We start from the raw sequence: 141,864 nt of genomic DNA on the forward strand, positions 1-141,864 counted from the left end.
AATTGATTAATTCTTTCTGTAAAAGCATAATGAATAAGCCATTTTCCTTTATGTTTCCAATGTATAGTTTACACCTATTAATACCTGATAAGGCTGAATTTATAAGGTGTTTCTACAAGTCCATTCTTAAAGACCCACCCCGGTCTACCTTGATGATAATGTGATGTGGTGGTGTTTGTTCGCCAGAATGCAATGGCTGTTTTTTTCACTTTGAAATTTCAGTTTTCCAAAGAAAGCCTCAAAAACACAGATTTAGACAGCCGGCCCAGTAAACAAGGAACGTCCCTGTACGTTCAAAATAGGTCTAAAAGTCGTCTGTCCGTCAAGGACATATTTTAAACGTCAATGGACGTCCAAATTCCATCTCAATAAGTTAGTTAAGTGGTGACCAATCGATAACGTCAGTGGACGTCCAAAACGCGTTTTATACAAGTAATTTATTTCGGGACCAATTAATAACGTCAATGGACGTCCAAAATACGTCTAATAGTCGTCTCAATGTCTGTGTTTGGACGTCTTTTCAACTTTCATTTTCAACCTTAAGAGAACGTTGATTAGACGGCAGTCATTACGTTATTTCAACGTTGAATCAACGGCTAATTGTTTACTGGGGGGGTTTCTTATGTCACAAACGAGGAACCAATGTAAACTTGACTCTATGGGATAGGGTTGGGGAGGATTGGGTTTCGAACTGCAGGAAGCTGTGGAAGATTAAGTGGAAATAGAAGTAGAGACTAAAGGCACATTCATCTTACGGCAAAGGTGTAGAGTTACATCCAAGTGACCTTCAAAGCAATAAGGTATTTTTTAATAGGAAGTTACTCCTAAATATATAATTCCGGTAAACAGAAATGAGTTTTTAGTCAAATTCAGTCGCCTATTAAATATTAAGACATGGAGAGAGGTAAAAATGGTTTTAAAACACCATTGTGACAGAATTTTGCTGCATTTCAGAGTGTTTGATTTTAATGGCCACAGCCATTATACACAGATGGAAAGGAAAAAATACGCTTTTGAAGATAGTCATTGCTGTCGGAGAATCTGATTGGCTGTTCCTGAAATGTGGGCGATGCTGGGCCGCACACGAGGTCTTTACCCTGCAGGAGATTTTTTTTTCTTCTTCATATTTTCTCTCCACTGTTTGTGGAGAGTGCAGTGTAGTGAAAGTGCAGTGAAAGGTGCGGAGGTTTAGTAATGAAATGTCGGGTGAAATATCCCGGTCTTTTGGTGTTAAAGTGCTCATTCATTCGAAGCGGACAAGTCAGGACACGGATGGAGGGCTCGTCCGGCTTAACGACAGTGAATGGAACTACGCGCCCTCTGTATGAAGTTGTTGCTTTAGTTTTACACTGCTTCTGTTTCAAAAGTGTATTTTAAGCCTCTGTATATTGTTTCACGCACTTTAGCCACTTGAACTTAAAAAGTGTGAGTCTCCCCGTCGGGGAATCGAACCCCGGTCTTCCGCGTGACAGGCGGAGATACTGTCCACTATACTAACGAGGAGTGAGAGTATGGGTCGTAATATGGGCTTATGTCTGTATTCTGTAGTCTGAATTCCTCTTTATTTTTTGTCAGGTATAATGTAATGTTAAATGTAAATCCCAAAAGCCTATTTCGTACATTATACATCCAAAGTGACACGTCTGCTCACGTTTTTGTTTCTTGCGCAAATGCATTTGTGTTTATTGCCAACCATTAACCTGTGAAATATAACAATTTTGATTAATAGCTAGTTTTTTTTTTTATTTAATTTGGGGCGCCTAAGAAATCAACCAGTAAACTGCCTTCAACGAGCTCTGTGCTGAAAAAGCAAACAAATTAGAGAACTGCAGAACAGAAAAAAAGATAACTGAGCCAAATGGGAAAAACGAGAGTGGACAAAAAGAAAAAAAAATCTAGCAAACATGACTGAATCTGCAGCAGAAAAATAAGGACTAAACAAAACAATACAAACAAGAGAAAATAACAAGAGAACTGGGCAAAAACGACAAAAAAGAGTGGGGAAAGAAGAGCTGTGCAAAATGAATGAATATAAGCAGAGGAAAAAGAAAATAAAGCAAAAATCATCTTGATCCATGTGGTATCCTTATCAAATCATATCAGATGTTTCATTAGGCTCCAAGGAACATTGTTGTGTAATCTTTATGGTGACCAACATTCTCTGGAGAAGTTGAAGATGAGCATTAAGATCAACAGGCTTAGTGTCAAACATCAGGTAGAGGATAAGCCCCTTGGAGCATTGGAGCATGTCCTCTGGAGGGATGAAGCTCCTTCCAAGATTAGAACGCCATATCTTCGGGTTTTATGAGAATGGACCAAACAGTGCACTTAAAAATTGGATGTCATATATCATCTTATCTATCCCACTAGTCCATATTAAAATGAGAGCGAAGCTTAATTTCCAGGACAGGGTGAGGAGCTGTACAGTTCAGGAGGAGCTCAGAGTTAAACTGCTGCCCTTTGTGTTGAGTGGAGTCATTTGAAGAGGTTCCAACATCTGATAAGGATGTCCCCGGTCACCACCTCCTGGAATTATGTCAGGCACGGCCAACTGGGAGGATGCACTCTCCGGACTTGCAGTAATATAACATTAAAATAATTAATTCCAAAGGTACTGCTTAGACAGCTTAATTTCTAGTACTTTTCAACCTGAAAAAAATAGCTTATATATTTAAAAATAAACAATTAAAAAACTTTAAAAATATGATATTTTTAATCATATTTTAATTGTTTAACATTCACAATTCTATCTGTTTTCTAACAGTTTAAGAACAATAAAAAAGGATTTGCAGTCTGACTATTGTTACTGTGATAAGTAACACTTGTATTACTGGGATCTTCGAGGGCGTTCCTGTGTGTTGTTATTGTTGTAAGAGAATCTAATTGGTGGTTCCTACAGAGTGGGCGGAGCTTGAACCAGGATTTATATTCCCTGCAGGAGACTGGCGTATTCTCCGGAGTTTGTAGTGGTTGTAGTTTTACATGGGGCTGGAGCTGGAGCTGGAGCATCAGCACACTTCAGAGCTCTGCTGGTAAAGCCCTTGCCATGGAAATGTCCGCGGTGCACAGCGAGCAGGTGAGAGAGATTTTCTGAGGGGTTCAGTGATTAAATCGTTCAGCAGACTGAAGTGTCTCGGTCCTGTTTGAGTATTTGTTAATTCACATTCAAAGTGTTAACGCTAGGTCCGTCAAAACGGACATGTCTGAACATGACTGAAATGTCAGTGTCACAGTGGATTGTGTGAGGTGCTTTGAATTAACTTACGTTAAAGAACATTTAAAACCTCTGTACTACATTTAATATACTACTCGCTTGCGTTAATATAGTGGTTGTAACGTGAAGCTATGTAAGTTTGGTGTAACTTTTCTACCTGTTTTTGATTAAAAATGTTTGTGAATCTCCCCGTCGGGGAATCGAACCCCGGTCTTCCGCGTGACAGGCGGAGATACTGTCCACTATACTAACGAGGAGTGAGAGTAACTGGCATTGTATTTACTAATACTCATGTGTTACCAAGATGACGTCATAGTTATTTCTGTTTTTGATGCTGATTCTGGGCCTAGATACTTTCTGTATTGTTTCAGAATGTTAAATGTTACCGTTTTTATCTTATTCACCAGCGGAGGGACTTCCGGTCCTTGCGTAACGTTGATGTTACAATCGCCTTGTAACGTTGGGTTACTTATTAGAGTAGGAATGCTACAGAAATGGAGGAAAATGCTTGCGACCAAACACTGTATTGCAGTTAACCCAACAGTAAACGCTACCAGAGAGCAGATTTAGCCTTATATGTTGAAGGATATGAAAGCATAGTTCCACTACCCAGGATTTTTTCTGGTTTTCCTGTCCCGTGAATCAAAAAAATAACCACTTAGTCCCAAGTCACATTGTCAATTTTTTGAGCGACCACTTTCTCTTTTCAGTCTTTCTTGAAATGGAAACTGCAGTGTTTCAAATACATGTCTCAAAGAGGCAAATTCAGACAGCCAGGGTTTCTTATGTCATAAGCCTAAGGAACCAATCTCAGGGCAGGGTTTTTTTTTGAGCTGATAGAGGACTGATGGAGTGTTGGCTGGATATAAAGTTAGGGACTAATTTGATATTCTTAGATCAAAACATAATGAACAAAGAAGAATGTAAAGAGTTAGCTTTTGTCTACATCAATTTTAAGACATTTTTTTTTTATTTCTTCTCAGAAATTATTATTAATACGTAATTTGGATGAACATAGTTCAGTTCTTATGAGTTTAACCTGAGGGGACTACATGCTGCATATTCAGTTTCTTAATTATACTCAGATAAATTATTAACAATTACATTTATAGTGAATGGAAACTAATAACTGTTTTGTTAAAATGTTTAATCATATTGCAACATAAAAGTTTTGTCTATACTTTTCCTTTCACTATCTTTATCGCCCACCCCCATTTGGCAGTTAGTAAAAACAGCACATTTTATGTGAGCTATTGATTGTTAAGCTTGGAGTTGAAGTGTAGACAGCACATAAACAATTTACACACTTTTTGTTTGTTTGTTTGTTTTTAAAAAAATTGGTTAAAAATTATATAACCTGTTGATCATGAAAGGTTAAATATTTAGGGTTTCTGTATAACTAGGAATCTACAATGTCCAGTCTAATATTGTGTTTTGAAATGTTTTAAGTGTTCAGGTTTTGCTTATAGAAATTAGTGGCCAGATATTTACCAAAGTCACAGAAGTTCACACAAGGCTGGCCTTTATACACACCGAGTCTTATCACTCACCTACTCTTTCCCCCATTTCCATTATCACATGAAACAAATCTACCGTGCTCTAGATGTGTGTGTGTGTGTGTTACCAAATCAGGAGTGGTTCATTCACCTTTCATTTCACCTATCTGCATTCATACCTGTTTTTCTTGTTCTAGTTCTTTTTTTAGCTTGATTTTACGTGTCACAAAGTACAGGGAATTAATCAGAAAATGTCAGAAAAATCTACTTGGACTGTAATGGGAACGTGAGAATGACAGTGAGGTTTGGCAAAACCAAAGCCACTTTTCACTCATTGTATGTGGTGATATGATGGTGGGCGTACACATATCACTAGAAAGCAAGTAAGTACAAACTCAGAAATATAATACTGAACGTGTGTGATAACAGTACAATAAATTAGTAGAGAATTAGATAAGCTCCTTCAGTGGTGGCTGCCAACACCCATGACCATGCTCACAATCTTGCGATCAGAGCACTGCTTTATTGGAGGTCAGATAAAATATGTAAAGTGAAGGGCTTATAAAGTATCTGTTTAAAGCTAATTGACACACAGGTGATTCAACCTCTTGGTTTTATATCACTATTTATATTATGGGTGAATTTATTTCTTCTTTAGATTTGCACTGAACTAAGAGTCTAAAGTAACAAAACGGTCATGTAATCATTGCCCAGTAAGCCTCTCACTAGGTGTATGCTGTTATTATTACACTTGCCTCAAAGTTTAACAAATTGGCTCCTGAAATAGGTCTTATACATTGTGTAAAATGCCTATAAATATAAAACTTGCATTGCTTTTTGACAGTAAAATGTAGAACATGTTTAAACAGCAATAAATAAATAAATACTGTCTGGTAGGCGCCCCCTCCAGGGTGTGTTCCTGCCTTGCGCCCAATGATTCCAGGTAGGCTCTGGACCCACCGCGACCCTGAATTGGATAAGCGCTTACAGATAATGAATGAATGTCTGGTAGGTATTGGTACCAGCAAATGATTGTATTAATGTCCATGAAATAAAAGTATACGTGACACTGGTTATTTCCTTACCTAAGCTGTAATAACTGTGGTTTCAGTGTAATTAGGGTTATGTGATGGTCCGTCTGGTATTGTGTTTCGAAAGGCAAATATTTGGAGTCTGTCCTGGTGTTGCTTATAGAAATCATGTTTGCAGAGGCAAGGCCAGACATTTTAAAAGGGCAGTGAAGTTCATACATGGTTATCCTGTATACACACAGAGCCTTATCAGCCCCACAATCATTCTGTGAACTGCATGCTTATATCCAGTCAAATACACTTCTCATCTGTTATCTGTAAACTATATATTAAAAGTACATTATATTATAATCAATACTAACATTGTTGTATAACATTGTGCTGTAACAGTGCACTCAGATGATCTATTTCTGCTACAGTTATGTATCATGCCTAATCTGGTCTGTAATGCTGTGCTCTGTATATCAGTGAGTGTGAGGACTGTAGCTGTATGTGCTGCTAAGGGCGTGTATAAAGGTGTATAAAGGATTTTGTGATGAAACCAAAGGAATAATGGCATGCATGCTCATGTACACTGACAAACAAAAGAATGACATGACAGATGGTTTCTCTCTTCTAGGAGATTGATATCTTGTGGAGGCAGGACATTGATTTAGGTGTAGAGCGGGAAGTGTTTGATGTACACTTTCAGGAAAGGGAGGCAGATGCACGGAGAGTGCGGGAACAGGCGGAAGAGAAGAGAAAACGAGAAAGAGACCTGGAGAATATTCTTTTAACACTTTGTAAACTGGACAAGGAAACAGGAGAAGTCTTACCCTGCTGTTTATCACAAAACCCCCAGGTGATACTCTTTATATATTTGCCTACACATATAGCTGAGCAGAGAGATACTGAATAAAACTCAGCTATGTTTATATCATTCAAATCATTAATATAATGAATAAATTGTATTTATAGTACATTTTCAATTATATACACCGTTCAGTCCAGTGCTTTACATCTTTTACATTGGCACCCACACTCACCCAGCTTAACTACATTTTACATTTCAGGGAGCTGACGACACCATCTCTTGTAATCCATGCATTGAGCTCATGGCTGAGCCCCTCCTCTCTGAACTGGTAATACACACACACACACACACACATGAATTTGAGCTTGTAATTATTGTTTTCCAAGAACTGTGGTCTATTGGTTGCCCTTTCCCCTCTTTTGCAGACTCCACCTCAATCTCTGGTTTCCAGTGGCAACTCTCATTCCACACCTTCCTCTCAGGGTTCTCCCATTACCCAGAATCCCCTGCTTTCAGCGCTGCTCTTCTCTAAGGATCTGCCTGCTGAGGAAGAGAAGGCTTCTATTGAGCTCTTGCCCTTGCCTGATCTGCAGGTAGCCTAGACACATAGAACAAAACACATGCAAACACACACACAAACAAAAGTTCCAGCAAATGCATGAACATGTTCACGTCCTCCCACACACGACCCCCCCCACCTCCCCCTAAATTTCAGGAGAGTGCTGTAAAAGTGAACTACACCTAGAAACAGTAGGGGGAGCCCTGGAGCATAATTACAAAAATCTTACATAGTATTCCCTTAAATACAAGTACCCCAAATGGACAACAAATTTAAGTGTGATTTTAATACATCAAATAAGCATTAGATTTTAAAACATAGATATGCCATGAGAATCTACATCTATATCTAGATGTAATTCAGACACATCATATCCCTCTGTATTTATTACCAAACCTTTTGATGTTAGTTTGTGTATGTTACTGTAAGCTGTATCTGACTGTATAAAAATTCTCATTTTTTTCAGGATTATATGGATCTCTTAGAGGCTCATGTTCCTGAACGTCCATGTGAGCTGCTAGCGAATATTATGGACAGCTACAGCCAACAGCTGTCCGAGTCACAGGGGAAGAACATGGAAGTTACAGACTCCCATTTGCTTGCATACACACACTCTGGCCCTGCTGAGATTATGCAAACTCACATATACACAGATTCTGATACGAGTGAAGTAACTCAGCCACTGGAGTGTGTTCTTCCTGAAGCAACTGAACATAAACAAACCTTTTGCAATCCAGAGGATCTCACAGAATCATTCCTAGATAGAATTATGAATGTGTGCCCATCTGCCAACTTAAACCAGATGAGTTTACAAGAACATGAGCAGAGCTCAAACGTACACACACGAACTGAATCATATCCAGAGCATACAAATACAACACCTCCTGAACATTCCCAATGTCAGCGTGAGTTGATTCAAAGGAAATCTCCACAGGTCACAGATGATATGACTTTGTTCAGCCTTGAAAGCACCAGAGAGTCTGTGGATCTGGACATGTCTCTGTATGGCGATGACATTATAAGCACCAGCCAATCAGAGGCTGAACACACAAGCTGTGTCCAATTAGATCCCACAGAGCTGTTTGATTTGTCCCTCCTTTCCGAAGCAGTAGATCTGCAGCCTAAACTTTTTCCATCTAACACAGAAAGCAGCCCCACACAGTTAACACAGGACGATTCTCACAAACCCATTTCTGACAAGTCAGATCCAGATGAGCCAGTCATTCATACGGGAGCCCTGTGTGAAACCATATCAGCCTCTCAACCACAAAAAAGTCACCGCAGCTGTAGCATGTTCCGTGATGAACAGCGCGCCAGGACCTTAAGCCTCCCACTGAGTGTGGATGACATCATCAACATGTCTGTAGACGCATTCAATGAGGCCATCAGCACTTACGAGCTCGGTGAAGCACAGCTTAGCCTCATGAGGGACATCCGCAGGCGAGGCAAGAACAAAATGGCTGCCCAGAGCTGCCGCAAGAGGAAGCTGGACAGCCTGGTGGACCTGGAGGCCGAGGTGGAGGCACTTCAAGAAGAAAACGAGCAAGGGCTGAGGGAGAGGGAAAAGAATGCCAAAGCCCTGCGTAAGACCAGAGAAAAACTCAGTAAGTTGTATGCTGAGGTTTTCTCCAAGCTGAGGGATGAGCATGGAAACCCTTATAGCCCCAAAGAGTACAAATTGCAGTACAGCACTGATGGACGATTCTTTCTACTGCCATGCACACCACACAACAACAAAAGCTCATGAGTAGATAAGATAGCACCGCACACTAGACAGTAACTGCACATGAAAAAAGAACACGAGCACACAATACACCATACAGCAAGACAAATATGAGTAAACCTACCTAATAATGAACAGGATCTGATAGCTACAACATAAACAGTAGGCTAAGGGGCTCTCAGTCCAGAGGGCCACATCCTTTTAGTGCTGTAAAACTGCAAGAGACATTGTAGGATCTCATTGCAAATCAACAAAACTGTCCCAATGTGAAAGACATTGCATTGTAAAAGCTTAAATTTTTTAGAGAAAGAAATCCCCTTCATCCCCATCATCCCTTTTGTTTTAGATTTTGAAAAAATACACAGGTTTCTATCCATCTTTCCACTGTGAGCAGACCACTTATCACATTGTTTTATATATCATAAAATACATAAAGGCTTTTTAACACACTTTAATGCAAGTTTTGACTGGAACTTGAGTAAATTGTGGTCTCTGGCTAATGCACAATACTGTATAGCGAAGGTATAGTCTGGACTAGGAAAAAAAGTAATAGTAGTACAGGAGGTCCTTGGGTTACGTCAGTCCCGAGTTACGATGTTTCGTGGTTACGACACATCTCCCGTTTACTGTATAAAGCCTTGTTTCGACTTAAGTGGTTTTGCGTCATAAACGTCGTAACGCGAACTTCGTGTTTGGTGTGTGCGGCAAAAGAATACACGGTTACGCGGCTCGGGACCGAGGAGTACGGCGTCACCCCAGTCGCATTGTACGCCATTTTAGCTCCCTGCTACGTCGTTCTCTCTCACTTGTGCATGTGTGTGTTTAATTTTGTGAACTTTTTGCCCTTCGTTATGGCTCCTAAGCATAAGGCAAACTCTTCTGATGGCAGTGCATTGAAGAAGAGGAAAACCATCACCATGGAAGTGAAATTAGATAACATAAAGCGATTCGATAAGGGAGAAACAGCGACAAACATTGGCTGGTTGCTTGGACTTAGTCGTTCAACTGTCGCTACGATTTCATTTCATTATTAAACATATTTTATATGTGTTTTTTGATAATTACTGTGTTGGGATAGGTGTTAGGATACGATAAGTGCTTACAGTATGATATTTACGTACAGTATGTACGTATGTTCCAACTTACACCGAAAATCAGTTTACGACGCGACGTAGGAACGGATCAACGTCATAAGTCGAGGACCCCCTGTACTCATCTGTTAGTTTAAATCAACAAAATGTATTAGCTGAAGGTAATATTTGGCTGGAAGTTTCCTTAATTTTTTTCTTCTGGGGTTTGCTGATCATAGAAAACCCATTAATGGTCAAATGAGGAAACCTATCTACTGCCACGTATCCCTAACTTGGACAAACATACATTAACACACCTGTACAATCAGTTTAGATAATACACACTCGCAAAACCACACAGTGCAGTACAGTACAGATAGTGAACGCTGTCTCCAAAAATTTACATACATGCTTATCACAGAGATGATTAGCCTAGTCTAGCTTTTGCCACAAAATGAAAAGCTAACTACAGCAAACTGTAGGAGCTTGGTATAGTACAGTACAAGCATATACTTGTGGAAAGGATTAAGGCCCTCTTAATGTACATGTTCACGAAAAATGTGCACAAATAAACAAAATGCACTCTCCCTCAATGTACACAGTTACAGATAAAAACAGGCAATTACTTACACAAACACACCCACTTAAATACACAGGGAGAAAGAATGCTCTTAACAGAAGCGCATATCATAACAATGTTTAGTAGCCCAGGGTGTGAACAAGCGTGGGATAGAGTCAAGAGGCATAGGGGGCGGTCAAAGGGCTTGGCCGGATGCCTGATAATTCCACACATCTTTCAACGCTGCTCTTCACCTATTAAAACTTTTCTTCTGCAGGAGCTGTTGGAGTATCTAGCCAAGCAGAAAAGCAGAGGGACTGTTTGTTTTTTTTTTTTTTTTATTCTACGCTTTGGTTCACCTCCAGTAGATCTTGTCACGAAACCCTAAGCACTTACGTGTGTTGTTTTACTAGGCATGAAGCCAATGTTATTTTTTGGAATATCATAGAGTATTAGTTTTACTGATGAGTCATTTGAGAATGTATGAAAAGCAGAACATGCAAGATACCATAATGATTCACGTTGACATTCTGAAATAAAGACTACACACCATCTCTTTCTCTGTCTATACATTCATTCATTCATTCATTATCTGTAACCCTTATCCAGTTCAGGGTCGCGGTGGGTCCAGAGCCTACCTGGAATCATTGGGCGCAAGGCGGGAATACACCCTGGAGGGGACGCCAGTCCTTCACAGGTCAACACACACACTCACACCTACGGACACTTTTGAGTCGCCAATCCACCTTCAACATGTGTTTTTGGACCGTGGGAGGAAACCAACGCGGACACGGGGAAAACACCCCAACTCCTCACAGACAGTCACCCGGAGCGAGAACTGAACCCACAAACTCCAGGTCACTTGGAGCTGTGTGACTGCGCCACCGTGCTGCCCCGTCTATACTTGTTAGTCAATTTCACCTTGTTTTTCGAAAGTTGGGACCACTAGAGTAGATATTATTGGGTTGGTGGATAATTTTCAGTACTGCAGGGGTGCTGTGCCAGTGTGTGTTGTGCTGGTATTAGTGGATTAGACACAGCAGTGTTCCTGGAGTTTTTAAATAGATATAAGTGTCACAACTGGACTAAAAAAAACACTAACTGAATGCATCTAGCAGCATCCTGTGGGCAGAGTCCATCGACTACTGATGAAGAACTAGACAGTGACCAAAACAAACTGTGCAGCAGCGGATAAGATACCAACAAGGTAGGAGTGTCTAGTAGAGTAGACAGAGCAGGTGTACAGATTTTTAGAACTCCAGCAGCACTGCTGTGTCTGATCCTCTCATTACCCCACCATGTTTAGTCACTACTGTACTGAGTGTATACTGCGAACCAAATAATACCTACTCAGTTGTGGTTTTGGTGGGTGGTTCTGACCACTGAAGAACAGGTAAGCCATCACTCAGAGAATGACACTATTGAGATGAGGACAAGCAAAGTTCAATCACACAATAAGAGTCTAAGAGTCATTTTTATCCGCTGTCCACACTGTTCTTTAATAGTCTATGGCAAGACCACAGCAGAGCGATTATTATTTGGGTGACGGATCATTTTCAGCGCTGCAGTGACACAGACGTCGTGGTGTGTTGGTATGTGGTGCTGATATGAGTGGATCAGACACAGCAGTGTGTTTGGGCCTCCGGACAGGGTGAATATGAACTAACACTAAGTATGCAGAGGAACAGATCGACTAAAGTCTGAAATTGTAGATCTACAAAGTGCACATATATGGTAACTACCGCTAATTAAAATGGATAAAGAATAAAAACTAGAAAGTGGCCCCAATATTATGGCAGATCTGTGTACATTTCACATACTGGAAAAAACTGCAGAAGCAAATGTGCCCTCTACTGGACGCTGAACAAAGCTGCAGCCCTAAACTGCGTGTATTTTGTAGGCTGATATTTAAGTAATAACGTAAATTTGAACTGGATAAGTGGTTATAGACAATGAATGAATATTAATTCATACATATTGATAACATTCATTCATTCATTCATTATCTGTAACCCTTATCCAGTTCAGGGTCGCAGTGGGTCCAGAGCCTACCTGGAATCATTGGGCGCAAGGCAGGAATACACCCTGGAGGGGGCGCCAGTCCTTCACAGGGCAACACAGACACACACCCATTCACTCACACACACACACTTTTGAGTCGTCAATCCACCCACCAACGTGTTTTTGGACTGTGGGAGGAAACCCATGCAGACACAGGGAGAACACACCACACTCCTCACAGACAGTCACCCGGAGGAAACCCACGCAGACACAGGGAGAACACACCAAACTCCTCACAGACAGTCACCCGGAGGAAACCCACACAGACACAGGGAGAACACACAATACTCCTCACAGACAGTCACCCGGAGCGGGAATCAAACCCACAACCCCCAGGCCCCTGGAGCTGTGTGACTGCGACACTACCTGCTGCGCCACCATATTGATATCGATTAAAATTATAGTTATCACCCAATGCCCACCATATTGGGAACACCTACCTCACTACAATCACTGTCGATTTTATCAAGCTCCTTAGCCTCATGCATCACTGTACAATTAGAAACCATCTAATCACACAAAATAGTCTCAAGAACTAAGCATATTTCCCCAGTGTATAGTGTGTCCACCTCTTTTAGTAATGGTTTCCCTTATTTGTTTTTTCTCTTCCTTATGCAAGTTTTTCCCTTATATCTGATAACCCCTGAAAATAAATGCTCATTCGTGTTCTGTAGCTGCTCCATCCTGGATCACAGAAGGTCTGTAGAATTCCCAGAATCATTGAGTGAAGAGTAGGAGCACATCCTGGCCATCACAAGGCATCACAATCACAAACCAAGTACTTGTGTTGTTCGACTATGGGAGGCAACCAAAACCAGGAAGAAACCCGTGCAGACGAAGTCTGGCAATGGGTATCACTCTACTTGTAGTGCCTGTATGACTGTTTTGACTGGGAATTAAATAATAATAGGGATTAACTATTGTGCAGTGTAGTATGAATGACAGGCAATTAGTGGCAACCATTGTAAGAATAAAATAATCCACAAAAACAGGAGAATTTTGAGTTTATTTATTATTTTTCCTTGTAGGCACTTCCATGTATATCAGATTACACCAAAGATCAATGCAGTGGAAAAAAAATGTACACCTAATGAATATGTTAGTTTCTACTATACTGTTTCCACAGGCAGACTTGTTATATGGCATTGCAAACAGGCAAAAGGACAGTTGGAAACGTGTTGGTATACAGTGGAACGCTGGTGCTCCAGTGATCGTCACCTCCTTACTTCTGCTGATCTGAGTGGGCAGTGAATATATATAATACCTTTATACAAAGACACAAAAGCCATTCATTGTGATATGATGCCACAGGATCAGCCATTTCTAACAGTAACATTTTTCTCACTTCTTTTAAGGAAAGAGGGATGTTACTCCCATCATAGAGGCTTGGCTTCAAATAAGGGAAGGGCCTTTTGAGTGGTACGAGCCTCCTGATTGGCTGTCTCTGTCCTGCTCCTCGAAATAAGTCTGTTCGATTCGCCTGCAGAACGAGAGGAGATTGCTGTAGGATTTAATCTTCTCACTGAGTTCATCACTCGTCAGGCGCGTGGTTAGGATTGTGAACAGATGACCAAACACCAGGGCGTCCAGCTCAGTTGGCCTTGAAGTAATCAAGAATTCATACATTAGAGAATACGTGATTTAACATGATGTAATTGGGGTACCCTTATTTTCCCCACATAAAAAACAAAAAGCATACTTTGATTAATAACACATTATCTGAAAAAAAAAGGCAAAAGATTAGACATCGTTTATACATTCTGTAAACTCAGACTGCAAAATTAATTTTTTAGGTTTACCCCACCTCCAGGCCATGACATTTTAAAGATGTATTTCCATGCACTATAAAAACAAAGCTATCTATAATTTTCAGTTCATATTCCACAACTGTGGGTAGGTTTAAGCATTGTTCCTGCTAAACCCCTGAACCAATGTGATTTAACCAGAAAACTGTGCTGAAATCAGTGCCTCCAGGACAGTATTCGCGCATAAAAACGCATGTACCTGAGGGTGTTAATCACTTACTGCTTATTGAAGAAATATGACTGAGTACCAAGTCGCTGTGAGAGAGCCTGGCAACACTGACTAACATCCTCATACACCTGAGAGAAACACCAGCATAAACACAGACACAACACAGGTGACTATGCATAGATCAGTATAAGGCTCACTATGGTGTGATTTACAGTGTTCATCAAAAAACTAATAGGGCCCTACTTCAACAATTTGTTTGACTTGTCGTGAAGTGTTTAGCTAGTCATTACCTGTAGAAACTGAATTATTATTTTGTTTGGCTCTAAGCTAATAATAATGGAACAATAATAATGGATTGTTGCTCTTCGTACTGCTGTTTTAGATTTTAAGAATGTGTAATTAGCAGAGAAAAGTAACACTGAAAAAATAATAATACAGAAATAGACAGAAGGACATACTTGTTCAAGGCTCTTTCCTGCCCAGCCAATGGCATTCATTTTCCTACGAACCTCCCACTGCTTCTGATAGGCCAGGATGTGATTAAGGGGCCACGAATACGGACTACTGTAGCGAGGTCTTGTGATCTAAAATACAACCACAAAGCTATTTATGACATGTGTTTATATGAATCACAAATATTAATAAAGACTTTTAATTCCTTATGCAACTAATGAGAATCTACTTAGCATTTAATAGTAATAAATATGCAAATGTGAAAGTATTAATATACCTCTGAAGCTGTGGTATCATCACACCACTGAATGTACAACTTGTGGGGGACAAACACAACTTAGAATTACAATATGATTCAGTTTTGGAAAGAAATGTACGTATGTGTGAATGTATAAGAACAGACCCACAGCCAATTTAACTAAATCACATTACATCCAATAACATATTTAAAAACAATGCTGGGTAATAAGAAATGCTGGTCTGTACCTCTGCTGTGAGTAGCATGTTGTTAACCAGCTCCATATAAGCCTTCATCTCTGCTCTCTGAACATCATCCAAGCCATCACTCAAAGAATGACCCTATTGAGATGAGGACAAGCAAAGTTCAATACATCACACAATAGACTCTAAGAGATGTCTGACTGGTAAGATGCATATTCTACATCAAAATAACTAACCTGACCATAACTTAACAGCTGTTACATCCAGATATGATGTCATACCTTTGCTTTTGTGAACTGCACTATGGGTCCCAACTCTGAAACAACCTGATTACCGACATGGATGAAAGGAACTTTCCCTAAAACAGAAACAACAAAAAAGATGGTAATAAGAATTAGTATAGATTCAGAAATTAAAAAACAAAGCCATGCAAATGGAAAAGGCACGTCATTCTTTCTCAAACATTAAATACACTGCAAGACTAACACACACTTACACTCACTTAACAGAATACAAATATAAGTTCACAACAGTCTGAAATAAATAAATAAAAGACAGCTGCTTTACCTGATGGTGACATGTACTCAGCATTGGCACGGCAACGCACTCGTACTGGGAGGCTGCACATCTTTAGATATGCCTGAGAACCAGAGAAAGTAATTGTTACTTGACCTACTAATAAATCTTGATTAACTGAGAAATATTCAATAAAGGCATAGGTAGAAACTGCAGCAGTGTATAAAACAACTGCACGTCCACTCACCTGAACTGCCAATGAGGATGCACAATCTGACAGGAGGATTTGATCCTCTGAATAAGAGACAAAATATTGTGATTTTGTATGTACAGTGTGAAAAAAACAAACACTGAATCAGGGCCTAATACTGCTGCAGAACCTACCCTTCAAAGGCTGATAGAGTGTTGCATTTTCAGGCCATGGCTCGGCAGCTGTGAATAAGAGATCGTTTTACAGAGATGGCATAGTCCATGTGAAGTTACATATTTCCATTATATTAATATAATCTTGCCATAAATGTAGTAATCTGTCTGGTGTTAATCTTGACAAAAAGCCCAGTAATAGAGGATGTACACGTGGTAAGATCAAGGGAGTACACTGAGATAGCAGCAGCATAAAAACACCATTTTTACTCTGATATCTGCCTGTGAAATAATTTAAAAGCCTCTTCAAGTAAATAGTCTCATCATCGAAACTGCATCAGTTCAGAAAACTCCTCGGGGTCTGAGTTCTTTACGGTACAACAGTGGAAATCCATAGTCCATCCAGCATTTTTCAGTCAATAGAATTAAAGGTTGATAGATAGAATTCTTCTCATTGTTGGTTTAAATTAAAATTCTCAGGGAATTCCCTACTACAACACAGTTGTTCTTTACTACATTTAACAAGACTTGGTACAATTTATTCAGTTGTAACTAGACATTTGCTTCTGAATCTAGCGAAGCAGATCTCGACAGACATTAAAGTCGTACATTAAAAAATTAAATGCCTATAATAACATCTGTAAGGAGTTGAATCAGTCAAGAAATAAAATTAAATAGGAAATGACTGAAGTGCAATGACAAACTGAGACTGCATATTTTCCAGCTGTTCAAATTTTCCGTTCCACCTTAAACTGCTGTAACCCCAAGAGCTGTTACAGGCGCTTGAACGCAACTGCAGACCATTTAAGGTGGAACGGGAAATTGTTGGAGGAAACTGGCGAACAAGAAGCTAGCTTCATTTGTTTATCAGCTTTCCTAAATTGAGCAATAACTAACAGACCTGCCATCTGAGAGACGAAAGCCTCTGCAGCAAGAGACATGACGAAGCAGTAGAAACCACAGAACAGAGAGAGAGAAATTAAGCTTATTTTACAGGGGAACACATCAATAATGAACACAAGGGCAAAGCAAAAAGCTTCAGGACGAGGCGTCACCGAACAGCGTTTCCTGCCCTTTGACCAATCAGAGTTCTCTATAGTCAGGTTTCATAACAAAAGTCCTCCAAATTGAAAAATCATAATCATAGTTTAGTATTAAACCAAAGATTATTAAAGCTTCAACTAAACCCCGATGCATTTTCTTTGGCCACTGTTTTATTTTAAGTTAATTAAAACTATGAAATAAATTTAGAATCAGTCACTTGTTAAAACATTAGGATGCTGTACACTGTGATATATGAATCTGTTAGGCAATGTAGAGCTACTGTATCATCTATTCTATGATTTGGTGGAATGTCCTGTGATTGGATGGGTGTGAAACACCAGCAGTGGACAAGAAAAACAGAGAGACAAACCCCAGTCATTATGATTTTAACAAAGTATATAACAAAGGTTTAATGTAGAGATTAAATTGTGAATCTTAGTTTACAGCTTTAGGTTGAACTTAAATGGTTTCCTACTCTCTACCAAGTGTACTGTGTATCTGTAGACCGCTTAGATAAAGCCCCGTGCTCCAGTGCATAATGTCTAACGAAATGTTATCTGCAGTGTGCCTAAAAAAAGGGTCAGGAAACTCAGGGTGGCCATAGTTTTTTTTTATCAATTCTTTTTTTTTGTTGTTGTTGTTAATTGTAATAATTGTTGCAATCCCACCCTCCATTCATTTATGTTGTGTTTTGTAATATCTTTCAATATAAAACTACTGCATTACATAAAGTTGCTTTCACACAGCTGTGGGGTCCTGGGGTAGTAGGTTTAAACTCTGGCTCGGGTCTGTGAGGAGCTTGGTGTGTTCTCCCCAGGTCTGTGTGGTGTTCCTCCGGTTTCCTCTCACGGTCCATACGTGCGAGTGCACTGTGCCCAATAATCCGGCTCCGTTACAGAATATGAATGAATGGATCGATGAATGAATGAATGAACGAATGAATGAAGGGTGGATGGGTGGATGCATGGAGGAAATTGTGAATGAATGAATGGAGGAAATTGTGAATGAATGAATGAATGAATGAAGAGTGGATGGATGGATGAATGGAGGAAATTGTGAATGAATGAATGAATGAATGAAGGGTGGATGGGTGGATAAATGGAGGAAATTGTGAATGAATGAATGAATGAATGAATGAATGAATGAATGAATGAATGAATGAAGAGTGGATGGATGGATGAATGGAGGAAATTGTGAATGAATGAATGAATGAATGAATGAATGAATGAATGAATGAATGAATTATTGTTTAACTGTAAATACAAAAACGGGTGGAATATAAAAATGGGTAAGTAACGAAAACGAGTGGAATACGAAAACAGGTGTAAAATAAAAAAGAGAAATACAGAAGGGAACATCAGACAAAGAGGCAAGCGCTGAATATGTCGTTGTACTGCAGAAGCCCCTATGGATAACTTTATTTAAAAGCATAAATTCCCAAATTAAAATTCAGTTTTTCAGGAGTATGCGTTGCTTCCGAAAGCTTATGTAATTTTTCATTTGACGAAAGCCAGAAGTCATTTCATTTCGCATTCACCTCTTTATTAAGACGAGCACAATGTTTCAAACAGAAACAAATGTTTAAAAACACATAACATTAATTTAGCTGAACATTTACAATTTGCAATTTTCTCGGTAACTGCCCGCGATCCCGGTGTCGTCGGTTCAGTTGAAATCAGACGGACACAGTTCAAAGCAGATTCAGTTGTTCATTTGGTCAAACCCTAACCCTTTTGTTCCAGTTTACACTCATGTGTTACATTCAGATTCACTCTATTCTCGTCACTCTCGCTACGAAGTGTTTTATTCGATTTGAATAATGCGTTAAATAACAGTCATTTCTTTTACAATCTATTAGATTACTTTCTCTTTATATTTATATTTATTCAATTAAATTCTACTCTACAACACATTCTGTAAATTCACATTTATTTATATTCTACATCCCATTCTGGTAAATATTTGGTTTTCGCTAAAATATTATGGTTTTTTTTATTATTATAAATAATAATGTTCTGTTCTGTTCTTTCGCCTCAGAGGACATTGATCATAGTGAGAGGTGGATGGTGTTTAAGCTGTTTTTAAAAGGGGAACTGTGCTGACAATGACAGTAAACTCTGTTGAATCTTGAAGGAGGTCGAGGCTTTTGAATCGTCGACGTACTCCCTTAAAACCGAGTGTGTGACCGCGCTCTGCCAACACACATTCGGTTCTACAGGGTAGATGTAGACGACCACACAGACGCAGACGTCACACTGGACCAGCAGCTCCCACTGCAGACAATAAATAAATGCAATAAAACAGACGAATGAAAACGATAAACCAAATCTGCAGGGTTCGTCAGTGCCGCTGTTACAGACTGTTACTGAAAATAATAATAATATATATTTTTAAACAATTCATAAATAAATGTCTACATATTTGACACAATCCAGTTGTTTTGAGGCTGAAAGAGATCTTTCAGAAATAACTAACTCTACAACAGTAAATTAATCTGATATTTTTCACCGTGATCTCACAAGGAATTCAACATTTATTATTGCCGAGTTTTCCGTTTATTCTTTATTTCAAATTCATTATTAATTCGACGTTTATTCGATGCTGAAAAACAAAACAAAAACAAAAAAAACCACAAGCTGCAAACAGAATACAATTCAATTCGTACATGTAAAATTATTTTAATGTGAGAATTTTAACCCCGTCTCTCTCTCTCTCTCTCTCTCTCTCTCTCTCCGCAATGCAGTAAAGTAATAAAAGGGGTGAAGCTCCTCTCCTCCGCTCGTTTCTTTTGTTCAGTGCCGTATTTCCTTTTGAGACAAAACTCAACATTTCTTTGCAATTTCATGAACATCGTCCTGTTTTCTCTAAAACAGCTCTAAACAGTTCCGAATACACCCTCCACATCTTTTCCATTTGCTGCATTTCATTTTCAAAAAGGCTTCTGAAAAAAAGTAATGAAATTAAACGAAATATTTTGAGAAAATATACTTTAAAGATTGAAAACAACATGCTTCGATTTTAGAATAAAACCTTTCAGAAATGTTTGGCGTTTTCAGATTTAAAATGAAAATAAATGTAGAAATAAATTAAAAAACTAAAATGTAAAACCTATAGGTAATTGGAGGGTTACTAGCTCTTGTGATTTTTAAGATCATTAGCTTATTTTATTTTATTATTTCTATTCTACTCACCTCGAGACGCTGCTCTAAATCCGTTGTTTTGTAGCTGTGTGTGAAGCGTGTGTGTGTGTTTGAGAAGAGTGTGTGTTTTGAATAGTGAGCGAATACTGCTGTATAGCGTTTGTGTGTTTGTGTGTGTGTGTGTTGGAGCCCGGTTTTCCGCGCGCGGCCAATGGCGGGAGCGCGAGCCTCGTAAAACGGTTTTACTGCCGCAGCTGTAAATCAGTGCAGAGAGACTTTAGAGCTGCTACTGCTGCACAAAAGACACACACACACACACACACACACACACAGAGAGAGAGGAAAATCCCACAGTTCTGATGGAACACAAACATATATAAGAAAAAGAGCAATGCGAAACTTGGGGTCACTGTAATAACAGATGTGTATCCAACACTGTCATAACATTGTAATTATCTGCAATATTGTATATATACAGCATAATGAATTTAACACATTAATAATACATTTAAAAGAGTAAAAATGCATTTAACACTAATGGTGAAATATTGATGAATGTAACAGAATAATATAAAAGTATATAAAAGTTGTAATAACATAGTAATAATAATGATTTCAGCACTTTAATAGCATATCCAACAATGTAATAACACGATAATAACAAAATCAACATAAATATATAAGCAACATTGTTATAGTAGACTCAACACTGTAAGAGTAGAATAATAAAATCTAAAGTACAGTAGAATATTCAACAGTGTAAAATTAAATTAAACATTAGTGTAAAACTGTAACAATTAATCAACATTGTAAAGTGCAAAAATAATTAATTAAATACTCTGATAGATGGATTAAACACTGTTTTTAAAACAAATAATATCCTGCTATGACATTATAACAACTTAATCACAAATTTATCACTGGAAGTAGATTCAACCTATTCCTCTTCATGCACTAAATCACTCAACAGGACGTTTATCTGATTGTAAATATCTGATATTTTTGCTTTTCTCTTTTCTCATCTCTGAATTCTCCTCTCTTATTGTCTTTTGTTTTTGGTTCTTTTCTATTTTTGAGAGCGGTGATCATATTGAGAAGACATTTCTAACTAACTCTGCCTGTTTTACCTGTACATTGTGACCATTTTGCCTTATTTTTATAAGATTAAAATCAGCTAATTAATTAACAATGAGGCAGCAGCAGCCATTAAATAAAGTTGCTAAAGTGTCTGTGGTGTGATACGTCATATAGGGGGTTTCTTTGGTATGTTTAGACAGGAAAAATTACTGTACCACCTTCATTGTGTGTTAAAGTTGAACTGACTCCATACTCTACATTTCCAGTCCTGGCTGGAATGAGGGTAGAGATGGAGCGTTCATATGTTTTTACTGTCTCTTTCTCTAGAAACATTATAAATGTGCATTTTTCCTGGAAAACGGAATGCACTGACACATTTGGCTAGTAAATAATCTAATTACACCATTGTTGTTATTTTCAGTGTATTACAGTCCACTACATTATATATACACCTATATACACAAATAATTGGAAATATCTACAAAAAAGTATTTCGTGTTATATCCATAGTCAAAAGTGATGTTGGTTTATCTCTCATAAGGAATTAAAGAAGAATTCAATATTAGCATCAATAAGAGAATTTTTTTATTATTATTTCAAACTAAATTTAAAATACTGAAAACATTACCATTTCACGGTATGTGAGCACATTATAAAAGGCTCTAAACACTTCTAAGTATGCTCTGATTAAATTAAATGGGCATATATTTATTTGAACATAATATCTATTAGAATTCATTTTTTTCTTACACCAATTAGCCATAAGATTAAATTCACATCCTTGATTTTACGCTCACTGTATTGTATGTACAGTCAGGTTTTACTATGTCTTCAATGGCCAGGACCCCCACAGGATCCTTCTCAGCTACAGTGACACTGACGTGATGGAGGTGTGTTGTGTGTAATGGATCAGACACAGCAGTGGAGCTGGAGTTTTTTTTTTTAATTATACCTAACACGTCACCACCACGTCAGGATCGTTTGTGGTCCTGAGTTGAAATCTGAAAAACTGGGTGAAGGGGGCTATAAATGTATGCAGAGCAACAGATCGGCTATACGCTTTAATTGCAGAACTACAGAGTGCATCCATATGGTAAGTACGGCTGCCAGAATGTAGAATGGACAATGAGTCTAGCAAAAAAAAACAAAAAAAAAAACTGTGATACTCGTGCTGCTTGCTTTAGAGAACAGCCAAGAAGGACTTTTATTTTGGCAGATAGGATTAGGACAACACACTCAAGTCTCGGCGTCCACTTCACTCTGAGACATAACACAGTAGCGGTGGTCCCACTGGTAATGAAATGGTGTTTTAATATTGTTTTTTGTCATTTATAAGCCATATGTGAGCTCAAAGTAATTTAGCTACAATCTAATGCGCTACTGTTTATCAGAATGTGTCGAGCTGAGGTTGCAGTAGGCTTTTGAGCCTTTGTGTACAATAATGTCTCCTGTGTTAGCTAAGACGGTATTTATATCATAACGTTCCGCATTTAGAAACATTGAACCAGGAGAAAGTTAATGTTCTCGCTTATATTTACAGTTTAAATGCGCGTGGCTAGGTTTGAGATGTTAGAAGTCTGACATTCATCCATAAGCCTTTATTTTTACTTCTATTTCATCAATGAACTGAATAATATGAAGTTGTTTCCCTTTCCGCCGGCTTCTTACAGGAATATTCCGTTCCACCTTAAATGGTGCAAAATACCGAGCCGTCGAAATGTAACTGCTGTGCTATTTAAGGCGGAAAGGATCATGCCAATAAGCCAACTTTGGCCTCCTCGTTAACGTCCCTTCATTAGTTGTTGTTGCCCTAATTTTAAGACTAGACAAGATGGCGCTGCTCGGCACTGTGCAGGACATTTATGAATTTGAATACAGTATAACTGTTACATTTAAAGCTAGATTGAAATACTCGTTAAACCCTGATAGCTGTCAGTAAAATAAAAAAAATAAAACCCTGCTCTTGATTATATTTGGACAGAATAAAATGAATAGCTTGTTTTCCTGCCTCTCTCATGAGGTAGGAAAATAACGTTTGGACCTGCTGCCTTGGGCTACCCACCTCTTGCTCACTCTCTCCCTGTCACAAACATCGGTTTGAATGTCACAGAAAGTATGAAGAGGTAGAACGTCTTGAGGGACAAATATATTAACCTCCAAAAATACTCACTAGACCCAAGCAGACCCAGCTATATTTGTGTTTCCTGACTGGAGCCGCACATACAATAGCACACTACTCCTTACATAGTGCATTTCATGGATTATTAAAGTATTAATTCTGCACGCTGATAGTGCACTAAATGTTAGACTGGGATACCAAAGGTTTTATTATCCAATAAACAATGCACTTTTTGAAGAATAATAATGAAAAAGTTATATTTTCCATTAAATATGGTAGAGGCTGACATTTGTGATTCAGCCAAAGTGTTTTTTTCCCTCCATGGTTTAGGGTAATGATTTAGAAGGAGGGTGAACGTAGAGGGTGGTATTGTTTGGTTGGATACTTTTTTTTTAAATATACTGGTTTCTACAAAATCACCTACTCCAGCTTTAAATTCAGTGTAGTAGTTTCTCTCATGTATGTAGCTGTTTTTCTTTTTGTAGGTGTGAGCAAAACTATGGGGGGTTTAATTTCTCGTTGGAAGGTAGGTACTTAAAATAGTGTTTCTATAAATTGTCCATTATTTTCATACTCATGCATTACACTGATTTTGAAACTGTGTTATGAATAACATAAAATTCTGTGTATTTTTACAGACAAAGCCTTCCACAGTAGAACTTCTAGACGATTTGGAGAAGGTAGCATTTATTGTTTTCTGATATTCCACCTCTGCTTCCCTTTGACATTACTGGGTCATTATGTTTGTGTTTCATGCTGAAAATGGTTAAACGATTCATCATTGTATTACTTTCCATTTCATATATTAACCGTTTCTGAATTATGGCCAAAATGTTAAAGCTGTTATGACTCAGAATTTATAAATATTTGCATCTACCCATTAGAATTAGAATCACTTTCTTGGCCACTGTGCTTTCACAGAGAGAAATTTGTTCTCCACTTTTAACCCAATCTGAGCAGTGAAACACACATTTACACACACATGCCCGGAGCAGTGGGCAGCACTCGGGGGGCAGTAGGGGGTTGACCTGCCGCCTCTGGGGATCAAACCGGTTACAACCTTCTGGTTACACGCCCAGTTCCCTAACCACCAGGCCATGGCTGCCCTTATTAAAAAAAGTAAAGTAAATCATGAAATGTAATATCTTCTGCCTGATTGTGTATTTGTAGGAAATTAAGGAACTTGAGGATTTTCGTGCAAAGAACCAGCGTCTGCAGAAGTTATGGGTGGGCCGTCTGCTCTTCTACTCTGCTGCCTTTTACCTGCTCACCTGTTTGTGCGTTTATTACCTGTACCTTCCTGACCAGTGGACTACCCGGCTCATCACTGCACTGCCTCTAATTGCCTTCCCAGCACTGTAATCTTCTCACTCCTTCACTTTCATATTGTTATAGTATCATATATACATTGTGGGATAAACTCTTTTCCTTCAGGGCCACAGCACTGCACAGTTTATTTTGTTGTTTGTCTAATGGCTCACTGGTTTGTCTGCTCTCTGATTTTAATCCGGTGTGGGGAATGCAAAACACAAAATATTCTCAGGGAATGCAGATTTAACAGTATTTTTAGAAGATTAACTTAAAAATATAATGCTGGAAATGATTAAATGCTAAATAATTTACATACAAATCTGATATTTTTCTATAAAATCACAATTATGTTTGTTAAATTTAATAAATTAATTGTTGGTGCTACACAGGTTTCTTTAATATACAGTCATCCACAGGTTTGGTCATTATTCATGCTGAAAAATTAAGCATTAGAAACAAATTACAAATAAAATATCTGAAATCAAACGATAGTATAAATTTTATAAATAATTTTATACATGAATTAGCAAAAATGTATTCATTATTGATTGTGAATTGCAAAAGACATATGATTTTTTTTTTTTTTTTTTTTTACAGGGTGTGGCTTGTTCGCAAGCTTCTTATCTTCCTCTTCTCCAAACGCACAGAAATAAACAGTGAGTTTTGTTGGTTTTATGTGATTTCTTCAGTCAAAATACTGTGAAATACAGCAACCCTCCAATGCTGTTAGCAGTTTGGTGGAATTGGCAATGACTAATAAACTAAAAATATATAAAATTTATAATAATATAACAATTTAACTTGGTTAAAATAAAACACATTTTTTTAAAATAAAATGTAGACCCTTAGTGGTTAAATTAAAAATGTTTTGTCCCTTTTTGACATGTTTTTTGTGCTGTTGCGCTGTCTTCTCTTTTAGATGAAAAGTTAGAAGATTTAAAGGCAGAGAAAAGGAAAATAGTAAGTGTTATTTTGAACAGTTAACATTTATTCTTGCATCAGCAATAATTTGTGTTGGATTACTTTTTTCCTTATGTGTTTGCAAGTTTTTTTATGACTTAAATCTAAATTTCAGTTTCAGCATGCTGAATATAAAACTCTGTAAATAACTAGCCATTTTCTGTGATTAATAAGGTTTGTCTTTTCAGCTTGAAGAGGTGATGGAGACAGAGACCTACAAAAATGCCAAGTTAATTCTGGAGAGGTTTGACCCTGAGTCCAAGAAGAAAGTGGTGCGTCTTAATTCTGCATGGAAATGATTTTTTCTTTTTAATTTTTAGTTGCAAAATTGTGTTGCACAATAAATGTCCTGTTCATTGTAATAGGAAGCAGAAGCTACTCCGGTCAGACCTCTTATGACTCCCAAACCGGGACAAGGTTAGTGTATATTTATGTCTGTATATATGAATTTGTGCTTAAAATGTGTTTTTTAGATTTAGCATTTCTTCTATATAATTCCCAGACCTACGACAGCGTCATGTTGCCATGGCCACTCCAGGGGGCCGTCCCATGGCCCCAGGAGCCACACCCATTCGAGCAGCTCCTGGGGGTCCTCCTGAGAAGGGCCTTGCTGCTGCAGCAGCAGCCACCCCAGCAATGGCCAGCCCCATGGAGACACCACTTCAAATGAGGAGACATATGAGTCCCTATTCTCCTGCTCCTGGAACAGGTCTGATGTTTGAACAAGTAGCATATTAGTTGATAGAGATGCCCTGTGAAGGTCTGGCGCCCCCTCAAGGGTGTGTTCTTGCCTTGCGCCCAGTGATTCTGGACCCACCGAGACCCTGAATTTTTTAAGCGGTTGCAGGCATTGAATGAATGAATATAAATTATACTATAGACAAACAAAATATAAAGAAGTATGTTTGAACATGAATGCAGGAAATAACTTTTAACTTGACGTGCTTCAGTGCAATTTCCTCAGAAATGAGAACTAGAAGGCCCTTATGTTTTCTGTAGCTCAGTGGAGATTGTGTTATGCTTCACAAATAGTGACTACAGTTTATCATTAACATGGTTTCACGTCATAATAATGATGTCCTCTTTTAGGTGTGTACCCCCCAGGTCCCCCTCTTGCTCGGCCTGTCCTCCCCCGAGAACGCAGTGCCGTGGACAGGGTCATAGAGTACCTGGTTGGAGATGGACCTCAAAACAGGTGCTGGATTCCTGTTAATTACGTTACATGCACCTGCACAACCAACTTATCAGTATATAAGATATGTATTTGAACAATGTTTTATTTTCCTATTAATATCTCTCTCTTTCTCTTATGTTCTTATTTTCTGTCTCTCTCTTAGATATGCTCTGATTTGTCAGCAATGTTTCTCTCATAATGGCATGGCCCTGAAGGAGGAGTTTGAATATTTGTGTAAGAACCTAATGTGATGTCAGCATTTTGTGTCTCAAATGCATTTAGACTTAAGCAACTACACTTAGGAGCTTCTTTTTGGCAGAAATATATATGTATATAAATCACAAATTAGTACATATTTGTGGTAAATCCTTAGGTAAAAATGTATGGGACACATTATTACATATAGATATTTAGCTAAATGCCTAACCTCATGTCATTAAATAAAATGTATGCCTGTTGCTCTACAGCTTTTCGCTGTGCATACTGCTACTTCATGAACCCGGCGAGGAAGACAAGACCTCAAGCCCCGAGGCTGCCAGAGTTCAGCTTTGAGCGCCGCCTTCGCTCTGAGTCACCTGATCCACAATCTTCAGCAGCCACAGACACTCCAGAGGACAGTGACACCCATGAAGGTACCAAAAAATTTGAAATGTATATGGTGCCAGCAGGTCGCTGGAACTGTCCAACATCAGAGTGTCAGTAACTGTCACCTGGTCTGGATTTGATTCCACTTGATTTTGAAAGTGGACACAAGTGAAAGATTTGTATTTTATGTTGAAAGGTGTGTTTTGTTTGTTTTTTTGTTTTAGAAGGTTTAGTATCAAGGCATCGCTCCCACTCCTCAGGTGCTACACCTTGGAGCAAAGTTCACAGTTTCAGCAGAAATCACACAGGTTCTCGAACTCACACTTGCAATAGCTTAAATATGCACGCATGGTTCTATTTTATTGCTCACACACACACACTCTTACAACAATGTTTTTCCCTACTTGCACACATTCTTCCTCTCACACTTACGTCTCTTGCTCACACACAAAACAACATGCTTATATTCAATACAAATTAAAATCCTGCTGCCGTCTTGATAATCGCTGAAAGGATCAAATGTGCGGCTGTCCCAAGATCAGGGGTCTGTCTGTTTGCCTGTGTGTGATTGTCTTGAAAATATAATTTTAAACACAGTGGTCACCAGGTCTCTACCTCAAATTCCTACACTCCATTCCTAGTTATTTTAAGACCATTGATTTACTCGAATTGTTTGGATCATGGTGGACACTTTAGGGTTAAAAATGGATGCCATATATCAAGGGGATGGAGACCACTGCTGTAGGAGGTGTGTAATCAAACTGATTTTGCATGTACAGCTAAAGGCCAGTGTTGCATAATACTAGGTTATGTTGTCTGTTAAATATAGACAGATATATATGTTGCTGTTTTTATGACTAACATTAATTTATAATGCATGCACTTTTTCAGTATTTAAAATCTCTCAGCAGTCATTCGCTGGCATGACATTTAAATATGTCCTGTGTTCTTTCATCACTACAGGGTTGGTTGTGGTTTCTGGAAAAATTACTCTGACATTAAAGGGCCCATATTGTGGAAAGACAGTTATTTTCCTTGTTTTTTTTTTTTTTTCTTTTTGGAGGAATATTGTGTTAAACATCAGCATGGTTATTGTTTCAAAATATCTTACTTATTCTTCAGTCTATAAATAGGCTGCAGTGTAACAACAAATCCCTAAGGATTGTCACTATCGTAATAATAGTTTTCTCCATTGATCCACTATATAAGTAAATGGATGGGTAACTAAAATTAAAAGTCCAATCCAGTTCAATTCAGAAATTATGCATAATATGGACCTTTTAAATATCTACTGTGTTTTTTGCCCAGCTGTGCAGACTGCAAATACCTTGATATATTTATGCACTTAGATTATACACACAGTTTTAATTACTACTTTATTACTAGAGCTTCTCTTCTCACCACAGTTTTGTTCTCACTGATATTTGTGATGTCATTGCAGATGATGCAGAGCCTGGTGCTTCTACTGACCAGCAGCAACCAGGGTCAGACAAAGCCACACCTACACACGAGAGAGTGGAGGATGCGCTCCCCCAGCGTAGCTCCTCTCCCTCTGAGGGTCCTCAGCAGGAGGCCGAAGCAGAGATCATCCAGACAAGAGTGCAGGAGGAGACAGAATGAACAGAAAGGAGGTTTTTTTTTGTTCACTTGGTGCTTGTGAATTTTGTTTGCAAAACTAGTTGCTCAAAATATTTTACAATATTTTTCGGTTTCCCAGCAGCCTTTAATTTATTGCCTAGTGTGTGTTCTGTTGAATTCTGTTTGCACTCGCTTTTTGCCAAGCTTGGGTTTCAGTATTGCCTGTTTTTGTATAAATGCAATGATAACTAGATATGAGACAAAAATAGACAAAGATGAATTATAAATTTACTATCCAATGGGCAAAGTTGTGCATCACATTCAATACGGCACAACTAAAGTTTAAATAGTATAGCTTGAAAGTGAATAAGTGTGATAAAATCCAGCAGCAGCCTCAGCTAAAGGTGGATGCACATGCCAGTGTTTTTCAGCTTTATCTTTATTTACTCCATTTAAATCATATGATTGAGACAATAATAGCAATGTGTTTCCCACTACATAACTCAAATGCAGTTATAGTAGAAGGTGTGTCCTCCCTGTGTCTGTGTGGGTTTCCTCCGGGTGCTCCGGTTTCCTCCCACAGTCCAAAAACACACGTTTGTAGGTGGAATGGCGACTCAAACGTGTCCGTAGGTGTGAGTGAATGTGTGAGTGCGTGTTGCCCTGTTTAGGACTGGCGCCCCCTCCAGGGTGTATTCCCGCCTTGCGCCTAATGATTCCAGGTAGGCTCTGGACCCACCGCGACCCTGAACTGGATAAGGGTTACAGATAATGAATGAATGAATGAGTTATAATAGAAGCCAATGGTTGAATAGAAGCTGCTAGTTGAAATATACTGGGGTATTCCTTTCAACTGTAATCAGTAGTCTTGTCAAATTTCTGTAAAGTTAAGGTATTAAAGACAATGAGTTAATGACACAGGTTTATTGAAACCTGTTTAGTCGGTACATGCTTACTTTGAGATAGGCCTCCATATTTGGCAATGTTTTATAAACGAATGTTTAATATTATTATATGTCATTGTGTTTACAATTGTGAGCAACGTTTGGCACATAAGCTATTTTTATCTTGTTTTTTTTATGTTTTCAGTAGGAAAGAGAAAAATTGTCAGTTGCACTAAATTATTTAAGTTTTAGAATTATTTTTAATCTGTGTCTCAAGTGTTTGTAGCAAAATGTTTTTAAAATATCGGGTGCCTTTCTTGGAAATAAATGAGTTTTTAAATTAATAAATTGCTGGGACTAAGAGCCCAGTTTTGCTTCACAGGGGAGTAAAACTACAAAGCCAGATTTAGGGGTTAAAACGGCTGAAACAGCAGAAGCTTTTGAGTAACAGAATAAGTTACAATACACTAAATAAAACCTGCCTCAGTTAGCTGTGGGATTGTTTTATCGATAAGTGTTGTGATTGTTTGGCTTTATGTTTAAACCCTTAAAACCAATGCATAAACAATATGGTGAAAATGTACCCATGATTACAGCTATACTGAAGAGATTGCTCCTGGGAGGGCCCTTCTTTGGGTGAATAATCTGTAACATGGCACCTGAACAAACATTACAGTAAAGATTGTAATTATAAAAACAAATGATTTGGTTATAAATGAATACATGTTGCTCATTGTGGCCCTTCCACTGTCTGGTTCCACTGCTTCATGTTCTCAGTGAGTTAATTCTGAATTATCACCATGCTGTTAAGCAGCTGTTTCTGGTTTGTTGTGTCCAGATGCATATCAGACCTCAGCTGGTGTCTCTCTCTCTCTGCATGTCAGCTGTGTTTACACTAGGATATGCGTGTGTGTATGTGCATGGCACATCCAATAAATATACGTTTCTTAATCCTGTGTCACTTGTCAGACTTTGGTGTCATTTTTCTCATTTCTCCTATCATACATACAATATTTTGCCCAGTTTTTTGACATTGAGGTTTAAATTGAGTTGATTTTTTTTCGTGCTACAGTAACTAGAGCATTTCTATTATTATCTGATTCAGCCACAAAATAAATACTGACACTGGACGATTACGTCTGTATAGCAAATGCCATTTCAATACAACTGAAAGCTATTGGATGGAGCACCAACACTCTAATGAACACTTCCACTGTTCAACTTAAAATGCTAGGAATTAAACATGGTGACCTTAAATTAACGTACAGCTTAAGCCACCATGGTGCCCCAGAATGGGTGTTTTCATAAAATATCTACTGCTTGAAATATGTATTAAACAAGAGTAAATTGTCTAGATTATTTCAGCAGGAAGGCAGTTTTGCTCCTGAAAAGACCTGAAAATCTGAAAAGACAAGAATAAATTATACATAATATACAAGATTTTTTTCATGTCTTTAAACAAGGATTTAGTAATAAATATATATTTCTTATGAAATATGTTTATATACCCACATAGAAAAACATGCTTTTTAAATGGTATTTATTCATCCACTAATTTGGCAGCACTTGCATTATTTATCTGTAATTTTCCCATATTTATCTTACTAGTGGAAATGATGTATATTTTATATGAATCCCTGCAGTTTTCAGTTTTAGTACACATCACCTTCATCACCCCTCCACTGTACACCTGCATCTCAAAAGCCCCGCCCACAGAGTGACAGGGTTGGATACTTAGGTCAATGATGTAAGAAACCCTGACTGTCTGAATCTGGATGTTATAGACTGACTTTGAGACAGAATGTTTCAAAGTAAAAATTTTCGGCCATGAAATTTTACATTTGACGTTTTATTGACATTTTATTTCGATCATTATACATCTGTTAGTTTATAAACAACACCACGCTGAAATGATAACATGGTTTAAAACTTTACTTTGACTGGAGAAGGTCTTAAAACTGCTCTGGGAGGGAATTCATTGAATGGATCGTCCATCGTGACCTTGAGTGACGCGACGCCGGCATCCGGGGCTTTGTCGTTAAACGGAGCCGGGCGCATGCGCACCGTCTTCCCAGCGCTTCGACCTCTGCAGCCCGGTGAGTGAAGGGAGGGTTTTGCCGGCTCTCACTAAACGTTCACAATCTACCTCCATCCTAACGCTTTAAACCTTTGAGAGTCCTCTCATCTGTCATTTGATCTTCCCGTGACACTGCTGCACATACAGGGTGATTTATCCGTGGCAGGTTTGGCGGTTTTGTTGAGATATTTGACTGACCTTAAGCTGTTGGTTTGTTCCTGCAGAGATCCGGCTCATTCCGCCCGAGATTGAGAGAAGCGGTCGGCGAGCTCTGCTCAAAATGTACGCCTGCGCCAAGTTCGTGTCTACACCTGCACTGGTACGGTGTTAATGTGTTCTTTAAAAATTCCCGGACGTAATAATGCTGTACGATATATATCCCTATGTGCTGCGAAATTTTTCTGCTCATTCAGTTGCGAATAGGGCCCGGTGAACTTGAAATCTGCTAACGTTACAGTGCTGTCTGCTTCAATATCACTCCCGCGCGGTTTAAAATGCCCAGGTTCTTCAGTTTGGGGTTTGTTTAACCGCTGTCTCTGATGCACATCTCTAACACTTGACTCTACATCTCTATTTTGAAGTTCTGCTAGCTGCTAATGTATATGAAGTGTCTCTCCTCAAGGTCATGTTCTCATTCTGGCACTAAAGCCCTAGAACTGCTCTGTTTGAGGAAATTGAATGTTTAAAGTGTCTTTTCTCTTAACAAATATGTAATTTATTTCTCATATCGGCTCGAATGGCCTGTTTTAGGCCTGAGAAGATGGTGAGAGTTGGTGTCCTCTGCTGTAGTTTGGTTAGCTAGGCTAGCTGAAGACATTAGACAATTTATTTTTATTTTCTTCTTTAAGTGATTTAGTTAAACACAATTGAAATTTAAATGAGTTAAGATGTAGTAATTTTGATGAAACACATTTGAGGCCAGTGTTTATAATGTAAGCTGTCAGCCTATATCATGACTTGGGTCCTGTGCTCTTTTTTAATTTCTAACATGGCGTTTACATTACGGTCTATTCTCATGAATAAAAAAATGCGTGTATGATTCACACCAGACCACTAAACATTGCTTTTTATTTTTCAGGTCCGCTCTGGTTCAAGGGCACTCTACAGACCTCTCTCTGCCTCTGTGCTCTCCAGGCCAGATGTCAAATCTGCAGAGGTATGTTCAGGTCTCAGAATGGTTTCTCAAAAGCCTGCTAGACCAACTGTTGACTGTGACCTCTGATAGTCACTTATAACCTTCTCTTTGTGGATTACGTTGATACCACTGTTCTTGTCACATCTGATGTGTTTCTAATATTATTGGATAAGGATTTTGCTTCATGATACAGTCTAAATTGCACTACCCAGTGTAAGGCATGTGACTGATGTAGAATTTATATACACTACACAGAGGTGTGAACAGCTCCTTTTGGTTTCCTTAGTGGTGTTTTTCCAATTTAACCTTGACCCTTGGGCATTTACTCAATCTGTACGACTTCTCAGTCGTTACTGTCAATGATTCAGTATTGGAAGCTTATATAGTTAAGAACTTGGAACTGAAAAATTGATCCAAATGCAGTTTCTAAGCTTTAATGATAGTGTTTCCCCCTCCCTGTCTTGGGGAAAACCTTTCTATAATGTAACTCACATTGAGCTCTGTATGCTGGCTATGTGGATTTATGGTACTGTCAGTTTTCAAAGTGAATTCACCTTGAGTTTGAATATTTGTGCAGTTGGTCTGTGCAGCATTGTTTTTAAAACTTTATAATAACTTTACCCTGTCCCCTGCGCTAGGGTAGCCCGGTCCTCCTGCCACAGAGCACCGTATCCCAGGTTGCACTGAGGGGTTTCCAGACAAGTGCGGTGAGCCGTGACATCGACACAGCAGCCAAGTTCATCGGCGCAGGAGCCGCCACCGTAGGTGTGGCCGGATCAGGAGCTGGAATCGGAACAGTGTTCGGCAGCCTCATCATCGGATATGCAAGGTAGAGCACTGTGAGCTGGAACTATGTATGAAACAAGGCTGCAGGAACAATGGACACAACAGTCCAGATGCTGTAGGCTTTTTACTTGCATCTCATGGGGCATAATTATAGTGCCGTTATGGCTGTTCGCCAACACTACTGATGAAACTGGCTTGTTTTTTTAGGCTTTTAAAGTAAAAGCAGCTGTCATGGAAGACTTATTTTTCAGTAAGACGCTAGCACATCACTGGAGCCTAGAAGGAGTCTGAGCTTTGAGCAGGTCCTCAACTTGGATCAGAAGCTATTACTTTAACGGGACTTCCAACTTTGATTATTATTTAAGACAAACAAGCAGAGCCATGACTGATTAGATATCTAGAGTTGTCAGCAGGGCTATTGAGTTAATATCTGGAACAATGCTGCTTATATAGGATTATATTTGGACAATGAATCTTATTGATTAACAAAGTGTGGAGACAGCTGCTCAAACACTCAGACTGTGATTGCTTAGCTTGACTTCATCTAAAGTGCTTTTATATTTGTATGATCAGTTTAAAGTCTGGTGAGGATTTTAAATGGGTGTTGATCTGAGAGATGTCATAACTGTCAGATGTGGGTATGATTTTTAAGCTTGTACTGTAATGTATGTTTATCCTAATTCCAGCTTGACCACTGTGTTCAAGTATATCAAGCACTTGTTAAATGTTTTTCATGTTCTTTGTGCTCTGCAGGAATCCCTCTCTGAAGCAGCAGCTGTTTTCCTATGCTATCCTGGGCTTTGCCCTGTCTGAGGCCATGGGGCTGTTCTGTTTGATGGTCGCTTTCCTTATCCTGTTCGCCATGTAAAGTCTGCATCGTCCTCCATCCTCTGCTGTGACGACACGCGTCTTACACTGGCTAACAAGGGTTCTGTGTTGGTGTCATGACAGTTGTATATTTTCCAAGTTTTTTGTGGAAGGCTATCAGACTGAACAGAAGAACATGTATTGTAAAAATGTATCCAAATACACAATTAAAATACATGTATTTCACTATTTAAACTGTTTGGGTAATCTTTATTGAACCTGTTTCTGTGTTGATATTTTGTTAATTGTGCACATGTTGGAGTCAGGTTTTAGATTTGGCATGAACCATGTTTCCACAACCACCACTAAATAAATACATTTCTTCATGCACAATTTAACATCTGTCTGGGCTGTTTAGGTCTCACTAATGGAGGCGTTAAATTTGTGTAATTTATCCCTTAAAAGCTAATTTACTAATCAAAATAAGCTGTTTTTAAGAAAGATCACCTAATACCTAGAAATGGCTTAGATGTAAATCTACACTTTCATAGTTTTCATTAAGTGTGTGGGTCTATGAATGAGTAATGAGTCCCTCTAGACAGAGGTGCTCATGTCGAACTTTTGCTGGCGGTGTATTTTTCTCAGTAAGTATTACGTCTGAATCGAATGAACAGTCTATATATTGAGAGGGAGGTGGAATAAATATCTCCAGTCGGTCACTCCACACAGTTCAGCAGCGCATCCAGCTCCTGAAGGAGTCGAATTTTGGACCGATTCAAATTGAATCAATAGCCACGTTATTCATTTTGAACAGGCATAACTTGTTGCTATAAGCGTTTTCTAAAATTTGTGTAACCTGACCATGAATTGTCAAGTAAAAAAGTGTGTGTATATAAATATGGCTTAAAATCCCCATGTCTGAGGGTTGAATTGGCTATATGTAAAATTTTGCACTCATGTTACTTGTGAGGAGGAGTGTGGTGTGTTCTCCCTGTGTCCGCGTGGGTTTCCTCCGGGTGACTGTCTGTGAGGAGTGTGGTGTGTTCTCCCTGTGCCTATATGAGTTTCCTCCGGGTGACTGTCTGTGAGGAGTATGTGTGTTCTCCCTGTGTCCGCGTGGGTTTCCTCCGGGTGACTGTCTGTGAGGAGTGTGGTGTGTTCTCCCTGTGCCTATATGAGTTTCCTCCGGGTGACTGTCTGTGAGGAGTATGTGTGTTCTCCCTGTGTCCGCGTGGGTTTCCTCCGGGTGACTTTCTGTGAGGAGTGTGGTGTCTTCTCCCTGTGTCTATGTGAGTTTCCTCCGGGTGCTCCGGTTTCCTCCCACAGTCCAAAAACACACGTTGGTAGGTGGATTGGCGACTCAAACGTGTCCGTAGGTGTGAGTGTGTGTCTGTGTTGCCCTGTGAAGGACTGGCGCCCCCTCCAGGGTGTATTCCCGCCTTGCACCCAATGATTCCAGGTAGGCTCTGAACCCACCGCGACCCTAAATTGGATAAGCGCTTACAGATAATGGATGGATGGATGGATGTGCCCTGTAAAGGGTGTGTTTCTGCCCTGCGCCCCTTGTTTCCCATAATGACCCTCATTTAAAAAATCCTGTTATAGAAGATGAATCAATAAAAGTGAAATAATAAGCACGCACGAAAATGAATCATTAAATCGGGGGGCTTCGGTTCGTCCGAATCACTTCTCACAGTTCAGTTCAGTTGAGTTCACGCCCCGCCCCCTCGAGTTAAAGAGCTTCGCTAAAGTTGAGAATGTCTCAGTAAAACGAAGCAGGCGCGTAGCTCCACATCGAGGACGGGGTATCAAAGGTAAACACGCGTAAAAACGAATGAACTGAACGGGAACTCATTTAAAGTCCTTTCCGCCTCACGAAGATGAAGCTCTCTGTCATATCTCAGATCACTGGCACGATTCTGGCTCTTTTTGGTGAGTACCTGCTGATGAGTTAAGACAATGGGTATAAGGCAGTTTAGTGAAGATACATATGATAGTGTAATTGTAGCATTATCCCTGCGTTTGTGTTGACTGAGGTATTGTAGGTTGTAGGAATCTTTACATTTTCAGTGGCTCTGAGCAAACTGAGAGGAACTCTGAAGTGTTCAGTCATAAACACAGCGTAATATTTCGCGGGTGGACTTCTGAATAAAAGCACCGAGATGCTCAAATGCGCGTAAATGCTGTGTTAAGTTTTTAACACTCCTCCAGAAAGCTGAACCGGGGAAGGAATGCGCCCTGATTGACAGGTGCATGTGCAGCGCGTGCATGCTGTTTCTAATTCAGGGCACAGGACGCGCCGGTTTGGGACTTCATCACTATTTCTTTACCACCGAGGATTTACTCACAGTTATAATGTGCTCTCTGAGACTCGCAGGACTGGTGCTAGGAGACAGGTGGTTGGGGTCAGGTGAAAATGGGGTGGGGGTGGGCTTGTGTGTGTGTGTCTGTCTGTATTTATGTGTGTGTGTGTGTGAGAGAGAGAGAGATAGAAAGAATATAAAGGTGGGTATCAGGTGTGTGGGGTGTCTGTAACCTGAAATGCCGCAGCGGAAACAGCACCTCGTTTAGAGAAATGAGAGAGATCATGGTAGGCCTTCATCCCTCATTCGAACCTGCATTCACTGATGTTTCACCTCTGACCCGGCCCAGATGCCTGTCTCCAGGGCCAGGTGTTGGTCCCGTGTGTGGCTCTTTGGGACACACCTTTCCATCCCTTGGTGTGGGACACACACACACACACAACCAATAAAAATGGTATGTGCTCAGGGCCCCCAGAGTGCGTACCATACATCGCTACTAGTGACAAGTGTCTTAAGATGCTCCATGTTTTTGGGATGTTCAGGACCACGTGTGATGTCACTTTTCAGCTAGAAAATAAACTGTGTTCTGCTTGCCACCTTCTTTCAAAGGGTGGCTATCATACACTCTCAGACAAATAGGTCACTGTGGTGGTTCCCATGAAGGGTTCATATACAGATCCTTAGGTTAGGGAACATATTTATATTTATACCAATGAGGTGTTGTGTTCATATGCCTAATTTCATCTCCAGGACTTTTATTATGTTCTTTTATTTTGTTATCTTCTGGAGAAGAGAATCTAATGTACATTTAGGGAACACAACTGGACTTTAAAACCACTGTTGTACCTTTACTGTTTGTACATTTCGTGACAATAATGTACCTGCACTGTACATTTTTTCTGAGAGTGTAGAAAACGTGTGGCCGCCTGTCGTTTTGTCTCCTTCTAGTATGAATGCCCCTAACACACACACACACACACACACACACACACACACACAGCTCAGCATGCTTGTAGGAGAATGCTAAATGCCCAGCTCTGTTATGCGGGCTCAAAGATCTCAGAGCTGCATGCCGCCTTGTTAAATGACAGAAGGGAAGGTGATCCTACTTAAACATAGAGAGCGAGGCAGATCTTATACACGTAGATTCCTGACCATGGATTCCTTCACTTCTGATGCCCCTGACAATGCTCTGGAGGTCAGAGGGCACTGTATGGTCTCAACACGTGAGAGGCCCAGCTGGTCTTGGGCCACGGTTTTGGGCAGGGACCCCTGGGATGGACTAGATGCATTCCTGACCGGGCCATTGGGCTAGTGCCTGGTATTTCTGTCCATAAAGTTTGAGGTGGCTCAAATATCCACTCATGTAAACATATAGTAAAAATGTCAGCCTATTACTGAAATATTATTGCGACTTGATTTATCTGTAAAGACATTGTTTAATCAACTGTTCACATCTTATGTGTTTGTTCATTTATTATTTAGCAGTTCCTTATTGTGTGGTACAAAAATCCCAGACTCAGAGACTATAAAGACTATGATCCACATGTGGTCTCCCAGATCCGGATCATAGTGTACATTATGTACTAAGTTAGCCATTAAATGAATAGCCATTGCTCCTGGGCTCCCCTTACAGTTGCAGAGTGTACTTTACATTTACAGCACAGTCCTGAAATCAAGGGGGAGGGGGATGGAGGAGATACATACATTCAAAAGTTACATAGCGCAGTGTCTGAAGTGTTGAGCCCAGATTATTATTTACAGAGGCTCTACTCCCCCTGTTACAGGCCAGTGAAACATCACAACAATTTTGAAGTTGTAATTTTAAGGTAATAATGCTCCCTAGATTTGTTAAAGTTTTTAAATCCATTTAATGAGACGTTGTTTGTATAAAATCAGCCGAGAGACAGATTAGACCACATTCATATTTCCTCTGGCACAGATTGATTGTTTTGGTGTGTGTGTGTGTGTCTGTGTGTGGGAGGTGTCACTGTGTCTCCTTCAGCAGGGCAGGTGGTGTGAGGAACTCTGAGTCATGAGCAGTTGCTTGTCTCCATCAGGACTAATCCCTTATGCAGTGGAGTGTTTGTGAATGAGTGTGTGTGTGTGTTTGCAATTTTGCACATGTTGAACTGAGTAGGGAATTGTACTCCTTCCACAAACACAGCACCAGGGCTATAGTGTTGCAAGTTTATTCTATTTTGATTAGAGTGCATTGTTTTAAATACAGATCTCAATACAGATGCTTGTAATTCAGAATTGACATTCTCTGTCCATTTTATCAGCTCCACTTACCACCGTTCTAGTTCTACAACTACAGACCGCAGGCCATCTGTTGCCCTGCATACTTTGATTTTTAGCCTGTTTTTTTATGGCCAGGTTTGGGATCTTTCTCAGTGCTGCAGTGACAATGAAGTGGTGGTGGTGTGTTAATGTGTTGCACTGGTATATTTGGATCAGACACAGCAGTTCTGCTGGAAATGTCAAAAACATATATGACACTGTTGCACTGAGAATATTTCACCAACCAAAAATAACCAGCTAACAGCATCCCATGGGCAGCATCCTGTGACCAATTATGAAGGATTAGGGGATGACCAACCCACTGTCTCTGATTTTGCACCTACAGGGTGGAACTATAAGGCAGGTGTGTCTAATACAGTGGCTGGTAAAGGAGCAGTGTTTAAAAACTCCAGCAGCTCTGCTGTGTCTGATCCAGTCACACACTAACACACCGCCTCCATTCAGTGTCCTGACAATTGAATAGAATTAAAGGGGTCTAACAAAAAAACAACAACAAAAAAAGCACCTGAAACTACGGATACTGGAAGCCTGTGCTAGCATTTCTCCTGCGGTGTTGCTATCAGTGTGTGAAGAGTGGGAGAAGAGGGTTGCATTGACAATCCAACACAATGGGCAGCACTTTGAACATATGAAGTGGTCAGAAACTTGTAAATAGCTCATGAAAGAATAAAGTTATGTTAGAACCAAGCACACCATTGTTTTTCTTGTGAAATTCCCAATAAGTTTGATGTGTCACATGACCCTCTTCCCATTGAAAAAAACAAAAGTTTGATCCAAAATGGCCGACTTCAAAATGGCCACCATGGTCGCCACCCATCTTGAAAAGTTTTCCCCCTCCCATATACTAATGTGTCACAAACAGGAAGTTAATATCACCAACCATTCCCATTTTATTAAGGTGTATCCATATAAATGGCCCACCCTGTATATGCATCTATATATGGTAAGAGGAGCTGATAAAATGGACACAGAATGCATACAAAACAATACATCTGTGTATTTACAGACTACAACCAGGTAATAAAAAAGTGCTGATGTACACACTATGTAATTTAAACAGACAAAAACAGTCAAGATTTTGAAGTAAGTATTGGCATTCTGATATAACTGTCTACTTATGAATGAATATCATGTAATTCCTTGGTAATAACTTGGTTGGAAGTGAATTCCGAAGCACATTCAGGGCTCTGTTAGTACCACAGGCTTGTTAGCATCTTTGTGCTGGTAGTGTCATAGGTCTCCTAGCACCATAGACACTTGGCACTCAACTGTATTTTGATGTGTATCCCTGGGGGGGTGTTCCCAGTTCCAGGTCCATGTCTGTGCTCCTCTGATGAGACGAGGCTGATACAAGACCTGTTTAAAGGTTATAACAAGGTGGTGCGACCTGTAAGTCATTTCAATGAGGCTGTGGTAGTGACTGTAGGACTCCAGCTCATTCAGCTCATCAGCGTGGTAAATATGCACCCTCTCTGATTTTCTCTTTGACATTCACCTGCCTTTCTCTCTCTATTGCTTTGTCTGGAATGTTAAAGCTTGAAATATAATAAAAGTCCCTTTGTCTGATTTCTGCTTTTGTTCTATGATCCTTTCTTTCTCACACTGTCTTACACTTTCATACATTTGAAACTCATCTTTCTACACAGGATGAAGTTAATCAGATTGTCACCAGTAATGTTCGTCTTAAACAGGTTTGCCGTTCTCTTACTGCTTTTAACTGTCATTGCATTGGTTATTGAAATGTTGTAGTCGTGAAGTGTAAGCAACAACACAAGGAACTCAGAGTCTAGTTTTACACAAATGACCAAACTTAGCTGGTCAAAGAGGACGTTTAAATTGCATTGAAATATTAAAATCATGAATGTTAGCTGGGGCGGCTCGGGGGCATTCTGTGAGGAGTTGGTGTGTTTTCCCTGTGTCCGCGTGGGTTTCCTCCGGGTGCTCCGGTTTCCTCCCACAGTCCAAAAACAACGTTGGTAGGTGGATTGGTGACTCAAACGTGTCCATAGGTGTGAGTGAATGTGTGAGTGTGTGTTGCCCTGTGAAGGACTGGCGTCCCCTCCAGGGTGTATTCCCGACTTGCGCCCAATGATTCCAGGTAGGCTCTGGACCCACCGCGACCCTGAATTGGATAAGCGCTTACAGATAATGAATGAATGAATGTTAGCTGAAACTGAACTGTGCTGGGGCATGTTAGAGCATGTTTAGTTTTTGTCTCAGATTTTAGCTTTAAAGATATTTAAAAAAACAAAACAGAAAACACCCTTACCGTCTCTCGTCGATCTCCAGGAATGGAAAGATGTGAATCTGCAGTGGAATCCAGATGACTATGGTGGGATCAGAAAGATCCGGATTCCTTCCACTGACATCTGGAAACCAGATTTAGTGCTTTACAACAAGTAAGATACTATTTTAGCTTTGGGTCATTGAGCCCGTCTCCCCAAATAACACTGATTAATTTTTATATTTATAAACGATTGTATTCTTAATTATGTTTCCACTGGAAAATGTTCATGCATATTTCCTTCTGTGTGTGCAGTGCTGACGGAGACTTTGCCATTGTGCATGAGACTAAGGTTTTACTGGAGTACAATGGGATGATCACATGGAATCCACCAGCCATCTTTAAGAGCTACTGTGAAATTGTGGTGCTTCACTTCCCCTTCGATCTGCAGAACTGCAGCATGAAGCTCGGCACCTGGACCTATGATGGCAACCTTGTCGTTATTAACCCGGTATTTGGACCTTTGAAAAAATACACACACACACACACACAGAGAAATTGTGTGTATACAGTATAATATCATATATAGCTTGATAATCAAATTGTATTCTAGATAAAATTAATACCCTGTAGCATTTAAATGTGTTTATTTAACATACTGGATTTATGTTATTGCCTTTTCAATATAAAATTTAATTACAGCTACAAGACTAAAGGACAAAAGTCACCAAATGATGAAATAGTTCAGTTGTAATTTTGTGCCGTTCTTCCTGTAAAAAACTATAAGGTTTTACAACTGTACTGAGCCTCTGTTGTGACATTATGTGTTTCAAAATGCCTCACAAATTCTGTGGCGGGTGCAGGTCAGGACTGTAGAGAGGCCAGCTCAGCACCTGCATCCACCTGCTCCACAGCCATGACAATGTAATGTGTAAAATGAAGCAATATTTGTTTCATTACAATAGTGTAAGTTATCTTTGACACAATCCTATACCATGACAGACTCTTTGCTGGTAAAAGTTTGGATGGTCCCCTTTATCTTTGGGCTGGAGTATTGTGTCCATTTCTTCAAAAAAGGCACAAAATATTAATTCATTGGTTGACTTTAGATTCTTAAACTGTGCAACAATCCATCCCAGATACCAAACAATTGGTGGTGCTTAGGAAGTCGGTTAATTTTAGGTTTCCTTTTTGCACTGTACCTCTGGTATTTGTGGATGTAATTTCATATTGTAGTGTTTGACATAGGTTTGCCAAAATAATCCTGAGCCCATGTGGCTATATTCCTCATGAATGCCATTTAAGGGATCAGAGTTAATGGCTTTTCAGCTTTGACTTGGACACTTTTGTGATTTAAACATTAGAATTCCTCATACACATATTCTGAAATATCTGAATTTTTTTTTTTTTGAGGAAAATTTTTAAATAATTGGGCGGCATGGTGGTGTAGCAGGTAGTGTCACAGTTACACAGCTCCAGGGACCTGGAGGTTGTGGGTTCGATTCCCGCTCCGGGTGACTGTCTGTGAGGAGTGTGGTGTGTTCTCCCTGTGTCCGCGTGGGTTTCCTCCGGGAGACTGTCTGTGAGGAGTGTGGTGTGTTCTCCCTGTGTCTGCGTGGGTTTCCTCCGGGAGACTGTCTGTGAGGAGTTTGGTGTGTTCTCCCTGTGTCTGCGTGGGTTTCCTCCGGGAGACTGTCTGTGAGGAGTTGGTGTGTTCTCCCTGTGTCTGCGTGGGTTTCCTCCGGGTGACTGTCTGTGAGGAGTGTGGTGTGTTCTCCCTGTGTCTGTGTGGGTTTCCTCCGGGAGACTGTCTGTGAGGAGTTTGGTGTGTTCTCCCTGTGTCTGCGTGGGTTTCCTCCGGGAGACTGTCTGTGAGGAGTTGGTGTGTTCTCCCTGTGTCTGCGTGGGTTTCCTCCGGGTGACTGTCTGTGAGGAGTGTGGTGTGTTCTCCCTGTGTCTGCGTGGGTTTCCTCCGGGTGCTCCGGTTCCCTCCCACAGTCCAAAAACACATGTTGGTAGGTGGATTGGCGAAATAGGTGTGAGTGAATGTGTGTCTGTGTTGCCCTGTGAAGGACTGGCGACCCCTCCAGGGTGTATTCCTGCCTTGCACTCAATGATTCTGGGTAGGCTCCGGACCCACCACGACCCTGAACTGGATAAGGGTTACAGATAATGAATGAATGAATGAATGAATAAAAAATAACTATAATTTTCTGATACATTTGTTGGCAAATTGGTGGTCCTCTGATCATTTTGAATTCCAAAGTTACATCATAACTACAATCACCTGTTTCACTCTTCATCCTGTCCTCACGGTTTTCTCTGATGTTTACATGTGTGTGTAGGACAGTGACCGTCCAGACCTCAGTAACTTCATGGAGAGTGGAGAGTGGGTGATGAAGGACTACAGGAGCTGGAAACATTGGGTGTATTACTCCTGCTGCCTAGACACACCTTACCTGGACATTACCTACCACTTCCTCATGCTCAGGCTGCCCCTCTACTTCATCGTCAATGTCATCATCCCCTGCATGCTCTTCTCCTTCCTCACAGGCCTGGTCTTTTACCTGCCCACAGACTCGGGTAATTCTATGTGGTGTCTGTGTTTGTGTTTGAGGTTATGCATGTGTATGTGTGTGTGTGTTGTGGTAGAGATTACCTGAGTTTACCGTATTACAAATGTAAAGCAGTATCTCTGCCATTATTTATATATTAACTTTATGTGAGGAAGCTTAAGAGATTAAAATAATCAGACTTTTGGTTCCTATCACCACCAATGTAAAGAATTCTGGCTCTGTAAATCTCATCCAACCACAGTGAATAATTTTAACATACATTTATATATAAGTTGTATAAGTTGTAACACTAAAAAATCAAAGTAGTCTAAAAATATAATTTAAAAAATTACTTTGATGTTTGTGATATTTTATTACTACTTTCACAGTATGCATTTGTATGCATTTAAGTATGTATTTAATTATCCCGCTATTTATATTAATTAGACGATACTATTTACATTTACATTTATGCATTTGGCAGACGCTTTTATCCAAAGCAACTTACAAAAGAAGATCTAACATTCAAACTAAAGCACAATTTATACAAAATTACCTTACATTGAGTGCAATATGCAGGAAGTAATAAGTGCATTAAAGAAAGACTTTCAGTGCAAGAGATACTCTCGGAAGAGCTGGGTCTTCAAGGATTTCTTGAATGCAGAGAAGGTTTCTGTTGCTCTGATAGTGCTTGGAAGCTCGTTCCACCAGCGTGGTACCAGAGATGAGAATAGCCTCGACTGACCTGTACGGGGGGTTGGTCGTGTTAGTTGGCGCTCCTTTGAGGAACAGAGAGGGTGGACGCTAACGTATGGCTTTAAGAGTCTATTGAGGAAGATGGGAGCAGAGCCAGTGAATACTCTGAAGGCCATCATTAGTGATTTAAATTTGATGCAAGCAGCTAAGGGTAGCCAATGCAGCTCAACTAATAGGGGTGTGACATGTGCTCTTTATTTCTGCGCTATTGGTTATAATAATTATCTGTCATGTCTGTGTGTGTGTGTGTTTATGTAGGTGAAAAGATGACCCTCAGTATCTCTGTGCTGCTCTCTCTGACCGTGTTTCTGCTGGTGATTGTGGAGCTGATCCCATCCACCTCTAGTGCTGTTCCACTCATCGGCAAATACATGCTCTTCACTATGATCCTTGTCATTGCCTCCATCATCATCACCGTCATAGTCATCAACACACACCACCGCTCGCCCAGCACACACACCATGCCCCCCTGGGTCCGCAGGGTGAGTGAGAGAGAGAGAGAGAGAACGGTTGTCTCCAACTTATAATTTGACTCTCTCTTACACAAACACACACGTAACAATGTGAACATTTATTAAATAATTGTTCCCTCTCTCTTTTTCTGTCTGCCTTCCCTCTCTATCTCTCTTCGTGCTGCAGGTCTTCATCGATACAATTCCAAAATTCATGTTCTTCTCTAGCATGAAGCGTCCTTCTCAGCAGAGGAGGGAGAATCGCTCATTCCCTCCAGACTTTGATATTTCAGATATCTCCGGCAAACCAGTCCCCTCGTCCGTCACCTTCCAGTCCCCTATCATCAAAAACCCAGATGTTCGCAGCGCCATTGAGGGGGTCAAGTACATCGCAGAAACCATGAGAGGAGACGAAGAGTCCAATAATGTAGGAACAATCTGCTCTTACATTCTCTGTCACTTTTTCTCTCTAGGGTTCAGTTCTCAGATCAGTTAGATCTGTTAAGGAATCATGCTTGAACAAGCAAAATTATCAGCCAATAAATTACCACAAACTAGGGGTACAAAATAGTTTGAACGTATTTTCGTTAATTGAAAATACAAAAACATTCTCCCGCTTTTTTATGGTAACTGTTGCGTAGGAATAAAATGGCAATTTTCAAACAAAAATAACCTCGTAATGAACATCGCTAACATTCAGCATTCATTATCTTTAATCGTTTATCCAGTTCAGGGTCGCGGTGGGTCCAGAGCCTACTCTGAATCATTAGGCACAAGGCAGGAACAAACCCTGGAGGGGGCGCCAATCGTTTACAAGGCGACACACACTCACACACTCATGCCTACGGACACTTTCTAGTCACCAATCCACCTACCAACATATGTTTTTGGACCGTGGGAGGAAACCGGAGCACCCGGAGGAAACCCACACAAAAACGGGGAGCGGGACTTGAACCCACAACCTCCAGGTCCCTGGAGCAGTGTGACAGCAACACTACCGGCTGCGCCACCGTGCCACCCATTGCTAACATCAACATCACAAATCCAAATCGCACACATACTTTTGAGTCCAATATTAAACCCCAAGAACAGAATAAATCAGTGCACATGCTTTTTCCTTGATGAAACTTATAATGAATGTTGTGACTACAATTCTTCTCACTTACCATTTTCAAACTACTTAATTTTTAGTTTTTTTTGTTGAATAAAATTACTTTTCGTTTTTAACACTGTGCAAAATTTACCATAAAATTAGAAAAGAGTGGGATAATGTTTATATTTTGAATTATAATTATATGTTACACAAAAAATGCTTAAAAACCTGTTTCTACACTTTCAATTCATTTAAAATAGATTACACTATTTAATACTGATTTTAAATGCATGCAGTATAAAGAAAAATACCTAGAAAATCCACAATGAGGGCAGACTCACCTGTAAAAATGTCACTTCTGTTTTTACCTCAGAATTGAAAGCATGGAAAAAACCACAGTTCTCAATATTGCAACACCTCGGCTAGTATGAATGAATGAATGAACTTTCTGATAAACTCAAAATGAGAACATAGACACAAGATATTTTTACTTTATCTGTACTTTTATGGAACAAAAATTGTAACTTTATAAGAGATGGAACAAAACGTTCCAGGTCATTTTGAGCTGTTTCTATATGTTCTATGTTATGTCTTTTGTGCACAATATAAAAAGGTAGCAAAGTATTCAGTTCATATTCAGAACAATTTGATTCACACAGTTAGCAGTAAAGCCAGACCTAAACACTATATACACAAATCTAACCCTAAACCACAGGTCTGCAGATGACCAGAGATTCTTCTTGCTTTTGTGATTCTTTCTTCTCCTTCCTTTTTTGTCTGATTGTTTGACTTCTATATAATTTTATATCTAGTCTCATTCTGACCTTTGTGGAACTCCCCAGCTCCAGGGCTGTGTCAACATATTTCCCCCTTATCCTGCTCTTCCCCTTTTCTTTCTCTCTCTCTCTCTTCATTGCAGGCCGCAGAGGAGTGGAAGTTCGTGGCCATGGTGCTGGATCACATTTTGCTGTGTGTTTTTATGGCAGTGTGTATCATCGGCACCATGGGAGTGTTTGTTGGACGCCTCATCGAGCTCAACACGCTCTAAACCTGGAGGCCCGACTGAAGCCTGGGGCTGGAGTTGGACTCTATGCCTGCGTCACACAGCCCCCTGCTGGGCTGCGTCAGATCAGACATCTGCTCAGATCAGATGCTAATAGGCTGGGGGAGCCTGTCCGACTGTTGAAAAGATCAGATGCACACACGTCCAAGACTTGCAAAACCTTTACTGTCCTTTAACTAACACATTAACATTAAACTCAGACTTTACTATTAGTTAACTGTTATTAGTTTAGCGTCTCAAACTTTGTTCATAATATTTTGCAGTTCTTGCTAACGGTGTGTGATCATAGCATGTCGCTTTCAGTCATTTGTCTTTTGGCAGAGACTGAAAAAGGAGCCTGTGGTTGCTTTACGCACATATAGTAAATATGTGCTTCAGTGCAGGTTGATATTTAGAGTGTGAACAGAATAGTTTTAATGTTGTGTGATTATGTAAACATTTTGAATTTTCCACACTAATATACAGCGGCTACACAGTTCGCCTCTAATCGCTATTGATGAATAGAGCAGTTAACTGTGAGTATTTCTTTAGATGTTGACATTGGTTTCATAGGCTTATTAAAATGACATATCCTACATATTTTACACATTCTGTTTCCCTGAGATCCACAGATTACTGTGTTGTGAGGTGTGTACGAAAAACGACCTGCATCTGTCACATTTTTCCAAAGTCTTTTTGTCTTTTAGAACCAAACAGACTGTTTTCATTACTGTAACTTTACGATTGAAACATAAGCATATGAGTTCTGTGCAGATTGGCTGGTTTCTACGGCACTCAATTTAAAAAGCATTCCTGGCCGAATTACTCCTTATAACATCTGTGATAAAGGGCGGGGCTAAATTGATTTAGGCTGAGTAGGTGCATATATGCCAATACACTAGTTTTCATCACATTTAATTTAAGTTTAATCAACCTAAAATCTTCCCATAACAATCTCATCCTTACACACTATTTACACTGGATTTAAGATTTTTCATTCAGCTGCATGTATTTAATCGCTGATAACATTAAATTCTTATGATCAGTAAGAGCACTCTGGTCCAGATGAAACTGGGTAGTGAAGGGACTTCAGTGTGTTTTAGTATGTTAATCTGCACACTAATAACATGATGGTCTATGGAAGCTCATAGAGTTACAAGTCACATGGTTGTGTGCAATTTGTTCTACAACCTGAAACTTTCCACTCTGAGTCCGGGGCATTATTTCTTGAGCTCTTGCTGTAGTTTGTAGTATGTTTTCATATCTGGTTTTATCAAGGTGTGTGATTTATATTTCTGTCATAATTGCTTTATTAGGTTTGTGTCAGTGGTGCAGTTTTGTATGAGTTTCTCTGGGTTGGGATTATCTTATGGCTTGTCATTAGATTTGGGGCAGACAGACTCAGATACTAACACTTGCCCTTTTACCCGATGTATAACATCAGTTTCAAAAATGGACAGTATATATATATATATATAACCTCAAATTCACCATCTTTAAATCATCTAATCATGTAAATTGTATACATATGTATACAATATTATCCCCAAGAACAAAAAAAAATGATGCAAATGATTTTGCAGTGCTTTTCCCTTCATAGAATTCTTAAAAATTGCAGTGGTTAATAAATACTTCTCACTTGTCAATTTCAAACGTGTGTACATTATTGAATAAAATGGCTCTTGCCATTTTTAATTCTATGCCACAGTTACTATAAAATGACAAAAGTGGGAGAGTGTGAATTTTGAATTACAGATAAACATTACACACACCTAAAAAATGTTTTTAAACTTTTAAACATACACCTTGTAACAGGATCTGTGTCATTCGCTTCACCAGTCAGTGGTTTTAATCATATGGCTGATCAGTGAATATGCAATGTATATGATATCCTCAGCTTATGATATGACGTGGATGATATCTGTGCTGGGAAAACCTTGCATCATTTTCACTCCTCTTAGTTTGTTTTGCTGACTGCCACCTACAATTTACCACAGATGAGATCTGTGACAAGACAAAGGTCCTGTGAACAACTGCAATATTGCACAGCTGCAACTGTCATTACAGCAACACATGCAGAATATGTACCATTCTCTGAAGTTTAAAAGTACAGATCAGTTGACAAAGTAGAGGGTGTGTAATCATATTTTCCTGTGTTTGCCTTTTACAGAACTTCTTCTATGATAATAAAAGCCGTCCGTGTTAGAGCTCACATTTTGAGAAGCCTTTAATTTGGTTAGTTATATAAGCTGTGTTTGTTATTTGTTATTTGTAATAAAAAAATTTTATCTGAGCTATTGTTTTTTTCCTTTTTTGTCTTTTCATGGCATCAATCCTTAATTGGACCTCTTTATATATTAAATTAAATTTTCCATCAAATATATCTTAAGACTGTTGTTAAAATATTAATTATCACTTGGTCATCAGAGGGGAATTAAACAAATCATTTAATTCCTGCAGTGTAAACAAAGGTTTTGAGTTGCTTATAGATTCTACCATGGCACTGGTAAAAAAAAAAAGGTGTCACATTTTCTACAATTCAGATAAAACCTTTTAAATTCTATTAAAATAACCAGTGAACCTACAAGTGTTTTCTGTTTTCTGTGTTTGTATAGACCAAGCAGCCAAAACTTCTTTTGTTCTTGACTGAACCACATTCTTGTTCTTCTATTGACTAAGACTGCATTCCATTTACATGTCATATAGGACCATCAAACATATAGGACCATCCCCCACTCATTATTTGAGTGGGGGATCATACTCAGCACTGACACTCATACTCATTGACACGGTGGTAGTGCGTATGTGTGTGTTGCACTGGTAAAATCAAACACAGTTGCACAACTCAGACACGTCAGTACTGCCGGGGGTGGTAAAAACCTCAGTGGCACTGCTGGTTTGAGTATAGTCCACACACCAAAAATATTTAGCAAGCAGCATCCTGTGGGCAGCATCCAGTGATGAAAGACCTGAAGATGTATATCACAAATTATGTTTTAAAAAAAAGGAACTGTTTTCTCTGAATTTATATAAAGAAAGTAAACAAATAAAGTAGGCTTGTTTAATACACTGCCTAGTGAATGGGCACAATGTTTATAAACTCCAGCAGCACTGATGTATCTGATCCACTCACACCAGCACAACACGCAATAACACAATACCACCATATCAGTGTCACTGCAGTACTGAGAAATATCCACCACCCAAATAATATCTGCCTTTTGTGGTCATGTGGCGGTGCTGAACATTGAACAACAAGGTGAACAGGTATTAACAAAGCATGCAGAGCAACAAACTCACTACTGGAATGGTAGAACTACAATATGCACAAATATATTTTATGAGGACTTATTTATTGTAGAGGAATATAAAGACCATATTTGTACTGTGGTACATTGGCACGTTTGAGACAATTTTACCACATTATTCCAAAATTGTACTCTGCATGCACCTGTATGAATACACATTTTAGTTCAAAACCTTATTTTTATCATGAAATTATCATGAAACAATGTCTCAGGCATCAGTAAATATTTTGTGAAATAACCAAGTAAACAAGGAACGTTCAAAATAGGTCTAAAAGTAGTCTGTCCGTCAATGACATATTTTAAACGTCAATGGACGTCCAAAATCCATCTTGATAAGTTAGTTAAGTGGTGACCAATCGATAACGTCAGTGGACGTCCAAAATGCGTTTTATACAAGTAATTTATTTCGGGACCAATTAATAACGTCGATGGACGTCCAAAATACGTCTAATAGTCGTCTTTTCAATGTCTGTATTTGGACGTCTTTTCAACTTTAATTTTCAACCTTAAGAGAACGTTGATTAGACGGCAGTCATTACGTTATTTCAACGTTGAATCAACGGCTAAATGTTTACTGGGAACCTACTGTTAGGTAGGTTTTTGAAAAATAAGACCTTCTAGATCCTTCCACCATCACTGTGTTTCTGTCAGTTTTTTTTAGAACAGAGCCTTGCACGTCAAATCAACTGTGTCTGTGCTTACATCTAGTTTATTAACATTTATAAACGTTTACATTTTATTAAATCCGTGACATTCCCCTTTAAACCGAGTTTCCAAAGACAGACAGTCATTCTCTCTCTCTCTCTCTCACACACACACACACAGATGTTGCCACAGCTCACCAACTGCACATCTGGAAACGTTGCTCAGATAAAGGGGACACAGTTCTGTAGTCGGCGGAGACAAAGCAGAAGCAGAAACAAGTAAAATGAGTCGGTTTGAAGATTCCGTAAATACCAGGCCAGTTCTCCTCTGAATGTGTGACAGGATACGGACTGCTCGAGCTCTGACCAATACAAAAACTTTCGAGTGTAATCTGAAGGGGACTGCTGTGGGGCGGAAACCGAGAAGAGAAGAGGAGACAGGAGAGTGAAGACTTGGTATGTGTTCATGTGCGTTCCTTCTTTTCATTTCCCTGCCATTTTATCGCAAAAGCTCGGGTTTGTTGGGACGAAAGTTACTGTCTGACATTTTTACGTCAGGAGCTGAGCAGCCAGCAGAGGCTCAAGTTGACTTCTTTTCGGTATTGTTCGGTATTGTTCGGTATTCCTTTTTCGAATTCTCCGTTCGAACTTAAACGGTCCATGAGTTATAATTCAAATTTAAGGTGGACTGGGGAATTCGAATTAGCAGCCAAAATTAGCTTCATTTTGTTGTTTTTAAGTGTGGCATGGGGGTTTACGGTGTTTAATAAGTTTAGAAACGCTGTCCATGCTAGCACACCTTTCTCTTAGGACTGCTATATAGATAGTATTAGTAATAGTAATATAGTATTTCTCTGACAGTACTAGTAGTTCTTCATACCTGTTTGTTTTTCTTTCTTTTTCTCTCTCTCTCTCAGAGAAAGAAAATTCTCTGAACTGGTCGAGCCTTAGTGGCCGCACTACATCATGCTTTCCTAATATAGATGTCATAGGCCTGTTCTGTTTGTAGTCAATGGAAGCCATTGTTGTTCTCCGTTTGCTTTTTTTTCTAGTTATGGTGATAGCAACCAGACGTCTGAAGAGTTTAATGCCTCCAAAAGCTATATCGCAGAAATGTACATGAATGGTTACTGATTCTTTGAGAATATTTTGGCCTAAATCACGTTTGTTAACTGTTTGTGTATGGGGAAAAGGTACATCAAATCATTGCAAGGCAAAAGACTACTATTTACTGTTGCTTATTTTAGAGAGTTATTGTTGATAAAATGGCCATACGTGAGTTCCTGATTCCTTTCACTGCTGTTTTAGAGAAATCTGTGTTGTAAAGTTTCTCTATAACTAATTAGTTCACATGTGGACTTTTATAAAGTTCCCATAATCTTGTTTACGTCTCCTGTGTCTGTAGTCATACGTAAATCCTGTGTGAAATCGTTGTGAGACTGTAATTATTCTGATATTTGCATTACAAAACTCATGGATTCCCCTAACTTTGATGACAGATGTCTTAGCTAACTGAATTGTTTGACTCATGTAATACCTAGCTTTGGTTGGATTAAATTTGCATAAGTTTGCTGATGTCATAATCGTTCATTAATAAATTCGACATTCTTTCTCCTCTGAAAATTACAAGTAGATTTGTATGAAAGAAGTTCAATCCTTCAGCCCTCAGCTCATTCAGAAGTCAGCATATCGCCAGCACTGACTTTTTCCACCAATAAATGGACCCCTATGTGAGAGACACATGACCTCCCCTCTGGTCAGTGGAGGATGCACACATAAACACTCTTCAGTAGATGTTTGCTAGCAGATGTGTTAAGGTTTGAGGTTAATAATGGATTGCTGTATTCACCAGGCCTGCTCTGATTTAGCTCTGTGGCTTTGAGAAAGAGGTCAACTGTGAAGGGGGATTGAACAGCAGAGCCTGTATGTTGTTGGCTTTTATTTATTGGTGTGAATGTGTGTGATTTAAAGTGACTCCTGTCTTAACAAAAGCTGATGTAAATTCATATCCTCTCAGACACTTTTAAAGGGGAACTAGTGGTTCTGCCAACAGCGAATATGTGTACACACCTTCTTAATAATATACACAGTAACACTTCCTCTTCTCCGAATTCTCCTCTTGATTTACTATCCAAAGCAGTCCATCTCCTATCAGACTTTAGGTCACATGACCATAGGTGAGGTGAGAAGGAGAGATCTGTGAATGTGTCTCTCTTTATATTGTAGACCCTCTTAAATTTGCTTTGTGAACAAGATCCTACAACTTTGGTAGTGTTGGAGTGTTTCGAAGATCATTGTTAAAAATAACTCATGCTTGAAGAAGCACAGTGAGTGTGGTTTCTAATTTAAAAAAAAAAATATATATATATTTAGAGGAAAGCCTCAAATTGATGTATATTGGTGTAAAAATGAAACCTGGCTTAAATATAAACGTATGTAGCCATGAAGAGAACCATTACGCTGAAACATTGTCTATGAAATAAACATTCTCATCCACATTATACAGCAATCCTCCATTTGCCTCTAGATTCAGTTGGTTTATTTCCTGTTTAAAGGCAAAAAAAACATACAAACCCACATCTGGGTCGATGTACCTTTTAAGACAGAAGAAAATAAAAATACTATAGCAGTTATTTAATACAGTAAATATTTTTACATTAGTTGGTGAATGCAATGAGATCTGCGCTCTGAACGCACTCTGCGTTATAATAAACACATTTGGCTACTAATATCATCTTAATTTTTATATTTGTGAAAGATTTGGAGGGAGAAAAATTTGCATGTAATATGATATTAATGTATAATTTAATGGCCTTAATTTTAGCTCCTCCAGTGTAAAAGTTAGACAAGTTCTGCATGACTCAAGCTCACCCTCTGAGGAAGTGTGACCGGTTTGGGGAGGAACTGGAAAAGAGGGTGAAGAAAAGAAATGTAGAATCATTCTTTCCCATTTTTTCTGGTTGATGTCTGCTGACTGTGCGCTAGCTGAGCTTCCAAATACTGCTTCAGATGTGGTACCTTAAACAGAAACCCAGCAATTTCATTCCTTCAGGATGGTGACTGTTAGAGTAAGGCCATTTCAGGGGCTTTCATGCACCAGCCTGCATGGGTGGTCCTGCTACCTTTTCATTTAGGAAATTGTTAAACCTCACTGGACAGTTGTATAGAGCGCTGGATGCATAAGACTTGATGATAAAGTGAGCAAGAGTAATGAAAATGGAAGGATTGTTTTTCATTGTGGGGTAGAATCCCTGTATTTATATTTAACCAACGCAAGGGCTCAGGACGTTGTGCTTTTGATTAACCTTCAAGGTAAAAGTTCTGTGAAAAATCAAATTTCATGAAGTTTTTTTTTCTTAACCCTAGGTGCAATTGGTTAGCCAAAAGATGTATGATATCATAAGTAGTTTTCTTCTTAACTTTGCATAATTTTGGATCTCTGAAGCTATGCTAGCTAACAAATAGTGAAAATCTACATAAACACACTAGCATTATGCAAACTGCATGCTAAATCACCTAACACCTAAAGGAATCGCAAAAGTTTTAGGTGCTGCCTGACATAGACATATATTCAAGTAGCTATACAGTAGTTGTCATTTTTAACTGTAAAACAGATCTAGGTAAATCGAGTCCCAGTTTCAGCATTTAATAAGTATTTATGTACTGTATCAACACTCACAGGCATGTACAGGAAAATATCAGATACTAGCACTGGCTCACAGTTTCCACAGTGGTGCACCTTTTCCCTCTTGTGTGTTTCTTAAACTGAACTGTGATGTGAACCACTGACAACAATAGAATGGTTGATTTGTTGTTTAGGCTCATCGGATCCCCAGGGGCCAATAGGACTGTTTGTCTAAACTATTATCTTGCAACTCGTGTCTTGTTCAGCGTGTCTTTGTTTACAGATGAGATTATGGGCCACGTGGCTTAAGAAGTTCATTGTTGTAGTTGTGGTAAAGTAAAGCCCAACATAACTCAGCTGATATACCCCAACGTAAAGTAGGACAAAGCGGCTTGGAGGTCTACCCATCCCCTGAACACGCACACACACACACACACACACTGATGTGACATTTGCTTGTGTATTTTTACATTGTGGCAAACGAGTGAAGAATGGAATGGAAATTATGTAAACATGAATATTTTTCCAGATTCTGGTAAGCGTGAAAGTGAGAATGAGGGTGAATCATGAAAAAGATAGAAGGGCTGGTGGGCTCTTGCAGGAAAGCCCCTTTTTCAGAGCAGTAAGAAGGATGTGGAAAAAAACTTACCACGTTTATTGTAATATTTGAGTGAAGTTTTTTCACAGAGAAATATTCATCTTAAACAAAAACAATCAAAGTAATAAAACGTTATTTATTTCTCATTGTGCAACTTACAAAGGAATGCATTTAACCCATTACAGTTAACACACACACAAGTGCATTAGGAGCAGTGAGCACACACACACACACACACACACACACACACACACATCCACCTGTAGCAGCTAGCAGCAGTCCCATGGATTGATGGAGGAGGCAGGGTTGTTCTTTCGCACCCCTGACCCCAATTTCCTGCCATTCGTGGGTGTCAAACAGGTGACCTTCATTTCATTCATTATCATTCACAGTTCTCATTCGGTGTATACCTATTTGTTTTGACTGACCGATGTGCTAGTGCTACTATCTTGGGTGAATTACAGTACCCATCAAAAGTTTGGACACATCTTCTCATTAGTCATTGTTGGAGTAGGGCTATTCACTGCATAGAACCCTGCACAACCCAAGTTATGGTCTCAAACACGTTAAGAAGGCGAGCAGTTCTACAAATTAACTCTCGAAGAGGCCACAGCTGTTCACTGAAAACCGTTCCAGGTGACGACCTCATGAAGCCGACTGAGAGAACGCAGGGAGTGAGCAAAGCTGTCATCAAAGCAACAGGGGGCTACTTTAAAGAATCTGAAGTATAAAACCTACTCTGGTTTGTTTAACACTTTTTGTTTACTACATAATTCCATATGTGTTCCTTTGTAGTTTTAATGTCTTCCACATTCATTTACAATGTAGAAAATAATACAAAATAAAGAAGAACCACTGAATGAGAAAATGAGAAGTCCAGATTTTTGACTGGTACTGTTCATTTCACAATATGCAAACACAATATGTCCAAACTTTTGAGGGGTAGTGTACATGCATTATAGCTGTGTGTGTGTGCGCGCGCTGCCTGGTCACATCATTTCACCTCTGTTTGGTTTTAAAAGAAAAAGCTCAGGATATTCATGATGTCCACCCAGTCCTGCTGCCTGCTTCTGACATTAGGACACTGAGATCTGTATGAAACACTACTGATGCCAGCATGAGGAATGACTCCCTGTACAAACACATGCTTCGCATCCCAAATGTAGGACGTAGGGGCTTATGACTCTATGGAATTAAAACAGTCTCTTGTCCAGACCTTTTAAAGCACACACTCTCTACTTTGCTTTTTTTTCCCCTAGTCTCAGCAATGCTGCAATTACTAAGTGACCACTCTCTTCTCTCTTCTCTTTGCTGTATTTAAATAAATACTCAGCTTTTTCAGTGTGCTGCATTTGTGCCTTTGATTAGCACATGATACACGACTCATGATAGTATTAAATGGACAGTTTATCAGTTTTCTGTATAGTGAAGATAAAGGGGGGGATGTTATACTCACTCACCCAGTTAGTGGTCTTAAAATGTCTTTGAAACACTTTGGTCAAAATACTTAAAAGATCAAACAACACAGCACTTCTCTTGCATTGTCTAAACAGCCCTGTTTAGAACGACTGGTTTCAGAGCTCGAGAATGAGCCTCTATTTACTCTAAAAGCATGGCTCCCAACAGTGAGACACGAGGAGCACTTTGTTCTCTTCCTTCTCTGTTTTTTTGAAACTTCTGATTTGGGTTTTCTCTATTTAACCTTTTCTTTGTGCTCTGACATATATATGCGGGTCCAGTGCTGTGATTGGAGAGACTCAGACTGACTGAGTGGTTCTGTTTCTTGTGTGGGTTAGTAGGAGCTTTTGATCCCCGTTTAATATGCTAATGCACTCACCAATTATACATAATATAAGCTAATCCCTAAAAGTACTGTAGAGAGTCACATAATGCAGATTTCAGGCTACAGGGTTTTCAGGGCTTAAGTTGAGAAAGGCATGAGTGATTACCTTATTAAGCTGCTGTTCTCAGTTTAAGACCCATTTAACATAACAGCAACATGACTGATTGTTGGATTAACCTTGCAATATCCATTGCTTGTATGCTAACATATAAGACACATATACAATGTTTAATGTAGTGTATTCAAGGTGACTTTTCAGTTATATGCCATATCTATGAGGTGTATATATGGCATTGTGTAAAAAAAAAATGATATTTAGTATACCTGTAAAAACCTGTGGACCACGTTTAGTGTGTGTTATCCAATCATGCAGTGCATGCATTCCTGCATTCATCAGCGCTTTTAGGCAGGCACTTGTATCTGTCAAGACCACCATGTTTTTTTATGTGTGAATGAGGGAGAGAGAGAGAGGGAGAGGGAGGGAGAGAGACTATGACCAGCTTTTTCTGTTCAGCAGCAGGAAGTTTGCCCACTTCCCATCGCCTGTGCACCGGTGAGCAAAACTTTGGCACACTCAGCGGATGTCCGCAAACTGCATTAAAATACTGACTGACCAGAGAGAGAGAGAGAGGGAGAAGAGGGGTGGAGGAGGTGAGAAAGAGGAAGGCAGTAAGAGAAGTGATGTAATAGCCTGGGAGAAGGATCTTGAAGCACTTTAGAGTCTTGTATGGATGGAAGTCTACGTTTTACGGAGCTCATAAACAACACGTGAGTCTTCAAGATTGATTTACCCTCACAGCTGAGTGCCCATGCTCCCTGCTGTTGAGTTTATTTTGATGTGTGTGTGTATGGCTGTATGCTTTTGTGAGATGGAGAAAGAGAAGTGAGAGGTATATCTGTTGTAGCTCTTCCTGTTTATGGTCTACTCCGGATGTTACCAATGAGAGGCCCTCAGAGAGAAAAAGAAAGAGGGAGAATGAGAATGTGTGGGTGTGTGGGTGTGTGTGATTATTCAAGTGGAGTAACAGAGAATGAGCCATACACTATATTTACATATGCATATTTTTTTCAAATATATTTTTTGAAGTAGGTGCTCAAATTGAAGAAAAATATAAAGTCAACCAGGTCTTAATTTAGTGACACAATCTGGATTTAAACTGTTTTTAGACATGGTCTTTTAACATATAAAATGGGAAACATTAAGCACAGAAATGTAGAGATGGTGCAGTTTAATTCAAGTACCAATATTGAAACATTCTGTATCAGTTTTGCGTTCAGATCAGATATTTTTACTTAAAATCTACCAAGCTTTTAAACGTGTTTCTAATTTAATGTTGACATATTTACATTTACATTTACATTTATGCATTTGGCAGACGCTTTTATCCAAAGCGACTTACAAAAGAGGATCTAACATTCGAACTACAGCACAAATTATACAAAATACCTTACATTAAGTGCAATATGCAGGAAGTAATAAGTGCATTAAAGAAAGACATTCAGTGCAAAAGAAACTCTCGGAAGAGCTGGGTTTTCAATGATTTCTTGAATGCAGAGAGGGTTTCTGTTGCTCTGATAGTGCTTGGAAGCTCGTTCCACCAGCGTGGTACCAGAGATGAGAATAGCCTCAACTGACCTGTACGGGGGGTTGGTCGTGTTAGTAGGCGCTCCTTTGAGGAACGGAGAGGGCGGGCGCTAACGTATGGTTTTAAGAGTCTATTGAGGAAGATGGGAGCAGAACCAGTGAATACTCTGAAGGCCATCATTAGTGATTTGAATTTGATGCGAGCAGCTAAGGGTAGCCAATGCAGCTCAACTAATAGGGGCGTGACATGTGCTCTTTTTGGTTGGTTGAAGACCAGGCGTGCTGCCGCATTCTGGATCTTCTGTAGCGGTCTCACAGCACAGGCCGGAAGACCTGTCAGGAGGGCGTTGCAATAGTCTAGACGGGAGATTACTAACGTCTGAACGAGGAGCTGTGTTGTATGTTGAGTTAGGTATGGCCTAATCTTCCTTATGTTGAATAGGGAGAAGCGGCACGATCGAGCTATAGCGGTAACGTGATCTGCGAAGGTCAGCTGGTCATCAACCATGACACCTAGGTTTCTTACAACCTTGGTGGGAGACCCTGATAGGGACCCTAGCTTGATGCTGATGTTGTGGAGAATAGCTTGCTTGGCTGGGAGGACCAGTAGTTCAGTTTTGGATAAATTCAATTGGAGGTGATGTTCCTTCATCCATGTAGATATGTCAGAGAGACAGTCAGAGATTCGAGTTGCCACTGAAGTGTCTTCTGGAGGAAAGGATAAATAAAGCTGTGTGTCATCTCCATAGCAGTGATAGGAGAAGCCGTGCGAATGTATGATTGGGCCTAGAGAGGTAGTGTACAAGGCAAAGAGGAGGGGTCCCAGCACCGAGCCTTGGGGCACACCTGTGGTGAGGTGGTGTCGCGCTGATGTTTGTCCAAGCCATGACACACTGAAGGATCGTCCAGTGAGATAAGACTCAACCCAGGAGAGTGCATAGTTCTTGAAGCCCATGTCAGTGAGTTTGTTTAGTAAGATGTGGTGGTTGACCATATCAAATGCTGCTGATAGGTCGAGCAGAATGAGAACTGAGGATTGACCTGTTACTTTTGCATCTTTAAGAGCTTCCATTACTGACAGAAGTGCAGTTTCCGTCGAGTGGCCGCTCTTGAAGCCGGATTGGTTCGAGTCAAGAAGGTTATGTTGGGAGAGGAATTTTGTTGCCTGCTTAAAGACAGCTCTTTCAATGATTTTAGACAGGAAGGGAATATTTGACCTAATATTAAATTATTAATTGATTAAACAACACAGCACTGTCTAAACAGCCTTTTTCAGACAATGAGCCACACACAGCTCACACCCAAGCAAGCAGTTGCATCGTGAGGCACACAGAAGCTGTTTTCACTGTTAGTGCTTGGTCCTCTCAATTCCTCAATGTAGTTGTGTCTGTTTGATTCAGTTTAACCCACTTTTGCACTCTCTCATAGTCGCGGGTCCAGCGCTGTGATTGAAGGAATTCCGATGCGGGGGAGTCTTTATACTTTGTCAGATGTGGAGTAAAATAAGAGTCGCTGTGTTCACACTTGGGGAGCCCCAAAGTGGCACTATTCCACTGCATGGTACTGACTCTACTGACTTGATTTTTACCCCTCCAATGACCCCCCAATGACCAGTGATGTTGCAAAACACCATCTCTAACAGGAACCGTAGACTTTACAAACCACAAAACCAATGGCTGTAACGCTAAGCGCTGTTTACGTTTTGTGTGTTTGCATGTTGTTGTATTTTTGGGACTGAACACGACTCTGTGAATCAGTTCAGACAGATCAGTAGAGATTTTCATTCCTCGTTGCACCATCCAGCTCTTGCTAGAGGTTTTCCTTGCCCAGCAACCCAAATATTAGACTTTAGAAGACCACTGCGTAGTTTTACATGCTGTCGTTGTTGCTGGAATTGACAAGGTAGTGCAAAAGCACCAAAAAACTGGTAGGGTGGTCTCACACACACAAAGTTAGTGTGTCGGTAAGCTCTCGATTCACAAATGAATGTGCACACACTGAGAATTAAATTGTTCCCTTTAAATCTGCAACAAATCTGGATGAGTTTGCATTGTCCACCACCTGTTAGCATCATTTTGTCTAATTTTTACAGCATCGAATATGAGCTTTCACTATGTTTACTATGCAATCTACTTTTATCAAAATGATATAATTATATAATATAGTAAATAAAGCTGCAAATAATTCTGCACGAGTTCAACAAATCTCCTTTTCCTATTTTTAAAAAATGATGACAAACGTATCCTAAATGCAACCAACAGAGCACAAAGGATGTGAGTCACTTGTGACACAGATAATGCTCGCTGTATGTTTCTTAAAATGCAGTTTCCTTCCGTTAGGTGAGCTGATGTTTGAGCTGATGTTTGATTTTGCTCTTGTTTTTAAGCAGATTGCTGATGTTAGTTACTCCTGTGACAGTAGGAGATACTGAGGAGAGAAGATGCCTGTCCCGCCACCGCCCCCTCCTCCTCCACCCCCTACATTTTCTCTGGTAACACAACACAGGCAAAATATAATATAATGATGCACATTATAACATATAATGATACACAGAAGCATGGTGTAACACGTACCATCACCGTCCACTGTTAGAAATGCCTGTCATTTAGGTGCTCCTAGCTGGTGTGCAGAAACTGTATTAGCTGTTACGAGTGCACGCCTGCTTTTTGGCTGGGTATTTCTGGTTACTGGACCGTACGGCAGTGACTATTTCTAGCAGAACACAATGTCATTATCACTAAGTGCCATTATTCACAGTAAAAAAATATTTTGTTAGAAAACACCTCACAGATGTTCTGTTTCACAAACACTAGTATATCATTGCTGTACAATGAATAACATGTATCTTCATGTTTGTGGATTTTCAGTTTACTACTTAATTTATAGTACACACACACAGCTGTTCTTCACATTGTGTCAAAAGATAATGGTGAATTGGCATTGATATGTATCTGGCATTAATTAAATGTGTAAATATGACTGATAAAACTGGCCTGATCTGCTGCATCACTGTTCAGGTATGCCACACACTGAGGAGTGCATCACTAGCTGAGAAACATTTACAGCAATTCTCTGTCTGTCTCTCTGTCTGTCTATCTATCTAAAGAAATGTGTCCTAGGAAATCTTCCGACTATACGATGTAAAAAGACTCAGACTCCTGTGTTAATGTACTTTTCATTTTCATATATATCAGGTACAACTAGTACAGCATCATTCTCCATGTTGATATTTCCTTAGATTTTTTGTTCCTTTAATGAGTTCTAATTATAAGAACTTGTATGAATAAAAGGTTTCATGATAAAGGCATGGATTGATTAATTTTGATGTTGATTCACATGTTAAAACCCTCTGAGGTTTCTATCAAATTGGACAGAGTGTATATATCAACACCTGCATCTCATTTCCTAATTATGTATTCAACCTTGGTGTTACAGGCAAACACAGAAAAGCCTTTATTGAATAGAAGCGAGCAGCAGGGAAGAAATGCTTTACTGTCTGACATCTCTAAAGGAACCCGACTCAAGAAGGCCGTAACCAATGACCGCAGTGCACCTGTTCTCGACAGTAAGTAATACTCACACACGTTTTACTGCATGTACTCTACTGTATTTACTCTGCTTTACTGTATTACTTTTATACTGGGAGATGTCTTACTGGGAGATGTCTTATTTTTATGTATGTTTTTGTTTTAGTAACGAATGCTTTCTTTTTATTTTTTTGGAAAAGAGCCCAAAGGTGGTGGCGGTGGGGGAGGTGGAGGTGGTGGAGGTGGAGGAGGAGGATTTGGTGGCGGAGCTCCTTCAGGACTTGGTGGGTTGTTTCAAGATGGGATGCCAAAGCTGCGTTCCACTAGAGACGGTAAGTATCAGACACACAAATAGATTAATAAACTCTTTCTTCCAATCACTTTAATCATTTTTAATTAATTTATCCGCAACTGTTTTGTCCATTCTGCTATTTAAATACATTTTATAGCCGTACTATATGTCACCATTCACCATTTTCTAGTTATTCTATAAATACTGTAAATACTGCGTTTGACAGGTTTGTTTAAGCAGGAAAATGACCAAGCTGTGAGCTAATATCCTCTAGGATAGGAACTGGACAACTCTGTAATTAGTTGAAGCAACATATTAAAGTAATTGTTTTTCTTCCTCCATGTTTTTTTTTTTTTTGCTGTCTTTTTTTAGACTCTGGTGGAGTAAGACCCCCCTCTCTTCCTCCCGGCGCACGTAGTTCAGGTCCACGGCCCTTTATGGGGGGTAGTAGCGCCCCCCCTCGTTTGCCTGGACCCCGTAATGGTTCCGCTGAGTCCCCACGCACTCGAATGACCCCTCCTCGCCCCGAAACACCTGGGGGACCCCCTCCTCCAGTTCCTAATACTCCACGGCCCCATCAGAGCAGCTTGCAAAGCAGAGGACCGCCTCCGCTCCCTGGTGGACCCCGCCCCTCAAACTCTTCACCTGCTCCTCTTCCTCCAAATCCTCCAGGACGACAGCCTGCTCCTCCACCTGTGCCAGGTGGGTTTGGACGTCCACCTTCCTGTCCCGCAGCTCCTCCTCCTGTTCCTCATTCAGGACGACCTCCTCTTCCTCCAGCCCCTGCCAGATTAGATGATCGCCCGCCGCCTGTTCCACCTGGTAACCGCCCTTCTTTGCCCCTCCCACGGGACAGCCCACGTGACAGCCCACCCCCTCCTCCTCCTCCTTCTGCAAACAGCAAACCGCTCCCTCCTCCCGCCTCTTCCCGCACACCGGTAAACTCTGCTCCTCCAGTGCCACCAGGTCGACCAGGCCGGCCCAACGATGAACATACGCCACGCCTTCCTCAGAGGCACCTATCTCTCACCTCACATGCACCATCTCCGGCTCCAGGCCGCTCAGGCCCCCTCCCTCCACCTCCAAGCGAGAGACCACCGCCTCTGGGTCGCAATGCATCTGGACGAACAGGTAAGGAATTTTTTTTTTTGTCAGTGCCCCTAGCCATCTCATGGAATGGTCGAAGTCTGAAGAGAGGTTTGTTAGTTATTATATGACGCCATATTTGTTTTTCTGAGCAGATATTTTTGAAATCCGAATGTTTTTTGACAATCAAATATGCTTTTGTCCTTATTTTGATGCCATTTATCTTTTGAGGTCTTTTGGTTAAAAGAATTGTATAATTTTTTCTTTTTTTGTGATGATCTTCAGGTCCTCTACCGCCTCCACCACCCTCTGGACGACCAGGAGGTGGCAGTGTGAGGTCAGCTGCAGCTCCAGTTCCTCCAAACAGACTAGGTTCGGAACCACCTCGTGGCGGCAACAGACCGCCCCTCCCCCCCGACAGACCCACAACTGGAGGTACACCACCTCCACCTCCACCCATGGGCAACGGTTACCACAGCCATGGACAATTTGCAGGTGTGACATCATGCTATGTCCAGGACGAGTTTGTTTCTATTCTATATTTTATTTGTTTTGTTTCTTGCTTGTTTAAAAATGTAAAATTTGAATACAACTTTTATTGTGTCAAAAGCTGACGTACTGGAATTAAAATGGTCTTCAAAATGTGTTCCTGAATTAAGAAATGCAAAGTTTACATGCCTCATTTGTGGCAGTGTTTGTAGATTAATATATCTATAATATATCTAAAGAGTTTCTTTTCTTTGTCATAATTTCATTGAGAGAGAAAGAAAAAGCCATACGGTTACATGCAGCCCCACAAGTATTAAGGCAGGTCTTTGTTAAATGTTGAAAATTTGAAGTTGACATGCCATGAATTTTGAAACCCTTTTGCCTTCTGCGTCTACTGCTTCCAAAAACCTATTGCTGTCAGTTGTTTGCTGCAAGAGTTAAGGCCAGGCCATTTTTGACAACTGACAATTTCAATGTCACTTGGTTTGAACAAATTTAACTACCCAAAAGATGTGCTCCATTGTAATATATTTCTGTGCTTTTACGTAGATGAGTGGGAAATGCGCTTCAGTTTCAGACCTGTGTCAGATTTTCCGCCTCCAGAGCCCTACATTCCCTGTCAGAAAACCTATCCCAGCAAAGTGGGGAGGAGTGACAGCAGAGGTAACTCAGCACTTTATTATTCATATTTACGTCTTGCAGCTAGTATGCTTTGAAATACAACCACATTAAACAATAGAAAATATTTTATGTAATAGTTTTATATCACTCCGTCATACTGTTTTTCACAATGGCAAATTTCCAAAAGAAATGTGACCTTATTCCAAGTCATTTTGGAGTATTTCTCTCTATTTTCATCTATCTAATTATTGTCTTTGGACTTTGACAGTCTTAATAAGTCTTCCCCAAAAATATTTTCTCACTCAAAATCTTTGAGTGTAATTTATTAGCATTGGAGTGTGAGAAAATGTGTTGTTATGAAGTTTATTCCTCTGATGGCAATCTTGATGACATTTTACCATGTTTCAGTCCCTAGTGCAGATTGATAGGACCAGATTATTTCATGCATGTACCTCTCCCAATTTCTGCCATTATATTGATGTCAAGACAAAATGAGCTATTTGTCAGAATGTGAAACGTGATCTTTTTGTTTTTTTTCCATAGATGGTATTTCATAGTTGTGTGTTTTTACATTTCAAGTAAAATATCACACTAGAGCAGAACTGGGGACAAAATCAAGCACTTTAAAACACTAGGCCTATATTTAAGAGTTTTGAAGCCTACATTTATTTTTAATTTAAAAACAATAAAATAAAATGGATTTTGCTACATTACAGATTTGAGTGAATGGGTGGTGGAAATAATATTGTTTTCAAGGAAATTAAATTACTAAATATTATTGAAGTATATTATTCAAGTATTTCATTTTAAATCTTATCAAAATCTAATTTTCATGTATTAAAATATCTAGTATCTATAACATGAAATAGTAAACCTTCCCAGTAAACAATTAGCCGTTGATTCACCGTTGAAATAACTGCCGTCTAATCAACGTTCTCTTAAGGTAGAAAATGAAAGTTGAAAAGACGTCCAAACAAAGACATTGAAAAGACGACTATTAGACGTATTTTGGACGTCCATTGACGTTATTAATTGGTCCCGAAATAAATTACTTGTATAAAACGCATTTTGGACTGCCGTTATCGATTGGTCACCACTTAACTAACTTATTAAGATGGATTTTGGACGTCCATTGACGTTCAAAATATGTCCTTGACGGACAGACTACTTTTAGACCTATTTTGAACGTCCAGGGACGTTCCTTGTTTACTGGGTTAAGCTGTAGTTTAACTACATTTTTATTCACAAAATAAATTGTTAATTTGCTTTTATAGCTGACTTTGTTTTCAACATCTTATAAGTGCAGGAGTTGAATCATTTCCTGCTTCACTCATTTTTAAATATTTTTGCATCTACAGAATGACCTTTTCCAAGTTCATAAATACATCATTCAGTGGTTAAAACTTACTAAAATTCTTCTCAAGGAAATACCTCTGTTTAAAGTTCCTGTCTGTTTCTTTTTTCAGGTTCAGCCAGAAAGGAAAGAGGTGCCCCTCCCTTACCCCCTATTCCCAGATGAAAAAATGCATTTGGAAGCTCAGGGTCATTCTAATTTCCCTCAGTTTTTCTTCTCCTTTTTTATTTTCAAAATGGTCAATTTTTCTCCATGTGGCATTTCAGTTCTGGTTTTGAATACGATCTACACTTTCCACTTACTGTGAGGTCGACAAACATGACGAAGGGCCTTACACATTCAGGTTATGATGTGTGGATATTTCCTGAAGTTTTCCTTGCTTTTTCTCTTAAATGGTCTGTATTGAAACACAGTTGTTAATAACATTAACGTAATGAGTGCGTGTGCCCTTAAAAAAAATACTCTAATGTGTTTTCAGTCTAATCTGTCTGCCAGGCAAGTGTCGTAAAAGTAGATTACTGCAGGTCTCTACTTGGAAAATATTCCCCGGTATTGCACCTGCAGTAGAAGCAGTGGACAGACACTAAAAGTACTTAATAAAGGTTTGAAATAACTGACTGTGCAGTATAAAACTGGTGTACCCTCTTTAAGGATTAGAATGACATGACAAGTCTGTTCTTATCAAGCTTTATACAACTTTGAGCTCTGAGGCTTTCCTATAGATATCTGTGCAGTAAGATCCATCCATCCATCCATTATCTGTTTCCCCCTATATCCAGTTCAGGGTCACGGTGGGTCCAGAGCCTACTTAGAATCATTGGGCGCAAGGCAGGAATACACCCTGGAGGGGGCGCCAGTCCTTCACAGGGCAACACACACACACATTCACTCACTCACTCACACCTACGGACACTTTTGAGTCACCAATCCACCTACAAACGTGTGTTTTTGGACTGTGGGAGGAAACCGGAGCACCCGGAGGAAACCCACGCGGACACAGGGAGAACACACCACACTCCGGTGCAGTAAGATGTAGCCTGGCTCTGCCCACACTTGCTGGAAATAAGTGCTACTTCTCATCTATTATCTCTATCCAGAACCTAGCCGCTGCCCATTGCTTTCTATTGTAAGTGTTTAAAATAAAGGATCTTTTGTATTCTTCGTTAATTCAGAAAAACGCAATGAAAAACTGTGTCAACTGACCATACAACATAGTAAAAGCGGATAGAGAATTGTTTAAAAACACAGAATTACTTTGGAACTGTCATAAAGCCTCTCACTGAACATAGTCTTATTATTTTAGCATTCTCTCCATGTAGTGCATTTCCTTCCCCGTATGACTGCTCTTTTAGTGACTTAATTAGAAGCCTCTACCACTGAATTTACTCCATTCGGTTAATAAGTGGCTGCTGAAAGAAGAGTCATATTTCCTTTAAAATGTGCTGGAGTGTAATAGCATCGCAGTTTATATGAACGAGTCTTGTGCAAATGTCAGTCTGGTTTCTGTGTTGACAACCAAAGAGCATGTGCAAAATGAATCCTTACAGTTAATCTTTTCCTTGTTTACTTCTGTTTTTCCTTTAGCTTTTTTTCAATACTTTGGACTGGACTGTAAATACAGTCCTACAATTTTGCTGCCATATTGTATTGATCTACCAAGCTGTGGGGAATATTTTACTATGAATGAAGGATGTGCCTTACTAATCTTATAAAGTATAATTGTAAAATGTCAGTTTGTGAAGATGTGTCAACAGAGTGCTTAAATGTTGTTTTTTTTTTGACCTGTTTATTTTGCATCACGGTTCTTGTTTGGTTTTGTAAGTGCAGTATTACTATTGGTTAAATGAGCACTTTTTGCCTTGTATATAATGGATTACAAATGTGCCTACATAATAAGCAGGGCCACTGTTTTAAGATATATCACACCATTGATGCCTTTATTGCTTTACTTCAAGAAAGTCCAAATCAAGCTCATATGATGTATGCAGCAGGCTTGTAAGATCCTTTACATTAATGTCTACTTCACTTACAATTTTCCCGCCAAAATCTGTATTTGAGAACTAAGCACTCTCAGTAGTTTGATGTGAAAGTGTACTTCAGAGAGTAGACTTTATTTTCTTTGGTGTTGATAGGAACCAGAAGTGTAAAATAATAATAACAATAATAATAAAATAAAAAAGCATTTTATTTACTGTCCAAATGACCAGTCGATCTAGTTGTATGTTGGTTTTGTTTTTCTTTTTTTAAGTAATTATTTTGATTTGTAAAATGGTTATAAGTCTGAAGGAATATTTTTGTTGTGGTCTACTTCATTTTTTACTTTTACTTTTCTTGCATTAAATGTATCTGAAAATGTTTTTCTGACAACTATTGTAAAACAATGCATATTTCTCACCGTTTCATGTGCTATATTTCTTTGATCCAGATTTTAGAAACTCGGCTGTCGTCTGGTTCCTATGCTCTCTTCTGTGAACAATTCCAGTTTGTCACAGTTCTGAACAATGGAGCATCTCACACTGTTTACATTTTGGGAAATTATTGCATGATACAATGTTTAATATATGAACAACTTCTTAAGATGGAGGTTAAAGGAGGAAGGAAGAGCAAGATAATAGAGTGAGATCTCCTCCCTCGAAATATGGAAAATGCTCTCTAGAACAGAGGTGTTTACCTGTGTCGTTAATAATGGGGTACCACACTTACTGTTTCCTTGGTACATTTGAATTTCTCTGGCTTTGTGCAGGTCTTGTGTTTGTGTTTTACGTGCAAAGTGTCTTTACAAATTACATTTGAATATCAGCAAATCTGCACAGATCTGTGTTACACACACTTACAATTTAGGTGAGAAGTTGAAGAAAAACTTAAAACTTATTTAACTTCAAGCTTTAGTAAAAAAAAGGGCATGAAGTGCTGTGAAGTGTCAGACCAGATAAAAGTCTTCAGAGGCACTAGTGCTGGTACTTAAAAAGATTCTCTCTGTGAACCTGGAGCCAGAGAATAAGCCATATATTTTTTACAATTCCTGTATTATCGCTTATGTTGTTTGTATGTGGAAAATATGTTAAAAGGATTTCTAAATAAATGCTGAATTTGAGTTTTTATATTGTTTATTATTTTTATTTCACAGAAGCTATGAATTAATTGTGTACATTTTATCTGTATGTATATATATATATATATACACTGAATACCATGGCTGAGCATTTTCTTATTGTTCCAAAGACAGTCTTAAATGGTTGAATTCAGACTAAGGAACCAATCCCTTCACTAATGATGAATGTATAATTAGAGGTAGGGATTAATTGCATGTTCTTTGATCCACAACTGTTCTAGAGGGTGAAGGTGCAGAGTTTCATTTAATACACTTCTAATATATTGTTTGTATTTTCACTGGACATATATAATTTAAGAACAAATATGACTTTTATGAGTTTAATCAATGATTGGAGAACCCATTCTGACTGTACTACAGTTTAGAATGACGGATATCATCTGTGTTCTAAACTATTTTAAACGAGATAAATCATGCGTTTGGGCGGTGGTTTTTCCCTTGTTTTTGATATATATATATTCTTGATTAAGCGAAGCCACCACGCAGTTCATTTTCACCATCTTCATTAAACCTTGACCAATCACTCAAGAGAGCAACGTATACGCCATCGCCTTCTGAAAACTTCGACCAATTATTGCAAGCAAGGGGCGGTCCGGGACGGAGGGTCGCATCTCATTGGCTATACGGAACTGGCCGTTGCAAAGTAACGGGTATGAGAGTGAAGTTCATTCTGTATGATTCATTTCAAAGAACCGATTCTTTATATGAATCGAACTTAACATAGAACATTAGTTCATAGGTTTATTTTAATTTTTACTGTGAACAATACAAACAAAATAGGACAGGGTACAAGAAACGGTACTTATTTGATGAAATATTAAGGTATGACGAAACAACAGAAATGGGTAAAAAAAAAAAAAAAACATCAAAAAGATTCACACAGGAGTCATAACCTGTGACACTACAGAAAAGTATATTGAGACAGATTTCTCTTTACATGAAAAGGAAAGTTTACACAGCTGGAAGTTTACAGTATGGAGCATTTAATTAAAAATAATAAGGTCCTTTAGAATAAAGTGGTTGCTAAATTATTTTAAAACTAATGTTCACATAATTCTGCCTCATAGCTGGAGTAGGTAATTTATTTTAGAAGCGTTATATATTTTTAAAACAGTGTTTATATTTATAAATCAAATGCTAAAAGTCTAAATAAATTGTCTGTGGCAGTCACAGAACTGTATAAAAACTCATCAAATCATTTCATTCATTCATCTCTCCAACACTATCTCTTGGACTGCTCCAGCTGTTGTTGGGCAGTGTGTCTTCATACATTTTACGGAGTGGCTATAGAAAGACGAAAGAAGTTAGAGCGTGGGATTAGTCAGCTGGATTTTACTGCTTTAATGATTACATAATTGGGGATGGGACAATGACAATCACAGTAAACAAGGAACGTCCCTGGACGTTCAAAATAGGTCTAAAAGTAGTCTGTCCGTCAATGACATATTTTAAACGTCAATGGACGTCCAAAATCCATCTTAATAAGTTAGTTAAGTGGTGACCAATTGATAACGTCAGTGGACGTCTAAAATGCGTTTTATACAAGTAATTTATTTCGGGACCAATTAATAACGTCAATGGACGTCCAAAATACGTCTAATAGTCGTCTTTTCAATGCCTGTGTTTGGACGTCTTTTCAACTTTCATTTACAACCTTAAGAGAACGTTGATTAGACGGCAGTCTTACGTTATTTCAACGTTGAATCAACGGCTAAATGTTTACTGGGTTATTATTATAACTATTATTGCAAGATTAGTCAAAAGTCAAGTCTGTTCTGTATGTAGTTGGATGTCGTCAGTTAAGCATCCCACAATTATGATTAAACCCAGAAAAAAAAACATCACTTGTCATCAGAATTTCCTTATTTTGAAGTTCCCCTCCATTCTGTATATGTGGATTTATTAATATTTAATTAGCCCCCGGGCGGCACGGTGGCGCAGCAGGTAGTGTCTCAGTCACAGAGCTCCAGGAGCCTGGAGGTTGTGGGTTTGATTCCCGTTCCGGGTGACTGTCTGTGAGGAGTTCTCCCTGTGTCTGCGTGGGTTTCCTCCGGGTGCTTTCTTTCACAGTCCAAAAACACACGTTGGTAGGTGGATTGGCGACTCAAAAGTGTGAGTGTGTTGCCCTGTGAAGGACTGGCGCCCCCTCCAGGGTGTATTCCCGCCTTGCGCCCAATGATTCCAGGTAGGCTCTGGACCCACCGCGACCCTGAACTGGATAAGGGTTACAGATAATGAATGAATGAATAATTAGTCCCTGCCTTTATCAACCCGCTCCTTACCTTTTCGCTTGCTGCTCCCACCAAGCAAGTTGATGGGGCTGGTTAAGAAATGTAATGAAGTTATGACCAACGAATCGAAAAAAAATAGGCACGATTCATTTGGATTTCTGAATCGATTCTGATTCGAGAAGTGTCGATTCCACAGAACAATTCGTTGATGAGTCGGACATTCAGTGACAGTGAAGGCGGCAGGAGAGCAGAGATATACAAGGAGGGAGAGGAAAAACAAATACATGACGGACATGAGGCCTGATAACGGGCCGCCATAAGCGTTCTGTTCTATGACGGGTAAGGTTTTACAGCCAGTAACATTGTCAGGCTCTTGTTTTATTATGACTAAAAGACAGCGACAATATTAAGGGGCTGGGCTGGAAAGAACTGAGGGCTCGTGTTTTGAATGTGAAGAGACGTTAGGTTGTGAGTTAAGGTGGACTTTATTAGAGAGAGAGAGACAGAGGAAGAATATGTGTTGGGCTTGTAGTATATGAGCGTAATGTCATATACAGTCGAGGTCGCCCGACTTAATTATTTTCAGTTAACATTAGTATAGGAGAGGGTTCTTTCCTGTTTCTCTGAAAAATGGGCAAACATATGGACACTCACAGACAGGTATGGGATGATGAAAGTCTTGAGGAAGTGCGCTCTCTCTCTCATTCTGCCTCTTTTCTATTTCTTAATACTTTTCTCTTCTTGTTCTCTGTTTCTCGTGTTCTCTGACACTCCACTGCCATTTTCTGCAAGCCCTTCTGACTCTTTCTAATCTCTCTCTCTCTCTCTCGGACAAATATTCCCCCCATTTCCATGCAGTGCCTAATTCTGTTTACTCTTCTCTCCAGGTTTCCCTTCTTTAGTTTAAGAGCCCTTCTACCTGTCTGATGACATCATGGAAGGCCATTATGTCACGATTCATGGCCTTAACGTTACCCACAGTCCCGTGTCCACTCCAGCCATGTCCATCGAAAGGTTGTTCCCAGCTCTGCTGGAGTGTTTTGGTATCATTCTCTGCGGTTACGTTGCTGGCCGCACCGGGATCATTGGAGCCGGGCAGGTGAAAGGCTTGGGCAGCTTTGTGTCCTGCTTTGCCCTTCCAGCCCTGCTGTTCAAGAACATGGTGCAGCTTCAGTTTGCGGATGTGGTGTGGTCTTTCCTGTGGAGTGTGCTCATTGCAAAGGTCTGTGTGTTTGTGCTGGTGTGCGTTCTCACTCTGCTGGTCGCTGGTCCGGAGAGCAGATACAGTCAGGCAGGACTGTTTGCTATCTTCGCCACTCAGAGTAACGACTTTGCTCTGGGCTATCCCATAGGTGATTATAGCCATACACACACGTTTTAGAAATAGGTATCTGACTATAGAGCGACTATTTTGGAATGTATTCTATGCATCTATAAATACAAAGCTCAATTCAGTTCAGCAAGACATGGTGGGAGAGGAAGGGGCATTCTACCCCCGAGAGAGTAGGGGCCAATAATGGACTTTCGAACATCTGGCCACATACTGTTTTGGCATTGATTTCCTGAAAATGGAGCAATTGTTAGATAGTTGTGTCACTCAGGAACCCACTACACAACAACACTGTGCACTAACCTTTTTAGAGTGGATTATTATATAGGTTTTATATTGATTCTAACATTTTAAACTTGTTGCATTTAATTCCCTACCTCCATAATGAGTACGAGTATTTTTAATGCCTCTCATTTTAACACAAACCTGTTTTCCTACTCTTTCTCAGTGGATGCTTTGTACCGCAGTTCACACCCTGATTACAGCCAGTATTTGTATTTGGTGGCTCCTGTGTCTCTGATGCTGCTGAACCCAGTAGGATTTGCTCTGTGTGAGCTTCAGCGCTGGAGAGAGAGCCCTGACCGCAACCAGAGCAAACTTCGTATCGTCTCCACCGTCATTTTGCGGGTCTGTGTTACAGACATAACAAGTGAAACGTTTTATATATATCAAATTATATTGCATATACATTTTGTATTCACCCTCAGTGTAGTTGATCTGCTTGGTGTCTGATGTTTTGCACCAGAACTATGAGGTAAATGTAGGTAACAAATAATTCAAGCTTCTATTCCATTTGTTAACATTGTGCAAACTGTAACTAAATCACAGATGTCACACTCTAACCACACTCAGTTGCTGTGTGAGTGAGTATAAATAGACTTTCTTAGTTGGTTTTAGACACATACTATTCTTTGCAGGCAGTACTGTTCAATGTCAGCCCTATGGAACCAACAACACTGCATTTGGATTTGTTAAATACAACCCCTGGCAAAAATTATGGAATCACCAGTCTCTGAGGATGTTGTTTCAGTTTCATTTTGTAGAAAAAAAAGCAGATCACAGACATGACAAAAGGCATTTCAAATGGCAACTTTCTGGCTTTAAGAAACACTAAAAGAAATCAAGAAAAATAATTGTGGGGGCCAGTAACAGTTAGATTTTTAGAACAAGCACAGGGAATAAATTATGGAATCATTCAGTTCTGAGGGAAAAAAAATTTATGGAATCATGACAAACAAAATAACACTGCAACACATCACTAGTACTTTGTTGCACCACCTCTGGATTTTAACTGCTTGCAGTCTGAGGCATTGACTTAATGAGTGACAAACAGTACTCTTCATCAATCTGGCTCCAGCTTTTTCTGAGTGCTGTTTCCAGATCAGCTTTGCAGGTTGGAGCCTTGTCATGGACCATTTTCTTTAACTTCCACCACAGATTTTCACAATTTTGGATTGAGATCCGGACTGTTTGCAGGCCATGGCATTGACCTTGTGTCTTTCTTCAAGGAATGTTTTCACAGATTTTGCTCTATGGCAAGATGCATTATCATCTTGAAAAATGATTTCATCATTCTCAAACATCCTTTCGATAGATGGATGAAAGTGTCCAAAATGTCAATGTAAACCTGTGCATTTATTGAAGATGTAATGACAGCTCCCCGGTGCCTTTACCTGACATGCAGCCCCATATCATCAATGACTGTGGAAATTTGCATGTTTTCTTCAGACAGTCAGCTGCATAAATCTCATTGGAACGGCACCAAACAAAAGTTCCAGCATCATCACCTTGCCCAATGCAGATTCGAGGTTCATCACTGAATATGACTTTCATCCAGTCGTCCACAGTCCACGACTGCCTTTCCTTAGCCCATTGTAACCTTGTTTTTTCTGTTTAGGTGTTAATGATGGCTTTCTTTTTGCTTTTCTGTTTGTAAATCCCATTTCCTTTTGGCGATTTCTTACAGTTCGGTCACAGACGTTGACTCCAGTTTGTTTTGTTGTACATTTTCTGTTTTCAAGACGTATTGCTTTAAGTTTTCTGTCTTGACGCTTTGATGTCCTCCTTGGTCTACAGTGCGCTTGCCTTTAACCACCTTCCCATGTTGTTTGTACTTGGTCCAGGTTTTAGACACAGCTGACTGTGAACAACCAACATCTTGTGCAACACTGGGGGATGATTTACCCTCTTTAAGGAGTTAGATAATCTTCTCCTTTGTTTCAATTGACGTCTCTGGTCTTGGAGCCATGATTCATGTCAGGCCACTTGTTGCAACAGCTCTCCAAGGTGTGATCACTCCTTTTTACCTGCACACTAACGAGCAGCGTTAATCTGATGCAGGTGTTAGTGTTTGTACTGAAAATTTTCAGGGTGATTCCATAATTGAGTGATTCCATAATTTATTCCCTGTGCTTGTTCTAAAAATCTAACTGTTATTGGCCCCCACAATTATCTTTCTTGATTTCTTTTAGTGTTTCTTAAAGCCAGAAATTTGTCATTTAATATGCCTTTAGTTTTTTGTCTTGTCTGTGATCTGCTTTTTTTCTACAAACTTAAACAACTGAAGGAACATCCTCAGAGACTGGTGATTCCATAATTTTTGCCAGTGGTTGTAGATTGAGGCCAATTATCTCTCAGACTCAATCCTTTATAATTTTGTTTTAATTTGTAATTGTATTTTTTCTTATTTATACCACAAATGGATGTTTATATTTCATGGAGCAAACTAAGACGTGCATATTAACCCATTCCAATCTGGATATTCCATTTTTCTTTATGTAACGTACTTGATCAGAAAAAATATTTTAATCAAACCTAATAAAAGCAGGCCTAGGTTTTGTTGTGTGCATTAAAGCGTGTCTGTTCCACTGCTTCTGCAGGTCTTTAAGAATCCTATCATCTTCATGGTCATGGTTGGGATTGTCTGCCACTTCCTTTTTGGTGGGAAGGTCCCAGGGTTGCTGGGGGAGTTTGTGGATGGACTGGCTGACTCATTCGGAGGGGCAGCTCTCTTTTACCTGGGACTGACGATGGTGGGGCAGATGCACAAACTCACTCGCTCCACTGGAGTGACACTCATACTGCTCATCACAGCTAAACTGTAAGAGCATGTGTATGTGGGTCTATATGCTGGTGTGTGTGTGTGTGTGTGTGTGTGTGTGTGTGTGTGTGTGTGTGTGTGTATATATGTACTGAACTTGTAAAACATAGGGTCTAGGTTTTTGTTATTATTTCAGTAGATACTCTTTGCATCTTAGTAAGCACTTTATTATGAAATCAAGATAGAGTAGTGACATTGAAGATTTTGCTTCATTCCTGTGCTCTAATAAAAGTCCCTGGGCAAGAATCCTAACCGTGGTCTACCTCGGTAACATAAATAATATTGTGACATATTGTAAATATAAAATGTGAACTTTCATTGTTTTTTTAAAGATACCTTTTTTCCCCTAATATTTCATATTTCTGTATTTTTGCACTTTGAATTTACATTGTGTATGAAAGGTGATCTAGAAATAAACTTGCCTTGCCTATAGCATTGCTGCTGCAAAAAAATCAAAACATATCAAAAATGGTCTCTTTACAGAAACTAGATAAAATCTAAGTTTGAATCAAAAGTAATTTTTGTGTGTATCTTTTTTTTTTTTAATAATAGCAACAATTAAAATGGCAAAAAAATGGAGATACAAAATGTTTGCTTCTACAGCAGTTATTTTTTTGTTTTATTTGGCTTATTTGGGTTTTATTTGGCTCATGCAGATCCTAATGTGAAACACTGCTGTTGTAGTCTTCTGTGTTAAATTTTATACTTGCCTTCTGTGTGTTGCAGGTTGATGATGCCGTTGATGTGTAAGGACATGTTGGAGCTTTTGGATGCAGGTAAATCTGGAAACAGTTCTGCAAACCACAGCAGTTTGTCTGATTATGCGTTTTTATATGGGGTCTTCCCCACTGCCCCCAGTGTGGCCATCTATGCTGGCCAGTACAACATGCAGCTGGAGGTGGTGAGTTTAAAATTTTCTTAGTTAAACTTATTATAAAGGATTTCCCATGCTGATATGACTTGACAATGAACTATTTTGCATATGCAAATATTACATAATTTTTACATATATTTGTATGTATTGTGTGTGTGTGTGTGTGTGTAAAGGTAACCTCTGGCATGGTCATCAGCACTTTACTGTCTGCACCCATCATGTACCTTTCAGCATGGTTACTGACCATTCCTTGGATGGAGGCCACACACTTGATTTTAGAACTACAGGAGGTCAGCTTCAATATCAGCATAATTAGCCTCATTGCCCTGGTGAGTGTGTGTGTGTGTATAACATGTGCAGTATTTCAAATTCATGAAAATGTGAGAATATAGAAAAACAAAGATTGGGATTCATTATTAAAATCTGGAATAAATGTTAATGGATGTTAAAGAAAATAAGTTATGCCCGTATATGAATCTGAAGAGAAGGTGTGTGTGTGTGTGTGTACCATGCACACTTGAGAATTTTAAGAGGATTACTTATCAGATGGGCTACATAAAGAGAGCTTTGTGAAGTTTTGGAATTCCAGACTGGAGTGAGTTATACTGCTCTATAACATACGCTGTCCATATGTGAACAGTAATGAAATAAATTACAGTTGCATGTTTGATTCCAGTCATCCGTGGCCAGGGGACTGAGAGGGCCTTACTCTGTTCTAAGTGAGTAGAATGGCCCTCCCTGTTTCCCAGTCACTCTCCTCAGATCTAGCTTAATGTAGGCATTTATTTCACAACAGAATAGGCAGTTAGTGTTCTCCTTCAGGGTTGTTGAGCTGTATCATCAAATCGATGGTGAGGCTTCTTTGAAAACAGTGTTTCTTTGTGAATGACTTCACATGATAGGTGTGGACCATTTCTGTCATGCTGCTCAGCAAGAAGTTCAAAAGGCTTCCTCATGTGTTTGCCACAAATCTTTTCCTCGCCCAGGTTGGTGCTTTCAGCTTTGGACTATCTCTGCCTGTCCCTTAGCCCACACTCTGTCATTTTATACACAGCATATGTGTTTTTTCTCTCGCAGCTCTTGGTGTGTGTGTCAATGATCTTGTGGAAGTTTGTAATTCGTCAGGACAATGTGCTGGCACAGGTCCTTACTTTCACTTTGCTGTATGGATCTCTTTACAGCACATATCTCTGGACAGGTAATGCACACACATTTCCTTACACACTAACACAGGTTGGTCTATGTGAAATTGCCAAAGGCCATCAGATGATCACAAGATTTCTTCAAAATTCTTTTAATTTGTTTTTATTTGAGGCAAAGGTTTTGTAGAAGACTTTAAATCTTTTACATGAATGAAGATAGAAGCTCTATATCTTTTGTTTAAAGCAACACTAGGTAATATTTTTACATTGAAATTACAGCTTCAAAATCATTGTGATGCTTCACTGACCATTAATAGGGAGAATAGAGCCTCTGTGACTGGGAGGAGCAAAAATACCAAATCTTACCTAGTGTTCCTTTAAAGCAAAATAATTAACATATTAAGCACATCTAGTGAATTCCTGAAATCTAGGCATTTGATACAGATTTACTTTATATGCATAGTCCTCTATTGCACTTATATAAATATAGTACACATCATGGCACACATTTATATAAAAATAGCATACTTGTATACACACCATTTAGTCCTTCTCAGACTAATTATAACTGAATTATGTTCTTTTGTCTGGAACTGTGATTAGTCTGTACTGTGTTGTGTAGTTGTGTAGATTGTGTGTTGTGTTCTAGGTCTCTTAGCATTTGCTCTGGCCCTGCTGAAGAAGAACGAGCAGTTAAAAGTTCAGCCCATCATATTTATCTTCCTGGGATGGGGGTAAGAATGTTTATTTGTGTGGAACATTTTTTGTTGTTGCTAATGTTGCTGGTCACAATTAGATTTTGTTATTTAAAAGACCAATCCAGTATTTTCCCCACTTATTCTAAAATATAATGACATAAATAAATATAATTATTAAGTATATATAAGGAGTATTACATTCATATCCCTGTGTTATAGAGTTCCATTTCTGATTGTGGGTTTGCTGCTCATGGTGGGTGACAGAGTGAGTGACACCACTGACTCTGCATTCTTCTATGGCAAATGGCAGGTAGGTTGTCATTGTTTCTTTTTTAATGCAGTCTCTAGGGGCATAAAATGCACTTCATATGTTCCTTTCGTGCACTTCCTTAAGGCGCATTTGTGTTAGAGTCTTACCAAATTTTGGTGAAATTGTGATGCAGTAATTAGGTGTTGAAAGGTTTCACATCAGTTGGAATTGTGAGAGATTTGTGCTTCAATTTTATATTTTTGATTTTGTTTATATTTACGTAAACCTGTTATTATATATTTTTCTGGACTAATTTGCATATATTTCATGCTGGTGTGTCCTCCCACTGTTTCTCTATAGATTGTTTCCAGTTTGGGTGTACTGAGCTGCAGCATAATGCTGGGTGGTGTGTCTCTGTTGGGGCTGAGTCAGGGCTCTCAGGCGGAGCAGAGTTATCAGGCCCTGGAGCAGAGCTCAATGTCAAGCAACACAGAAGATGTGAGGAACCCCCCACAGCTAGAGAACCAGAACTCAGCAGAGAGAACAGCATCACATAGCAGTTTAAATAGAGGTATACAATATCAGTTCATGTATGTGTCACTGTGTTAAAGGAATAGTTTGGCCAAAAATGTTCTGCTTTACCCTGTCTTTAGTTTGCTTCCTACGTTGGAGTCATGAGGCCCATGTTGCTAACAGATAACAGTGCTGTATTACATGATTTTTATTTTGGGAATTAATAACTCACATCTAATAGCAATTTCCTAGAAATTTAAGTCAAAAACAGTTTAAAATTTGACATGAGTGGAAAATTAATCAGTAAACATAAAATTGACTACATTAAACAGCATAAATATAGTTTTCCAATGGGTGCAAAGAGTTAAATTCCAAAATTCTCTACTCAAATTATATTCAGGATTGATTACATTTAAGTTTAAATATAATTGTCTGGGCCTTTGTTTATTACTTAATACTTACTGGTAACGTATAGGTTTCCACTATTGAACTGCATTATCTTTGCAAATTCATTGCAAAACTAAAGAAACTAATTTTAATAACAAAACATTTTGACTGCATTTGGGGGGAACCAGGCTCTTCCTTTAATTCATAATCACACATTGTTACTGCGCTTTAGCTGCAGCTGGCATGGTTTGGCCACCAAGGCCACAGCACTGTGTTGTGTCTAATGTGTTTCAAATGTACATTGTGTGTCTGATAAAAGTCTCATCTGTGTTGGTCTCAGATCATAGTGACCCCCTACCTGATATGATAACTGACCATCTAAATGACTCATCAGCACCAGCATCAGGCAAGAAACATAACTATGGAGTTACTTTTTCAGACAAGCACAGCTATGGGAAATCTGTATGTGTTTGCATGTTTACACGTGAAGCGACTCAGTATCATCAAAGCTGCTTTGCTTCCTATTGTGTGTGTGTGTGTGTGTGTGAGATAACTGTACCACAGCTAGTCTGTGGTACACTTGCAGTGATGTGTGTGGTCTCTGTGTATTTATTGCATTGTCTCCTACAGGTCTAGTTCTGTGTGAAGCATCGAGCTGTGTGCGGGTGCAGGAGGAGAGGCAGGTGGCTCGCCATGTACTGCTCTGTCTGCTGCTCATTGTCAGCCTGCTAGCAGTAAGTGTGTGTGTGTGTGTGTGTGTGTGTGTGTGTGTGTGTGTGTGTGTGTGTGTGTGTGTGTGTGTGTGTGTGTGTGTGTGTGTGTGTGTGTGTGTGTGTGTGAGAGAGAGAGAGAGAATTTTATACATTTTTAAAAAGATTAAACTTACACATTATCTACAGGTAAATCATTTAAACATTTTAAATGCTAAATTATAGTTTATTTTCTGAATGAATATATTGAGAAACAATGTGTGTAAGATGTGCATTGAAAACATGTGGTATGTGCCAAAATTCAAGTTCAATAAAATACAACTAAAGCAGGGCGGCGCAGTGGCGCAGCAGGTAGTGTCGCAATCGCACAGCTCCAGGAACCTGTGGTTGTGGGTTTGAGCCATGCTCCGGGTGACTGTCTGTGAGAAGTTAAAATATCTGTTGATTTATAGACACAATACTCTGTGTGTTGTTACATGTTCTGTATGAAATACTGATATGTATCTTTTTTATTCCGATGGTCAGAACCTCTCCAGCTGTCTCTGGTGGCTTTTAAACGCAGATCCTGGACGACTCTACCTTGAGCTGCAGTTCTTCTGTGCTGTGGCAAATTATGGACAGGTAAAGAGATGGCTGCTTCAAACTACATGAAAACACTTATTTCACTGGCATCATAACACAGTGCTATATTTGGTAAATAACATTTTCATTCCTTCAATTCTCTTGTTTCAGGGTTTCATTTCATTTGGAATATTTGGGTTGGATGAGCATCTCATCATTTTACCATTCAAAAAAAGGTGAGAATTTTTTTATATGAACTTCTCAAATATCCTTCCATTGTGCACCTATTTCTACAAGGCCTGGGAGTGTTGGTGATTACACATGTGCGTCTATGTATAGACTTGCAGCACTTTGGAGTGGGGGTCAGGAGGAGAACTGTGGTCCTGCTCCCGTTCCTGAGGAGATTCGACTGACTTGCACACAGTTCGTCCGTTACCACAAAAACCAGTGTGTACAGGACATTGTGCACAAGAGAAGGTTTGTTTTCTGTCACACACACACACACACACACGCACACACATATATATGTATGTATGTGTGTTAGAAGGAATGATATGAAACTGAGTTTATGTTTACAAAAGCACACATCAGGCTTTTGTAATTGGGTTTTGAATTTTTGTCTCATTTCTTCACTCTTTCTGAAGTTTCTCACAACATTTTGTTTTGTTGGGCACATAGAAATGCATTATTTAATTGGACATAAATCATATTTATCATATACTGTTATATATTGTTCTTCTCATATGAAATTCTTGTGTCTGCAAAACTGATAATTCTATAGTAGAAGAAAAAACACATGGTACTGAACTTTTAAATATACAGTACAGTGTAAAAGTTATAGGCACCTGAGAAAATGAGATTTAAAAAGCTTTTTGTCTAAGCAGTAAATGTATATTTGCCCAAAAAAACCCACATTAAAATAAAAACTAATTATTACAGTATGCAGTGTTGTAGTAGTGTAATATTCTGTGTGTGAATGTGTTGGTTTAACCCTTTCCAAATCACTCCTTGTGTTATAAATTATACTCCAGTGTTATTTGAGGTTATCACCCAATCCTGGATGTACAGGTTGATAAACACTTCTTTATGTTAAATCAAGTGTGCTGTTGATTTAACCAATACATTTGATCAAAGAGAATATCTGGAAACAAACTTTATTTTTCACACTAGCTAACTAGCTCATTTTAATAACATATTAATCTTAGGTGCCGAAGACTTTTGCACTGTGCTGTATGCAGCATTCTCCACAAGTGAGTGATGTTAGAACTCATAAATGCACATCACTTAATTCAGTGCATGTCACACTTTATTTTTAAACTCTAAAGACAATATGCAACATTGCACTTGGAATAATTTTGATTATAAGAACCTCTGGTACATATTTGTGGGTTATTTCATAGCTGCATTTTATAAACACTGAAATTCCATACCTGGGTGTGTGTCTGTTTTCACATGTCCATATCATTAAAAACAAAACTAATAGCTTCCCAAAGCCACAATTTAATAATATTTGGCTACATTTAGCCCTTTCAAAAGAAGGATAAACTGTTAGTGAAAATTAAACTGCTTCTGCTCAGAGCAGACTGGTGTGTGTGTGTGTGTGTGTGTGTGTATATAATGCATTACATGCTTAAATGATAATGCATTTCATTTTTTCACTTTTTGCATGGACTTTATAACATCTCTCTTCTATGTGCTCTTTTTCTTCTTGTCTTTTTCTGTGGTTCTTTCTCTCCCACTCTCAGTGGATCAGCTGAATCCCTCTCAGGGCCGGTGGGTGAATCCTTGCTTTGACTGCCAAGTGTTATGGTTAGGTCCTGAGCAGTGAATGGTCGATTTGCTCTTGTGAGTGGGTGGGTGGGTGTGGTTTAACACAGGGACAGGGTCCTGCACTACAGGACTCTAATGATGGGCTGAGTGATTAAGCATGTCTGAGCGGGTTTTAAGAGACAATGGCCAGTGATATTGCTTCATGTATGGTGGGACTGGGCCAACCGAAACCACTCGGCAGAACTCAGCTGTGATTCAAACTAATGTTTGCCACTGGAAATTGTGCTACTTGAATTCTGTTGCATGGCATGCCAAACCTTTAGGGGAATCTGGTCACTCTCTGTGTCTCCTAGTATTAACACACCATCTGCAAAAGTCTGACTCCATTTGATGTTTATTTTTGTACACTATTTAAAAATGGCAGCTTCCCTTCACTTTATATGAAAATTCTATGAAAAATGAACCAGTAGAAGTGGTCCAAATTAATTAAATTAAATATTTTTCTTTATCTTTCCCCTACTAAATGACCATATTACATAACATAAGGTTTTAACTGGGAAATATCTTCACGTAAAAGAACACTGTTCTAATGACATGCCTATGCCATTGAATGCATTTTGTTTTAAGCTGGATTTTTTTTGGAAGTTTCTTTTTTTTTGTCACTGGATGGTGACAAGTGAAAGAAGCTAGAAAGATGAAAACTAATTCAAACAGTCTGTCTTCAAAACATTCACCACACAGCAGTTGTGTTTTTTAAAAGTGCCCCATTTAAAGATGTCATAAAAAATTGAGCAGGTCCTACAGGGTTCGCCTTTAAAATCTACTGTATATTTATTTACTAAGGAGCACAATATCATTATCAATGACTACTGATTTAACCCCTTACTGGGGTTTGCTTGTGAAAAACATAAGCTATTTTCTTTTTTGTTTATAAAAGTCAAAGTCTGGGACAATCAGGACATATTTTCTTACAGTCACTGCATTTCCTGTGTAGCAGGGTTGGGATCAAATCAAATCTAAACTGATTATTTATTTACAATTTATCTAGTAAATGTGTAATTCAGTTAATGCTTTCTGTAGTTTGCTAAGCTGATATTCTACTGATGCTACACTGAACCTGAATTTATGTTTTGTTTGAGGCATAGTGTTAGCTTTTATGTCCTGCTTGAGAATTAATGCAGTTTTAACTATTGTTTCCCCACGTAATAGACCTTGTGTTCTAATTTTGTGGCTGTACTGGTGGATGAAATCTGCCATCTTGGTCTGGCAGCATTTTTCGCCATTTGCTAATTTGTTGAACAGAAATAAATGCCCCCATGCTAAAGATGTGGTTGTGGTCCAACAGGGAATGTGATATTTTAGATCTGGTGGCACAGTGGCATCTTAAAATCATTCTGGCTTAAAAATATGCTTGGGCCTCTGCCACCACAGACCTGCTTTTATCACATTCACACACCCAAATTTCACTAGGATATCTCAAGGACAGTATATGTGTCCAATTTATCAAGATTTTTTTAAAATCACTAAAATATTTTTGTAAAAAAAAAAATACAGTTATATTGTGACTAGTAACTGTGAATAAGACAGTAGGCTCTTAAATTTTTTTTTTATATATATTTATATAATGGCAGATATTTTTGGCAATTCCGTTATTGCATGAGTTTAAAAGACTTGATCTGATTGGATGTTGACTTATCACTCCTCTTGATTATGTTTCCGTTTCAAGGCAGATTTATGCTTCTGCAAAAAACCTAAGCCAAAAGTACAGCGTAGGTACCACATGGCCACGTACCCTACGCTGTACCCTATGCCATAGCCTGACACGCACCTCCTGAGAAAAGTAACTATGCATAGTGCTGACACAATCTACGACGACCATGATTGGTCCGCAGTTAGACAAACATGGATCTAATTGAGTAACTGAGGAAGTCTGGAAACATGAACAGCAGCAAATTCATGATGAGAGATTTCCTCAAACGTTGGTTTGTACCTCAAAGAATGTATAAAAATGCAGAAGAAATTGAGTGTCTCTGAAAAAAAAACTTGCTACAACAAGTGGGGACCCTGACAGGAAGGATGTGCCACGGTTTTGTTTTATTCCTGGCTGTTGCAAAGTGATGCAGACACACCAGTCTCATAAACTCTCACAACGGCACAGGCCACTTGTGAATGCCGTGGCATAGTAACAGAATTGATAAAATGCAGAATCATAAATCAGCCTTAAGCCAGGCACTTTTTTAATTTGCACTGTTTGGAATGATTGTGCTGCAGTATTACCCCTTATATAAATATAGCCCCTAAGCATAGAATGTAGAAGCTCGCAGACCCATTGAAGTGCATCCCTTCAGAACCTCAAATGTGGGGCTGTCTGTCATGTAAACACCGATTGACTGTCCTTTACTCATAGTTGGGAAACCCAAGCAATACTTTACCTGAACAACACAAACTAGTGTTAAAACTTGGTGGAGCAGACTGAGGGGCCATTGGGAGAAGATGTATGGTGTAATATTGACACAGGTTATACTCAGTTAATGTGTAAATATCTAAATATTTTATTGTTTCAGTTTATTTAGTACAGTGGAGTGCAACACCTTCTTCGCCGATTGTGTGCACATTAATATTAATCTAAAGTATGTTGGTTGACACATCTGTGAACATCTGGGCATGATGCCCATGTCTCTGCACAGAGACAATTATGCGGAAGAATAAACCACACTGTAAAAAATTTCTTGTAAATTTTACAGTAAATACTGGCAGCAGAGTTCCCAGGCATTTACTGTATTTTTACAGGAACACTACCGTATTTCAAATTTACAGCATATTACTGTAATTGAATAATACAACAATTTACTGTAAATACTGTGATTTACAGTAAAATACTGGCAGCAGTGTTCCCAGCCATTTACCGTATTTTTACAGCAACACTACTGTATTTCAAATTTACAGCATATTACTGTAATCGAGTATTACAATAATTTACTGTAAATACTGTGATTTACAATAAAATACTGTAGCAGACTTGCTGTAAATTTACAGCAATTTTTTACAGTGCAGCCTTTAAGATTTGTGTAATTGAAAAACATACACGGTACTGTACAAAAGTCCTACTCTTACATCCAGCTTACCGTCCAGTTAAACAGAACTGAGGTTTAGGATTTTGAGGCCGAAAGGAAGAAAATTACACAGGAGCCTCACCTAAATGTAACATCAACTAGTTCCCAGTTCTTCTCATGATCTAATATCAATTACAAATAGAGACTCATTAATTTACTAAACATTACTTTATGTTTGATGGCTAGTCGAATGTTTTTTATTTTTATCTGTTTCCTTTTTTTCAATAATGACTTCTTGACAGGCTCACGTCCTTTCAAACATCTACATCGTTAAATAATATTTTCAAATTTAGTAGTAATTTTAAGTAAAAATGTCTCACACTCATGCAAGTGAAGTATATCTTGATTACGTATAGTTAGGAATATCTCTTTAAAAAAAGACTCACAATCGATTTTGATTGGAGATTATATAAATGAAGGGTGGTCTCCTAATGTTGCACAGTTTACTGTTGAACATTTAACAGCTGTGTAACGTAAACTCTGCTATGGTGCTCTGTTACTGGTAAGATGTACTCACACTCGGTTTATTGCAGACTGCGACTGCACTCTTTGAACGTTTATTGTGAGGACCTGTGATTACATTTTACATTTGAGTACAGTGTTTTTGTTCACTTTAGTATGCAAGTTAGACTACGTTCTCCTATTTACTGTAAGTTATTTGTGATGAATCAGGTACTTCATGATTGTTTTTGTTACAAAATTGTATTACTTATTACTGTTCTCAGATTCCTCGTTCCTTCCTGGTTATTTAGGTTTGTTTTTTTCAGACCATTGCTCCCAGTTGCGATTTCCTTCAGGTTGTTAAAAATTGATTGGACTTGATTGGAAGTATATTGACTCCAACCCTGCTGTGCAGTATTAACCCTGTATGAGCCTGATTTTTGCATGATTTCTTTGATGTAAGTAAAAATTCTTACAGTTCTTATTTTCATATACATTTTATGCTATAATTTTGCACCCAAGTAAGAAATGTGGTCTTCTGAACATGAGTTGCTTTTATGGAAAACTGGAGCATAAGATTTCAATGTTTTTAAAATTATGCAATAAATGTTGTCTAGTGGAAACCTGGTTTGCTTGATTTTTTGTTTATTTAAAATACACGGGTGAACATTATAATTGTGGCTGTGACATTTAAACAGCACTTCTAGTATTTCACCATTAACATGTTACAGAGTCCAAAAACTGAATATAGTCTGTTATTGCTAATGACTAAAGGTCTTTTTAAATGTGTCTGTTTAAATCACTGTACATTTGCATAAAAGAGATTTTCATTTTGAACTCTTCTCCAAAGCTACAATGGCGCTTACTCTACGAAAGTGTTTTCCTGATTATTTGAATATTTAACTGAAATTATTAATTGGGTTATTTTGGGGATGTCTGAGTATTTGTTGTATTTTACAAAAACACAGTAAACAACATTAAAAAATATTTACTGATTGAACTGTTCCTAGTGTCGCAGTCACACAGCTCCAGGGACCTGGGGGTTGTGGGTTTGATGACTGTCTGTGAGGAGTTGGTGTGTTCTCCCTGTGTCCGCGTGGGTTTCCTCCGGGTGACTGTCTGTGAGGAGTGTGGTGTGTTCTCCCCGTGTCCGCGTGGGTTTCCTCCGGGTGCTCCGGTTTCCTGCCCACAGTCCAAAAACACACGTTGGTAGGTGGATTGGCAACTCAAAAGTGTCCGTAGGTGTGAGTGAATGTGTGTCTGTGTTGCCCTGAGAAGGACTGGCGCCCCCTCCAGGGTGTATTCCCGCATTGCACCCAGTGATTCCAGGTAGGCTCTGGACCCACCGCGACCCTGACTTGGATAAGCGGTTACAGATAATGAATGAATGAATGAATGAACTGTTCCTGCCTTGCGCTCAGTGATTCTGGGTACGCTCCAGACCCACCGTGACAATAAACTGGATAAGCACTTACTAACAATGAATGAATGCAGAAAATGCAACCAGCTTCTATGATGGAAAAAAAACTTCAGTAGACCATTTGAAAAGCTCTAAACACTTCTATGTGTTTTTCATGTTTTTTTCCCTATATTTTCTGAAAAATATCCCAGCCAGTGTGTATTTATTTATTTATTTTTTGCCATAAGGTGTGTCATAATTTCTACACTAAAACAGGGTTGAAACAAGGATGTGTGATCCAAAGGCCCCCTCCAGGGTGTGTTCCGGCCTTGCGCCCAGTGATTCCGGGTAGGCTCCGGATCCGCCGCGACCTTGAACTGGATAATGAATACAGGGTACATACGATGAATGAATGAATGTATCCAACGGCACTAAATGGACGTCCAGCACATTATCACGGATTGAAGCTATTAGGACTACAGTTTCCATCTATTTACTTTAGGCGGTGCTGTACCTTGTAGTGCGTCCCCTTGCTGACGTTTTCCCTTGCGTGATTCCGGCCTGGTCTCGTCCAATCAGATCGCAGAGTCTCCTCACTCTTCCGCTGCTGCTTTCCTCTTTTCGTGCCGTCGGCTGGAGTGTGCGGAGCGTGCGGGGCTCGCGCACAGAGAAACTACCACACAACAGTCACATAACAGCGTTATAACAAGGTGATATAAACATAAATACGTGTAGACTCTTATTCTCTCTGAGTGGGGTGTCTGTTTTTGAGGTATAGGGTTCGGGTTGTGGTGTTTTTATTCAGAGGCCGGGGTGCTAACTATGCTAACTACAGAGAAATGAATGGACCAAGCCGAGGTTAGCTTTATCTTCAGAAGAAAATTTGGAATTTCCTATTCTACCTTAAATGGTGCACCACTGACATTCTGGCTGGCACCGTTTAAGGTGGACTAGACCTTTCGAATAAAGACACACCTTTTACCATGTAGTGAACGTCAATGGGGAGTGGAGCTAGCTGATGTAACATATGTAAATGCAGTGCTGATAGTAAGTCCAAAGCTGAAGAAGCTCCTTCTAAGAACCCAGGGTCTGGATAGTGTTGCGGGGATATTGGAGTTCATATGTGAAACATCTCGCTTTCTGGACGCAGTGGAGGTTATATTTAGCTCTTGACGAGGCCAGGCAGGTCAGTTTACAGCCCTGGCCCATGCTCCTGCAGCTGTTTCAGGACCTCAACCTCTGTGCTGAAATGGAAACCAGACTGGATTAGGAGAACCAGAAGAACCCACACTTTTCTCAAAGCAAGCCATGTGAAATTTACCATTCACATTTCTGAATGACTGACAGTGTGCTAATATATTTCAGCCATGGCTCCCAAAAAGGTGGGGTGGAGGTTTTGATGCCTGGGGGAGGTCTTGTTTCTGTGCCATGCTTCTGCAAGCCTTGTGAATATGAGCAGCGTTTAAAATTGTTTTCTCTCACAGATGCCTCCGAAGAAGGGAGGAGATGGACCAAAGCCGCCCCCTCTGATCGGACGCTTCGGGACCTCATTGAAAATCGGCATTGTGGGATTACCAAATGTGGGGTATGTTTTGCATTCAGTCTTGCAAAGTCGTTTCTGTCAGTTGCATTAAAATTACATGTGTTTTTTTATTTATTTATTTATTTTTTAATTTATTTTTATTAGCACACTGATACTGTCTTTAATTATAGGAAAACCTCAATGTGAACATTGTGCCTTTAGTGTTTGGAGCTGCTGTATAAGATTTCTACTTTTTTGTCACGTGGATTTTAAGGCGGAGCAACACTGTCCTGCAAAAATTCATGCACCCGTCACTCTATAAGACACAGATACCTTGTTGGTCCATCTTATAGATGTCTTTTATTAGTGGACTCAGGAGGTTACCCACAGGTCACTGCAGTGCTAAGAATGAGCCACCACCCATATAATACTTGTGTGGTGGTCTACTTATTGTCCTTGAGAAACAGGGTATAAGGGGGCAAACTAAGTATGCAAAGCAACAGATGAATGAAAGGCTGTAATTGTAGAACTACAGCTGCATGGCAGGTTTTTTAACCTATTTCTTAACCTATTAAAAAGATTCAGAGTCTGTTTGAACAAACATGAATAAAGCATTGGTGACATTTTAAAACATTCATTCATTCATTATCTGTAAGCGCTTATCCAATTCAGGGTCACGGTGGGTCCAGAGCCTACCAGGAATCATTGGATGCAAGGCGGGAATACACCCTGGAGGGGGCGCCGGTCCTTCACAGGGCAACACAGACACACATTCACTCACACACTCACACCTACGGACACTTTTGAGTCGCCAATCTACCTACCAACGTGTGTTTTTGGACTGTGGGGGAAACCGGAGCACCCGGAGGAAACCCACGCAGACACAGGGAGAACACACCACACTCCTCACAGACAGTCACCTGGAGGAAACCCACACAGACACAGGGAGAACACACCACACTCCTCACAGACAGTCACCCGGAGCGGGAAATGAACCCACAACCTCCAGGCCCCTGGAGCTGTGTGACTGCGACACTAACCTGCTCCACCACCGTGCCGCCCTCATTTTAAAACAAATCAAATTATTACATAATATGTCACAATATTTAAGATTTTGTCAGGACCAGGTAATAGACCTACGGGTTACACATTTTAAAAATGCAAGAATCTATGAGAAAAATATTTTCATTTAACACTTATTAAACCTCCACTCTAAATTTAATTTACCAGGACTTAATATGTATTGTTGCAGCATGGTATCACTGCAGGTTGTGTCACTGCCACACAGCTCCACACTCCTGGGTTCAGTCCCCCATCAGGTCACTGTCCGTGTGGTGTTTTGTTTGTTATCACATTGTCCATGTGGGTGGGGAGCTCCAGTTTCCTCTCATGGTCCATTTATACATGCTTGTAGGATTGGATGTGTTGCAGACAGGTGTGTGTGTGTGTGTGTGTGTGATACTCTGTGATGTTTTGAAATTCAGGGTGTGTTCCTGCCTTGTGCCCAATGATTCTGGGCAGGATCTGAACCTGATCCGGATGAAGCAGTTACAGATAATGAATGAATAAATGAATGATTTAAGTACTAATTATGAAAAGAATATTGTGATGTAATTGTTGTAATAAATCCTATTATACGTCCCTTCCTTAGACTGGTTTTGTATATTTGAGAAGTTCCCTGCAGCAGCATTAGCATGATCAAGGGAAAACTTCCTAATAATCTACAGTGATTTGAATTTGAATGTGGAATCACTTCTGAGATGGTACTGAAATGGTTCTGATTTATTGTAAAATTGTGAACACACCAAAAGCCTGATTTCTGCATAGTACTCTAAATCCTGCCTTTGATTTAATGTAAATGTGATTTCAGTAAGTCGACGTTCTTCAATGTGCTGACCAAGAGTCAGGCGGCAGCAGAGAATTTCCCCTTCTGCACCATCGACCCAAATGAGAGTCGTGTACCCATTCCAGACGAGCGCTACGACTTTCTTTGCGAGTACCACAAGCCTGCCAGGTATCAGCTCACTAAATATGTAACAAGATTCATTAAGTATTGAAAATCTTGCAACTCTGGGCAGCCATCGCAATGTTTCATCCTTTCCTGATTTAGGCATTAAACTAGACTTTTAAAGGGAAATTTCACAAAAGCTTTCAAAGTTTCTGTATATACAGGGGTTAGACAATGAAACTGAAACACCTGTCACTGTAGTGTGGGAGGTTTCATGGCTAAACTGGACCAGACTGGTGGCCAATCTTCATTAATTACACACTGCACCAGTAAGACCATGTGCATCCAATGGTTCAAACACTGTGTCCTGAAGGCGGTGCCGTGTATCAGGACGATAATGCACCAATACACACAGCAAGACTGGTGAAAGACTGGTTTGATGAACATGAATGTGAAGTTGAACATCTCCCATGGCCTGCACAGTCACCAGATCTAAATATTATTGAGCCACTTTGGGGTGTTTTGGAGGAGCGAGTCAGGAAACGTTTTCCTCCACCAGCATCACGTAGAGACCTGGCCACTATCCTGCAAGAAGAATGGCTTAAAATCCCTCTGACCACTGTGCAGGACTTGTGTATGTCATTCCCAAGACAAACTGACGCTGTATCGGCCGCAAAAGGAGGCCCTACACCGTACTAATAAATTATTGTGGTCTAAAACCAGGTGTTTCACTTTCATTGTCCAACCCCTGTATCTGTCATTGTATCATTCAAAGTATTTAAGAGTCAAAGTCATTCAGTGTGGTTAAATATTGAAATATGTGTGGTTTTAAATTCATTTCAAAGGAACGTACTTATATGAAACCATTTCTTCATTTGCACATTTGAGGAAAAAATAGACAGCATTCTTAACCATTATTTGTACCTTTTAGAAGCATTAAAACTTCACATGGATATATTGATCATTGCTGTAAACAAATATCACACTTTACAATGACATCAAAACAATCTGAATATTTTAGTTTGAATCTTAAAAATATAATAATGCAGAATGTTCAAAAACACACGCTCCGTTTTAAACTGCTAGTAGAAATGCATACATGGTTGTATCTTTAATTTTTGTGTTTTATTTACACAGCTGTATTCAGTCACAATACAGTAATTACCAGTCTCTTGTTTGTGCAGTAAGGTCCCAGCCTTTCTGAATGTGGTGGACATTGCTGGCCTGGTGAAAGGAGCCCATGCAGGGCAGGGACTGGGCAATGCTTTCCTCTCTCACATCAGTGCCTGTGATGGCATCTTCCACATGACACGTGAGTAAGCTGCTTAACTGTGTATCAGTATTCTGCTTGGTTTTTGGGCATTGGATCTCGATTGAGAGCATTTGCTTATTTTCTGATATATATATATATATATATATATATATATATATATATATATATATATATATCATATATATATATATGATATAGTATTGGATGATTATAATTGCAAAGGCTGATGTTTATGTAAAAGTATATGTAAAAGGCCTCTGTTCTGATTGGGGACCGTGTGTTCTGCTTTATTTAAAAGGCAGACTAAGTTTAAACATCCCTTACTTCAGCATGAATGTGTGGGCTAATTTTATAGACTGTAAAGCACATGTGTGTTTTACAGCAGGAAGTGATGGAAGCTTATGGGTTGTATAAACTGAGATATAAGGCATTCATTGTGTTTATATCCTTAAATAAATCATTTAAAATAAAGCAGACTGCATTGTCCACATTAGGTAAATAATTACACTCATTATCAGGTTCAGAAATATTATTGAAGCAAAAGATGTACGCAAGTATTTATTGATTATTCATTCATTCATTCATTCATTATCTGTAAGCGCTTATCCAGTTCAGGGTCGCGGTGGGTCCAGAGCCTACCTGGAATCATTGGGCGCAAGGCGGGAATACACCCTGGAGGGGGCGCCAGTCCTTCACAGGGCAACACAGACACACACACATTCACTCACACCTACGGACACTTTTGAGTCACCAATCCACCTGCAACGTGTGTTTTTGTACTTTTTGGACTGAACTGGGAGGAAACCGGAGCACCTGGAGGAAACCCATGCAGACACGGGGAGAACACACCAACTCCTCACAGACAGTCACCCGAAGGAAACCCACACAGACACAGGGAGAACACACCACACTCGTCACAGACAGTCACCCGGAGCGGAAATCGAACCCACAACCTCCAGGTCCCTGGAGCTGTGTGACTGCGACACTACCTGCTGCACCACAGTGCCACCCTTTATTGATTATTTTGTAGCTAAATCATTTGCCTTAATGATATTCTTTAGAGAGCAATTTAGGAATCATGAGGAAATGATAAAACGTATTACAGCACTAAGTTCCACTAAGTTGTTACACTCTCAGTTTGCACGGTGTACTTTGTGTTTATAAATTCTAATGAGGGAAATAGAAGTGGAAGATAGTACACGTTAAATAATTTCATGTGTGTTTATCTGCAGGAGCATTTGAGGACGAAGACATCATCCATGTGGAAGGCTGTGTTGACCCTGTGCGGGACATTGAGATTATTCATGAGGAGCTCAGGATGAAGGATGAGGAAATGATTGGGCCAATTATAGACAAGCTGGAGAAAACTGCTGTGAGAGGTGGAGACAAGAAACTCAAACCCGAATACGTGAGTCAGCTGTAAATATTAGCATGCCTTATATCTGTACACTGAACTTTCAAAGTTCCTAAAAAAATTCTTAACCAATAGTAATTTTGTTTGCCTTCTTTCTTTTTGTTTCTTAAACAGGACATTATGTGTAAAATAAAGTCCTGGGTGGTTGACGAGAAGAAACATGTGCGCTACCATGAATGGAATGACAAAGAGGTGCTGATCACTTTCATTTGGTGTAACTAGGTCAGAAACTAGGTCTGTCTTATAGAAGGCTTAAACATGTGGAACCAACTGATGATACTAAATATATTAGACATTACTCCTGTTTCTAGCTAAAGTCCCTACCAGTATTATTTATTCAAACATAACTCAGGTTTAGCATATTAGCAGAAACATGATTATATGTAGGGCGGCACGGTGGTGCAGCAGGTAGTGTCACAGTCACACAGCTCCAGGGACCTGGAGGTTTTGGGTTCGTTTCCCGCTCCGCGTGACTGTCTGTGAGGAGTTGGTGTGTTCTCCCTGTGTCCGCGTGGGTTTCCTCCGGGTGCTCCGGTTTCCTCCCACAGTCCAAAAAACACACGTTGGTAGGTGGATTGGTGACTCCAAAGTGTCCGTATGTGTGAGTGTATATGTGTGTGTGTGTGCGCCCCCTCCAGGGTGTATTCCCGCCTTGTGCCCAATGATTCCAGGTAGGCTCTGGACCCACCGTGACCCTGAATTGGATAAGCGGTTACAGATAATGAATGAATGATTATATGTATGCTTCGGTTTAATGTATTATATTATTTATATATACAGTTTTATATTGTCTGGGTGTAGTCTCGATAGTGCACTTAGGGTTTAGGGAGTCAGGGAGTAAAGAGAGTAAACTGAGAGCATAATCTGTCCATAAATGGTACCAGTGAACAGCTGCTTCAAGGCTGCAATTTTCAGGTTCTTGTTCAGAATCTCCCTGTTTCAGGTTCATACAAGTAAAGCTGTGTGACCTGTTTTTAAGTCTGCGCCATTATTAACTAACTAGGTGGTTATGTTTGACAGAGAAGTGCTAAGACAATCAACTGGAGTCAAAAGTATCATAAAAAGGCAGCAGAAAAAAAATATATAAATAATTTTACCATTTTTCCCACAGATTGAGGTGTTGAATAAATATCTGTTACTGACATCAAAGCCCATGATATACTTGGTGAATCTCTCGGAGAAAGACTACATCAGGAAAAAAAACAAATGGTGAGTTACTTTTCTAGTTTAGCACTGCATTCAGATGTACATGATGCCACTGAGTATGCATCTACTATTGATGTTGTTACTAATGATGTTATGTATGATTTCTCTTCCATTGCTCTCCCCGCAGGCTGGTGAAGATTAAAGAGTGGGTAGACGCTCATGACCCTGGGGCTCTGGTCATCCCATTCAGTGGAGGTTTTGAAAACAAGTACCAAGACATGAGCGATGAGGAGAAACAGAATTTCTGTGAGGAAAATAAAACGCAAAGGTTAGCTCTAGCGTTTTGTTGTTTCTCATAGTTACCTACATCCGTACACAGCTCCAGGGACCTGCAGGTTGTGGGTTCGTTTCCCGCTCCGGGTGACCGTCTGTGAGTTGGTGTGTTCTCACCGTGTCCGCGTGGGTTTCCTCTGGGTGCTCCGGTTTCCTCCCACAGTCCAAAAACACGCGTTAGTAGGTGGATTGGCGTCTCCAAAGTGTCCGTAGGTGTGAGTGTGTAAGTGAATGTGTGTGTGTGTTGCCCTGTGAAGGACTGGCGCCCCCTCCAGGGTGTATTCCCGCCTTGCGCCCAATGATTCCAGGTAGACTCTGGACCCACCGCGACCCTGACTTGGATAAGCGCTTACAGATAATGAATGAATGAATGAATTAACCTACATTCGTGTATCTGTTAGAGCAGTACAAGTAAACTGAAAAATAACTGACTCTAGTTTCACCTCCAAGTGAACTACACATCTTAAGCTATAAGAGCTGTATGTGTGAATGTAAATGTTCGTAATATTCATCCTGGACATTTTTCAGATTTATCCTGCTTGTACCCCCATAGTACAATGTACAGGTAAGGTCCGAATGAGCGCATATAAATAGGGCCAGGAATGTTCTGGAGAATATGAAGCATATTGCAAACTGTATCTCCTGCATAGGCTCTGCCCCATGTCTAAACAAGTGAGACATTTCCAGCTGTGAACATGCATCTGAAACAGAAAATGTGTGAAAGCACCACTCCAGAAAAAAAGTCCAGACCTAATTCTCCTGACTTTCCCTTGAGTTTGTATATGAAAATGGCTCTGGAGGGTCACATGGTTTTGCCACTCATAGAGCTGCAATATTGGATTTTCCTCAACAAATAAATTACCCAAGCATAGTCTTGTTTGACTCATTAGTTTTAATTTGGTCCACTTTATCTGCTTTAAGACTTATGTAGGTTATTTTATAGAGAAATATTATAAATGTTCACAAACCTTCAAGCACAACTGTGTTAATATGGTTTCAAGCCATTTACTTTACATTTGTATTTACGCCCCTTGGTCCATACACAGACATTCTGTTAATAGAGATGAATACATTCAGGGTTTGATTATAGGTGTTTGTATATGAAGCATTTTACAAATTGTTAATGGTGTACATGCGTGTTTACATTTACATTTCAGTGTGTTGACCAAGATAATAAAGAGTGGCTATGCAGCACTACAGCTGGAGTATTTCTTTACAGCAGGACCTGATGAAGTACGTGCGTGGACCATCAGGGTAAGTACACACACACACACACACACACAAACAATTTTAATACTGCCAACCATCATGTCTGCATTTGATCAAGATTACAGTTGATTTAATGTGTGTTTCTGTCCTACAGAAAGGTACAAAGGCACCACAAGCAGCTGGTAAGATCCACACAGATTTTGAGAAGGGCTTCATCATGGCTGAGGTCATGAAGTTCATGGATTTCAAAGAGGAGGGAAGTGAATCAGCTGCAAAAGTAAGCATACATGAGACTGCTTTATGTTATGTATGATCATTTGAAGGTCTCTGCTCAACCAATGTTTCTTCTGAAGGGCATTAATAAGAGGCCCAACCCTTTCCTTTTCTGTATGTTTAATGATTCATTTTGGATTTCTAAATCAGCTCATTTCTAAGGTTTTAAATGCCTACTATTTACTAGGATTTTGTGTGGCTGCTCATGGCCATGCAAATTTATGAACAGTAACTTTAAATGCTAGCAGTTGATGTCCTTTACATTAGCAGTGTTTAACCATTAGAAAGATAGTTTTTAGCAAAGAATGTTACTAATTCTGTAAACATGCACAAATAACATAAATAATAATTGTAAATGTCAAAGATGGTCAGTTCAAAATGTAATTTAAAATGTAACCCAGTAATTTTTACAAAATCATTAACTTTTTTTCAAATATTTAACTGTCTGTCAACAGGCTGCAGGAAAGTACAGGCAACAGGGAAGAAACTATATTGTAGAGGATGGTGATATCATCTTCTTCAAATTCAACACACCCAATCAGCCAAAGAAGAAGTGATGTCATTATAAAGCCCTGAAGCAATTGGATGGACAGTACCATTTACAATGGAGAGGGGAGCTCTACTGCAGATCAGAGGAATTACCCTTGAGCTTATTCAGTTTTGGCTTTGGAACATTCAGTATATCCACACAAATGTGTGTGCAATTGTTTTTTTTTTTTTTTTTTTTTTTTTTTGCAGATTCTTATTCGAGAGCCTCATAGCAGAGGTGTATTTTGCCTTGTTCCCTCACACTCAAATTCTGAAATGCTGCATGCCACAGAGCAAAGCCAGAAGGTCACAGCTAATAAACTACTTCTCCTGGACAGAGCTCCGTTATTGCACCAGAGGGGTTTTTTGGTTTTTTTTTTAGCTGAAATGGAAGATGTGTACATCTGTGTTATGGAAACGAAGGGTGAGAATTATAGGGAGTGAAATGTACAATTTCCAAGTTTAAGGACTAAAGTGAAAAGCAGGTTAAAGCCATCATACAAGTAACACAATCTGGCAATGTTGACATCTCAGTTTGTATTTTGAGATCATGTATCTGCAAACCTAACCACCAGAGGGAGGCATCACATCTTGGGGGAAACTTATTTTGCTCTAAGTATAATTGTTGAAAAGCATTTTAGGCTTATTTCGACCTATTTCTGTACAGTCCAATACAGAATCTAAAAACGGTAAACGCTAAGAGCTATCGAAAGGAATATGTGGGTGTTTATGCATGTTTATCAGATAATTAACTTCAGATTTTAAGCAAAGATCTACTAACAAATGTCCTTTAATATGTGCAATGCACTATTTGCTAAGTGAAAGAGTTTCATTTTGAGAAGCTACAATGCAGTTGATAAACGGTGAACATATCCGGGTCTTCAGCTGTGTCCGCAAACTAGTTTGTTTAGCCAACTGATTTAAGTGCCACAGGGTGTGTCTTAAAGGCCCTGTGTGGTTAGCTATATATATTTAGCATGACTTTTTTTCCCAGTGATTTTCGCCTCTGTATTTAAGACCAGTACATTCAAATGATACTATATATTCAACAGTCCAGGTTGGAAAAATGAACACACCTCAGCTGATGATATGTACATTTCAAAAACACAGAATTCAGATATGTTGCAGCTTGGTTGTTAAAAATGGAATGTGAATGGCACATTTTAAACTTTAACAATGTTTACACACTACAGCAGTCTTTTTTTTTTTTAATATAAAATGTTTATGCCAGCCTCCATAAATTGTGGAAAATGGGAAAAGCTATACCCACAAAAGACAACAAACTGAGTTTGAATTTAGAGGTTTTTTTTTTTTTTTTGCTCCTGAGGTTGGCTTTAAACTCGGGATCAGATAAACTGTGTTAAGCAGTCGATGGAAACTTTGTTCCTAACCTAATGGCGGCTGAACTTGAATGTCTCCCTTCTGTGAAACTTCCTGTCAGGCAAAAGCATAATAGAGCAGGGATTCGATGCCAAGATGACTCGGTTCTCAAATTCCATACCTTTGGATTTTGGGTCGACTCCAAAATTCGGCTTTGGATTCGATTATAACAGTAAGATTTCTTTGATACCATTTAGACAGCACGTTTTAAAAATACATCGTGTTACAACACCACAACTTCCTTCTCCATTTATGGTGCAGTGTGTGTTACAAAAACTCGGATTTAAATCCAAAAAGTGTCCTGTACACGTGTAACAAAAATGGCTTTTGGGTAAATGAAGTAAATAACTTTTTGAGAATCACGCTTTTAATGGTCCACTTACTTAATCATCCACTACCACAAACTACTCTACAAAACCCTAAAGAGGACCATTTACGGAAAACTCAAAACGACACAGCTGCAGAGAGACCAGGACGTACTTTCGGACTCTTAGAATCGATTCCCTTCACTTGGACTCAAATTCGGGAGCCGACACAAATGCATTCGAACAGCGCTCCAAGTGCGTGGCTCCAACTCAAATGACTCCGCACTCCCTAGGTAGTGCGCAAAGGTCAGGACACGATGTATTCACGCACAAATCACAGAAGTAATTACAAAGTGATATATATTTATAAACACACACAACAACGTGCTCAAATACATATCATCTAACATTTTGTGCACTTTTTCCCTGTGGAGCGTAAAGTTTTATGCCCTACACAGTGCACTCGAAAGGGAGTAGGGAGTCGTTTGTGATTCGACCATGATGTTGTTTCCGTTTCTACTCTCCTCGAACAAACAAACAGGAAAAGCGCTGGCGGTGGTGTATGTAACGGACGGCTCCGATAGCCAGTAACCGGAGCTGAGACGCGGTCTGCGGCCAATCGCGCTGGAGGAGGACGGCGGGACTTCCGAGAGACGCGGCGCTTCACTCGGTCCGTCGAGCGGCGAGGCTCCACCTTTTGTGTTTTCCCGCACCGTCAATCAAAATACAGAAAAAATAGAAAAAAATCGACCCGAATCTCCGATCACAGCGCGCCTTTGATTAAAATCAAATCATGTTTGGAGTTTAAATGAACCGATAAACTTCTCGATTCGATTTGTTTCCCTCTTTTTTCGCGCTATGACTGGTACGTAAACACTTTAAGCCGAAGCACAACAGCCGGGGTGAGTTTGGAGCTCCGTTAGCCTGCTAGCTTAGCTTAGCCTTAGCTTTAGCTCAAGTCTAATCTTTTCCCCTCCTTTTTTTAAAAAACAGCGAGGCTAACGGTTAGCCGGTTAGCTTTGACTTTATACAAAGTAAATATTAGGCTTTCGAACGACAAAGACTAGCAAAATAAGTAAATATAACTTAAGAAGACAAGAACGTCGTCGAGGGCGAGATACTGTTTTATATCGAGTGCTATGAGGCTGAACTTGGCTCTTTTTTTCTAATTCTCCGCTCCACCTTAAATTGTGCCACCGTTAGTGCTACATTCTGGCGCTAGGGATTTCGTTTAGAGCAGAGCGCTAGAACGTTTTGGAGCTCTTATTAAGCTTTTATTCGCTTAGTCTCTTTCTGCTGTTTATCTTCAGACCCAGAAGAGTCAGCGAAGCCGCGGGAGATGGCCGCCCTGGAGGTGGACAGCAGTCAGAGCGAGTTCCTGCAGCCAGCCAGCAGCGCCTCGGACCAGGTAACACAGCTCCGGAGCTCCCATCTCTACTGGTCTCTTCGAATTCACTGATTAAGAGCGCAAAAATGTATATCGTACGTGGGAGTTGAGAGGGGGGAAAAGGTCCACCGCTTCCTGTGGAGCTTTCGCTCTTGTACGGCCACCCACTTGTTTACCCTCTTAAACCCGCCCATTGTGGGTCGGACAGCCGTCGCATTTTGCCCGCGATACCTGCGTTCAACCCCGGTTCAACTCCATCTGCAGAGCCGGAGGGGCACCAGCATCCCCACATCTAAAATGTACACCACAGACATACTCCACTGTAATAATTTAAAACAGTAAATTTCCATATCCTAAATGTTATCTGCCCTATGTGATTTTTTTTTTTCACTTGATCAATTGATTAAACCCATAAAACCCCATCTTTTGTTATCAAAATTACACAATTAGATCTTATTTTCAAGAAAAAAGTTACATAATGCTTTAAAGGTGGCATCTTTGCCTTTTATTTAGTGCATTCTGATCTGTTAATGTGTAATTTGCCCTTATTCCTGTCTTTCCCCCTCCCACTCACCTGCAGCTTTGAAAGCTCTGTTCTCCAGGCTTTAGTTGATAACACTCTGGCTGTCTGAATTTGCCTGTTTGAGTCTTTACAACACTGCTGTTTCAAAGCAGAAATGGGGACTTTCACTGGGGTGGGTGGGTGGTGGTGGTGGTGGGGAGTGACTTTAAGCTTGATAATCGGAATCACATTCTTTTGCCAAAGAGCTTTACATATTCAAGGAATTTGTTTAAATCTGCACATGCATCACATGTAACAACCTACACAGATCTGACAATAAGTGTGCTATAGACAGACTATAAAAATACACAAGATAATACATTTGTATTTATGCAAAGGATACAATTTAATATAATTATATATGGCTTTTACAAATTTAATGTGAAAGTTTAAATAACTATGTGAGTATGTAAATATGTGTTTCTGCTTTGCATCTGGGTATGCTTTGGACACACCTTTTACCCTGATCTGAGTGAAGCCTTAGTGGAAAATTGATGAATATTTGAATATGTGCAGATTATAATATGATATAAAATCAGCTGTGATTTACAGGATGATAAAAATGTGAATTTGTGAAAATATACATTATGATATACAAATCCAAAAGATTTTAAACACAACCACAAACTGTCACAAGACTGGATTTCTTAAGAAACTGAGAAAGGGTGGATGGAAAGGGGTTCAATGGCCCATGGAGCAGGGTTTACTTGTCCTGGGGTAGCTCAAGGGTCAGATACACTGATGTTTTTTCATGACAAAGTCTTTAGCAAATCTTAGGCAGGCATTTGTTTTCTATAGTCTTCCTAGGAGTGAGTGACGTCAACAAACTGAACCCATACAAAAGGGGGGATGTTCCTGTCATGTCATCAGGGTTGTGGCAAAGCAGCCAGATGTCTTTTGTTGTTTTATTTAATAGGATTTTGACAATGATAAGTGGGCAGGGATGGTAACAGAGCAGTGCTGAGCAGCAAAGGGAATCAAGCTGGGTGGGTCATTGGAACCATGACAATTAAAGGTCAGCTCAAGTTCAGATAACTCAGAGGTGATGAGCATCTTGGGAAATGAGAAGTGAAAAGTCAATGCTGGTGTAAATGTACACTTACTGAATGATAAATTGCGGGATTTCTGTATAACAATGGCAATTTAAAGAAAGAGGGGGTTGTTGGTTGGTTGGCTGGTTTATCCCTGTCTTGTCTTACTGTGTATTCAGCATTGCCTTAATATTAGTCTCATGTTGCCAGACTGTATATGGAGAGTGTGGTACATTTTGCCATTTGTCATGGCCAAAATCTTCCTACTTTTGCGGGTACTAATGATGTGCTACGATGTACAACTGTATTATATATTATTTCTTAATTTTTGGTGCTTATTACTTGCATGATCTTGGGACAGGCCTGATGACTTGACTTGTTGTTTGTTTTGCTTTTGTTTCCTTTATTAGCAGACAACAGACCTCACATCCATCCAGCTCACAGGGTCTAGTGACCGGTGGGAGTTGGTAACGCCGGTTTCCACCAGTAAAGACGAGTCTGGCATAGTACATTTATCCAGTGGGGGACTTGTGAGTACCAATGGGCAATATGTGGTTCCACTACAGACTGTTCCAGGTCAGACCCAGCAAGTTTTTGTCACGGCTGGGGGAGATGGCACCAGTGCCAATGGTGTCCAGTATCAGGTCATCCCCCACCTCCAGAGTGCGGATGCAGCGTCATTGGGATATGCTGCACACACTGCTGATGGAGCTACGCTGGGCACAGACATTGCCATACTGCCTGATGGGACCCAAGGCATCTCCACAGCAACTAGTGCTAATGAGATCCAGAGTCTACTGGCCCAAACTGGGCATGTACAGCAAATACCTAGTGTCTCCTTGGCTGGAACTGGGTTTGGAGGTCAGGGCCAGGTTGTGGCTAATGTCCCTATGGGGTTACCTGGCAACATCACGTTTGTGCCCCTCAACAGCTTGAGCAATGCAGACCTGGAGTCTCTGGGTCTGGCTGGCGCTCAGACCATCGCTACAGGTGTCACGGCTGATGGCCAGCTCATTATGTCCAGCCAGGCCACAGCCTCGGGCGAGAATATGGGTGAGGGAGTGATGGACAAGTCTGCAGAACCTTTAAGCGCTAGTAATGCTACTGCTAATATGAATACCTTTGTGCCCACGACCAGCTCCACCTCAGCCACGTCACTTCCTGAGACGATAGATGGCACAGGGGTCTTGACCCAAGCTACAGCTATATCTGCTGGGCAGTCCGACCCCTCCTTCATCCAGCAGAACCACACATCTGCCACTGAGCCTGTGGTGCAACTTCTCCCTGCTCAGTCGGCAGATGGAACAGCGCAGACAATGCAGAGTGTACAGCTGCTCAATGCTGGAACGTTCCTGATCCAGGCACAAACCGTCTCACCCACTGGACAGATCCAGTGGCAGACGTTCCAGGTGCAAGGTGTCCAGAACCTGCAGAATCTGCAGTTGCCAGCAGCTGGTGGAGTGGCCTCACCACAGATCACCCTCGCACCTGTTCAGACCCTGTCCCTAGGGCATCCTGGTACCAGCTCAACAACTGCCACTGGACAGATCCCCAATCTGCAGACAGTCACAGTGAATTCTAACACACCGTACCAGCACGAAGAGAAAACAGAGAGTCCCTCAGGTACAAAAATACATACACAACAGTTTTTTCAACTTTGGCCGTGGAGAGCAGTTGCTCTGCATGGTTCAGTGATTTATCCAATCAAAAATATCCAATTTAAATAAAACAGTTGGCTTATCATTCAGGTAATTATAATTCACATATGCTCTGGTATTGCATCTCAATCAAAACAATTTTTAGTAGCTTGCACGTATCACAAAATCAGTGCTCAACAAAAGCAAATTCCCAGGTGTAAACAGCTACGTTTACGTTTGCTTACTTAAGGGAATACATTTTCTGTATCTGTGCTTCCCAGGTATTCATATCAAGGAGGAGCCAGACTCAGATGATTGGCAGTTGAGTGGAGACTCCACCCTGAACACCAATGACCTGTCACACCTTCGAGTGCGAATGATGGATGACGAGATGGAGGGTCTCGGTCAGGAGGGAAAGAGGTTGCGTAGAGTCGCCTGCACTTGTCCTAACTGCAAAGAGGCAGGGGGAAGGTAATGTGCATCAACCTACAATTCCCCTTTCACACATGCACTATAACCAAAAAAATTTCCGGAGTTTACACAGCAGAGCTGTATATGTGAAAGTAAATGCCTGCAAATTTTGTCTTGGATTTACACAGGCTTTGTCCCACTAGCCCCTTAGTAAATACTCCAAGTAAAGTCTGAATCAGTGAATATATATATGGAGCCGCTAATGTTCCGGAGTATTTTCTGCGCAGGCGACTAAAGCACGCAGAGTATTTTCTGCTGAGAGAATGCATCTGACACAGAAAATCTCTCACTGTGCAATGCATGTGTAAAAACTCCAGGAAATTTCTGGACCTGATCATATGTGAAAGGGGTTCAGGAGAGTAGTTGTAGAAGAAACGTTAGATGTGGAATTTGATTGTGTGCGTGTGTGTACATTCAGAGGCTCCAGTATGGGAAAGAAGAAGCAACACATTTGCCACATCCCAGGCTGTGGAAAGGTATATGGGAAGACATCACACTTGCGTGCTCATTTGCGCTGGCATTCGGGGGAGAGGCCTTTCATCTGCTCCTGGAGCTACTGTGGCAAGAGGTTTACTCGCAGTGATGAGCTACAGCGCCACCGCAGAACCCACACAGGTACTGCATGTGCTTCTCTGATATGAAATTCATGAAAGTTGATATGAATTAATGATAAAAGCAGAAAATGCTGGTATGGTATAAGCTGAAAAACAAGGAATGCAAGGTTGACTGTAAGAGTTTACAACTTTAATAATACGTTATTTTAAAGAAGAAATAGCAGACTTGTATTTGCCGATACTGATTAGTATCAGGAAGGAAAATACTGACTAACAACACAGTTGTTTCCGTTTGTCTTTTACTATTTTGGTTCATCTGATGTGTTTTCTGTTCCCAGGCGAGAAGAAGTTTGTATGTCCGGAGTGTTCAAAGCGCTTCATGCGCAGCGATCATTTGGCCAAACACATTAAAACTCACCTGAACAAAAAAGGGCTCAATGCTGCCTCCACAGCTGGGCAGACAGAGGTTTCCGCCCCCTCGGACAGCATCATCGCTGGGGGCGGTACCACTCTCATCTTGACCAATCTGCAGCAGGCTGGCACCCAAGATCTCCTCTCAAACTCCGACCTCCCACTCCAGCTGGTCACTGTGTCAGCCAGTGAGGTCCTGGAGTGACCAAAACCCTGCCCACATTCACAGCTCGCTGGCTTTTCACTATCAATTTTTATATATATGATATATATATATATAAATATATATAAATATATATTTTAAAAAAATGAATTATCCATTTATGTTCGGTAGCAGTCTTTTGTACAAACAGGGCAAAAAATTACGTTAAGTGTGGTTTCTATCCTCACACAAACACACGTGCATATACAGTATATACAGACACACACTAACACACAGAAATGCCTTATTTTGTATCATACTCTGTAGTATACAATGCTGGAGTTGCATGTATTTTTACTTTTGCTGATCTAATTGTTCAGGGGATGATAATGTGAGTGTGTGTTTATGCGTGTGAAAGTTATGGTACAGAGAGACTGGCGTGTGTGTGTGTGTGTGTGTCGACTTTATGCTTATGTGAGATTGGCAGCAGGAGAGGGAAGCAAAGTCCTCTGAGGGAGAGATGCTCATGATCTGTCCATTTTTATCTTTTTCTCTTCTCCCTCATACCTCTCCCTCGCTGCTTGCCTCGGTCCAAATGTGTCTTCATGCATTCATTTCTATTTCATTTAATGTAGTCGTATTTTGCCTCTGCGCTTGATTCATGCCCTCTATCATGGTTGGGTTTTTTTTTTTTTTCTTTCTCCTGTCACCCACGTGCAACTTGAACAATTCTCCAGGTGACAGAATCAAACAGTTGTGTAAAACCTTTTATTTTAATTTTGTATTATTTTTCTTATCTACACCCTGTAACATAATGTGTTCCTTTTTTATTTTATTTTCCCACCAGCTCCCAAGCTGTTTAAAGCTGCCATTTATTTTAGTCTATAACAGATCTGTTGTATCAAGGACTCCTCATTTTAATTACTTTTTAAATATGTAAAATTTAATGTTACTTTTGTACAACATTTTTTTTTCAAATGGAACACAATTAAAGTCAGAATCCTTCCTATAACTCTTGATACTTAACCATTACTAAGTCTTGGTGTGCTTATTATTTCCTCCTTAATTAGAATTAGAATCACTTTATTGACTACTGTGCTTACACACACAGGAAATTGTTCTCTGCATTTAACCCAATTCATGCAGCGAAACACATTTACACACACACTAGTGAACACTAGGGGGCAATGAGCACACATGCCCAGAGCAGTGGGCAGCCATTGCCACGGCTACCTGGCTGTGTGTGCGGAGTGGGGTAGGGTAATAATGTGTGTGAATTAATTAAAATAACATTTTTCCTTTTTTCTTTATTCTTATTAATCACATTTTGTAGGTCATGGTTTATTGTAGTATTCTTTGGAGCTGATCCCAATAATGCATAACATTTTGAATGTAATTCTGTACTCCTCAGACTTATAGGTTTGCATCAGTGAAAACCAGAAAAATGGAAATTTACTCTACCACTAGCGGGTAGTGGTGTGCTATTTATACTTAATATTGTGCCATTCATTCATTTATTCATTATCTGTAAGCGCTTATCCAGTTCAGGGTCGCGGTGGGTCCAGAGCCTACCAGGAATCATTGGGTGCAAGGCAGGAATACACCCTGGAGGGGGCGCCAGTCCCTCACAGGACAACACACACAAACACATTCACTCAAACACTTTTGATTCTCCAATCCACCTCCCACCGTGTGTTTTTGGACTGTGGGAGGAAACCGGAGCACCCGGTGGAAACCCACGCGGACACAGGGAGAACACATCACACTCCTCACAGACAGTCACCCGGAGGAAACCCACGCAGATAAAGGGAGAACACACCACACTCCTCACAGACAGTCACCCGGAGGAAACCCACACAGACACAGGGAGAACACACCACACTCCTCACAGACAGTCACCTGGAGCAGGATTCGAACTCACTGTGTGACTGTGACACTACCTGCTGTGCCACCGTGCCGCCCTAATATTGTGCCATATATACTTAATTTGTACAACCTTAAGTTTTTTAGACAAATATGAATGGGCTGCAGTCTCAAAATGTACATCAGCTATGTATATGTAATAGCTTATGTATTTATATTAGCTATTAGATACTAGGTACATTTTGAGACTGTAGCCCATTCAAATTTGTTTAAAAGAATTTAAGGCCTTTCTTTAGTTTTCTTTAGTAGTAGTAGTAGTAGCACAGACAATATTATTGCCAGTATCATGTCAATGTTTGGTTGAAGAAAAGTATACCACCCAAATAATACCTTTTCAACAGTGGTCCTGTGATCAGAAACTGACCAGGGATCAACAGAGTAGATGGCACTCTAAGTATGTTGGATATCATAAAGTCTCTTATGTATTATACAAGTACATATTGGGGAATGGTGTGTCATCAGAGTTTCGTAGCTTGTGCCTGTGCTATGTGATACTCTGGGTGACTTTTGCTGGGTTTGCTCAGGTTACAATGGCACCAGATGCACACTACACCAAAGTCACACACACACACACAGGTACAGGGACACAAAGCCATTGTGCCTTCTGTCACAGTGATGAAATGACCCTCCAGCTGAGGTTCAGTTTTCTTTCTGTGAAAATAAAAACTACCCAATGTCTGATGCCCCACAAGTACACAACTCTCAGGCAGCTTTAAGCGTAAAGAACAGGAAACAAAAAGAACACGCAAGTGAAGGTAAGTGCTTTCTACATTTTTTACACTAGAGATCAAAACTAGAGAAAAACATATGCCCAGTAAACAAGGAACGTCCCTGGACGTTCAAAATAGGTCTAAAAGTAGTCTGTCCGTCAAGGACATATTTTAAACGTCAATGGACGTCCAAAATCCATCTCAATAAGTTAGTTAAGTGGTGACCTATCGATAACGTCAGTGGACGTCCAAAATGCGTTTTATACAAGTAATTTATTTCAGGACCAATTAATAACGTCGATGGACGTCCAAAATACGTCTAATAGTCGTCTTTTCAATGTCTGTGTTTGGACGTCTTTTCAACTTTCATTTTCAACCTTAAGAGAATGTTGATTAGATGGCAGTCATTACTTTATTTCAACGTTGAATCAACGGCTAAATGTTTACTGGGTGGTGTTCCATATTTCAAGGTCGCAGCTCATCCCAATTTAAATGTGCACTAATATAAATAGAAGGGATGTAGTTGAAACATATCGTTATTTAAAAATATATATAAAAATTGGAAACAGCGATGATCAACATTATAGGACACCTTGGGGTACTACAGAGTTACTGTGCTAGAATTAATTAATTATTATTTTTATTTTATTTGCTAGAAATGGAAAATGCAATTTTGTCCAGAATAAAATTCTCACAGTTTACAAATGTAGCACACGAGCTATACCTTCATAATCACTCCCTATTATAGAAATAGTGTTCTGTATTTTTGGTTTTTCTGTATTTTATAGCGCTGTTTGAGTTTAGCTGGGGAATTCCTGACTTTGTTTATTTGACAGAAAAAACATCAGTTTCATAAAGTATTAGTGTTCACTGTTGTCAAAAATTGTAATTTTCCACTGTAAATTATTCAGATCACTCGATGTAGTTAAGCACTCTGAACAACTACGTGTCACTGATGTGAAACAAAATTATTGCGTAACAACTATGATGCAAGTATCTATCCTGCATATTTATTTATTTATTACATTGTTAGCATGTCTGTGGTGTTACACTCTACCAGTCTTTTCATGAGTGAAATAAGCTGTCAGCACCATGGCTCAGCGTTTCCGTTGCAGTGTAGCAAAAAAAAAAAAAAGTTTAAAATGGGCAAATTTCTTATGTTATAAACTTAAGGAACCAATCCTGTCAGGGCTTGTGAACTGCAGGCAGTGGCAGAGATGTAAGTGGTGGGGACTAATTCAATATTCATAGATACGCTAAGTGAGAGAAGGTGTAGATTTACATCCAATTTTAAAGGGACACAAGGTAAGATTGCGTGTTTTGGCTCCTGACTCCCTCTAGTGTAATTCATTTTTACAGCACAGTACTGAAATTGGTCAGGAAGTTGGAGGGAAGGGGGTGTTCACCTACCCTCCTCAAGAAGTTACATAGTGCAGTTTCTGCAGTGCCTAGCCCAGTGTAGCTGTGAAAAGACTCTCTGTATTACAGTTTAGTGAAGCAACACAGTGTAACTGAAGCTGTAATTTTTAAGTTAAAAGGATTTACATAGTTTTCCTGTAAGTTATTGGGGGATCTTATTTTACTTGGACCTCTTTGTTTATATAATGTTTTTTTTTCTTTCTCCACAGTGTAATCACTATCTTCAGGAGGACTTTGCCACAAGTACTGTGTGTCATTAATAAGAAAGTAAGAAACAAGGTTAAGAAATATACTGAATCTGTATTTCAAGAAACCAGTGGACGCGTTTTGATGAAATTTAGTGTTCTCTCTGTGTCCGCATGGGTTTCTTCCAATGGTCCAAAAACTCATGTTGGTAGGTGGATTGACGACTCAAACGTGTCCGTAGGTGTGTGTGTGTGTGTGTGTGTGTGTTGCCTGTGAAGGACTGGCGCCCCTTCCAAGGTGTTTTCCCGCCATGCGCCCAATGATTCCAGGTAGGCTCCGGACCCACTGCAACCCTGGATTGGATAAGTAGGGTGACCAGACGTCCTTTTTTACCCGGACATGTCCTCTTTTTTAGACTTAAAAAAATGTCCGGGCGGAATTTCACAAACGTCCGGGATTTTGTTTTTCTAGAGCTTACATAGAACTTCGAGAAGCGTTTCGTTCAAACTAGTCCTGCCCTCCCCTACTCCGATTGGTTCGCTTGAGTGAGAAGGGGGCGTGGTGAAGTACACTAAAATCTTCTGATTGGACGGTCTGACTGTAGAGCTACCGTTATTGGTCGATAACCTTCTCTGTAAACATTTAATTGGTCAGTCTGCACGTCAGTAGTCCTTGTTTACGTCAGGCAAAGCTCATGTACCTACCCTCATCTCGAGCAGCTCTGCCGAAACGTAAATGTAAGTTCTCGGATGAATTAAAAAAGAAATTCCCATGTTTAGTGTAAGAAATAAAGGTGTAAAGGACCTAAAAGCATAGGTTCAGCTAAGAATACAACGGTAGCGAGGGGCGAGACCTCCTCTTTTTCACCATCTCAGATCTGGTCACCCTATGGATAAGCAGTTACAGATAATGAATGAATAAATGAATACATGAATGAATGATGAGATTTGTAGTGAGCAAGTTAACCTTAATCCCCTAGCGCTAGCTACACGAAGTAAAGAAGGCTTACCAATTAATTTCAGTGTGACTATGCTAATTTCTAGTTTGCTATCAATTCATTCATTCATTCATTCATTCATTATCTGTAACCCTTATCCAATTCAGGGTCGCAGTGGGTCCAGAGCCTACCTGGAATCATTGGGCACAAGGCGGGATTACACCCTGGAGGGGGCTGCTATCAATTTTAACTTATAAAATGATTAGATAAAGTTTATTTTTTTGAGTGATATGTGATATTAAATTGTTTGCTACATTATTTTAATCGATTTGTTCATATCAGAGTTACAGCATGGCTGAGGGAGGTGTTCGCGTGCCCTCTGAGCAGCTGAAGGTCAGTGCAGTTTCAGATGAAAGAGTGGACTTCCTGAGGGAGCAGGCCTTCACTGCTTTGCGCCTAAAAACAGACAAGTGGAACCGCTTTATTGGTGCAGAGGAGAACCAGAGAGCTCTTTTGGACTTCCTGGACCAAAGCTGGAGTCAGCAACTCACACTTTTCACTGGACCAGGAGGCACATTACACATAGGGGATGAACAGGTGAGTACTACACATGTGATCATTTAGGGAACCATTTTTAAACTTTCAAAGGTTTTAAAATCAGTGCCTAGCATTTTTACTTTTTTTAACTTTAAAAAAAATGTTTACACGGGTGTAGAACTTGGAAGAGGTTATTTACGAAAGCTTTACTGCTACTTCATTGTGGTCTCTTGTTTTGTTATGGAGTATACCTGCTGTGGCTTGTGTACTGACCCGACTTTGGCTTTGAAATAAGTCGCTGCTTATTTCCAGTGCTTTCATGTCTGAAAGCGCTATGCCACTGTTTTCTCCTCATAAGAGCTCATCTCCGTGGAGGACCAAGATGCTATGTATGTTGAAGAAAGCTTGTGGTATTATCTCCAGAAGCTCCTTCCGTTCTCAGCTGTGGTTGGGTGAAGTGCCAGCGCAGCCCATGGACCATGCACCAGTTCTCATCGGACAGGTAAAGTTAGCCTTTTGCTTAAACATGGCATGCTAATGAAAATATAACAGTAGAAAATATATTACAGTACCTTTTATATCCAAGTAGACCATTGTTCAGAGAATCAAAATGTTTAAGGAGTATTCCAGGAGTTAACGTGTATCAAGAAACTGCAGATGAATGCGACATTACGTAACTCTTGCAGAATTAAGTGAATACGAACTCCACTGAAACAGTGTTGTGAAATACAAAGCATTATTTTTGTAGCCAAGTGCTTCACTGATTGTAATCATTCACTCTCAACTTCTGCACCATGGAATTTCCAAGGGTGTTTTGACTAGAGTAAGCAGGTGTGGGCTGAACTGGGGCCATGATGAGTGTTACACTCCAGAAATGTGGAAACACTTCCCTGAAGTTCACTGTGATTATGCCTTAATTAAACAGTGAGGCTGTACCTCTGGTTTTATTACTGTGCAATGCTATGTACACAACACTGCCCCATGAAGAGGTACTATTTATCTGTTTAAATTTAAATATGGGGTAACATTTTTGAGTACAGTTGTTTAAACTTAACACTTTCTTTGAGCATGTGTTTTTGTGAATGGATTTGTATAGGTACTGGTCTCCATCTTGGGTAACCCTTTGAACCAGAGGGGTTGGCCGCGGGTTATAGGTCAGGATTTGTGCCGGCAGTTGGAGCAGCTGAGGAGTCGTACCGTCACATTGCAAGGTCGTGCAGAGGGCCGAACACTACTGCCACTTCCTCTGAGTCTGGAGAGAAAAGATCAGCAACAGCTCAGGTGTGTGTGTGTGTTTACTGAACGTAAACTAGGTCAGATCATGTTACAGCAAATCATTATGTGAGAAATACAGACTGCAGGGGTATGCATTTGTGCTAAAGGTTCATTTGCATATTTTGTATTATACATTGGTTTGAATTAATCCTTAAGTATCCATATATAAGGATTATTACACATTTCTGACATATTTGTATGTGTGTGTGTGTGTGTGTGTGTGTGTGTGTGTGTGTGTGTGTGTGTAGCTCTGACATGTGTTTGGTAGACAGGGCTCTGCTCTATGCTATAGAGACCATGGTGATCAAGTGGAGTCAGCAAATGGGCTCTGTGCTGCAGCGAGACTCTTCTCAGCTCCTGCGCCAGGGAGACCACCCAGGCCCCATGGTAGAGCTGCAGTTCTGGGCCCAGCAGAAGGAAAACCTGTTGGGCATCCAAGAACAGGTAGTCAGAAGTGGGGCAAGTTGTTCACACTAGACACTTTTCTGTGTAAAAACATCCACACGTTTATCCAGACACTTTTTAGTGATTTTAACAGAAAATTAACCAGATGCCTCAGTTAAATATCAGTTAATTAATATAAATTAATATAAATATATAGGGCGGCACGGTGGCGCAGTAGGTAGTGTCACAGTCACACAGCTCCAGGGGCCTGGAGGTTGTGGGTTCGATTCCCACTCTGGGTGACTGTCTGTGAGGAGTTGGTGTGTTCTCCCTATGTCTGCTTGGGTTTCCTCCGGGTGACTGTCTGTGAGGAGTTGGTGTGTTCTCCCTGTGTCTGCGTGGGTTTCCTCCAGGTGACTGTCTGTGAGGAGTTGGTGTGTTCTCCCTATGTCTGCATGGGTTTCCTCCGGGTGACTATCTGTGAGGAGTGTGGTGTGTTCTCCCTGTGTCCGTGTGGGTTTCCTCCGGGTGACTGTGTGTGAGGAGTTGGTGTGTTCTCCCTGTGTCTGTGTGGGTTTCCTCCGTGCGACTGTCTGTGAGGAGTGTGGTGAGTTCTCCCAGTGTCTGTGTGGGTTTCCTCCAGGTGACTGTGTGTGAGGAGTGTGGTGTGTTCTACCTGTGTCTGTGTGGGTTTCCTCCGGGGGACTGTCTGTGAGGAGTTGGTGTGTTCTCCCTGTGTCTGCGTGGGTTTCCTCAGGTGCTCCGGTTTCCTCCCACAGTCCAAAAACACACGTTGATAGGTGGATTGGCGACTCAAAAGTGTCCGTAGGTGTGAGGGAATGTGTGTGTGTTTGTCTGTGTTGCCCTGTGAAGGACTGGCGCCCCCTCCAGGGTGTATTCCCGCCTTGCGCCCAATGATTCCAGGTAGGCTCTGGACCCACCGCAACCCTGAACTGGATAAGGGTTACAGATAATGAATGAATGAATGTGTCCATACATTAACCTCTTACATTTTTTGATTACAGCTTTCTATGCATCTTGTAAACACCTTCAAGTGCATCTTATAATTCTCATGATCCCAGTTAACCCAGATTCAGATTTAGTCCATAAAACCTGGTTTTAGTGGTTCTAGTGAAATTCTGTACTAAATTATTTGTAGTGACACATTTTTTGTGATGCCTTCTCACAAGGAAAAATATACAGAAACACATGGATTCTTTCAGATGTGATTAACTTTTATCTCCCAGAAAAATACTTTTCTGTCATGTTTTATATATGTCTCTGTGTGTGTGTGTGTGTGTGTGTGTAGCTGAAGAATCCCAAAGTTTACCAGGTGCTTGAAATTCTGCAAAGGATTAACAGCAGCTACTATGCTTCCTTCCATGACATAATACAGAAAGTCCATCAGGGTAAATATCAACACAGTCACACACCCGCCCATGAAAACACACACCCATTTCTCCTACATACTAATTGTTCCCTGTATAAATATAGATATTTTTTTAAAGGATTCATAATATGCAAAGTCTACTGTACTCTCTGTGCATGTGTTTTAGCGGTGGTGGAGGCAGAGGACATAGATTTGTACTTGAAGCCACTGCGTAAGCTCATCGTGGCGTTTGAGGAGCGGAGCTTCACTGATCTGGAGTTGCTCTTTCCAGTTCTCTTTCACACACTCGCTCTTATCTGGACACACTCCCACTACTACTGCACCCCACCACGCATTGTCACACTCCTCGCCGAGTTCTGCAACCTGCTGATTGAGAAGGTATGTGTGACTCTTTGTGGAGAAGAGTCTGAAGGCTGAATCCTGAAGATGTTGACAGTAGTGTGCCAGACTCCCTCATTTGTGAGCAAAGCAAACTTGAATGCATACGATGGTTGAGTTTGTGTTGTTTTATGGTGGAAATGATATGTTTTTTTCTTCTCTGAGGTCCTTAATAGGTGTGTACCCACCCTGATTATGATTATGAAAAACTTACATTTATTCTCATGACATTTGACTGGTCCTCTATTAAATTTATATATACCTTAAAATTGTCTGTTTTGCTGAGCACAGGCCATAGTGTACCTTATCCCAGAGGAGCTGTTCAAGATGGAACTGGAGGAAGGGGTGGAGCGGGTCCAAATGGCAGTGCAGGTGTTTCGGGTGTTTAAGCTTAATTTCCAGAAGTACAGAGACAGGATGAGCCCTACAGGGCCCTACAGTCGCCCAGGATGGGCAGTAACACCCTGGGACTTTCCTTCCTACCTCGTCTTTCAGCGCATTGACCGCATCATGGAGAGACTGCTCATGATAGAGGTTTAAATTTACTTCTTTTCTATGTGTGAAGTCATGTTTATATATAAAGCATTTAAGAATATGAATATTGAAAAAGTATGGATGGAATTTATTTCAACAGAATAAACAGAAGGTAATAAAGAATGAAACGACAAGCGAACTAGACAACCCACGGTGAAAAACAGTACAGCATTGTAATTACAAGAATTCACAAGAGAAATGGCACACATAAGAATAGTAGAAAAAAGAGCCTTTAAAATCATTGAGCTATGGAGAAAATTGTAAGATAGTATGAAAAGTATGAATAATGAAATTCATTCATTATCTGTAAGCGCTTATCTAGTTCAGGGTCGCGGTGTGTCCACAGACTACCTGGAATCATTGGGCGCAAGGCAGGAATACACCCTGGAGGGGGCACCAGTCCTTCACAGGGAAACACACACTCACACTTAATTTACAGACACTTTTGAGTCACCAATCCACCTACCAACGTGTGTTTTTGGACTGTGGGAGGAAACCGGAGCACCCGGAGGAAACCCACGCGGACACAGGGAGAACACACCACACTCCTCACAGAAAGTCACCCGGAGGAAACCCACGCAGACACAGGGAGAACACACCACACTCCTCACAGACAGTCATCCGGAGGAATCCCACACAGACACAGGGAGAACACACCACACTCCTCACAGACAGTCAGCCGGAGCGGGACTCGAACCCACAACCTCCAGGTCCCTGGAGCTGTGTGACTGCGACACTACTTGCTGCACCACCATGCCGCCTGAATAATGAAATAAAATATGTAAAGAAAAGCCATAATCACCCTTAAAGACAACTTAGCCTTAGTCAGTTCCACCTTTAGTAATTTGAATCAGCACAATTTAGTCAATATTACCCTCCTATGGAGCAGGAATAGAGCAATATCCTCATCTCTTTTCAAAGTTTCGAGGTCTCTTTGCTGTCTAAACATCTCCAGATGCCTTTTCTCTGCCATGAGCAGAGACAGAGAAACCCTAGCATACCTGTCTGTATTTTTTAACTCTTTAAAGACACTAGGGCTTGGTAAACACGTTAGACTGGTGTCCAACATGCAAACCGACATGCAAATGGTGAAGAAACCTACTTAGAAATTTATAAAAAGTGAAAATGAACATTGTCTGTAAGTAACCAAAACAATTGGAATAGAGCAATCTAGTTAATTTTTGATCATAAGAGCCTAGAGGTGGGACCTAGTAATTAGATAATGTATATAAACTGTAGGAAAAAATGGGATGTCTCTCAAAAATTGATGAAAAATGGAAAACCTTTATTACAGTAAGCAGTTGCAAGATACAAAGATGTACCATGGGTTCAGCAGAGCTAGATTGAACATTGAGTAATAGAAAAACACAGCTTATATAGTTTGACAATACCGCCTTCCATCTCAGCTCCTCCTAAGGAACACAATACACATGGAACCCTGTCATCTGTGAGGAACTTAATGTGTATTGAGTTCTATCACCTTCATGTCTAGACTAGTTCACTTTGTCTGTGGTGGTTGTTGATTACTCAGTAATAAACTTCCTTTGATATTGATTAGGTCTTCTGGTCCCACAGTGAGAGCTGTTGTGGCTCTTCCTGCTTTGCCTGTTTATATACTAAATATGCCAAATGGTCAACCTATCTCTAGGAAGACACACTGGTTTGGAACATTTATTATGATATTAATATTGTTGATTGCAGCAAGTTAAGCCAGTCACATTTGGGTCCATACTGTAATTTCTTACAGTTCCCCCCTTTGATGCTTTTGAAGCATCACATCAACTACTTACTATACATACATTTTCCGAGTGATACCCAGTGGTCGACACCCTCCTGCCTTAGGTTGCCCCTCACTGGCTTGAGAAGTCTTACCCGTCATTGGAGAAGTGCCTCAAAACACACTGGTACATACTTGCTCTAATAGTAAACTATCATAACAGTTCCTCTACAAGGAAGAAGAGAATGAGAGAATAACAAGTAAAAAAACAAACATTAACAAGATTTCTTGGAGTCTCATTCAACAACCATCACATTCAGTGGAACTGCCAAAATGAAGTGTTTGAGGAAGTTGGAATGTGAAAAGAAAGTATATAAAAGAAATAAAAAATATATATATAAATCCTAAAATATCTCCCTTTTTGTTTTCATTTGAGTTAATTTCATTTAAGACAGTAGGAGAGATGAATGCTTTAAGTGTTGCATCTTCCGTCTTCATCTGTGTTTCAGTTGGTTTCAGGTTGCTGAGTAGAGTATCTGCTGGCATCTCTTTATCCACCATAGCTTCAGAAAATCCTCCAACACTCACTCGACATTTCCTGAAATGGATAAACAAAGCAACAGCACTATCCTGTTTTGATGGCATCTGTTATTAAAATAACCGTGGACTTTCACATATTAAATAGTGCTACTACTGTCCCTACCTAACCATGAGAGTTCTAGACTCTAAGAGAAGTGAGGAAGCGCTAACCGCTTTGTGGGGGAATAGGGAGTCTTCACTTTGAGTTTGATCCCCACATTCTAAATATTGTGATTCTGCTCAAAGCCCTTCTTTAGAGTCACTCATGTTTTCCCTAATATTAGTTGTAGCACTAAATAATGATGTGAAGCATAAGTGTTTATATTTTTGTATGAAAGCTGCCTGCACACCTTGTCCCTCCCCTCCTTACCACACAGCTGTAACTGCTGAGTGTCAGACCTGTCAGTGGGGGGTTTGTGCCAAATGGCAGCACAAACAAACACCAATATTCAGATTGTGGTGTGAATACACAACAATGTCAAATGGGCCGAACTGTTTCATCTTGCATCGGCAAAGATGGTGAACACAAAACCACTAATGAATGGTTATTACGGATTTCACAAATGCATCATTTTTATTTGATGTGTTTAATATCTTCAAGAGCCAATCATTGCACTGACCTCCAATAACATTTAAAATTGGCTTACAATACTGTTTTATGGCATAAGTACTACAGGTATCACAGAGTCCTGTGATTCCTATGCAGAACCGTGCAGAGATTTACAGTCTGCTCTTCCTAGAGCAGCCTGTAATTCACAGTTGTCTATGCTCAGTTTCTCTATTGCTGCTTGCAATTCACCTAGAGCAGCCCGTAATTCACTGTTCTCTGTGCTCAGTGTCATCATTGCTTTTTGCAATTCCCTGAGCTTTTTCTGCACCTTGGAGTTTGGGAACATCTTTGGAGATCCATGCCTCAAAGTAGATTTGCATTCTCTAGCAATATGTCCCTCTTTATCACAAGAATAACACACTAAGATTGCATTAGGATTATAAGGTGGTGGTCTCTCATCAGCCTTTCTAGCTATCTGACCTTCATTCTTCCAGGAAACCTTTCTTTGAGCTGTATTCTGATGAGAAAGTTTACCATTGATGGCTGCTATGGGGGTGGATTTTTTATTACCGCTACTACTATTGTAAAATTGAGTCATTTTAGTAATGATCTCATCATAGGTAGACATATAGGTCACATGCATTGCAATGGCGGCACGGGTGAAACCATCACTTTGTGCAATCAGAGCAGATTTAAATCTCTGGTCTTGTGTAGTAATGTCCACAATACCGCTGTAGGTTAAGAATGCATCCATGAGTCTCTCTGAGAATGCGACAGGATGCTCCCCTTTTTGCATGGTAACCTCTGTGATTTTTTTCCAGTTAATGACTCTTGCTCCTAAAACTTCTAACAATGCCTGTTTTCTTTCTGCCTTGTTAGCCTTTTTATTTTTAACTTTATCTGAAAGAGCTCGGCCTAGAGTAGAGGGAAGACACATAATCAAGACAACACAAGCATCTGCATCTGTTAACCTATGAATGTCAGCGTGCTGTTCCAATTTGTCTAAGAAATTTAGGGGATCGTGTTTTACTGGATCAAATTTTCCCACATTTTTGATTAATGATTCCAGTTCAGTGGGATTCAGAGCACGGACAGTAGTAGTTGTGACAGCACTACTTTCTTCCTCTCCGGGGCGAACCGTGGTGGAAGAATGCAGTGGTGCCATAGGAAACCTTATAATACGATTAGAGTAGTGATCATGGCTGTTTTGTGGAAGAGAAGCTTCCTTCCAATTTGGGTTTGTTTCATACATGCTCTGAAAATGTGTTTGATTTCTGATTTGATCCAAAGGTGTTTTGGAATCTATTGTTCCCTCACTATCTAGTCCTTCAGCTAATGGGGCAGACATATTTTTTAACATAAACTGACATGCTGATCTAGTCTGCTGTAGATCGCTTGATAACCTTTCCACAGATGATACAAGTCTGTTATTGTCCATCTTATAATTAGAGATTTCTTGTTTTAGTCTGACTATTTCCTCCTTCAGAATTGTCTCCCCTGCTTGGTAATTTTTCATAGACATTATGTTTTCACTAATTTGAGTGTGAAGCACTGTATTTTCCATCTCAAGTGCATCTCTCTGTGTCTCTGCTTCCTTTAACCTTTTCCTGGTTAGTTTATATGAGGCAAAGATGGCATGAAGAGCATTTGCAATTTTCTTTTTCTTATTCTTGGGCATGTTAGGATCGTTTTTGAATTGGGAAATTGCCCACTTATAGGGTTCGTCCACAATATTCTCAATCCCATTAAACAGTTCCTTTGAACCATGTTTAGAAATGTATGCAATGACTAATTCCTCCATTCTAAGACTTTTATTCAGTGTAATAGAAAGGAAGAAATAAAATTAAATAAAAAAAAATCTATCTCAGTACTTCCACCAATCAGGCTGTTTCAGGGTCAAACAATTGTATGTATTCACCACACAGAAATCTACCCCCCGTTTCAGTTACTTTTGAAACGTACAACACAACAAGTTTCAGTTACTTGAGAAACTTTACAGCACAACGAGTTTCAATTACTTTAGAAACTTTACAACACAACAAGTTTCAGTTACTTTAGAAACTTTAATACCTAATACTGATACTATTCTGTTTACCACACTACGTCGGGAGGATTCACTTACTTTAGAATCTTTACAGATTTATCAGAAATTTGGTACACGACTCCTCCTGCTGTGACTGAATAAAAGATTAACCCAGAATTATCCCTGTCCTTAAATTTTCTAGATTTTTTTAAACGAGGTGATAACCTAAAACCAGTAGTGTAAACACAGAATTGATTTTACTTACCAACTTGTCTTCCCCACTTTTTGTTTTGGAAAATCCCTCGAGTGGATGGCTCGCCAGTTGTAGGAAAAAATGGGATGTCTCTCAAAAATTGATGAAAAATGGAAAACCTTTATTACAGTAAGCAGTTGCAAGATACAAAGATGTACCATGGGTTCAGCAGAGCTAGATTGAACATTGAGTAATAGAAAAACACAGCTTATATAGTTTGACAATACCGCCTTCCATCTCAGCTCCTCCTAAGGAACACAATACACATGGAACCCTGTCATCTGTGAGGAACTTAATGTGTATTGAGTTCTATCACCTTCATGTCTAGACTAGTTCACTTTGTCTGTGGTGGTTGTTGATTACTCAGTAATAAACTTCCTTTGATATTGATTAGGTCTTCTAGTCCCACAGTGAGAGCTGTTGTGGCTCTTCCTGCTTTGCCTGTTTATATACTAAATATGCCAAATGGTCAACCTATCTCTAGGAAGACACACTGGTTTGGAACATTTATTATGATATTAATATTGTTGATTGCAGCAAGTTAAGCCAGTCACATTTGGGTCCATGCTGTAATTTCTTACAAAACTCAAAACATTAGAGGAAGCTTTCACTGTTTGTGTGTGTTAGGAGCTCTTTGCGTCAGCGCTTGATTTCTTAAAGCTGGAACGTGTGGAGCTGGGTGGCTCCAGAGGGAAGATTCTCAGTGAGATGGTCTACAGCATGAATGATGAGTTCCATGACAGCTGGAGAATCCTCAGGGAAAGCAAATATGACCCACTGGACTACAGCAAAGAGGTCTGGAGTACCCCTCAACAGAAGTGTGCACATATATGTAATGCTCTATTAGTTGTGAGAGAAATGTATTTTGCCATGTTTGGGAGTGATGACTGTAAACTGTTATTAATCACATATGATGAAAATCATGCATTTTTGTGCTGTTTGATGTAGGAATTTTTGCGTGATCATAATCGTATTGTGGAGCAGAATCAAGACTTTGACCAACGATTAGGAACGGTGCTGAATCTGGCTTTCCAGCACTCTCCTAGTTTAGAAGCAGCCTTTAAGGTAACACAAGCACAAAAACACAAACTGGCCTGTTCTACTTTGTCTGACTATGGATAGTGAGACATCAGACACGTTGGTGTATGTATTGGTGGATGGTGGATGTATTCTGTGAAGTCTAGCCCTTCAGTATCAAGAGCCATTTGCCTTGTAGGTAAAGGCCAAAGTTTAAAAAAGTGTCCCTCTGCATTTCTAGCTCTTGCAGATTTTCGGCACTCTGTTAGAGAGGCGGAGGGTTCACCAGCTGTTCGCCCCAAACTACTCCCTCTTGCTGACGGTGTTCCAGGAAGAGATTAACCTCTGCCAACAGATACTGGACACTCACAAAGAGAAGGTAAGTGCAAATGCATAACTCAAAACTACACTGAGCTTGAGAGAACAGCCAAAACCACCAATGGATGTTTAATATTCAACAAATGCATAGTTGTTTTTCCTCAAAAGCACATATTATAAAAAATGTTTCTGGATGATATATTCGGTGGTGGGGCGGCACGGTGGCGCAGCAGGTAGTGTCACAGTCACACAGCTCCAGGGACCTGGAGGTTGTGGGTTCGATTCCCGCTCCCGGTGACTGTCTGTGAGGAGTGTGGTGTGTTCTCCCTGTGTCTGCGTGGGTTTCCTCCGGGTGACTGTCTGTGAGGAGTGTGGTGTGTTCTCCCTGTGTCTGCGTGGGTTTCCTCTGGGTGACTGTCTGTGAGGAGTTTGTGTGTTCTCCCTGTGTCCGTGTGAGTTTCCTCCGGGTGCTCCAGTTTTCACCCACAGTCAAAAAACACACGTTGGTAGATTGACTGGCGACTCAAAAGTGACCGTAGGTGTGAGTGTGTGAGTGTGTGTGTTGCCCTTTGAAGGACTGGCGCCCCCTTCAGGGTGTAATCCCACCTTGCACCCAATGGACCCACCGTGACCCTGGATTGAATAAGCGCTTACATATTATACGGTGGTTCTCAAATATTTGAATGGTGTCTCTTTGGTCATTTTTATGCAGTTGCGTAATGGCTGTCCAGTCCTTGGTAAAAACATGCCAACTGTGGCTGGGAACCTGAAATGGACTCAAGAGCTCAGAGAGAGAATCCTGACCAACCGCAGTAATATAAATCTTCTCACACATATGTAGGTTTACTCCCACACACACACACACATGCAGGTTTTTTATATAATATATAGAAAATCCAAGTGGGAGCCATGTGTATTAATGTAACAATACTTGTAATAAAAATGGCTGTTATGTACAAAATATATGTAACTACAAATAATAATAATATAACGAATGTTATCTTTCATATATATCTATATTCCAATGTGTTTGTTTGTGTGTGCATCAGGCCCTTGGACAGTTCAGAAGCAGAGCAGGTGTTGCAAGCTTGTGAGTGTATTTTAGAGGCACTTGATCAGATGGATGAGGAAGTGTATGCTAACTGGTGTGTGGGATTGGATGAGCTTTGCCACACTCACATGAACGAACCGCTTCTTTCATTTGACGAGGAGAGTGGATTCTACAGTGTTAACTTCAGTCCTGCTGTAAGAATCAGACATTCACAGACACATGTATTTTAATGCCATGATATAATGTCGTACAAATTTCATATATGTTATATAAGTGTAGGGTGACCAGATCTAAGATGGTGAAAAAGACGACACGTCTCCAGGGGGGAGGGGGGTGGGGTGGACGATTACTGACGTGCAGACTGACCAATTAAATGTTTACAGAGAAGGTTATCGACCAATAACGGTAGCTCAACAGTCAGACCGCCCAATCAGAAGATTTTAGGCTACTTCACCACGCCCCCTTCTCACTCGAGCGAACCAATCGGAGTAGGGGAGAGCGGGACTAGTTTGTGAACGAAACTTCTCGAAGTTCTATGTAAGCTCTAGAAAAACAAAATGCCGGACGTTTGTGAAATTCCGCCCGGACATTTTTTTTAAGTCTAAAAAAGAGGACATGTCCGGGTAAAAGAGGACGTCTGGTCACCCTATATAAGTGTAAGTAAACATAAAAAAAAATGCCACCTATATGTGCCTCATAATTCCTGCGTCATTTTAGGTGCAATGGAAAATTTGAGCAAAGTCTCATTCTCACACATTGAACAAGTTTAAAATTGATATAGACTGGAAGTCACACTTTTCTTCACAATCGGTGCAAATGAGCTGCAGGTCGAATCATTTATAGAAGTTATCTATTCAATACAATAACTCGTATTGTATTTAAGTTTGTGCTAAAGTGATGTTAGCTGCAGTAACTGAGTTGATAATTATCATCCAGTGTTGTTAGTGTATAAAATACATGCTGTTATCCCAAATATCAGCATATATAGAACACTCCTCACCTCCTTGTTCTCATGCCTACTCTCCTACTTTCCTGTGTGTGTGTGTGGGTGGGTGTGTGTGTGTGGGTGGGTGGGTGTGTGCATGTTAGCTGACTTCAGTTTTGAGGGAGGTGAAGTATCTTGGGATGCTGAGAAGTTATAACATACCAAAGGCAGCGTTGAACCTCTTTTCCAAACAGGAAACACTGCACATGGTATTCATTAATATTCTTTTATTATTCTTTTGTTTATGTGTTTATAAGACGTAAGTATCCAGCATTTGTCTGTGTGTTCAGTACACTAGTACACTGTCTCAGATCCTTCAGTGGTACAATAAGCTCCACAGCACTATTCTGGCTGTCGAACTTCGATTGGTTGAGGCAGAAATGGACAAAGTCAGGCATAAACTAAAACCTGCCCTAAAGGAACTGAGATGGAGTGATGAGGACCTGTGGGACTATATCAAAAGGTTTGCACTCTCCTGATGGTCATCATTCTGTTTAATGTGTGATCTCAGAATTGTTATATGATAACATAAAATATGGTAGTTTTAATACAGATGTTTTGTACAACAGTAAGTATATACATACATTAATACTGCTAATAATTTGTTGTTCTCTTTCTTAATTCTACATACCACAGCGCACAAGTAAAATATAGATCATGTCAGTGTCATGGCTTTGTTGAACGGAGTCCGCCACACAATAATTTGTGGACAACACTGGGCTTTTGGTCAGGAACTGACTAATGATGAATGGTGTGGAACAGTTATCAGTTAAAATGCAGTTTCAACATTTGCTGTTTGTTTTTGCTGTGTGCAGCACACATGAATTGGTGCGTGGTGTGGCAGAGCGTGTGCAGAAGAGCCAAGCTAACCTGGAAAATGTGCAGGGTCTAATGGGAGTTTTTAGCCATTCAGCATGCATAACGCGGAAAAGTAGTCGTCGCGGTAACTTGCTTTACATGGCCGATGTGGAAGACGGTTTCAAACAACAGTACAAGCTGGTTGCACGTACAAGCGAGAAGATACACACACTTGTACAGGTAAATGGAAAAAACATTGATGAAGTATGCTTGAATTTATATTCAGTTTTGACTGGACTGAAAGACCAAAGGATTCTGTACAGAGGTGTGGAGAAATCAACTCAGCAAAAATGTAATTAAATGCCAAATAAAAAATACAGAAACCAAGTAAAAGTTTAAAAGAATTGCAGAAGTGAACCTGACTCAGGCATATTGTTATTACTTGTAGATTTAGATGAACATGAAGTTTCTCTTGCTCTTATTTATTCTCTCTCTCTCTCTCTCTCTCTCTCTCTCTCTCTCTCTCTCTCTCTCTCTCTCTCTCTCTCTCTCTCTCTCAGGAAAATGCAGTTCTGTTGGGTGCTGATGTAGACTCTGCCTCCTGGAAGGCTTACACAGAATATGTGGACCGTGTGGTCTTGTCAGGCTTCTGTAGCGCCGTACGCTGTTCTCTACAGTACCTGGTAGAGAACACAGATCAAGCCCTGCGAAATGCACCACTGTTTGAGGTCCAGCTGACCCTGAGCTCTGACATGACCTTTCACCCCTCACTGGATATGTCGAAGAAGGACAATTTTTATGACATAATTGACAAGATGGTGGCGGATATTTTCAGAATGGTCACTTTCATGAAGAGAGTTGCCAAGCACAAACAGGCAGAAAGTTACCAGGTGGGTATTTGTATGTACACAATGTTTGTAATACAGGGTGGGCCATTTATATGGATACACCTTAAAAAATGGGAATGGTTGGTGATATTAACTTCCTGTTTGTGGCACATTAGTATATGGGAGGGGGGGAAACTTTTCAAGATGGGTGATGACCGTGGTGGCCATTTTGAAGTTGGCTATTTTGGATCCAACTTTTGTTTTTTCAGTGGGAAGAGGGTCATGTGACACATCAAACGTATTGGGAATTTCACAAGAAAAACAATGGTGTGCTTGGTTCTAACGTAACTTTATTCTTTCATGAGTTATTTACAAGTTTCTGACCACTTATAAAATGTGTTCAAAGTGCTGCCCATTGTGTTGGATTGTCAATGCAACCCTCTTCTCCCACTCTTCACACACTGATAGCAACACCGCAGGAGAAATGCTAGCACAGGCTTCCAGTATCCATAGATTCAGGTGCTGCACATCTCGTATCTTCACAGCATAGACAATTGCCTTCAGATGACCCCAAAGATAAAAGTCTAAGGGGGTCAGATCGGGAGACCTTGGGGGCCATTCAACTGGCTCACGACGACCAATCCACTTTCCAGGAAACTGTTCATCTAGGAATGCTCGGAACTGACACCCATAATGTGGTGGTGCACCATCTTGCTGGAAAAACTCAGGGAACGTGCCAGCTTCAGTGCATAAAGAGGAAAAGACATCATCAAGTAGCAATTTCGCATGTCCAATGGCCTTGAGGTTTCCATTGATGAAGAATGGCCCCACTATCTTTGTACCCCATATACCACACCATACCATCAAGATGTGCAGCACACCATTGTTTTTTTTGTGAAATTCCCAATAAGTTTGATGTGTCACATGACCCTCTTCCCATTGAAAAAACAAAAGTTGGATCCAAAATGGCCGCCATGGTCGCCACCCATCTTGAAAAGTTTCCCCCCTCCCATATACTAATGTGCCACAAACAGGAAGTTAATATCACCAACTGTTCCCATTTTATTAAGGTGTATCCATATAAATGGCCCACCCTGTACATCTAACTTCTGTATGATGCTTCTTTCAAACATCACACCATTTTTAGAATGGATAGTAATTACAAGATTTTTAAACAACTAGCACAGTTGTGTGTATGTGTGTGTGCGTGTGTGTATGTTGAACTGCAGGAGGATATAGACCAGATGCCGGAGTTATCTGAATTAGCTCAGCTGATTCGTTGTCGTGCACATGGGGCCATCGTGAAGGTCAAAGAATTTCAGGACTCTTTCAGCTCTTATCAATATCTATGGTGCGGAGACAGGTCAGAGTTTATGAGACAATTCTTGCTCTATGGCCATGCCCTTTCTACAGAAGAGGCAGAGCTTTATGCTGATTATGAGCTGGCCCAGAACCCACCCAAACTGCAGAACTTTAAAGAACAGGTAAGAATGTCATGTTAGAAAACAATTTAACTTCAGCTTAATTATAAAGTGCCCTAAAAACGTGCTTTTTTGCAATGTCTGTGTTTGCATGTTTTTTTTAGATCAGTGAGTTTGAGAGCCTGTATGAGAACGTGCAAGTGATGGAGGAGAAGAGGGTTTTCTGTGGCTGGTGTCAAGTGGACATTAGACCTTTTAAAATCTCTCTCATGAATATCATTAAGAAATGGAGCTGGATGTTTAAAGAGTACCTGCTCAACCACGTCAATGAGAGGTGACATACATTAACATGAATGTTTATGAATTCTCACAGTTATTACGGCAGAGATTAAAGTCAAAATGTCCTGTCATCGTTGTGGACTCGGACTCTCTCTCTCTCTCTCTCTCTCTGACACTCTTTTATTCACCCCTTCAGTGTACAGGACTTGGCAAGCTTTATTGAGAATGCTGAACATGGTTTGGGGAAGACTGTGAGAGATGGCGACTATGATGGGCTCGTGGGTATCATGGGGCACTTGATGGCAATCAGAGACAGACAGCAGAATACTGAGCAGCAGTTCAAACCACTCAAATCTACTTCAAATCTGCTAAAGACCTATGGCCAGCAGCTACCAGAACATGTATACACCCAAATGGAGGTACAAATACACACACACACACACACACACACATATTCACAGTCCTACTGAATATTCTCAGTCCAAGCATGGTACACACACATAGCTCTGCTCTGTTTCATTTGAGCAGGTCCTAAATAAGTATTACTTAGTTTTACTGACCTGTAGAAATAAGCCCCACTGAGGAAGCCCATAACAGGAAAAAAAACTGTCAAACGATTAAAATAATTTATTGCTATAATTATATCGGGTAATATACTTAATGATAATTAATTTAGTTTTTCTTACTGATTAATTTTTTTAATTCTAAATAGAGATGCTTTCTAAAGACGTGTTCTAAATAGAGAATTTCTTTAAACACACTTTGTTAAAATTATATTAGAACTAAATAATCTTTAGCAGAATATATTATGTGCTTTTTCCCCCCTGTGCCCAGTAAACAATCAGAAATGATGAGTTCTGTCTGTAAAGTTTATGCAAAATATAGCATAGGTCTTTGGGTGCTGTTCAAAAGAATCAAACGACAGATGTTGTTGGCACCAGCAGTGTGTTTTGTTTGTAAATGATTCTTTAAATTTAAAAGATGCTTGATGCACTTTGGTGATAAATGCATTCACAATAACAGACAGTTATCAGTGGTTCTTGACTTTTAAAAATTGGCCAACAGCCTGCTTTACTAAGAAAGGGTTGAACTAGAAAAATTGGTTAAATGTGTCACAAAATAGTGGCATTAATAATTAAATTAAAAAAATTCATATTAGAACTCAAAAAAGTAACAGAATAGCACCTCTTCTGTAGCAGATCCTAAATGTGAGTGAGATAGTGAACAATATTGCCCATTGTGGTGCAATATCTGAGTGTGTGTGTGTAAAAACACTTCATTAAAGTGTGTACAGGGTTTGTCATTTCACTCTAACCACACTTGTCCATGGTTTTTCTCAGGAGCTTCCTGACAAATGGAAAAATCTGAAGAAAGTGGCTTTCACTGTAAAACATGAGGTTGCTCCATTGCAATCCAACGAGGTTGCAGTCATCCGTAGGAAATGCGTCCGTTTTGAGGTGAGGGGCGTCTCAATTTAAAACTTTCGATCTGAGGTATCATAGGAACACTATTAGAATTATTCAGGCAAACAGAGGCACCAGCCGCAGAAAAACAGCCAAATCTGCAACAAAAACTAGGTCCATTCATGCATTAAACAGCTTAGCATGTTGTAGAACCCATGCTTTCCTAATTTGTATCTTCTGCCTCAAGAAGCTTCACCATGCTGTTAGTTAAACTGTATGTTTGCAGTAGTTTCAAGAAGGGTGTGTTTTCAGCTGCTTGTTGGTGTTGTTATATATGGGTGTTGAATTTTACACCGTGGGGATAGTTCAGTTTTAATGTTTACAGTTATTTCTCTCCTTCTCTCTATTTTTCCCCATCTGTCCTTGTTTTCTCTCTTTCTCTTGTAGATTAAACAACACGAGTTCCGGGAGCTGTTTCGCATGGAGCCCATCTTCCGCATCAACATAGATGAACCATATAAGCTCATTGACAAGGTGAGTACTTGCTGTTTGTGCTAAAATTCCAAGGAATATTTCCAGTACCTTTCAATGTAAAATTTCCAAGAACAATTTTTTTTGCTCAGTAGCACACAACTTAGTAGAAAAATGCACAGTGGATGTTTGTGAATCTCTGTGTGCAGACCAACCGCACAGTGGCTCAACTGGAAAACGAGATGCAAAAGCTGCAAGAAACGGCAAATCTATTTGAGGTCAGTTTCCCCGACTACAAACAGCTCCGCCAGTGTCGCTCTGATCTCATCTTGCTCAAAGCAGTGTGGGATATGGTTATTTTCGTTAAGGTAATCACCACCATTCCTTACCTCATTTGCATGCTGGAGTCTCATTATTTCCTTCTCTACATACAGTCTTGCACAGAAATAAATCTACAATGATTGAGCATATGTGACAATGATTATCAATATGTTATGGAATAGCCATTTTGACAGTGTTTGGTAATAGTCACAGTGGAGTTAACATTTGTATCTTGTTCTGTGGGCATGTTGGGAAATGTAGTCCAGCATCTTAGACTGGACAAAGACACCATGGAAGGAAATCAATGTGGAACAAATGGACATGGAGCTCAGGAGGTTTGCTAAGGTGCAGATCACATGTTTTCACAGAAACATTATGTATTGTTTAAATAAATGTAATGTAAATTTGAACAAATTTGGTCTGGTCAGCGGCACGGTGGCGCAGCAGGTAGTGTTGCAGTCACACAGCTCCAGGGGCTTGGAGGTTGTGAATTCGATTCCCGCTCCGGGTGACTGTCTGTGAGGAGTGTGGTGTGTTCTCCCTGTGTCTGCGTGGGTTTCCTCTGGGTGACCATCTGTGAGGAGTGTGGTGTGTTCTCCCTGTGTCTGCGTGGGTTTCCTCCGGGTGACTGTCTGTGAGGAGTGTGGTGTGTTCTCCCTGTGTCTGCGTGGGTTTCCTCCGGGTGATTGTCTGTGAGGAGTGTGGTGTGTTCTCCCTGTGTCTGCGCGGGTTTCCTCCAGGTGCTCCGGTCCCATAGTCCAAAAACACACATTGGTAGGTGGATTGGCGACTCAAAAAGTGTTAGTAGGTGTGAGTGAATGTGTGAGTGTGTGTCTGATTTGCCCTGTGAAGGACTGGCGCCCCCTCCAGGGTATATTCCTGCCTTGCGCCCAATGATTCCAGGTAGGATCTGGACCCACCGCGACCCTGAACTGGATAAGGGTTACAGATAATGAATGAATGGTCTGGTCAGCATGAGGTGATCACTTACCTTGAATTACTGCATATTCAAAGCCAAAATATTCTGCCTCAAAGGCAGACAACTTATGTTTGTGTTGAAGGTTTAATATAAAGAAATATTATGAAGGTATATGTGAAGTTGAGTGTATGAATTTGAGTGTGTATGTGTGCAGGAGATGAAGACCCTAGATAAGGAGGTGCGTGTGTGGGATGTCTACACTGGCCTGGAATCTACTGTAAAAAACTTGCTGACATCCCTGAGAGCTGTCAATGAACTTCAGAACTTGGCTGTCCGAGAGCGGCACTGGCAACAGCTCATGCACACAACTGGAGTATTGCATCTGCCCATAATATATTATCTCTAACATTTCTGCACATGTAACAATATAGCTCAAAAGCTTTGGATTACATAGCTTGAACACTTGTTGGCTTTTACCTTTACAATTTTTATTTTGGAAATATGGTTCCTACACCTAACCCAGTAAACAAGGAACATCCCTGGACGTTCAAAATAGGTCTAAAAGTAGTCTGTCCGTCAAGGACATATTTAAACGTCAATGGACGTCCAAAATCCATCTTAATAAGTTAAGTGGTGACCAATCGATAACGTCAGTGGACGTCCAAAATGCGTTTTATACAAGTAATTTATTTCGGGACCAATTAATAACGTCAATGGACGTCCAAAATACGTCTAATAGTCGTCTTTTCAATGTCTGTGTTTGGACGTCTTTTCAACTTTCATTTTCAACCTTAAGAGAACGTTGATTAGACGGCAATCATGACGTTATTTCAACGTTGAATCAACGGCTAAATGTTTACTGGGAAGAAATAGGGCTGCACATTTAATGGTATTTTTATTTTTACTATGGAACAGGTTTCTGCTATTCTGAAATTTTATGCATGAACTTGAACAAGCTACATTCTTGGATCCAACTCAAGGGCGTAGGATTAGCATGGACGGAAGTGATGTGTCCCCACCAATATCCAGCAATTATTGAATTGTCCACACCAATAACTTGATCACTTCCAAAAGAAAAAAAAAACAACCCAAAACGCATAAACAATCTGTCAACGTCTCATTAACATAAAGGTGCAGAAACGGTTAAATCACGATTCATAGTTTCATAGGTCCCCATCAATGTCAAGAGCAAATCTACGCCCTTGATCCATAGGCTGGATGAGTATTTTTACTTGATCTAGACTAAATTGTCTTAAAACCTAGAGGAATTCCTAACCCATAAGTTGGATTTTGTGTTTACTGTGTTTACTTTGTCTGAAAGACGCACTTAGGTCATGTTCATTTTAATTTCTAGTTTTCTCTCGCACCAGGTGAGTTTTAGGATGGACGAGAACACTACTCTAGGCGATTTGTTGGAGCTGCAGCTCCACCGTGTGGAGGAAGAGGTGAAGAACATTGTGGATAAAGCAGTGAAGGAGATGGCCATAGAGAAGGTAGAAATGAGGCAAAGAATGCGGGGATGGCTTTGTTTTTACAGTAACAGGATTATATATATTTTGAATACTTGAATGTGTGTTTAGATCCTTGGTGAAATAAAGCAGACATGGTCAATGATGTCTCTGTCGTACGAGACTCATTCTAGCACTGGAACCCCTCTTCTCAAAGCTGATGAGAATCTAATTGAAACACTGGAGGACAACCAGGTAAGGCTATAAGTAATAAACACACCTATTAAAGCTACTGTACAGTCTCTTTACTGTAACTTATTACATTATAATAACAGCAACAGCAATAATAATACTGCTATCTATAGTATTCTTGTATTAAAACCTGTGAGTGATGTTTTGTGTGAATGTAAAAATGTTCATAAACCTCTATTTGCATTTATGTTTAGCACATGTGAAAGTCTGGAATCAAACTGACAGTCTTGTATATTTATATGCAATAAAAAGAGAATGTCCATCCATCCATCCATCCATCCATTATCTATAACCGCTTATTCAATTCAGGGTCACGGTTGGTCCAGAGCCTACCTGGAATCACTGGGCACAAGGCAGGAATACACCCTGGAGGGGGTGCCAGTCCTTCACAGGGGAACACTCACACCTACAGTCACTTTTTGAGTCGCCAATCAACCTACCAGCATGTGTTTTTGGACTGTGGGAGGAAACCGGAGCACCCGGTGGAAACCCATGCAGACACAGGGAGAACACACCACACTCCTCACAGACAGTCACCCAGAGGAAACCCATGCAGACACAGGGAGAACACACCACACTCCTCACAGACAGTCACCCAGAGGAAACCCATGCAGACACAGGGAGAAAACACCACACTCCTCACAGACAGTCACCCGGAGGAAACCCACACAGACACAGGGAGAACACACCACACTACTCACAGACAGTCACCCGGAGGAAACCCATGCACACACAGGGAAAACACACCACATTCCTCACAGACAGTCACCCGGAGGAAACCCACGCAGACAAGGGGTGAACACACCACACTACTCACAGACAGTCGCCCGGAGCGGGAATCGAACCCACAACCTCCAGGTCCCTGGAGCTGTATGACTGTGACACTACCTGCTCTGCCTCAGCATTCAATCACCTCTTCTGAAATATAATCAGTTCTGCATATTAATGAATGGTTGTTAATTAACATTTCAATTAACAGTTGCTTTGAACATTCAGCACTGATTGGACATGTTTTGTTTATGTGGCTTTGTGGACACTTAGGTGCAGCTGCAGAACATCCTGATGAGTAAACATGTTGAGTATTTTCTGGTGGAAGTGAGTGGCTGGCAGAGACGACTGATGCTGGCAGATCTAGCAATTGCCACGTGGTTGACTGTGCAGCGCACGTGGGCCCATCTGCAGAGTATTTTCACCAACTCAGAGGACATCCGCAACCAACTGTCTCAAGAGGCTGAGCGTTTCCATGGCATCCACCAAGATTTCCAGGTGCCACAACTCTGCCGGATATTAGGGCTGTATGATATGGATTAAAGATATGGATAAAAACACAAAACTCAGCGTTTATGTTTAATGCCTATATAAATAATGTACAAATATGGCTATGGTTTTACACTTGATGTTTGGAGTCATTTTAAAACCTATATTTTTGGAATATGTCTTAGATAGACATGTTAGATAGTTCGATAATTAAAAATAAATTAAACAGTGGGATTGTTGTTTTCAGAGATGTAGCATATCGTTGCTGTCAAATGAAAAACATGTATCTCCAAAATAAGAACTGTACAGGAGATGAAAAACCCTTCTTCAATGTCAATGGAAGTAAATGTAAATATTATTTTTTAAAATAATTTCTATTGGTCAATTGATCAGGAAATATTTACAAAATGTGAAGGAGAGTTGCTGTGTTCATATGATCTAGTAAACTAAAAATGGATAAAAACGGAGATACATGTTTTTGATTGGAGACGGTATCGTAAATGCCCTACTTTATTTTCATGTAATGACTTAATTCTCTGAGCCACTAAAAATTCATCGTTCATTCATTCATTATCTGTAAGTGCTTATCCAGTTCAGGGCCACGGTGGGTCCAGAGCCTACCTAGAATCATTGGGCGCAAGGCGGGAATACACCCTGGAGGGGGCGCCAGTCCTTCAAAGACACACACACACCTACGGACACTTTTGAGTCGCCAACCCACCTACCAACATGTGTTTTTGGACTGTGGGAGGAAACCGGAGCACCTGGACGAAACCCACGCAGACACAGAGAGAACACACCACACTCCTCACAGACAGTCACCCGGAGGAAACCCGCACAGACACAGAGAGAACACACCACACTCCTCACAGACAGTCACCCGGAGGAAACCCGCACAGACACAGAGAGAACACACCACACTCCTCACAGACAGTCACCCGGAGGAAACCCACGCAGACACAGGGAGAACACACCACACTCCTCACAGACAGTCACCCGGAGGAAACCCGCACAGACACAGAGAGAACACACCACACTCCTCACAGACAGTCACCCGGAGGAAACCCACACAGACACAGAGAGAACACGCCACACTCCTCACAGACAGTCACCCGGAGGAAACCCACACAGACACAGGGAGAACACACCACACTCCTCACAGACAGTCACCCGGAGGAAACCCGCACAGACACAGAGAGAACACACCACACTCCTCACAGACAGCCACCCGGAGGAAACCCACACAGACACAGAGAGAACACGCCACACTCCTCACAGACAGTCACCCGGAGGAAACCCACACAGACACAGGGAGAACACACCACACTCCTCACAGACAGTCACCCGGAGGAAACCCACACAGACACAGAGAGAACACGCCACACTCCTCACAGACAGTCACCCGGAGGAAACCCACACAGACACAGGGAGAACACACAACACTCCTCACAGACAGTCACCCGGAGGAAACCCACACAGACACAGGGAGAACACACAACACTCCTCACAGACAGTCACCCAGAGGAAACCCACACAGACACAGGGAGAACACACCACACTCCTCACAGACAGTCACCCGGAGGAAACCCACACAGACACAGGGAGAACACACCACACTCCTCACAGACAGTCACCCGGAGCGGGAATCGAACCCACAACCTCCACGTCCCTGGAGCTGTGTGACTGCGACACTACCTGCTGTGCCGCCCCCAATAAAAATTGTTCTGTAAAACAATTTGAACTAACAAGCCAATTTATTTTTGCTTCCCGGAAAGTGGGATCAATTTTTTTCTGTTGGATATTTTAAATGAATAGGCTCCAGAAATGCAACAAACTTCTGGACAGAAATAAAAGTGCTGAAACATGGGAGAAATCTTAAAATCTGTAATTGTACAACTGCAAGGTGCATAGAAATTTCAAATGGACCTGATAGATAAAGTTAACAGTGAATGGAGCTACACTGTAGGGCTACAGACTAAAGTGATCAGTAATAGTATGTAAAAGTATTACTGTCTCATACTGCATCTGCATTGTGTGTATGAGCAGGGGTTGATGATGAATGTTGTCAAAACTGAAAATGTGATTGAAGTCACCAATGAGCCAGGGTACCTGGAGGAGCTTGAGACACTCCAACAAAGGTAGATCTCTGAGCTTTTAAATGTGTGGTGTAAACTAAAGTATCATAAGCATTATTACATTGCTGAAGTACCACGTTGTCAAAGAGCTTTTGTTAGCCATGGAACCATTCAGTTTACAAAACAGTTGATAATATTATTTGAGGATCTCTTATGTTGCATCCTGTGCACATGCATTCCCCAGGTTGTCTGTATGTGAGAAGGCTCTAGCTGAATATCTGGAAACAAAGCGACTGACGTTTCCACGCTTTTACTTTGTCTCTGCTGCTGATCTGCTGGAGATTGTTTCCAAGGGAACACAGCCCAGACAGGTAGCCTGTTATACCACACATTATACACTGTGCTCTGAGCGTGGCATGCTGTGTGGATGTTGTGTCTAATTTCTGTAACTATAGACTTAGATCTCTTTTTTAAGAAAAGAAACAGCTATTCAATCTTTGCTTGTATGTGTGTGTGTGTGTGTGTGTAGGTTACACGTCATCTGCTGAAGCTCTTTGATAACCTTGCTGATCTCAAGTTCAGAGATGAGGAGGAAGAAAGGATTGAAGTTGCTGTGGGGATGTACAGTAAAGAGAGAGAATATGTGGCCTTTTCTGAGCCCTGCTTGTGTGAGGGACAGGTAACCACTATCATCACTAACACCCAATGTCCATCTCGACCCTACCCCAAAAAAACAAGCCGTACAGTTGTGTGGGGATCAGGGTTTAAAAAAACATGTGGACTGAGATTGCCTTGGTTTGTGAACCACTTGTATGCACATTTGTAAACAATCAATACCTGAGACCTTTGTTCATAATTACATTAAATTATAGAGTATACATTGACTTCTTGTCTTTTGTTTTCTGACTGTGTCAGGCTGAGTGTTGGCTGAGTGGGTTGGAGCTGGCTATGCGCTCCACAGTTAGGCATGAGATCTCTGAAGCTGTGGCAGCTTATGAGGACAAACCACGTGATCAGTGGCTCTTAGACTATCCAGCACAGGTAAATAGGTATATTCTGTTTTAGTGAGTTTTCTTTTATGCATCTATATTGCGAGCTGTTATTATGCTTTTTTATTATAGACTACATTTAACATGTATTAAATAGGAAGATTTAGCTTGTGTAAAACTGAAGCAATCAAACTCTCTGATGTGTACATGAAAATCACAATAAAATGAGAGTCTGGTGCAGTAAATCCAGCATTTATTCATCTGTGTGTTGCAGGTGGCACTGACTGGCAGTCAGATCTGGTGGGCGACTGATGTTGGCATTGCATTCGAACGAGTTGAAGAAGGCTTTGAAACAGCACTTAAAGACTATAATAAAAAACAAGTAAATACATTTCTTACCTTCTTGCTCGTTTACTAATTGACCTTAACCACTTACATATTTTTCACTAATTAACATATTTACTCACTCTCTCAATTACTCTGCTTAGTTACTTACCAACACATTAAATTAGTCTACTTGTTATTTACTCATTAACAATATAAGTCTAGGGCGGCACGGTGGTGCCGCAGGTAAGTGTTGCAGTCACACAGCTCCAGAGACCTGGAGGTTGTGAGTTTGAGTCTTGGTCTGGGTGACTTTCTGTGAGGAGTGTGGTGTGTTCTCCCTGTGTGTGCGTGGGTTTCCTCCGGGTGACTGTCTGTGAGGAGTTTGGCGTGTTCTCCTTGTGTCTGCATGGGTTTCCTCCGGGTGACTGTCTGTGAGGAGTTTGGTGTGTTCTCCCTGTGTCTGCATGGGTTTCATCCAGTGCTCCGGTCTCTTCACACAGTCCAAAAACACACGTTGGTAGGTGGATTGCTGACTCAAAAGTGTCCGTAGGTGTGTGTGTGAGTGCATGTATTGCTCTGTGAAGGACTGGCGCCCCCTCCAGGGTGTGTTTCTGCCTTGTGCCCAGTGATTCCAGGTAGGCTCTGGACCCACCGCGACCCTGAACTGGATAAGGATTACAGACAATGAATGAATGAATGAATATAAATCTACTTACTATTTCACTCACTAGCTCACTCAGTAGTTGTAGCTACATTCTCACACTTTGACTCCATTTCACATACCTTCTGTCATCGTCTTTACACACTTTACCAACATACCCCGCAAATTCCCTCTTTTGTAAAGTCAATTCACTTGTCACTCACCCACTAAAATATACTTTAACTATATCCTTCCCTTAACTCACCCATTAACTCCTGTTATTGCACTTCATGTTTTATTTATTCTGGAATCTTTAACTTAATGAAGTGAGCCCTCATCATTTGCTCATTTACTTAGTCCAGTCTTATTCTTAAATCCTTATTATATTTGTATGATAATTGGTGAACAAATATGTAATTCATTTGTTTTTTTCTCATTTCAGATCAGCCAGCTGAATTCGTTGATAAACATGCTGCTGGGTGAGCTGACCCCTGGCGACCGACAGAAGGTCATGACCCTCTGCACTATTGATGTACATGCCCGAGATGTGGTGGCCAAACTCATCTCCCAGAAGGTTAGTAAATTTAAAAAACAATTTGTTTCGGAGTATACTTTTGGAATACATTGACAGCGCATTGTCTCTTTCATAGGTTGCGAACGGACAGGCATTTGCATGGTTGTCCCAGTTACGGCATCGCTGGGACGAGCAGCAGAAACACTGCTATATCAACATTTGTGATGCTCAGTTTCAATTTTCATATGAGTACTTGGGAAACACAAACCGCCTGGTCATAACGCCACTTACTGATAGGTAAGTTACACAAAGTTACGCGCAAGTTCTCATACAAATACACAGGCATAGCCAACCAAGAATCTTTAGCTCCACTCACTGTTTGGATGTACATATGCTGAAGATTTTTTTAATACTAATGCTGCTTATTTCCTCCATTCTCTTTCATGATAAGCAGATGCTACATTACTCTCACTCAGTCTCTCCATTTGACAATGAGCGGTGCTCCCTCTGGCCCCGCTGGCACTGGCAAGACAGAGACCACCAAGGACCTGGGCCGCTCACTTGGCATTATGGTTTATGTGTTCAACTGCTCAGAACAGATGGACTACAAGGTGGGCAGTAAACACACATTTAATAGATATAAACTGACCCCTCAAATATTAGCAATCCATCTTATAAAATTTAAGAGACTGTATATCAGTTTACTCAGTGTCTGTTCTTCCACCTCTCAGTCCATAGGTAATATCTATAAGGGTCTAGCCCAGACGGGTGTATGGGGCTGTTTTGATGAGTTTAACCGGATCTCTGTGGAGGTTCTCTCGGTGGTTGCTGTGCAGGTCAAAACCATCCAAGATGCTGTTCGCAACAAGAAACAAAGGTTAATTAATATATGGTTATAATGCACTGCTGCCCATGCAGTTTATGCTGTGTTTATATTATGATGGTAGACAGTTTGCTGGATAATAAGATGATTCTCTTGTCTTTTTTCTACTTTATAAGGGTTTATGTATATTTTATGTTATATTTTGAGGCACGGCGCAGCACTGAACAATGAACAACAAACTATTAGACTGGGAGTTCTGCTGAGTTTGCTTTGTTTGATGGTACTATGTGAACTTTAACTTAAATATGTGAAATCTCAGAACATGAGAAAATGCCTGACTGTCAGTTCTTTACTGCACACTGCAAACTTTACTTTATGGATAAATTACAGCTTCAAATGTTCACATGACCCATATCTGCTTCTGTATCACCACTTTTTCTTCCTTTACATCGATTAGGTTCTATTTTCTAGGGGAAGAGATTGAGCTGAGGCCAACGGTGGGAATTTTTATCACCCTGAACCCAGGATATGCTGGCAGAGCTGAGCTGCCAGAGAACCTCAAAGCACTCTTCAGGTTCCATTTGGTCCCTTTGATTTCTCTGTCTCTGCTACTGTGTAGTTCTGTCTAGTATAGAAAATAAAAAGCACAATGCAACCCTTCAAAATTACAGGAATATACTGGAATGTGTGTGTGTAAAACAGGCCCTGTGCCATGGTAATTCCCGATTTTGAGCTGATATGTGAGATCATGCTGGTGGCAGAGGGCTTTATAGATGCTCGTCTACTTGCGCGCAAGTTCATCAGCCTGTACACACTCTGCAAGGAGCTGCTCTCTAAACAGGTGCTTGCTCATTTCAGACCAAGCGTTGCATACAGATGAATATTTTATTAAGTATTGCCATTGTAAGCTTTATTCCTTTAGTAATAGACTTGACTGGACTTGGTATTGCAGGATCATTATGACTGGGGTCTGCGTGCAATAAAGTCAGTGCTAGTCGTGGCCGGTTCCCTGAAGAGGGAAGACAGAAGTCATCCAGAGGAGCAGGTGCTCAAATATGATAAAATTTTTCTGATCTAGTGTATTTTCTTATAACTTTGAATACCTTTAATTGTTAATGTCCTCCATAACGTATGTATTACTGTTTCCTCTGTATGTTATGTCATACAATCTGAAACCAATGTGTGACATGTTATTAAGGTTCTGATGCGGGCCTTGCGTGACTTTAATCTGCCGAAGATTGTGACAAGCGATGTACCAATATTTCTGGGCCTAATCAGCGATTTGTTCCCTCTGCTGGATGTCCCACGGAAGAGGGACCTGCAGCTGGAGCAGCATGTTCGTCAGGCAGTCAGTGAACTGCGGTTACAGCCCGAGGAAACCTTCATCCTCAAGGTCAGGATGATTTGATAACTAAATATGCCAGAGAGGTTAGACCCATCTACTCTGGATTACAAATGTGCACACTTGGTATTAAAGTAGAAATCTACGCTTGGTATGATAGTAGATGAAAGGAATTGGCAAGACGAGCTGAACTCAGAAATAAACTCTTATTCAACCCAGACCATAACCACATTACAAGCCTTTTCTCAGTTGTGTTGCTGTGCTCAGATCCAGCCTCTGTGCCTTGATGGTTTGTAATCAGGCGTACTGGTATAATCATCAAGGCTACTCTTGAGAAAATAACTACCATCCCTTAGCACAGTCTGACTGTTTGCAGGTAACTCAATTGCAGGAGCTGTTGGCAGTCAGGCATTCTGTTTTTGTCGTGGGTGGACCTGGAACAGGAAAAAGCCAGGTGGGAAAGCACTAAATTATAGATGGAATCAAATACACACATTTTGAGAGAACAGCAATGTGAGTAAATTTGTCTGGTACTTTTGCCTCAGATTTTAAAGACACTACATCGGACTTATTCCAACATGAAACTGAAACCAGTCTGGACTGATATCAACCCTAAAGCTGTGACCACGGATGAGTTATTTGGATTTCTGCACCCTGCCACACGAGAGTGGAAAGATGGTAAGATTGTGTGTGTTGCTTGTGTGTGAGTTCATGTTAAGCTTGTAATCTGACTCTCCTGAGTATTCAACAATTGTGTATATATATACATTTGGCTTTAGGTCTTTTCTCCTCAACCATGAGAGAGCTGTCAGGTTTGTCTCACGATGGTCCAAAATGGATTGTGTTGGATGGGGACATCGACCCAATGTGGATAGAATCTCTCAATACAGTTATGGATGACAACAAGGTCAGTCAATATTAGGGTGTTAACAAAGTTTAAAATTTGAATATTCAACTAGTGTCGCAGTCACACAGCTCAGAGTGAAGAGTCTGCGAAGAGTGTGGTGTGTTCTCCCCGTGTCTGCGTGGGTTTCCTCCGGGTGACTGTCTGTGAGGAGTGTGGTGTGTTCTCCCTGTGACTGTGTGGGTTTCCTCCAGGTGACTGACTGTGAGGAGTGTGGTGTGTTCTCCCTGTGTCTGTGTGGGTTTCCTCCGGGTGACTGTCTGTGAGGAGTGTGGTGTGTTCTCTACATTCTACATTGCATTGTAGAAAATATCTCTATAAGCATCTCTGTCTACATACTTAAAGTACATATAATATTTTCATATTTGTGTGTGCACATCAGGTGTTGACCCTGGCTAGCAATGAGCGCATCTCCTTAACATCTTCTATGCGCCTGCTTTTTGAGATCAGCCACTTGAAGGCTGCCACCCCAGCAACTGTATCCAGGGCAGGAATTCTCTACGTCAATCCACAGGACCTCGGTTGGAGCTCGTGAGTTACATTCATAAGCTCTGCCACTACACAGGCCTGCATTTGAGCCTTAAATCAGTCTTAGTTTTGGATCTTTAACTGCTGTATATGAGAAATTCTATTAACATTTTTGTTTGCCTTTGTTTTTATAGGTATGTAACAAGTTGGATTGATACTCGTCAGGCTCAGTCAGAACGAGCAAATTTGACCATCTTGTTTGACAAATATGTGCCCTACTGTTTGGAGCAGGTCAGATGCAATTTGAAAACAATCACACCTATACCTGAGACCAGCATGGTACAGGTAAAAAACATATACACACAGAATATACAAGGTTGCTGCTGACATATTTTTTCTTCCATTAGAATAAAGTGATACACTGGTATAGTA

The 141,864-nt window shown here is 40.2% G+C and overlaps 10 protein-coding genes across 18 annotated transcripts in view; 9 read left to right on the forward strand and 1 right to left on the reverse strand.

The window, feature by feature from the left end:
* Positions 1-2,974: 2,974 nt before the first annotated feature.
* On the forward strand, positions 2,975-10,956 carry nfe2l2b (nfe2 like bZIP transcription factor 2b). 2 transcript variants are annotated; one of them, XM_066665493.1, is made up of 6 exons: positions 2,975-3,076; positions 6,361-6,582; positions 6,794-6,862; positions 6,960-7,127; positions 7,560-8,697; positions 10,723-10,956. In XM_066665493.1, exons 1-6 carry the CDS (start codon positions 3,047-3,049, stop codon positions 10,899-10,901), a joined length of 1,806 nt encoding a protein of 601 aa, XP_066521590.1. In that variant the 5' UTR covers positions 2,975-3,046; the 3' UTR covers positions 10,902-10,956. The 2 variants fall into 2 exon arrangements, with proteins under 2 accessions (XP_066521590.1, XP_066521591.1); XM_066665494.1 differs by having other exon boundaries at positions 7,560-10,861.
* Positions 10,957-13,505: 2,549 nt separating this feature from the next.
* mtx2 (metaxin 2) lies at positions 13,506-17,317 on the reverse strand. Its single transcript, XM_066664969.1, has 10 exons — positions 17,155-17,317; positions 16,275-16,322; positions 16,138-16,184; positions 15,942-16,014; positions 15,656-15,732; positions 15,420-15,512; positions 15,211-15,249; positions 14,939-15,064; positions 14,532-14,608; positions 13,506-14,106 (listed from the first exon to the last, which is right to left on the reverse strand). Exons 1-10 carry the CDS (start codon positions 17,192-17,194, stop codon positions 13,899-13,901), a joined length of 828 nt encoding a protein of 275 aa, XP_066521066.1. The 5' UTR covers positions 17,195-17,317; the 3' UTR covers positions 13,506-13,898.
* A 5,414-nt stretch (positions 17,318-22,731) lies between these two features.
* lnpk (lunapark, ER junction formation factor) lies at positions 22,732-31,073 on the forward strand. 2 transcript variants are annotated; one of them, XM_066666445.1, is made up of 14 exons: positions 22,732-22,807; positions 24,119-24,159; positions 24,272-24,313; positions 24,804-24,991; positions 25,542-25,600; positions 25,864-25,904; positions 26,093-26,176; positions 26,270-26,321; positions 26,407-26,613; positions 26,994-27,099; positions 27,242-27,312; positions 27,546-27,710; positions 27,888-27,971; positions 29,105-31,073. In XM_066666445.1, the coding sequence occupies exons 2-14, from the start codon at positions 24,133-24,135 to the stop codon at positions 29,281-29,283; spliced, it is 1,305 nt and encodes a 434-aa protein (XP_066522542.1). In that variant the 5' UTR covers positions 22,732-22,807; positions 24,119-24,132; the 3' UTR covers positions 29,284-31,073. The 2 variants fall into 2 exon arrangements, with proteins under 2 accessions (XP_066522542.1, XP_066522543.1); XM_066666446.1 differs by lacking the exon at positions 27,888-27,971.
* A 1,049-nt stretch (positions 31,074-32,122) lies between these two features.
* Positions 32,123-35,203, forward strand: atp5mc3b (ATP synthase membrane subunit c locus 3b). Its single transcript, XM_066664188.1, has 5 exons — positions 32,123-32,221; positions 32,427-32,521; positions 33,281-33,358; positions 33,976-34,166; positions 34,877-35,203. Exons 1-5 carry the CDS (start codon positions 32,182-32,184, stop codon positions 34,989-34,991), a joined length of 519 nt encoding a protein of 172 aa, XP_066520285.1. The 5' UTR covers positions 32,123-32,181; the 3' UTR covers positions 34,992-35,203.
* Positions 35,204-36,736: 1,533 nt separating this feature from the next.
* On the forward strand, positions 36,737-48,851 carry chrna1 (cholinergic receptor, nicotinic, alpha 1 (muscle)). Its single transcript, XM_066663916.1, has 9 exons — positions 36,737-36,862; positions 40,844-40,992; positions 41,184-41,228; positions 41,827-41,936; positions 42,077-42,272; positions 44,107-44,344; positions 45,331-45,554; positions 45,712-45,951; positions 47,537-48,851. The coding sequence occupies exons 1-9, from the start codon at positions 36,811-36,813 to the stop codon at positions 47,663-47,665; spliced, it is 1,383 nt and encodes a 460-aa protein (XP_066520013.1). The 5' UTR covers positions 36,737-36,810; the 3' UTR covers positions 47,666-48,851.
* Positions 48,852-51,837: 2,986 nt separating this feature from the next.
* Positions 51,838-69,708, forward strand: wipf1b (WAS/WASL interacting protein family, member 1b). Its single transcript, XM_066666481.1, has 8 exons — positions 51,838-52,067; positions 61,652-61,753; positions 62,698-62,827; positions 62,990-63,121; positions 63,454-64,212; positions 64,453-64,662; positions 65,206-65,319; positions 66,744-69,708. Exons 2-8 carry the CDS (start codon positions 61,703-61,705, stop codon positions 66,794-66,796), a joined length of 1,449 nt encoding a protein of 482 aa, XP_066522578.1. The 5' UTR covers positions 51,838-52,067; positions 61,652-61,702; the 3' UTR covers positions 66,797-69,708.
* A 2,412-nt stretch (positions 69,709-72,120) lies between these two features.
* On the forward strand, positions 72,121-87,475 carry gpr155b (G protein-coupled receptor 155b). 3 transcript variants are annotated; one of them, XM_066665806.1, is made up of 18 exons: positions 72,121-72,313; positions 72,862-73,326; positions 73,753-73,931; positions 76,184-76,404; positions 77,131-77,305; positions 77,452-77,607; positions 78,181-78,264; positions 78,356-78,476; positions 79,070-79,154; positions 79,338-79,428; positions 79,729-79,939; positions 80,609-80,674; positions 80,899-81,002; positions 81,504-81,599; positions 81,711-81,775; positions 81,879-82,016; positions 83,285-83,312; positions 87,190-87,475. In XM_066665806.1, exons 2-18 carry the CDS (start codon positions 72,909-72,911, stop codon positions 87,232-87,234), a joined length of 2,283 nt encoding a protein of 760 aa, XP_066521903.1. In that variant the 5' UTR covers positions 72,121-72,313; positions 72,862-72,908; the 3' UTR covers positions 87,235-87,475. The 3 variants fall into 3 exon arrangements, with proteins under 3 accessions (XP_066521903.1, XP_066521905.1, XP_066521904.1); XM_066665808.1 differs by having other exon boundaries at positions 77,452-77,568; XM_066665807.1 differs by lacking the exon at positions 83,285-83,312.
* A 1,330-nt stretch (positions 87,476-88,805) lies between these two features.
* Positions 88,806-97,974, forward strand: ola1 (Obg-like ATPase 1). The gene is made up of 11 exons (XM_066663581.1): positions 88,806-88,972; positions 89,747-89,847; positions 91,655-91,798; positions 92,917-93,044; positions 94,238-94,413; positions 94,534-94,611; positions 95,531-95,628; positions 95,753-95,893; positions 97,056-97,152; positions 97,262-97,384; positions 97,836-97,974. The coding sequence occupies exons 2-11, from the start codon at positions 89,747-89,749 to the stop codon at positions 97,935-97,937; spliced, it is 1,188 nt and encodes a 395-aa protein (XP_066519678.1). The 5' UTR covers positions 88,806-88,972; the 3' UTR covers positions 97,938-97,974.
* Positions 97,975-99,352: 1,378 nt separating this feature from the next.
* On the forward strand, positions 99,353-106,809 carry sp3b (Sp3b transcription factor). 5 transcript variants are annotated; one of them, XM_066663575.1, is made up of 6 exons: positions 99,353-99,460; positions 100,904-101,001; positions 102,984-104,196; positions 104,492-104,681; positions 105,100-105,296; positions 105,574-106,809. In XM_066663575.1, the coding sequence occupies exons 1-6, from the start codon at positions 99,385-99,387 to the stop codon at positions 105,849-105,851; spliced, it is 2,052 nt and encodes a 683-aa protein (XP_066519672.1). In that variant the 5' UTR covers positions 99,353-99,384; the 3' UTR covers positions 105,852-106,809. The 5 variants fall into 5 exon arrangements, with proteins under 5 accessions (XP_066519672.1, XP_066519673.1, XP_066519676.1 ...); XM_066663576.1 differs by having other exon boundaries at positions 102,987-104,196; XM_066663579.1 differs by lacking the exon at positions 99,353-99,460 and adding an exon at positions 99,979-100,495.
* A 16,717-nt stretch (positions 106,810-123,526) lies between these two features.
* The window catches only part of dnah9l (dynein, axonemal, heavy polypeptide 9 like), an 83,994-nt gene continuing 65,656 nt past the window's right edge, over positions 123,527-141,864 (forward strand). The window contains exons 1-32 of the mRNA XM_066663717.1: positions 123,527-123,625; positions 124,770-124,992; positions 125,313-125,642; positions 126,809-127,063; positions 127,165-127,334; positions 127,476-127,698; positions 128,620-128,736; positions 129,130-129,216; positions 129,363-129,521; positions 129,736-129,819; positions 130,608-130,766; positions 131,764-131,886; positions 131,974-132,096; positions 133,135-133,359; positions 135,397-135,488; positions 135,670-135,796; positions 135,955-136,104; positions 136,341-136,466; positions 136,689-136,796; positions 137,824-137,955; positions 138,032-138,192; positions 138,350-138,506; positions 138,627-138,772; positions 139,176-139,292; positions 139,421-139,559; positions 139,671-139,763; positions 139,917-140,111; positions 140,437-140,514; positions 140,606-140,738; positions 140,840-140,967; positions 141,347-141,495; positions 141,627-141,777. Coding sequence (XP_066519814.1) covers positions 124,846-124,992; positions 125,313-125,642; positions 126,809-127,063; positions 127,165-127,334; positions 127,476-127,698; positions 128,620-128,736; positions 129,130-129,216; positions 129,363-129,521; positions 129,736-129,819; positions 130,608-130,766; positions 131,764-131,886; positions 131,974-132,096; positions 133,135-133,359; positions 135,397-135,488; positions 135,670-135,796; positions 135,955-136,104; positions 136,341-136,466; positions 136,689-136,796; positions 137,824-137,955; positions 138,032-138,192; positions 138,350-138,506; positions 138,627-138,772; positions 139,176-139,292; positions 139,421-139,559; positions 139,671-139,763; positions 139,917-140,111; positions 140,437-140,514; positions 140,606-140,738; positions 140,840-140,967; positions 141,347-141,495; positions 141,627-141,777 — 4,584 coding nt within the window. The 5' untranslated portion in view covers positions 123,527-123,625; positions 124,770-124,845. The remainder of the gene's footprint in view (positions 123,626-124,769; positions 124,993-125,312; positions 125,643-126,808; positions 127,064-127,164; positions 127,335-127,475; positions 127,699-128,619; positions 128,737-129,129; positions 129,217-129,362; positions 129,522-129,735; positions 129,820-130,607; positions 130,767-131,763; positions 131,887-131,973; positions 132,097-133,134; positions 133,360-135,396; positions 135,489-135,669; positions 135,797-135,954; positions 136,105-136,340; positions 136,467-136,688; positions 136,797-137,823; positions 137,956-138,031; positions 138,193-138,349; positions 138,507-138,626; positions 138,773-139,175; positions 139,293-139,420; positions 139,560-139,670; positions 139,764-139,916; positions 140,112-140,436; positions 140,515-140,605; positions 140,739-140,839; positions 140,968-141,346; positions 141,496-141,626; positions 141,778-141,864) is intronic.

The sequence above is a fragment of the Hoplias malabaricus genome, chromosome 3 (assembly GCF_029633855.1).
Source record: "Hoplias malabaricus isolate fHopMal1 chromosome 3, fHopMal1.hap1, whole genome shotgun sequence".
Taxonomy (NCBI): Eukaryota; Metazoa; Chordata; class Actinopteri; order Characiformes; family Erythrinidae; genus Hoplias; species Hoplias malabaricus.

Coding starts and splice junctions, on each gene's coding strand:
- nfe2l2b (XM_066665493.1), top strand. CDS start 3,047: ATGGAAATGTCCGCGGTGCACAGCGAGCAG. Junction 6,863..6,959: donor AGCCCCTCCTCTCTGAACTG/GTAATACACACA, acceptor CCTCTTTTGCAG/ACTCCACCTCAATCTCTGGT. Junction 8,698..10,722: donor TAAGACCAGAGAAAAACTCA/GTAAGTTGTATG, acceptor TTTCTTCTGCAG/GAGCTGTTGGAGTATCTAGC.
- mtx2 (XM_066664969.1), bottom strand. CDS start 17,194: ATGTCTCTTGCTGCAGAGGCTTTCGTCTCTCAGATGGCAG. Junction 15,513..15,655: donor TGCAGTTCACAAAAGCAAAG/GTATGACATCAT, acceptor TCATCTCAATAG/GGTCATTCTTTGAGTGATGG. Junction 15,250..15,419: donor ACATGCTACTCACAGCAGAG/GTACAGACCAGC, acceptor GTCCCCCACAAG/TTGTACATTCAGTGGTGTGA.
- lnpk (XM_066666445.1), top strand. CDS start 24,133: ATGGGGGGTTTAATTTCTCGTTGGAAG. Junction 24,160..24,271: donor GTTTAATTTCTCGTTGGAAG/GTAGGTACTTAA, acceptor GTATTTTTACAG/ACAAAGCCTTCCACAGTAGA. Junction 26,322..26,406: donor GACTCCCAAACCGGGACAAG/GTTAGTGTATAT, acceptor TATAATTCCCAG/ACCTACGACAGCGTCATGTT.
- atp5mc3b (XM_066664188.1), top strand. CDS start 32,182: ATGCGCACCGTCTTCCCAGCGCTTCGACCTCTGCAGCCCG. Junction 32,522..33,280: donor TCGTGTCTACACCTGCACTG/GTACGGTGTTAA, acceptor TTTATTTTTCAG/GTCCGCTCTGGTTCAAGGGC. Junction 34,167..34,876: donor CTCATCATCGGATATGCAAG/GTAGAGCACTGT, acceptor TGTGCTCTGCAG/GAATCCCTCTCTGAAGCAGC.
- chrna1 (XM_066663916.1), top strand. CDS start 36,811: ATGAAGCTCTCTGTCATATCTCAGATCACTGGCACGATTCTGGCTCTT. Junction 40,993..41,183: donor TCATTCAGCTCATCAGCGTG/GTAAATATGCAC, acceptor CTTTCTACACAG/GATGAAGTTAATCAGATTGT. Junction 44,345..45,330: donor TTACCTGCCCACAGACTCGG/GTAATTCTATGT, acceptor GTGTTTATGTAG/GTGAAAAGATGACCCTCAGT.
- wipf1b (XM_066666481.1), top strand. CDS start 61,703: ATGCCTGTCCCGCCACCGCCCCCTCCTCCTCCACCCCCTACATTTTCT. Junction 61,754..62,697: donor CACCCCCTACATTTTCTCTG/GTAACACAACAC, acceptor TTGGTGTTACAG/GCAAACACAGAAAAGCCTTT. Junction 64,663..65,205: donor CAGCCATGGACAATTTGCAG/GTGTGACATCAT, acceptor GCTTTTACGTAG/ATGAGTGGGAAATGCGCTTC.
- gpr155b (XM_066665806.1), top strand. CDS start 72,909: ATGGAAGGCCATTATGTCACGATTCATGGCCTTAACGTTACCCACAGT. Junction 80,675..80,898: donor CTCATCAGCACCAGCATCAG/GCAAGAAACATA, acceptor TGTCTCCTACAG/GTCTAGTTCTGTGTGAAGCA. Junction 81,776..81,878: donor ATTTTACCATTCAAAAAAAG/GTGAGAATTTTT, acceptor GTCTATGTATAG/ACTTGCAGCACTTTGGAGTG.
- ola1 (XM_066663581.1), top strand. CDS start 89,747: ATGCCTCCGAAGAAGGGAGGAGATGGACCAAAGCCGCCCCCTCTGATC. Junction 93,045..94,237: donor TGGCATCTTCCACATGACAC/GTGAGTAAGCTG, acceptor GTTTATCTGCAG/GAGCATTTGAGGACGAAGAC. Junction 94,414..94,533: donor AGAAACTCAAACCCGAATAC/GTGAGTCAGCTG, acceptor TTTCTTAAACAG/GACATTATGTGTAAAATAAA.
- sp3b (XM_066663575.1), top strand. CDS start 99,385: ATGACTCGGTTCTCAAATTCCATACCTTTGGATTTTGGGTCGACTCCA. Junction 104,682..105,099: donor TGCAAAGAGGCAGGGGGAAG/GTAATGTGCATC, acceptor GTGTACATTCAG/AGGCTCCAGTATGGGAAAGA. Junction 105,297..105,573: donor CCACCGCAGAACCCACACAG/GTACTGCATGTG, acceptor TTCTGTTCCCAG/GCGAGAAGAAGTTTGTATGT.